Source organism: Balaenoptera musculus, chromosome 7 (genome assembly GCF_009873245.2).
Source record: "Balaenoptera musculus isolate JJ_BM4_2016_0621 chromosome 7, mBalMus1.pri.v3, whole genome shotgun sequence".
Taxonomy (NCBI): Eukaryota; Metazoa; Chordata; class Mammalia; order Artiodactyla; family Balaenopteridae; genus Balaenoptera; species Balaenoptera musculus.
This window is the reverse complement of record NC_045791.1, coordinates 53,015,264-53,152,253: the sequence shown is the minus strand read 5'-3', so window position 1 is coordinate 53,152,253 and position 136,990 is coordinate 53,015,264. Positions and strand designations below refer to the sequence as shown.

General features: G+C 37.8%; 3 protein-coding genes across 3 annotated transcripts; 1 reads left to right on the top strand and 2 right to left on the bottom strand.

Annotated features, from left to right (window-relative positions):
* Positions 1-17,029: 17,029 nt before the first annotated feature.
* On the bottom strand, positions 17,030-17,642 carry LOC118898179 (cofilin-1-like). Its single transcript, XM_036858204.1, has one exon. The coding sequence runs from the start codon at positions 17,583-17,585 to the stop codon at positions 17,085-17,087; it is 501 nt and encodes a 166-aa protein (XP_036714099.1). The 5' UTR covers positions 17,586-17,642; the 3' UTR covers positions 17,030-17,084.
* A 9,952-nt stretch (positions 17,643-27,594) lies between these two features.
* Positions 27,595-118,536, top strand: SLC25A12 (solute carrier family 25 member 12). The gene is made up of 18 exons (XM_036858211.1): positions 27,595-27,677; positions 28,624-28,677; positions 46,589-46,731; positions 56,221-56,336; positions 64,453-64,592; positions 74,717-74,863; positions 77,026-77,164; positions 77,845-77,938; positions 79,841-79,925; positions 90,158-90,239; positions 91,367-91,525; positions 94,593-94,645; positions 94,892-94,972; positions 111,098-111,238; positions 113,068-113,206; positions 115,771-115,929; positions 116,043-116,133; positions 117,448-118,536. Exons 1-18 carry the CDS (start codon positions 27,666-27,668, stop codon positions 117,641-117,643), a joined length of 2,031 nt encoding a protein of 676 aa, XP_036714106.1. The 5' UTR covers positions 27,595-27,665; the 3' UTR covers positions 117,644-118,536.
* On the bottom strand, positions 86,399-86,677 carry LOC118898183 (small nuclear ribonucleoprotein E-like). The gene has a single exon (XM_036858212.1). The coding sequence runs from the start codon at positions 86,675-86,677 to the stop codon at positions 86,399-86,401; it is 279 nt and encodes a 92-aa protein (XP_036714107.1).
* Positions 118,537-136,990: the final 18,454 nt, after the last annotated feature.

Below are 136,990 nucleotides of genomic sequence, written 5' to 3'. Positions count from 1 at the left end.
TATATAATCGTTCTTTCAAAATGGCAAGATTCAGCATTTCTTTCCAAAACCACCTTACCTGTAGATTGGTCAATAGCTGACCGGCAATTATGATCCTTAAAATAAGAAATCAAGAGGAATTTGTCTTAACTGCCGCAAATCTGAAACAGATTTTATGACTTTATGTGACTTTATGGTTGGTTGTAGGGAAGAAATATGTTGAAACATATATGATACTATGAATAAGAAATAAGATGAATATGAATGAGAAATACGATGAAACCTATATATTGTATGACTAATATTTCATATGATCAGCTTGCAGAATTGAGGTTACAGTTTTAAATTGTCCTTGTCTTAGAACTGTTCACACGTATTTATTAAAAATGTCGCAGAATACATGTTTAGCTAGTTTACCTAAAACCTAAATGAATGACTTCTTTCAGAAAGGTAATAATAAAATTACCAAAAAGGAAAAAACATTTTTGTAGGGTTTTCCCGCTCTTTTCATTTTATATTTTACCTTATTCTAAAGGGGATTTAGGAAGTGAATGTTACCACCATAGAATACAATTTCTACAAAAGGAATCTGCTGTCCTCATGTATAGGAAGGAGGCAGCATAGTGGTGTGGAAAGTTCAGTGCCCTACTAGTCTCAGTTCTACTACTTCGTGATTGTGTGACCTTGTTTCATCTATTAAGTGGAGATAATAACCTTCCCAGTCATTACATTGAGTTGTGAAAATCAAATGGAAAAATTTAGGAGAGAGGTTTGTAAACTGTAAAATTCTATATTAATATGAGGTGGTATTAGTATGATACCATTCATTCTAGAATAGGAAATTTGGAAAAGGCATTTTTCTCCATAGAAGAAGGCCATATTACACTGTTAGGAATGAACTAGCAACCGTATGTTTGGTACAGGTTCAACTGCATATGGACTAGTAAATTTTGCCATCGTGTTTTGAAACCTCCGGAAGGGATTTTTTTTTTTTAACATGGTATTAAAAAGATGGTTATCAGAAAGTGGATGTAGGAAATTTGAGATCCAAAAGAAAAATGCAGGTACTTGATGTGTCTTTATTTCAAAATACATACGTCTCTACAGACAGATAAGAATAGCTAGTTAACTCATTTGTTTAGCTCATAGTGCAAATGGTGGGGGTGTGATGTATGAGTTTCAGTTCCCAGAACAATTATCCAGAATCCCCTGTCCAGCTAGATGACTTTCGTATGGGATAAAAGAAAGAAAATAAAAATAGGCCAGCTCATATTGAAAACTACTGTTAGAGGAATAACTTAAGATGCACAGCACCAGCAGTTTGCACATTCCATATTTTAATTCTCATACACTACCCATAGGTGTGTAAACTAGTACTTTTTGAGAAGCAATTTAAAAAATTTAACACGTTTCTATTTGTACATCCTTTGAGGTAGTAGTTCCACTTAAAAGTATTTGTCCTACAAAACTATTTGCACAAGAATGCAAAGATAAATGATCAAAGATGTTCAAGGCAGCATTAATTTTACTGGCACATTGGAAATAGCCTAACCATTCATCAAAAGGGGCTGGCTAATATGTACTGACTTGGGAAAATACTATATAATAGGTTAAAAAATAAGTTACAACATTATATTTTACTTGTATAAAAAAGTGTATTTTGATATAAACATAGAAAACATCTGGAAGCATAACCAACTAGTTTAACTATGGCTCCTTCTAGGAGAGGGAATTTGGAGATGGGGATTAATCAGGGATTTAAAAAAAAAAATACTGTTTGCTTCTTTTAATGAGGATGTATTGGTTTCTTTCATAACTAGAAACTTATCAATCTTTTGGAAGTTTTTAGACATGGTGGCTAACTCTACACTCTACATTCTATAAATTATGATACATAGAATTAAAGAGAAGCAGCTTAATTGGTACAAGGAACAGTTAGTTGAAAATTAATATTTCTAGTTTTGCATTCTGTCATTATTTACAAGCAAAGACTGGTCAAAATGAGGGAAGAGGACTATAATTGCTTATTTTTGTTTACAAAATGACCACCCAGTGATGCCCGCTTTACTTTTTGAAACTATAGTTTGTAAAAATGGCTTTAATTATGTATGTCTATTTAGGGTGACTAACACAGTAATGCCTATGACATTTCACATTTCATAGTTAAAATATTACTTCAAATATTAATTCTTTTTTCCATTCTAGCCAACAGAAAAATGACCATTATTCCTCTGTTTTAAACTTTTTTTTGCTGTTGTTTTGTGTTGTTGTTTTTCAAGGTAGAAGAGCTTCAGGATAGGAGGAGGGTGAAGAAAACTTTATCAAAGCTACTTTGATATTAAATAAATAAGACTAAAAAGTGGTGAAAATTATGACTAGAAATATTTTATTTATTTATTTTCGGCTGTGTTGGGTCTTCGTTTCTGTGAGAGGGCTTTCTCTAGTTGTGGCAAGCGGGGGCCACTCTTCATCGCGGTGCACAGACCTCTCACTATCGCGGCCTCCCTTGTTGCGGAGCACAGGCTCCAGACGCACAGGCTCAGTGGTTGTGGCTCACAGGCCTAGTTGCTCCGCGGCATGTGGGTTCTTCCCAGACCAGGGCTCGAACCCGTGTCCCCTGCATTAGCAGGCAGATTCTCAACCACTGCGGCACCAGGGAAGCCCTAGAAATATTTTAAACTGATATATTGTTTCAGTCATTCTGTCTTTCTTTTTTCTGATTGTAGTAAAAAAATACATAACATAAAATTGACCATCTTAATCATTTTTTTAAAATAAATTTATTTATTTATTTTTAATTTTGGCTGCGTTGGGTTTTCGTTGTTGCGTGCAGGCTTTCTCTAGTTGCAGCGAGTGGGGGCTACTCTTCGTTGCGGAGCACGGGCTCTAGGTGTGCGGGCTTTTTTAGTTGTGGCATGTGGGCTCAGTAGCTGTGGCTCGTGGGCTGTAGAGCGCAGGCTCCATAGCTGTGGCGCACGGGCTTAGTTGCTCTGCAGCATGTGGGATCTTCCCGGACCAGGGCTCGAACCCGCATCTTCTGCATTGGCAGGCGGATTCTTAACCACTGTGCCACCAGGGAAGTCCCATCTTAATCATTTTTAAGCATACAGTTCAGTAGCATTAAGTATATTCACATTGTTGTGAAAGCTGTCGTTCTAATGGGTTGGTTTTCAGGCACTCCCGTAGTAACCTGTTTACCCATATCACTGTGCAAAACAAGACTCTTAACTTCCTATGATCTGGACACACAAAGTGAAGAGCTTTTATACCTGCTATACAGTGCTGTTAAGTGTTTAGTTCATAAACCTCTTCCTTAAAAGAATTATTAAAAAAATAATATAGCTTTATGGTAGTGTTTCTTCTAAACTTTTTTACAAATCAGAATTTTGAAGGAATATATATAGTTGTTAACAAGCTAAACCAACCAATCACTGTGCAAATTAGTAAAAGAATTCTTTCTGAAAATTTTGCTAGAGGGAATCTAGAATTTAATGATCTAAGAGAAAGAAACTGTCATGCTAACCAGCACCATATAATACAAAGAGAACCTGCTTCATCAGGTAAGAAGGGTGTGTTGGTAGGGTTAGGATGCGTTTAAAGAATAAAAGGTTTACTTTTACATATCTTTATAAAGTTAAATTTTGTTGTATATGAGGCAGTTTATGTTACTATAGATATGGTGTTATTTTTTAATAGATTTTAAGAGCAACTAAGGTACTTTGAATAATACAGAATCAGGAATTTTAGAACAAAGTGATTTTAGAAATCAGGTAATGTAGTCATTGTCATGTTTATTTGGTATACATATGCATAAAAACTTTTGCTGATATCTCCTCTTCTATATATCAATATATTTCTACTACTGTTAATTCCTATATTAAATATTACTATTATTAACTTTTTTTATTAATTTATTTATTTTTGGCTGCATTGGGTCTTCGTTGCTGCACGTGGGCTTTCTCTAGTTGCAGCGAGCGGGTACTACTCTTCATTGAGGTGCGCAGGCTTCTCATTGCGGTGGCTTCTCTTGTTGCGGATCATGGGCTCTAGGAGTGCGGGCTTCAGTAGTTGTGGCACGTGGGCTCAGTAGTTGTGGCACGCAGGCTCAGTAGCTGTGGCTCACCGGCTCTAGAGCGCAGGCTCAGTAGTTGTGGCGCATGGGCTTAGTTGCTCCACGGCATGTGGGATCTTCCCAGACTAGGGCTCGAACCTGTGTCCCCTGCATTGGTAGGTGGATTCTTTTTTTTTTTTTTTTTTAATTAATTAATTAATTTATTTATTTTTGGCTGAGTTGGGTCTTCGTTTCTGTGCGAGGGCTTTCTCTAGCTGCAGCAAGCCGGGGCCACTCTTCATCGCGGTGCACAGGCCTCTCACTATCGTGGCCTCTCTTGTTGCGGAGCACAAGCTCCAGACGCGCAGGCTCAGTAGTTGTGGCTCACGGGCCCAGTTGCTCCGCGGCATGTGGGATCTTCCCAGACCAGGGCTCGAACCCGTGTCCCCTGCATTGGCAGGCAGATTCTCAACCACTGCGCCACCAGGGAAGCCCGGTAGGTGGATTCTTAATCACTGCACCACCAGGGAAGTCCTGCTATTATTAACTTTTAATTTTTTTAGACAAAAAAGAATATGAATACTCGTTTTTAATATTTTCTACCCCAGTCAATCACCTGTGCACCCCTGAGATCCCTGACTTAAAAAACCGTTTGCTTGAGGTTTTTTAGCAAGTAACTGATGAAGGTGATACTGTGGTCTAAGTCTCTCAGTTTGGTCCTATGTTTTCCCACTTTTTTTTTCCTTTCTTGCTGTAGAAAGGGCTAATTTCCTTCGTGAAATACATTGCTTTGGGGAGAAAGTCACTATGTCTGGCACGTGGTTGATATCTAATAAGTATTTGTTAAATGACTTTGCAGTAACACCATCAAGAACACAATTAACCCCCAAAACAACTAAGCTTCCGCTTTTGTTCAAGCACTTCATGGTTCCTGGTATTGGAAACTGCTGTTTCCTTGCTTTAAAATAAACATCCTTGAGCATGTGATTAGAATCAGACTAAAAACTACCTTATCCATATTTAACCCATTACTACCAACATGTGTATAACACAGGTATTTTTCTATTAAATTGTTCTCTGGATGTCATCAGGGAGTAGGGTGTGTCATCAATACAATCGCCAGGAGATGATCTTTTGCCAGAGTAAATTTATCCCTGGTACAATGGCTCCAAAGACAAAATTCTGTGGGACACAGGTGTTCTTGTAGCAAGCCCAGATCATCAGAAGCCCCAGCGTTCCCCAGAGAATTTTAACCCAGATTAAATTCTAGCTTTCTTACAAAGCTCTAAGAAAGCCTAGCTTACCCTCCTTCATCAGAGCTTACCCTCCTTCTCTATACCTCCTTCTCTATCTCTCAGTCAGTTAGGCACCCAAACGTTTAGGACTAAATGTATGCTGCCTTCTCCCCAAACCCAGGCCCTATTTGGAGTCTACTTACAGAGTCCAAGGGAGGTATTGGGTAAGTGGTACAGTAGGTATAACGTCTCTTCCTCCTTTTCTCCCTGGGTTTCCTGCAACAAACAGGAGTGAGGCCAGGCTGTTACTTGCAGCGGCCCCACGTTTCACCCCAAGTGACGCTTGTATGCTCTTCTCTCACTTCTCTCCATTTGGCTTCATTGAGGCCTGCTGTATCTGGGGCCTGCTGTGTTGACTCACCAAAGTGGGCCTGCGTATCACAGAAGGATTGCCTCACTTTCTGATCTGTCCTCCTAGGGGATAATTATGAATAATCACGTTCGCCAGTCTTAAGCCTGTTTACCTCTTATTGATAACTCCTCCAGAGCTGGAACTGTATTATCTTCATCCCTGAGTTCTTACTTGAAGTGAGAACAAATGCTTTTAACTAACATTTACTGAAGATTTTTATTCAGATTAACTGTTGTACTGAATACATTTAACATTTAAGTTTGCCTTTATCCTGTCTTCTTAGGCCCACTCTCATGTTTGTCTCCCTCCCCTCCTCTGCCTGGCCCTTAAGGACTATTCCTATATAAATGAAATTATCTCTTTCCTGAAATACTGTGTTATATTCTCATTTTATGAAATCTTATCTAAAAATCTGAATGTTAACTTTAAAAAAACATGTAATATTCTCAATTAAGGATGAATACTTGGAAAAACAAAAACTACTTTAAAAAAGTTTTAAGAATAATCTCAAGGGATTCCTAAGATATTTAAAAATATTAACAAATAATTATAACATTTTATGTTATATAAGTTTTGTTAGACCAAGATCACAAGAAAAACCAGGACGAAATTTTCTTTTTCAAAAAATTGTGGCTGCACATCTACATTGTCCTTGGATATGTAGAAGCCCTGCTGAGCTAAATTGTATGTTTCTTTCATTTGGTAAAGATTTTTGCTATTTTTTCCTTTTCAAGTGGATTTTCAAGTTATTTTATTCTCAGATTTTGAACTTCACATTGTTCTTTTGAGTAAAATACACAGAAGGACTGCATCAGGGAGATGACAAATGTCATTTAAATAGTATCAGTATGATTTAATTATCTTAGGTTTTGCTTTGCTTACTGTTAAATAAAATAAATTAGATAATATGTTTAAATGCTAAATGACAATTTTATTTACTATTGGGAGACTTAATTGTATGTGAGTCCATATCTAAGCACAAATGAAAATTGCACAGTTATATGTTTAGTACATTACAACACGTTATCCATTTATTAAAGGTATATAAATACTTATCTAAATCATCATTGTGACAGATAAGAATAATAGCTGTAATTTGAAAGGTCATTCTTTGGTGATCCTTACTTTATTTTTATGCTGTCTAGTTCATATATATTTCTCATTGGGGTTATATAGAGTTGAGATTTTTAAAAAGATAGGCATAAACTTTTTATCTTTTGCCAGGCTTGGGTTAAGAAGGGGTTAAAGAATTCCTAGGTATGATATCAATATGCCACAGGAAATTCTTACCCTGCTCCAGTGTCCTAAAATAGTCCAATGTGGGAGGAAGACTTCATAAATTAGAGTCTTTGTATAAATACAGCAATGATGCTATAGAAATTGGAGTCAGAATAGGTTTTGGTAGATGATTTCACATCGGGTGGGCCTAAAGGAATCTTCACTAGGGGGCTCAAAGACATGTTCTCTGAAATATCTGCACTATTAACAATTATATGTATAGACTCCCTGCAAACTGGAATGATTGCAGATAATGGAAAAAGACAAGCATAATACTCAATTTTTAATGGAAAGGGGAGGAACTGAAAGATCACACTCCATTTAGTCTTCTTTGAAATGCTATGGTGTTAATCTTTGAAAAACAACAACAACCAAAAAACCAAAAGACAAAAAAACATGATTTATAAGTCCACAGAGGGTGACCAAGTATCCATTGTCTAACATGGATTTGTGAAAAGCAATCTTGCTAAATAAACTTATTTTACTTCTTAAAACAAATAAATGGCAAAAAGAAGTATGTATAATAGTATGTTTGATTAGATACATGATCATTGCTGACCCTATGCAAAATTATGTTTTAGAGAAAATTCAGTTATCTGCTCCTGGCTTTGTTTAATATATTCAGATTACTCATACAATTGTACTTGCTATATATGTACAGTTTCAAGTTCTGATTCATTCACTTTACATTATATCATAAACTGCATACTACTCTTACTTTTATGTGACCAAGTTACTAAGGAATCTGAACTTCGTGGCGATATAAACATAAAATGTTGTATTTTTCCTCTAGTCACTGCTCCCACTGTACTATGTTGAATACCCTTTCCCCCCAGGCAGATTCCATAGTTTTCTGCTCTTTTAAGTTACTCAAAGTCTAGCCTGGCCTAGTTTAAAACTTTGGTATTTTAAAACCCCCTCCATTGTGGGCCAGACTTGCAGCCACAAGGGATGTGAAATGAAGAAGGGAATATAACCAATTTTTCACTCGTTCTCCCTCGTCAAGCCCCTAAAGATTGGGCTGGGGAGAGTGTCTGGTTCTAGGATATGTTGTCCTCTTTCTTTTTCAAGGCTAATTCCTCTGGTATTGGGGGCTAGAAGTAGGAATAGAGGAGAAATGAATCTTGCTCTCTGTCTTGGTCATCTCTGCTTCTCCGGCTGACATTGACTGCTCTCAATGCTCTTACTGCCTCTCCCATAGCACACATTCTTAATTCCTTCAGTGAGCAGAAAGGGGCCTCCGTATTGTACCAATTCCCTGATAAGGAAACTCCGGCAACTTGCTGCTGTTATTTACTTTGTTAGTAGCCCTCCCTTTTGGGTGGAACGCTGCAAAAGCAATTCAAGCCCCAATATCTTCCTGGTGTCACTTGACCTACAAGAAATTCATGTATCACCTCTTGTGTGCAACCAGTGTCCCCAATGCAGTGGACACACATAGTCTTATCAGCTATCATATCATCACAGGATAATGAAATTTAAAATGTTAGCCAGTGCCAATGCTCTTCATATAAGGTGGGGGTGGGATGGGGAGTGATAATAATATAAAGTATAGCTGCTATTGAACCCCCATTCTTTTATTTTTTATTCAAACAGAAAGTCACAAAAATTATAATCATCCTCATCAGTTCACTCAGTCCCATGTAATTAATTTTTTTTCATCTTGATCTTTTGTTAACACTTTTATGAATTCATCAGTTTTCCATTAGAGTTCTGAAAATGCTTATTCATTCAGTTCAGCAGTATAGTCAGTTACCAGAAACCTGTACTTGTCAGAGTCTTTTCCATGAATTCCTTGAAGATGAAACCCTTTTATAGGAACATTTTTGCGAAAACATCAGAGTACACCCAGAAGTGTCTGTAAATGACAAAAGACTTAAAAAATGACCATGGTTAAAGATTTGATGATAGTTCATAATAATGCAATTGACAAGGAAACTTAGTTATTTCTGAGATATACATTTTAAAGTAATAACTAGAATTATGACTTATAACATTATACCAGAACATATAAGATTTTTAGAAATTTCATGTAATGTCTGAAACATTTATATTAACATATTTCCATACAAATAAACCAAAGAAAGTTTAGTATTAGTTGTTTTTTTTGTTTGTTTTTTTATACTGCAGGTTCTTATTACTCATCAATTTTATACACATCAGTGTATACATGTCAATCCCAATCGCCCAATTCAGCACACCACCATCCCCACCCCACCGCGGTTTTCCCCCCTTGGTGTCCATACGTTTGTTCTCTACATCTGTGTCTCAACTTCTGCCCTGCAAACCGGTTCACCTGTACCATTATTCTAAGTTCCACATACATGCGTTAATATACGATATTTGTTTTTCTCTTCCTGACTTACTTCACTCTGTATGACAGTCTCTAGATCCATCCACGTCTCAACAGATGACTCAATTTCGTTCCTTTTTATGGCTGAGTAATATTCCGTCGTATATATGTACCACAACTTCTTTATCCATTCCTCTGTCGATGGGCATTTAGGTTGCTTCCATGTCCTGGCTATTATAAATAGTGCTGCAATGAACACTGGGGTGCATGTGTCTTTTTGAATTATGGTTTTCTCTGGGTATATGCCCAGTAGTGGGATTGCTGGGTCATATGGTAATTCTATTTTTAGTTTTTTAAGGAACCTCCATATTGTTCTCCATAGTGGCTGTATCAATTTACATTCCCACCAACAGTGCAAGAGGGTTCCCTTTTCTCCACACCCTCTCCAGCATTTGTTGTTTGTAGATTTTCTGATGGTGCCCATTCTAACTGGTGTGAGGTGATACCTCATTGTAGTTTTGATTTGCATTTCTCTAATAATTAGTGATGTTGAGCAGCTTTTCATGTGCTTCTTGGCCATCTGTATGTCTTCTTCAGAGAAATGTCTATTTAGGTCTTCTGCCCATTTTTGGATTGGGGTGTTTGTTTCTTTAATATTGAGCTGCATGAGCTGTTTATATATTTTGGAGATTAATCCTTTGTCCATTGATTCGTTTGCGAATATTTTCTCCCATTCTGAGGGTTGTCTTTTCGTCTTGTTTATGGTTTCCTTTGCTGTGCAAAAGCTTTGAAGTTTCATTAGGTCCCATTTGTTTATTTTTGTTTTTATTTCCTTTACTCTAGGAGGTGGATCAAAAAATTCTTGCTGTGATTTATGTCAAAGAGGGTTCTTCCTATGTTTTCCTCTAAGAGTTTTATAGTGTCCAGTCTTACATTTAGGTCTCGAATCCATCTTGAGTATATTTTTGTGTATGGTGTTAGGGAGTGTTCTAATTTCATTCTTTTACATGTAGCTGTCCAGTTTTCCCAGCACCATGTATTGAAGACACTGTCTTTTCTCCATTGTATATCTTTGCCTCCTTTGTCATAGATTAGTTGAGCATAGGTGCGTGGGTTTATCTCTGGGCTTTCTATCTTGTTCCATTGATCTATGTTTCTGTTTTTGTGCCAGTACCATATTGTCTTGATTACTGTAGCTTTGTAATATAATCTGAAGACAGGGAGTCTGATTCCTCCAGCTCCGTTTTTTCCCCTCAAGACTGCTTTGGCTATTCGGGGTCTTTTGTGTCTCCATACAAATTCTGAGATGATTTTTTCTAGTTCCATAAAAAATGCCATTGGTAATTTGATAGGGATTGCATTGAATCTGTAGATTGCTTTGGGTAGTATAGTCATTTTCACAATATTGATTCTTCCAATCCAAGAACGTGGTATATCTCTCCATCTGTTGGTATCATCTTTAATTTCTTTCGTCAGTGTCTTATAGTTTTCTGCATACAGGTCTTTTGTTTCCCTAGGTAGGTTTATTCCTAGGTATTTTAATACTTTTGTTGCAATGGTAAATGGGAGTGTTTCCATAATTTCTCTTTCAGATTTTTCATCATTAGTGTATAGGAATGCAAGAGATTTCTGTGCATTAATTTTGTATCCTGCAACTTTACCAAATTCACTGATTAGCTCTAGTAGTTTTCTGGTGGCATTTTTAGGATTTTCTATGTATAGTATCATGTCATCTGCAAACAGTGACAGTTTTACTTCTTCTTTTCCAATTTGTATTCCTTTTATTTCTTTTCTTTTCTGATTGCCGTGGCTAGGACTTCCAAAACTATGTTGAATAATAGTGGTGAGAGTGGACATCCTTGTCTCGTTCCTGATCTTAGAGGAAATGCTTTCAGTTTTTCACCATTGAGAATGATGTTTGCTGTGGGTTTGTCGTATATGGCCTTTATTATGTTGAGTTAGTTTCCCTCTGTGCCCACTTTCTGGAGACTTTTTATCATAAATGGGTGTTGAATTTTGTCAAAAGCTTTTTCTGCATCTATTGAGATGATCATATGGTTTTTATTCTTCAATTTGTTAATATGGTGTATCGCATTGATTGATTTGCATATATTGAAGAATCCTTGCATCCCTGGGATAAATCCCACTTGATCATGGTGTATGATCCTTTTAATGTGTTGTTGGATTCTGTTTGCTAGTATTTTGCTGAGGATTTTTGCATCTATATTCATCAGTGATATTGGTCTGTAATTTTCTTTTTTTGTAGTATCTTTGTCTGGTTTTGGTATCAGGGTGATGGTGGCCTCATAGAATGAGTTTGGGAGTGTTCTTTCCTCTGCAATTTTTGGGAAGAGTTTGAAAAGGATGGGTGTTAGCTCTTCTCTAAATGTTTGATAGAATTCACCTGTGAAGCCATCTGGTCCTGGACTTTTGTTGTTGGAAGATTTTTAATCACAGTTTCAATTTCATTACTTGTGATTGGTCTGTTCATATTTTCTGTTTCTTCCTGGTTCAGTCTTGGAAGCTTATACCTATCTAAGAATTTGTCCATTTCTTCCACGTTGTCCATTTTATTGGCATAGAGTTGCTTGTAGTAGTCTCTTAGGATGCTTTGTATTTCTGAGGTGTCTGTTGTAACTTCTCCTTTTTCATTTCTAATTTTATTGATTTGAGTCCTCTTCCTCTTTTTCTTGATGAGTCTGGCTAATGGTTTATCAATTTTGTTTATCTTCTCAAAGAACCAGCTTTTAGTTTTATTGATCTTTGCTATTGTTTTCTTTGTTTCTATTTCATTTATTTCTGCTCTTTCCTTCTGCTAACTTTCTGCTAACTTTGGGTTTTGTTTGTTCTTCTTTCTCTAGTTCCTTTAGGTGTAAGGTTAGATTGTTTACTTGAAATTTTTCTTGTTTCTTGAGGTACGTTTGTATAGCTATACACTTCCCTCTTAGAACTGCTTTTGCTGCATTGCATAGGTTTTGGATCGTCGTGTTTTCATTGTCATTTGTCTCTAGGTATTTTTTGATTTCCTCTTTGATTTCTTCAGTGATCTCTTGGTTATTTAGTAACGTATTGTTTAGCCTCCATGTGTTTGTGTTTTTTACGTTTTTCTCCCTGTAATTCATTTCTAATCTCATAGCGTTGTGGTCAGAAAAGATGCTTGATATGATTTCAATTTTCTTAAATTTACTGAGGCTTGATTTGTGACCCAAGATGTGATCTATCCTGGAGAATATTCCATGCACACTTGAGAAGAAAGTGTAATCTGCTGTTTTTGGTTGGAATGTCCTATAAATATCAATTAAATCTCTCTGGTCTATTGTGTCATTTAAAGCTTCTGTTTCCTTATTTATTTTCATTTTGGATGATCTGTCCATTGGTGTAAGTGAGGTGTTAAAGTCCCCCACTATTATTGTGTTACTGTCGATTTCCTCTTTTATGGCTGTTAGCAGTTGCCTTATGTATTGAGGTGCTCCTATGTTGGCTGCATATATATTTATAATTGTTATATCTTCTTCTTGGATTGATCCCTTGATCATTATGTAGTGTCCTTCCTTGTCTCTTGTAACATTCTTTATTTTAAAGTCTATTTTATCTGATATGAGTATAGCTACTCCAGCTTTCTTTTGATTTCCATTTGCATGGAATATCTTTTTCCATCCCCTCACTTTCAGTCTGTATGTGTCCCTAGATCTGAAGTGGGTCTCTTGTAGACAGCATATATATGGGTCTTGTTTTTGTATCCATTCATCAAGCCTGTGTCTTTTGGTTGGAGCATTTAATCCATTCACGTTTAAGGTAATTATTGATATGTATGTTCCTATGACCATTTTCTTAATTGTGTTGGGTTTGTTTTTGTAGGTCCTTTTCTTTCCTGGTGTTTCCCACTTAGAGAAGTTCCTTTAGCGTTTGTTGTAGAGCTGTTTTGGTGGTGCTGAATTCTCTTAGCTTTTGCTTGTCTGTAAAGCTTTTGATTTCTCCATCAAATCTGAATGAGATCCTTGCTGGGTAGAGTAATCTTGGTTGTAGGTTCTTCCCTTTCATCACTTGAAGTATATCATGCCCCTCCCTTCTGGCTTGTAGAGTTTCTGCTGAGAAATCAGCTGTTAACCTTATGGGAGTTCCCTTGTATGTTATTTCTCATTTTTCCCTTGCTGCTTTCAATAATTTTTCTTTGTCTTTAATTTTTGCCAATTTGATTACTATGTGTCTCAGCGTGTTTCTCCTTGGGTTTCTCCTGTATGGGACTCGCTGCACTTCCTGGACTTGGGTGGCTATTTCCTTTCCCACGTTAGGGAGGTTTTCAACTATGATCTCTTCAAATATTTTCTCTGGTCCTTTCTCTCTCTCTTCTCCTTCTGGGACCCCTATAATGTGAATGTTGTTGCATTTAATGTTGTCCCAGAGGTTTCTTAGTCTGTCTTCATTTCTTTTCATTCTTTTTTCTTTATTCTGTTCTGCAGCAGTGAATTCCACCATTCTGTCTTCCAGGTCACTTATCCGTTCTTCTGCCTCAGTTATTCTGCTATTGATTCCTTCTAGTGTAGTTTTCATTTCAGTTATTGTATTGTTCATCTCTGTTTGTTTGTTCTTTAATTCTTCTAGGTCTTTGTTAAACATTTCTTGCATCTTCTCGATCTTTGCCTCCATACTTTTTCCGAGGTCCTGGATCATCTTCACTATCATTATTCTGAATTCTTTTTCTGGAATGTTGCCTATCTCCACTTTATTTAGTTGTTTTTCTGGGGTTTTATCTTGTTCCTTCATCTGGTACATAGCCCTCTGCCTTTTCATCTTGTCTATCTTTCTGTGAATGTGGTTTTTGTTCCACAGGCTGCAGGATTGTAGTTCTTGCTTCTGCTGTCTGCCCTCTGGTGGATGAGGCTATCTAAAAGGCTTGGTGGGAGGGACTGGTGGTGGGTAGAGCTGACTGTTGCTCTGGTGGGCAGAGCTCAGTAAAACTTTAATTCACTTGACTGTTGATGGGTGGGGCTGTGTTCCCTCCCTGTTGGTTGTTTGGCCTGAGGCAACCCAACACTGGAGCCTACCTGGGCTCTTTGGTGGGGCTAATGACAGACTCTGGGAGGGCTCACACCAAGGAGTACTTCCTAGAACCTCCACTGTCAGTGTCCTTGTACCCACGGTAAGCCACAGCCGCACCCCCCCCCCCCCCGCCTCTTCAGGAGACCCTCCAACACCAGCAGGTAGGTCTGGTTCAGTCTCCCCTGGGATCACTGCTCCTTCCCCTGGGTCTCGATGCGCACACTACTTTGTGTGTGCCCTCCAAGAGTGGAGTCTCTGTTTCCCCCAGTCCTGTCGAAGTCCTGCAATCAATTCCCACTAGGTTTCAAAGTCTGATTCTCTAGGAATTCTTCCTCCCGTTGCTGGACCCCCAGGTTGGGAAACCTGACGTGGGGCTCAGAACCTTCACTCCAGTGGGTGGACTTTTGTGGTATAAGTGTTCTCCAGTCTGTGAGTCACCCCCCCCAGCAGTTATGGGATTTGATTTTACTGTGATTGCGCCCCTCCTACCGTCTCATTGCGGCTTCTCCTTTGTCTTTGGATGTGGGGTATCTTTTTTGGTGAGTTCCAGTGTCTTCCTGTCGATGATTGTCCAGCAGCTAGTTGTGATTCTGGTGTTCTCGCAAGAGGGAGTGAGAGCACGTCCTTCTACTCCGCCATCTTGTGAACCCCCATTCTGTAGGTGGCCTTGAGACATAAGCTGATAATTATAACTTCATTTTTCAACCCTTCATTGCATGTCCTATTATCCCTCTAAGCTCCTCGACTGGGTCTGATTCTTTATCTAGTCCAGCACCTAAACCTTAGTTCCCAAATGATCTGAATCCACTATGGTCTTATCTTTGGACTTATCTCATATTGGCTATCTTTACTGAGTTGCCTCAGTTGGGTTTCAGACATAGTCATTCTTGCCCTATTGTATAGCAGCAACTGAGTTTCCCTTTGATGATCAGGATTAATCACCACATGGCTATGGCGACTCTTTTCTGCTTTTAATTCTACAGCTCCAGAAGCCGAAAATATCCAGTGGGCAGTTTCAGTTTCCAATTCATCTGAACCTTGATGGTGTTTCCTGATGGAAGCATTCCTCCCTCGGATATAGGACCTCGAAAACCATGAGCCCAATGTTGCTGGGAAGAAAGGCAAAAATTTCTTCAGTGGGTTACTTGGTGTGATAGTGAGAGGGCAATTTTACTTCCTCTTTTAGTACATGGATTTGTGTGTTCCAGCTACATGAGATCGTCTTTTTATCTCCAATGTTCTGATATTTTATAATGTGCCTTGGTATTGAACCTTTTTCATTCATTGTTCTGGATACACAGAGGGTACTTTGAAACTCAAAACTCATCCTTTGGATTTGGAAAATTCTCTTATTTTTATTTGATAATTTCTTCCCCATAATTTAAAATCTCTATTTTCTCTGGAGATCCTAGTCGTCAACTATTAGGCCCCCTGGTTTAGCTCTCTATATTTAAATATTTTCTGCCATTCTTTGTGTATTGCCCTATTTTCTGAGAGATTTTCACAACATTTTTATTACAATCCTTTTACTAACCATTTTATTACCACTTCCTAGCTGTATAACATTGGGAAAGTTGCTTAATATCTCAGTCTGTTTCCTCATCTTTGAAATGGAGATAATAGCATGAAATAACCATACTTCACAGGGTTTTTTTGAGGATAGAGTCATACAAATTGCTTAGAATATTCTCTGACGCATAGTAAGTACTGTACAGTAAATATTAGTTAATATTAGGTATTCACCAGTATCTTGTGAATTTGGTTAGTGTAAGTGATCTTTGGGCCATTTAGAAGACAATTTCTAACCAGATCCTGACCTTGGTGACTTTACCACATTAGGCCTTTTTTAAGAGGACCAAATAGTTGGCCTTTGGCAATCATGCCTCTCTATCTCATTATGTCCTTCAAATGCAACCATTTTTGCCTGTCTCTGTATTTGTGCTTACATGGGTATATTTTGTAATGTAAAATTACATGTAATATCTTGTAAGAAACTCTTATTCTTAAAAAGGGAAATGATGAGGGAAACATGGTAATTCATGAAGATGGTCTGCCCCAGAAGTGTGCATTTATTCTTTTATTAAGCATCTTTATTTAACACTGCTATGTGTCTAGCGCTGTGCTAATTGCTAGGGATACAGAGATTTTTGTTTTGTCTTTTTCTTAATTACTTGTATTGAGCATCTACTATGCTTGAGAATCTATGTGAGTTCACGGTCTACGGCAGCATTTTTTTTTTTCCCATTAGTGAGCCTTTTCATTGTTGTGCGTTTTTTTTGTTTTTTGTTTTTAATTGAGGGTCCCTTAGTGGTCCTGCTTCCATGAGTGGCTGTGACCAGGGGAAAAGGGGAGGGAAACCAGGCGGCGCAGGGTGGGGTCATCTCCACAACATTCCATTTATACACAGAACTAAACAGACAAGCAGAGTCACTATTGCAGTTAGAAGTTGGCAGCATGGAAAAAGGGAGGAACAAGTGGGGAACTGGGGTGTTGTTAAAAAAAATACAGGTCCCCCCACAAACAGGGGTTCCTGGGGGGGAACTTGGTCTGTTTCAACCCAAGAGGAATCAGAAGATCAAAAGCGGTTTGGGAAGGCCAGAACCGTCAGGGATGGAGGGAGGAGGTGGAGGAAGGTCCAGGGGGTGCGGAGACTGTTTGGTAACTGGGGTGAAGGGACTGCCCTCCCCCTGCTGGGATCCCCCCAGCCCCTCCTGTCTGGCAGGAAGGGGGCGGCCTGCAGCTCCCATGGGCAGGTCTGGGGCTGCCAGATGCTCCAGGCAGGGGGCTGGAGGGGGCTCACAAAGGCTTGCCGTCCAGGGAGATGATGGCACTGCCCCCCAGCTTCTCTGCCAGGGTGCAGCAGTCCTTGACCTCCTCATAGCAGTTTGCTTGCAATTCATGCTTGATCCCCGTCAGCTTCTTCTTGATGGCGTCCTTGGAGCTGGCATAGATCATTTTGCTCTTAAGGGGTGCACACTCAGGGGCCCAGAAGATGAACACTAGCTCCTCCTTCTTGCTCTCCTTGGTCTCATAGGTTGCGTCATAGAGGGCGTAGCGGCAGTCCTTGTCTGGCAGCCTCTTGACAAAGGTGGCGTAGGGGTCGTCTACAGTCTGGCCCACATCACCTGCCAGGATCTCCTTGCCCTCCTCCAGGATGATGTTCTTCTTGTCCTCGCTCAGGCAGAAGAACACTGCCTTCTTGCGCTTCTTCACCTCCTCTGGTGTCGACGACTTACGCACCTTCATGTCGTTGAACACTTTGGTGACCCCATCAGAGACAGCCACACCAGAGGCCATGTTTCTGGAAGAGAAAAGGAGATAACAAGGAGAGCCAGAAAAGACAAGAGCCGCTACTGCAGCATTTTTAAAGTATGGGTCGTGAAATCAATTCAGAATGTTGAAAATAGAATTAGAAAAAAAAAAAATAGAATAGTACAGAATAGTAAATACCAGAGTATGTTGCATGTAATAAAGTTCAATATTGCTTCATGAAGTTTTTACTTCAGTGTGTACTGGGGTTGTGATAAAAAATGTATTTTTTACTATTTAGGTCTGGGGCAATAAAGTTTGAAAGCCACCAGTGGAAAAGACAATAAGCAAAGAGGTATTTACAGCACAATGTGATAAATATGATGGGGAGGTCTATGACGGGTGAAAAAGGGGTGTTAAGGATTGTTTTCTGGAGGAAGAGATTCTTGATCTGTATCTTAAAGGATAGGCCAATTGTAATAAATGTGGAGTAAAATATCTCCAGTAAAGGAAGTAGCATAAAAACTCAAAAATCTTTGTGACTAAAGGAACAAGTATAGTAGTAAGATATAAGTAAGAGAAAGGGGCCGGATCAGGAAGCTTCTATTCTTTATCATACTGAGGAGCTTGGATTTTATATTGAAGTCGCTAGAGAGCCACTAAAGGATGGGGAAGTGACAAGATTTAGTATCTGTTTTATATTGAACAGTTGACAGCACTGTGGAGAATGGATTTGAGGATAGTGACAGGAGGCAGAAAGTGGAGAACTGGAGGCGTGGGAGAGCAATTAGGAGGCATAATGAAGGCCATTATAATCAAAAGAAGAGATTTTAAAAAGACTGAAGAGGATGGAAAACACAGGACTGGGCAGCTATTTGGATGTGAGGGGTAAGGAAGAGTCTGATACCCAGCTTTCTGGCTTGAGCCACTAAGACAATGGTAATGGTCTTTACTTAGGAAATATAACAGGACTAATGGCTAGTGGTTGAACAACCAGGTAAGAATAATCAATAAACATTTAAGTAGTACCTACATAGTTAATGTCAAGCATTTAGATAAGTGTTAGGGCCAAGGGTGTGGATGAAGGAGGAAGGATAGGGTAATAAGACATACCCTGGAAGAAACAGAGAAATCACGAATTCAAGAAGTGGCAAATTATGGTTTCCGTGAAACCTTCTGTATATCACCCAGCTGGAATTGATATTTTCTTTTTCTAAACCTGTATTGCATAAATTTACCACACAGTTAAGCATATGCATTGTTAATTAATGGTTTTACCTATGTTTTGTCTTAATACATTGTAAGATCTTTATGGAGAGGAATAATTAGGTTCCCTTCAAATTTCCTGCTTATGGATATCAATAATAAGCCAATACTATGTCTAAGAGATGGAGTAGAACTTCATAGCCATATAGAATTCCATATGATGAAATGTCCTTTCATCCCTTCATGGTTCTCTAGTATGTTTGAACAAAAGGGGATTTGTCTCATCTACTACTGAGCAGTTTCTTCTCTGTGATCCATGTCCCCTCTTTACCACCCAGTATGCCTTGGGTTATACTCACTTGGCTGCTGTTCCCTACCTAGAACTCTGAGCCTACTGTCTTCGATGAAATGATGTTGCTGCTACTGCCACATGGATCTCAGTGAAGGGGTGATATGAGGAAGGCTACACTTCCCATTACTGCGCCTTAATTTTCCTTCCACACCATCAACACAAAACTAGTTCACATAAAATGCTTTATTGAGGGGCTGGGGATGATTAAAGGAAGTATAACTGCTGACTGTTTTATTACCCATCCTCATCATGAACTGTCCAGGTAAGCCCATCCATCCATCCAGGCTGATGGAAGAACAGGATGAGCAAACAATGTTTTCTGGGGCTTCTTTCCAAGTAGTAAAAGTGCGAGATAATACAAGCAAGACCATGTAGATCTGTTACTCCATAATTTCTTCCCATGCTGACTTGCCCGGAGTCACAGAAGAAGCATCAGGTCAGCATTACCCGGAAGCTTCCTCAAAAGCACAAAATATAGTTAACCCCCCCCCCTTTTTTTTTTTTGGTATTTTGGCCACACCACGCAGCATGTAGGATGGTTCCCCAAACCCAGGCCTCCACAGTGAAAGCACTGAATCCTAACCACTAGGCCACCAGGGAACTCCCTAGTTAACCATTTTTATACATAAGTTTATTCTTATCCATTGTGACATCTTTTGAAGTACAAAGACCTTATACCATGGTGAAGACCTCTTAATTATTTATTTCATTTTCATGTACTTTTTTCTTATCATATTGTCATTACCTTAAGGTGCTATATATACTATTGTCAGGGCTACTGGGAATGGAAAGTGCAGAATACTACTTTGACTGAGACCTTTTAACAGTTCTTGGTCAAGTTCCTTCTGTGTTCTCAGCTTCTGATATTTTCCAATCAAAAGAATGCCAATCATTCCACAATTCTGCCCGCTTTTCCTCCTTGATTTGTCTCTTTCCACAAGGTCTAACTGTCCTCAAGTTTCAGCTCTTTCATGTTGTTTCTCCAGAACTTTCTAACTTAAATTTCCTGATTATTCTTCTGGTCAGTACAATTTTATGCTGATCAGTACTACATTGCATTACGTTATTCCTTTATAGCAATTCTTCAGAAGGAGTTTCTTCCTGGGCATACCCTGGTTCCTAGCTTCCTTGTCTTGAGATTTGTGGCCCTCTCTTCCTTAAGGAGTCCTTTTTATAGGTCTCCCACTGCAAATCTGCCCTCCCCTTTTTTGAAACTTCCACATTCTTCCTCTCATTTTCCTGTGGGTAACTATTAGACCAAACAGACACATAGACACAAGCACACACAACTTCCAAGGACATATAATTACTGTCTGAATCCATGTTAAGGAAAACATTTTTTTCCTCAATGCAATATAGTCTTCATAGATTTCGCTACCCATACTAGAGATATATTATTTGTCAAGCAGTTTCAGTTTCTTTTCCCTACCCTGCAACAATGCACAGAGACCTGTCAGTGTTTAAGAAACAAGGTCCATTACAATTTCTAGCCAAATAACAGAATTACATAACTGGATAGCCATCTTCAGTATCAAAAGACCCAGCATGATTTTCCCCAGCATTTTATTATGAAAATTTTCAAAAGTATACAAAAGTTGAAAGAATTTTTAAAGTGAATTCCCAAATACCACCCCCCCCCAAGTTAGGTATAACATGTCTATCTATCTATCCGTCCATCCATTGTCTTATTTCTTTTATGGATTTCAAAGTAAATTTAATATACCAGTACTCTTCTCCTTAAATACTTCATGTAATTACCTACCTAGTTCAATATTTATTTACAGATTTTTTTTCTTTTGAGGAAAAATTGACACACAGTGAAATGTATAAACCTTAAGTGTACAGTCCCTAAATTTTGGAAGATACATACATCTATAACCTAAACCCCTGGCAAGACATAGACGATTACTATTACTCCAGATAGTTCCCTCATGCCTCTTTCCAGTCAGTTCCTCTCCCTAAGCAACCATGGTTCTGCTTTTTCCCACCATAGATTAGTTTTGTTTGTTCTAGAACTTCACATAAATGTAATCACATAGTATATGCTCTTTTGTATATGATTCCACGTAAGGCTTCTTTCATTTAGCATGATACTTTTACGACTCATCCATGCCATTGTGTGTATCAGTAGTTTGCTCTCTTTTACTGCTGAATAGTATTCCATTCTGTGAATATATCATAGTTTGTTTATCCGTTCTCCTATTAATGGACGACTGGGCTATTTCCAGTTTTTGGCTTTTATTTATTTGTTTAAATATTTATTTATTTGGTTGCACCAGGTCTTAGTTGTGGTAGGCGGGCTCCTTAGTTGCGGCTTGCTGGCTCCTTAGTTGCAGCACATGGGCTCCTTTGTTGCAGCAGGCGGTCTCCTTAGTTGTGGCTCCTGGGCTCCTTAGTTGCGGCACGTGGCTCCTTAGTTGTGGCGTGCGAACTCTTAGTTGCTGCATGCATGTGGGATCTAGTTCCCTGACCAGGGATCGAACCCAAGCCTCCTGCATTGGGAGCTCAGAGTCTTATCCACTGAGCCACCAGGGAAGTCCGAAGTTTTTGGCTTTCATGAATAAAGTGGTTGTGAACATTCTTGACCAAGTCTTTTTATCCACACATATTTTCATTTCTCTTGGGTAAACACTGAAAGGTAGAACTGCTGATTCATAGTGTAGGTATATGTTTAGTTTTATAAGAACCCGCTCGATCTTTTCCCAAAGTGGTTATATCATTTACACTTCCACTACAGTGCACGAGAGCTCTGGTTTCTCCACATCCTTGCCAGAATCTGGTGTTTTCAGTCTTTTTAATTTTAGCCATTCTAGCAGGTGTGTAGTACTATCTTTTTACTGTGATTTAATTTGCATTTCCCTGATGACTAATGATGTTGTGCAGTTTTTCATGTGCATATTAGCAATTTGTATATCTTCTTTTGTGAAATGTTTGCGTCTTTTGCCCATTTTTAAACTAGGCTGTTTATTTACCATTGAGTTTTAGGAGTTCTTTATATCCTGGATATCAGTCCTTTGTTTTATATATGTTTCCTAGTTTTTCTCCTAGATGTGACTTGCCTATTTATTTTCTTTTTCTTTTTTTTTTTTTGTTTTTGTCCTATTAATTTTCTTAATGCTGTCTTCTGATAAGTAGAAATTTTTGAGTTTAGTGAAATCTAATTTATCAATTTCTTAATTTATGGTTATTGATTTTTATGTTCTGACTAAAACACCTTTACCTCTGAGTCATGAAGATATTTTTTAATGTTTTCTACTAAAAGCTTTATGATTTTACCAGTTGCATTTAGGTCTATGATTCATCTCAAATTTATTTTAGTATATGTTTTGAGGTAGAGGTTGAAGTTTCTCTATTTTCCCACATGCATATCTAGCTAGTTGTGTCATTTGTTGAAAAGACTCCTTGGCCCGTTGGATTGCATTGGCACCTTTGTTAGAAATAAAATGACTTTATAATTTTGGAATTATTTCTGAGCTCTCTATTCTGTTTCATTGATCTATTTACCAATCCTTTTGCCAGCCAGTACCATATTATATTGATTTCTTTAGCTTTATACTAAATCTTGAAGCCAGGTAGTGAAAGTCCTCCAACTTTGTTCTTTTTCAAGTTTGCTTTGGATATTCTGGGGCCTTTGTTTTTCTCCCAGCACAATTTTTAAAAAAATTTATTTATTTTTGGCTGCGTTAAGTCCCCGCTGCTGCACGCGGGCCCTGCCCTGCCACTGCGAGCGGTGGCGGGGGGGGGGGGAGGGGCACGCCCTGCCACGGCGCGCAGGCCCCTCACCGCGGCGGCCCCTCCAGTTGTGGAGCACGGGCTCCCAGCTCGGGGATTGTGGCCCACGGTCACAGCAGCTGCGGCTCGCGGTTTCCAGAGTGCAGGCCCAGCGGCCCCGCGGCATGTGGGATCCTCCCGGACCAGGGCCCGAACCCGCGTCCCCTGCATTGGCAGGTGGACTTCCAACCACTGCGGCACCAGGGAAGCTCCACGATTTTTAAAGTGGAAATTTTTTCTTTACTTTGGATCAGACCCAAAGCATCCTTCCTTATTGACCTCTGAGTGGAAGGGAGGCAAAAACCAGATCCAAGTAAATCCCCAGGGGAGGGGAGGGGTGAGCGGCTGAGGGACTGGGCAGGATGTTTGCTCTTCGAGTTATATACTTTTGACTGGAATGGGAATATGTGACAAACCACAGAGTTTTTACCCAATTTTTACCTAAAGCTGCCTTGGCCTTTGATATATGCAAAGGTTTTGGTATCATTCTTTCAGCTTTATTCATTGAAAAAATGAATAGTAGCAGTTGCCACAATAAAATATTCTCCATACTTTGGGAATCATGCTATTTACTTTTCTTATATTTCCTATAGCTGCAACAGCAAGTTTAGTACCAACTCAAGGCACTTAATAAATGTTTGTTAACTAAAATTTGGGTCATTCCAAATCATAACATTAGAGTGTTAAAAGAAGCATTAAAGCTCACCTAGTTCAATCCTCCATCTGATCATAAGGTTTCCCACTAAATACCAGCTTGTACATGACTTATACAGTAATAGGGCACTCACAGCCTTAAACATCTAGAGCAGCTCATTCCATGAATTCCTTACAAAATCTATTGAAAAGAAAACTGGCTGTTACTGCCTCCACAAGGGAATAAGGAAGACTGTGGTCCCAAACTAAGATCACTGTTATCTGCATTGCATAATTTATAGGACTTAGACTGTGAGGAAGAGCAGTTTAGGAAGATGCAATGGCAAGAGAACAGCTATTTCATCTGATTTCTGATATGCCACTCCTCCCTCTCCACCAAAATGAGAATTTATTTCAATTAGTGCCAATGTTCCTACAGGGAGTATAATACTTGTACAGTATAGAGAAGTCCTAAAATGTGTCATTTATCTAGTATCTAACTATAAGTGGCTTGGGTTGAAATAATAATTTCTGATTTATTGATTTCCAGGTCAGCCTACCAACTGAAACATAATTTGCTCAAACTTGGACACTTAACCCTTCATACTTCTCCCCAGTCTACCCCTGCCGTTTCCCCATATAGACTCTTAGCAAGGAAAAAGTTAAAAGCACAACTTATAAAGTTTGTAGGTTTTTGCAATATTTCAATAAAATATAAAGAACCATTTTATACTTCTAGGTGTAGGCTCAAACCAATCCACACTTAAAATTTCCAGATGTTCAAATATCTTTGTGTGTATGTGCCATTTATTTCATTATGCTATTTATTTCAAATATTTTAAGTGAGCATCTTGATGTGGGGATGGCATAAATGCCAGCTCATTCCTCATCATAGTGATGGTGTATGTACCCTTAATCTAGAAGGAGCCCCACTCCTGGTTTAATTAGTCAGTGATCTCCTAATGCTCTACTACATGTTTGTACACCACCTTGATTTAGTTCTTGCAAGATGGCATCCATCGTAGCTGTGTGGGATATGGAAATGGGAACAAAAATGTATTCATGTCAGTAAAATAATCAGAGGAAGCTAGAATATAAACAGAACATGTTATTAAAGATAGAAGGAGGGCCAGGAGTTGTGGCAGAACAGGCTCATTGGAAATTGCCTCTTGTTTTAATAACTACATTTTAGTTTATTAGGGTGCTAGGCATTAGGATAATTCCAACTTTCACCCACAAAGTTAATGCAATGTCAGCAGCCTGGGAGTTGGAGACATATTTCTGTGGATTTGTCTAGTAAGCCCATACTTAGTTTTTGCATCTGGGGGTAATATATTATTTTCATGGGCAAGGACTTCACAAGCATATTTAAATTTCCAGCTCAGTCAAGCTTCATATTAAATATTTTATGAAACCAACTCTAAAAAGTGACTATTAATGACAGTACCTTTGCAGCTAGTCTCAGCCTTTAACTTCCAATTTCACTTTCTGAAATGTCATTCTTTTTAGACTCAGTTATCAAGTTTTCAACTTATAGTTGTGCCAAGGTGTTAAAATTATTTCTTGTTTACAAATATCGTTTGCAGTCTAAAGAAAGTTATAAATTTCTATACTGGCATTCTATTTTTAAAAATTATAAAAAGTTTTGAATTATTTCTACCTCCTTTTCCCAAATATTTTGTGACTCTTATTTGACAGGTTTGTCTTTTGTTATTCCATTAACTAATAAGTTTTCCCTCAACCCCGATCATCTACAATTGAGGAAAAAGTAAGTTGTAGTTTGTTTTAACATCTAATAATACTATTAGCCAATCATCATAACAGAACGACAGATTTCAAAGTTTTTCAGGGCAGAAGCTCTAACTCATAGGCTTTTGTATTCATTTCCGTACTTAGTTCATCCCACAGTACATACTTTTAATACCTTTGTCCAATTTATTGTTTGTTATATTTGGATAGATGAAAAACCTAGCAAAATTCACCTTTTCTTTCTTTTGTCTGTGCTGGGTCTTTGTTGTGGCGCGTGGCGCATGGGCTACTCTATTTCTGTTGCACGGGCTTCTCTAGTCGTGGCACGTGGGCTCAGTAGTTGTGGCATGCGGGCTCTCTAGCTGTGGCACGTGGGCTCAGTAGTTGCGGCGCACAGGCTTAGTTGCCCTGCAGCATGTGGGATCTTAGTTCCCTGACCAGGGATTGAACCCGCGTCTTCTGCGTTGGAAGGCGGGTTCTTAATCACTGGACCACCAGGGAAGTCCCAGAATTCACCTTTATTTAGGGTAACTGAGCTCTCCTAACTTCTCTTTATTTAGGGTAGCTGGCAGCCTTAGTTTTAAATTATTATATCATCTCCATTGCAACTAGATTGGCATCAGTGAAACTCTAGAGCTTGCTCAAAGATCAGCTATTTTTTATTCAAGAAAATTGTTATTGTGGCCTGGTGCCTGCCTATACCTATGAATTATTGTGGTGGGTTCTGTCTAAACATAGTGTTGTCTTCCTCTCTATAAGTGGCCAGTCTGTCCCTAAATTTCACTCCAGCGGTATGGATTTGGTCAACAACAATGTGTTCCGATAGAAAATAATCCCTTCATTTAAAATAAATGCCTTCCTTTCCCTTAAGTACTTTTATTCAAACTAAGGGACTTTGGGCTACAAACAGACATCCTTCCCTTGAAAAGTAGCATAAAATAAACAACTTGAGATTCCTACTTAGAGAAACTTCATAAAATAAGAGAGCAGAGTATCAGGGACATAAGGTGCTGGTAAAACAAAATATGAATTTGTAAATCTTTATGTCCAATTACATTGTTAAAAGAACTTTGAATGGACTGAAGAAAGAGATGTGATGGTGGCAGACAGTTAAAGCAACTGCAGCAGAAAAGCTCACTTTAGGAGTACTAGTAATATATCATTCCTTATCAACAATTTCCACTTGCCAGTCCACTTGCCTCATTTCTACAATATTAACTTGGATACTTAACACAAATATTATGATTAGTGAGACTGGAGAAAAGGGAAGCCTCCTGTGAGATTCAACACTGGAAATGGAAGAGGGTGGAGAGGGATTATAGCGCTAAATGAAATAAGCTAAACCTTGGAGTTGTTAGACTTTCTTTTTTAAACAGGGAGCTTGCTTGGTTTAAAAACACAAACAAACAAACAACAAAAAAAATACACTTAGGTTTGGGGTTGTGGGGAAGCACTGACCATCTGTAAACTCCTAGACAGTAAGGGCTATATGTTATTAATCTTTGTATTCTTTATAAGTAGGACTGTATCTGGCATATAATAGATGCCCAGCAAACGTTTGTTGAGTGACTCAATATTCAGCTCAATATAGTCATAATGGCAAGACTCAGTTTGAGAGACATTATTTTGGTTCAAAGTAGAGCTACCCTTTCTTAGACAGGGCTGGAAATGTTTATGTAGAGGCAAGTTGGGCCAGGATTCAGTGCCAGCCGTGTCAAATGGATTTTTTTTCCCCCTAGGCATTTGTGCCCCACCTCAGGCACAAAGGATTTGGGTGATTAGGAATGTGGAGCCTACTAATAAAGCTTTATAACAGTACACGAAGCACAAGTATATTAGGCGTATTCATCGCATGCCAATTTAAGGGCCTATTTCTCAAGTTATGTTTACTTAGGCTTTCCCCAGAGTGAGTGGTTCCCAATCTGTTTTATTGTCAGTATTTCCCTTTAGTTGTCATCAATTCACTTGCTGTTATTCTTTTAAATGGGACATGTTCTTTGATCCTTCGAAATCTTGCTCAATCTAGGCCCCAAGTGTTGCTCTAAGTCTCAGGAGAAAGCGACTTTGGCTGAAGTCGGCTCCCAAAGCCACACCCACTAAGAGGCCTTAAGAGACCTGGGGCTTTCCTGGCGGCTACTCAGCTGCCGGCAACCACGCGGCACGTCGGAATCCCACGGCTTGGTCCTCCAGTCTCCCCGGCGGAAGGCGCGTCCCCCTCCGCGCCGTGGGCCAGCTCTTTCTGGCCGGGACGCCGGGCCTTCTGCCGGCCCCGCCCGCCCCGGGCTCATTTGCATAGAGGCGCGCGCGGCGCCGGCGAGCGGGAGGGAGGGCGGGCGCGGCCGGGAAGGCGGCGCGCGCGTGCCCTGACAGCTCGGCCCTGCTCGCTCACTCGCTCGTCCCCGGCTTCTGAGCACAGCATGGCGGTCAAGGTGACTCTAACTCTCTGCTGCTGCCTTTATTTCATAAGAGACATTCCGGGGACCGTGCCTGCAGTCCCTCACCTCTTCCTATTTACTTCTTTGCCTGATTGTTAGATAGCGTGTCCTGGGGCTCCAGGGGGAGCCGTGCGGGGCTTGGACCGGAGGGAGAGGATGCCCGGCCGGGGGAGGGGAAGGAGGAGGGATTGTGAGTTGAAGGGGCTTGTAAGGACCACAGGTCGGTGAAGGAAGCGTCTTATCCTGCCCTGGGTACATGGGATTGTGAGCCAGGGGTTGGAGGGCATCAGAAAGGGAGTGGGAGGAAGTGGCATATATAGCCGGGGATGCCTAAGGCATCTGTGTACCGCGGTGGGGGAGGGGGTGAGTAATTGAGTATTTTGGGGGCTCTGGAGCCGGGGGCAGTGGTTGGCATTTGAGCTGCAGGTGGCAGGATGGCTAAAGTATTTAGAAACGTTGCAGCAGTTTTCATTATTTTAGGTTGGGTGGAGAAAGAGAGGGGCGTGGAGATAATTATATTCTGGATTGCTTTCCACGGGAAGAAAGGCCAGTAGGCCATGCGATTAATTTGGGAGTTTCAACTTTCCTGTTGTCTCTACTCTTAATGGCCTCTTGATGTGAAGGTGGGTGGTTGCCAAATGTGTTGCTGGTGGATGTGGAGTAAGGTCGGGGATTGATCCTCATGGCCTTCCCTTTCCAGTCCAGGGGAAATCTATCTGGTAGATTTGCTATATTTTAGGCTCTTCACACCTGTCTTTCCACCTTGTGGTCACAGAGCTCCAATTTGACAGTTGTTATCAGTATTAGCGCTTTTGGTTTGTTTTAAGCTAAATGCCCTTATAAAAGATAAGAGCATTGATTGCTGGCATTTGTGAACGGTAATCTCAAGAGATTGCCTGGTCGCTAGTGAAGCATTAACTGGCTTTTTTTTTTCTTACAGGTGCAGACAACCAAGCGAGGTGATCCTCAGGAGTTAAGAAACATATTCCTACAGGTAAATTGGCTTATGTGTTGTGCTTTTTCTTGGTGGGGGAGATGTAAGTCTAGTACTTTTTAGGCCTTAACTTTCAGGAATGTTCTATTTTCATGTATTCTTAAGAACATGACAATAGATAATGTAGATTATAAGTCTCTTATTAAGTTTTTATAAAAAGATTTCCCTCGCATTATTTTTTTAACATGACTTAAGACATGTAAAAAAACACTAAAAAGAATTTCCAGCTTCTCTTAACCATTGTGACCAAAATAAAATTTCAAAATGTATTGACACTCTTGTGCAATTGATAGGTATGATGATTAAAATTCTTTTTTCCTTGAAAGTTGTGTGTTTATAAAGTTTTCCTACTTCTAAGCAACTGTGTAATTTGTTACAGAGATAAGAATATTATAGCTGCTCTTAATTTGTGTGTGTTTTCTACCTCTGTTTATTTATATTATATTCATGGGCATTGGGGCTTGTGTTACAAAATGTTACTGTTTGGGATTCTTGCAAGGATCCACCTTCACTTCTGCTAAGTTTTTAGGATCGGTGACTTGCTGTAGACTTCTAAAAAATTGGCTTAGTTTTTTTGTTTTGCTTTCTTTTCTTAAATTTCAAAAGTTCTGCATGCAGGAAATTGTACCAAAGTACATATAGAGGGAGACACGCTAAGGTGTTCTACCAAATGTTGTGTTTTTCTCTGAAATCTTCTTTTAAGAACTTTCTATACTGGACCTGGTTCTCGTATAGAAACTTTGACCTTGGGCAGGTCCCTGCTGGGTATTAGTTTCCTCTGTAAAATGAGAGGTGATCTGCAAGGTTCCTTCCAACTGCAAAAGTCTATGATTCTATATTAGGAACAGACTCTAACATATACAGATCAGCCTGGAATAGATGACATTTTTATCTGAGACATGTGAGTTGCTTAAGCTATTGTTGGGGAGCACGCTTCACAGATGACCAATTAGTGAAAATGAGAATCTTAAATTTTATAAAATCTGACGAAGGGAAGCATCATTTCCAGAACAAAAGTAATTGTGATAGAAATGCTCTATTTATGGTTCAAAACCTTTATTCCTCACAATTGTTCTTGAAAATAACCAAAAATATGTCAGTGTTAACCACACCATGTACTCAATTGTTTTATGAGGAGTTCATGTGATATAGTTAATTTTATTTTCTAAATTCGGTAGGCATGGAAGAAATCATTTGAAATGCTGCAGGAGGTGATGAACAGAGCACTGACTCAGGTGTTAGGAACACTGGGTTCAGTTACCAGCCCTGCCTCTATCTGGTTGTGGTACCTGTAAGCTAATTATCTGGCTTTCCTGGGCTTCATCTTCTCACGTGGGACTCAGTGGGCCATAAGGGAATGTGAACTGAAGTCCTTTCAGCTTTAAAAATCCTATGGAAAAAATCTGTGATTCTGTATGGATTTGGTTTTTGGGGAGAGGGGAGGATGCAAATAGAGAGAGCTGGGACTGTGCCTAGCTTTTTGAAAACTTTTATATCTTATCTTTTTACACATTATTTTGATGACACCCTTATTTTTTATACTGAAAATTTGTGGAATTTATAATTGTATGTTTAGCACTAACTGTAAAGCACTGACCCAAGAGTTATTGATAAGAGACAGAGGAGATACTTACCTTCAAGTAGCTGAAGCAGCTTTAGTTGAATCAGTTTGAGGGCAGTTAGCAAGTAACATAGATTTTTAAATTTCTGTCTTAAATACTTCAAACTATAGTTACTTGAAGCTGTAGGACATTATTTAGAAAGTTTTGTTTTAGATACATATGGTTTATAAATATTTTAGAGGTAATAGCAGGCAAAAATACATACTAACTATGCATTTCTTTACAACTCAATGTTGCTACATATATTTACTGAGGATTATTTGTGTGCCATGTATGCACTTGTATTTAGTTTAGTATATTGAATAATTACAGGGGAGGATTGAGCCAAGACTTGAATGGTAATGGACATGTGACTAGCTCCTCTTTGAGACGGGTTCAGTCTCCCACAGTTTTTGGTAGAGGGAGTCAAGAATAATGAAGGCAAATGCATAGCCTCTGGTATGACAGTCAAGTTGGTTTGTCTAGATAATTGTGGTCATGTAATAATAATGACAGTAGCTATCATTTACTGATCGTTCTGTAGTATGCTGGGTATTGACCTAGTCCTTTAAGGGTATTATGTTAATTTTCTTTTTTAAAAATTTTTAATTGACATGTAGTTGATTTACAATATTTCAGGTAAGGGTATTTTATTAATTTTCATAACAACCTTAGGAGATAGCATTATTGTCCCTGTTAAACAGATGAAGTTAATTGGCTTGGTTAATGTCACTTAGCTCATAAGTGGTAGAGATTGGATTCAGATCAAACTATAGAATCCATCTTCTTAACCCTTATTCTCTACCATTTGTGGGATCTTGAAATGGGTTGACTTTTGAAAGCTGGAGGTAGGTAAGGGTCTAACAGCAGCTGTGTTTGTTAAGAAGTTAAAGAAAAAAAAAATCCGGTTACCTAGGTGATGAAAAAAAGTACCTTTACACTGTGACTACCTAGAACATTTGGCCAAGGAGTTTGGATTTGCAACAGTAGGAAGGCACTGTGGGTTTCTGAGTGGGCAAACTGAAATGGTGAATTCTGGCACCTCTTTGTGTATGTTGGATAAAGTGTGGAGAGGTTGGAAGTAGGTAGAGAGATCAGTTAAGAGGCTATTGAAATAATTCATGTTGGAGATAATGACCTGGAGTGGCCGATGGCTGAGGAAATGGAATGGAAGGGCAATACCAGGGACTTTGGAAGGGATGAATCAATTGAATTTGGTGTTAAATATGAAAGTAAAGGAAGGAGTAGTGAATCTGACATTTTTAGCATAGATGTTAATTTATAAGGCATCTATTTTGGGAATTTGAGGGGGGGGCGGTTTGAAGTTTGGTTGCTAAATAAATGTGTCCCAGTAAGTAAAAGTCATACAAATTTGTACAGGTGGTAGATGAATCCTTGGGTTAGGGGGATTAATTATAAAAGAAACCAGACAGGGAATAAGGGACTGATTTGTAAGTGATATCCTCAATTGAAGTGGAAGGAGGAGGAGGAGAACTAGGGAGAATGATCCCATGGGAGTTTAGAGTTTCACAAAAAGGGTATAGTCAAAGGCTATAGTCAAAGACTAAAAGATTATTCTAGATTATTATTATTCTAGATTATGCTAGATTATTCTGTTATTAGTATAATTTGGTTTTGGTAGGATTTGGGGGTCACTTGAGTTCAGGGTCATTTGAGCTACTTAAAGAGAAGATTTAATTTTGAATTTTAGAATGCAGTTGAAAGCTCTCTTTTATAAAATTTAGATCTGTGGCATTAACTGTCTAAATTCACAAATAGTCAGTGTGGCTCAAAAAATCATTTGTTTTGTAAACAGCAAAATATTCCTGTTTGAAAGTGTTGTTATATCTATGTTTAATGGAATCATGTGTGCAAGTTCATGAGAGTAAAACATTACGGTTCTGAGTATAGAGAAATAGGTTTATTTTGTCTGTGTTCATTGTTTCTCAAATTTTGATGAGCTATGTTTTCTATTAATTAAAAAAGAACAATAATATTCACTAGGATTCTGCTTTTTCCTGCCACCCAAGTTCATAAAATTGGAGCAAAGCTATGAATTCTTATGTGTTAGACTGCTATAATTTTACAACCAGCTGTCAAGCTAATATTTTACTGTTGCTACCCTTACAACTGTCATTTCTTGATTTATGCCTTCTTTTACCTCTCTCACCCACACACTATCATTGACCCAAATTTGCTACATCAGAGGTATACAGTAGCAAAAGGAGACAATAGAAGCAATGAAGAGGGAGGTGAGGTGAGGACAACAGGAATGTCACAGGCTGTTTGTTATAAGCCTGATGAATTTCAAAATGAAGAGTTAATCTGGTTTGGTCTGTGCTTTGTGGCAAAGTAGGTTTATCAAAAAACTGTTTTAAGGGACTTCCCTGGCTGTCCAGTGGTTAGGACTTGGCGCTTTCACTGCTGTGGCCCCCGGTTCAATCCCTGGTTGGGAACTAAGATCCTGCAAGCTGCGCGGTGGGGCCGAAAAAACCAAACCAAACCAAAACAAAAAACTGTTTTAAGTGAATGATTTTTCAAGATCTCTGTCTTTTTTTTTTTTTTATAAATTTATTTATTTTATTTTATTTACTTTTGGCTGCGTTGGATCTTCGTTGCTGTGCACGGGCTTTCTCTAGTTGTGGCGAGCGGGGGCTACTCTTCGTTGTGTTGTGCGGGCTTCTCATCGCGGTGGCTTCTCTTGTTGCAGAGCACAGGCTGTAGGTGTGCGGGCTCAGTTGTGGCACGTGGGCTCAGTAGTTGTGGCTCGTGGGCTCTAGGTGCGTGGGCTCAGTAGTTGTGGCACGTGGGCTCTGTAGTTGTGGCTCGTGGGCTCTAGAGCGCAAGCTCAGTAGTTGTGGCACACAGGCTTGCTCCGCAGCACGTGGGATCTTCCCGGACCAGGGCTCGAACCCGTGTCCCCTGCATTGGCAGGCGGATTCTTAACCACTGCACCACCAGGGAAGCCCTCTGTCTGTTTTTTAGTTGATAGATTTTCTGTTGTTCATTTACCAATGTATTCTATGATAAAAGCAATACATGTTGAGACTGTACCGTTGCATATGCTAGACCAAAAATGTATGGCAATGTAGAAACCAAATATTATTTTGATCCTGTTCTTTTTTTTTATTATCACCAATGTAACAATGAAGATCATATCCCATATAAAATTATGAAAATGCATTTTTTCTATCTTGTTTATTTTACATTAGAAAGTAGGTATAGAAGATGCTGCTGCTAATGTAAAGCAAAGAGTGATTCTTCCTTAGGGTTTTTATGATAACATATAAATTTTTGATTGAAAGAAATGTCCTTCATTCAGTAAATATTTGTTTACATATTACATATTTATTTACTTTTGGCAGTAACCTGTGGCTGAGAAGGGAATTAAGCAGGGCTTTTGGCAGGAGACTTTTCTATTTTGTTGAAATATGAGTTAGGACTATGTTTTCCAAAGTGTAGAATGTGTACCACAATATTACAGTTCTAATAAGATTATCAAGTATTGAAAGATGATAACATCTACTGAGGCCAAATGTGGAGAAGAAAGGTGCTCTCATACTGCATTTGTGGAAACAAAGACTCTTTGCAAAGCAGTTGGCAATGGTTTAAAATAAAAAGATACCACTTAAACAAGCAATCCTACTTTTGGGATATTTATCCCAGAGAAATAAAAATATTCATAAGAATATATATGTACAAGGTTGTTAGTGGCAGCACTCAATTGTCCCTCAAAAAATAGAAAAAATAAAAGGGGGGGGGACAAAATAAATGCTATCAAAGGGAAGCGGTAGAAAAATTATGAAATAGCCATAACATGGAAAATTATGCAGATACGAGAAAGAATGAGTTAGGCTTATTCCAGCTGATTTAGAGGGATTTCCAATGTACTATAAATGAGGATAGAAAGATGTAAAAAAGTTTATGTAGAATGATTCTACTTTTCTAAACATTACTTCATATATGTTGTATGTATATTTAAACATATATATGTTTGATATGATTTAATGGGCATTAAGAAAGGTATGGAAGGATAGATAATGTTAACTTGGTTGGGGAAAGAATTCGGGGGAAATAAAAACAAAATTTCAATGTATATGTATTAAATTTTGAGCAAGTGAATAATTTAAAAAGTAAGAACTTAGTAATTCAGAACCTGAAGTTAAAAAAGGACTTTGCAGTGTAAATTGGGTTGTAGAACCCAGTAAGAGACACACAGAAGGGGATATATAGTTTTCTTAGCCACACCGATTAACAGGTTTTCACCAGTTTTTCAGACTATAGGAATTGAAGATGATAACCTTTATCTTTAGTTTATAAAGTATTTGCCGTAAACTATGTAGAGTTCTCATTAATAAAAAAGTGTTAGGCATTAAGGGCATACTAGCAACATAGTGAAGCCTTTATCCTTGAATCAACTAGACAGATTAAAAATAATTGAAAAGATGAAAAAATGTGTTATTAAATGCCATCTATGTTCTACTACCAATCAATACATTTTTAATTGTCTTCTATGTGATAGGCTAGGCATATGTGTGGTTCTACCTTTGTAGATAAGATAGAGGAGTTTAGTGAAGGTAGGACCTCACATTCTAGGTAGGGGTGAGACAGACAATAACAAAGCCCACACACTGAGAAACAAACAAACAAACAAAAACCAACTACAGATTGTGACAAGTCCAATAAATGGAATGATGGAAAAGGTGATTGTTTTTCAAGATGGTGGCTAGTGAAGGCCCCTGAGCAAGTGATATTAGGGCTGAGAACTGAAAGGTAGGTATAGAGAGTTCCGCAAGTACAAGGGCCTAGATGTTGATAGGGTTTGGTATGTTCAACAAACAAAAATGAGGCCAGTGTGCCTGAAGCGTCAGTGAGTGAGGGGGTGCGTGGCCAGTAAGAGATGAGGCTGAAGGAGCCACACCAAGCAGGGCCTTGTTTGTAGGCCCTGAAGAAGAGTTTGGATTCTTCTTATAAAGAGTGTCGTGGAAACCGCTGAAGGTCCTTCACCTTGGAAGTGGAATGATTCAATTTATATTTTAAATACATTGTATTTAGATAGATCATATTGAAATGTAAGCTTTCTCATACATTTCTGTACTTTCTCGTGGATGACTGCCTTGAGTAGACTGTGATTCTTTCAGTTTCATTTCCTCCTGTCCACAGCATTCTTAGAATATCTTGAGCTGGGCCTTGGTTGACTCCTTTTCATTCAGGAGGCAACAGAGTGTAGCTGGAACCTACATGGGCTTTGTAATCTAACCAGAACTTGAATCCTTATTTGATCCCTTTTTGCTATATGACCTTAGGTGTTTACATTACTTTTGGAGTCTGTTTCCTCATCTGTCTAAGAAAGAGTAACCATATCTAGCATGTAGGGATGTTATAAAGATAAATAAGGTAATGTGTAAATAGTGCCTGACACATGGAGAATCTAGTAAAGCTTAGTTCTTTGTCCCCTTCCTTTTCTTCTGAGGTGAGGACTTTTCTTTCCTGAAAAGGATCTCAGTCCCTTGTGTTCCCCAGGTAACTGTGCTGGACCTATAAAGTGACTAAGATGCTAATAAGTGTTTATGATTATGTACATTTAATCAGTTAATTACTCACATTCTTTTTTTTTTTTTTTTTTTTGGGATGTGTTGGGTCTTCGTTGCTGTGCGCGGGCTTTTCTCTAGTTGCAGTGAGCGGGGACTACTCTTCGTTGTGGTGCACAGGCTTCTCATTGCAGTGGCTTCTTTTTGTTGCGGAGCACGTGCTCTAGGTGCGCTGGCTTCAGTAGTTGTAGTGCACAGGCTTAGTTGCTCCGCGGCCTGTGGGATCTTCCCGGACCAGGGCTCAACCCATGTCCCCTGCATTGGCAGGTGGATTCTTAACCACTGCAGCGCCAGGGCAGTCCTACTCACGTTCTTGAGATATACATCTGAAGATCTTCACAAATCCCCACATTCAGAAATACCACCGTAAGAGGTAATTTCTCACCAGTCTGTAGGTTCTGAGAAGGGGTAGAGCCATGGTCTAAGACTGGGAGACTGTGGAAGATATATGCAGTTTTCTTTTTTTAAATTTTATTTATTTATTTATTTATTTATTTTTGGCTGTGTTGGGTCTTCGTTTCTGTGCGAGGGCTTTCTCTAGTTGCGGCGAGCGGGGGCCACTCTTCATCGCTGTGCGCGGGCCTCTCACTGTCGCGGCCTCTCTTGTTGCGGAGCACAGGCTCCAGATGCGCAGGCTCAGTAGTTGTGGCTCACGGTCCTAGTTGCTCCGCGGCATGTGGGATCTTCCCGGACCAGGGCTCGAACCCATGTCCCCTGCATTGGCAGGCAGATTCTCAACCACTGCACCACCAGGGAAGCCCTGCAGTTTTCTTTTGAACCTTCAGTTGCTCTTTCTGAATCAGAGAAGGAAAAATAGTCCAACCAAGAAATACCAAGACACAGATGTGAAAGAGAGACTTGTAATTCATTCTTTATGTGTGTAATTTTAAAAAAATCATCATCTCCCTGTTCTGTCCAGCTCTCTTTTACTTAGCGCTGCTGAAATTTCTGAAACATCGTTCACTGAAACCAGTGCCATGGCCAGTATTGGGCTTCTAGAACTGTGCTATTGTTTGCTTACTATTATGTCTTAGGCACTGTTTTAAGTGTTTTATACAAATCATATGCAATCCTCAGAACAACTCTATAAGGTAGGTGCCATTAATATTCCCATTTTATAGATGAGAAAACTGAGCCCCAGAACAGTTAAGCAACCTCCTCAAGGTTGTATGGTAAATGGAAGAGACTTGCTTTATGTATGTTAATACAACATGCCTTTTTAACTTAATATTGTATGGCAATACAGGTATGGTAGTAAGTGTAGAATCATCTCATTGTTTTTTTGTAACCTTTTAAAAAGCCTTTTTTATTATGGAAAATTTCAAACATATATGAATTTAAAGAAGGTAGCATAATGAATTGCTATGTACCCATCACTGATCTTCACCAACTATCATAGCTAATTTTGCTTCATCTATATTGCAGCTGCACTGGATTATTCTGAAGCAATTCCCAGACATCCTATCACTGCATGCATAAATACTTTAGTGTCTGTCTCTAAAAGATGATGACTCTGAAAAACCAACCAAACCACAATACGTTGTCACACCTAAAATTTTTCCTTAACCACATGGATTTCCATTCACTGTTGAAATTTCCATGCTTGTTTCATTTTTTCTTTTTAAAGGTAACTTTTTTTTTTTTTAATTTTTATTTTTGGCTGCATTGGGTCTTCACTGCTGACGCGCTGGCTTTCTCTAGTTGTGGCAAGCGGAGGCTGCTCTTTGTTGCAGTGTGCGGGCTTCTCATTGCAGGGGCTTCTCTTGTTGCAGAGCACGGGCTCTAGGTGAGCGGGCTTCAGTAGTTGTGGCACACAGGCTTCAGTAGTTGTGGCTCGTAGGCTCTAGAGCGCAAGCTCAGTAGTTGTGGCACACGGGCTTAGTTGCTCCACAGCATGTGGGATCTTCCCGGACCAGGGATCGAACCCGTGTCCCTTGCATTGGCAGGCAGATTCTTAACCACTGAGCCACCAGGAAAGTCTCTTGTTTGATTTTTTTAAAGTTGCTTTTTTAAAATCAGGACCCAAGCCAGGTTCCTACATTGCATTTTGTTGATCTGTCTTTGCTCCCTACCAGGATAAAGGGCCTTCTTTCTCCATGGCAAAAATCTTGCTATTTAATCAAGGCTTACCAACAGTAAAGCATTCTGTACTCCTAGGAGCTGCACCTTGATTGTCAAACGTGATTTGCCCCGGCTTATAAGTATATACGTTCCTTGAATGTTCCCATGGTTACTTAGACCAAGAGATTGAAGTATTTATTTTAAAAACAATGCAAATTAATTATTCAACTTAATCTGCCCTGAGAAGCATTCTAGTTCCAGTTATTGACTTGTCTGGGGTCATTATTTTATTTCCAAGGTTTTCGGCCATTTTTAGGGGTTGTTTTGATAGACTTAGTTTATTATGGTAGCTTTAGTTGATTTCAGTGATTAAGGAGAGTCTTAAACCTCCTCATTCTGTTAGAAATTGCATTGTTTAGTAGCTGACAGTAGGACTTGCTGTAATGGACAGTAAAAAATACATATATTAAAGCAAAAAGAGAATAGTATTTCATGAAGCAATCAGAGTGAGAAAGGCAGACTTCTGGAGAATTTTCTTTGCAAAATCAAATAGAAGGTTTTGTTTCTAGTATACGTGAAATATGCAACTGAAAGTGCTAATTAGATGTATAAAACTGCCTTTTCCTAATGCATTTGTAGATTTTAGTAAATATCAGAAAAATTTTGTGTCACTAATTAAAATCTCTGTTTAAAAAAAATTAATGCGGCTCAATAGAGTTGTTAAAATTTATGTGACCATATGTGTTAAAAATTATTTTTTCTCATTAAAATATTATTTATAATAGATGAATTCCACATTGTACTATTGTAACAGGGTTTGTGTTGTTGGATTTGTTGCGGTCTTTGCTTGTTGCATAGAGTGCTTGTGTAGTGAAAGGGCATGCATTCCTGACTAAATTTGGCTTCCATTAGGAGTAAGAGCAGTAATAATAGTGAAGGACAGCAAGAAGATTAGCTTCATATGCTCAGCTCTTGCCTTGGTACCTGTCTTTCTCCTCCACTGTTCATGTAATTCGTTTTTCTATATGGGAAATGCTCTACGTGTTATTTGTAGTTACTGCACTTTGTGACGTTGTCGTTTGAGAATTACTGAAATCGCAAGGATGTTAAGATCTGAAAATGTCAGTGTATCTTAATTGGAGCAAAGTCATGGAGGAACAGTGTGTTTTGACTCATGTTACAGCCACATGTTGGCTGAGCAGAGATGAAGCTGCCTAGACCAGTCAGGACTGATTTTCTGGTAAACCCAAGAATAGTGGAAGTCAACCCCAAAGAAACCTTGGTTTGGATAAAGGTGAGGAGTTAGAAGAGTAACTCCTTCATGTTCGAGCAGAAGCAGAAAAATTCAATACACAAGGAGGGAAATTGGGATCCTCTGCTTTTCTGTGTTTTCTAAGCATTTTAGAATAACTATGTCAATATGCATTAGCTTTACAATTTCCAAGTACTTTGGTGTTCAAGATCTCATTTTCTTCCTTAAAAAAATATCTATCTTTCTGTAACTTCTTGTTAAAGAAACTCTGAGAAGCTATGTGTTTGCTCAAGAAACCTCTACTAGTTAACGACCCAGGCTTAGTTCCTGTTTTCTGACCTTAGTTTCAGTGTCCATCATGCCATCCTCTCTGAGCAACTTGAGGGCTGGAGCTAAGTTTTTTTGATCTCTACATCCCTAGTACCAGGCCTAATGCCCAGCACAAAGTTGGTGCTTGATAAATGTTTTACAAGTGAAAACAAAGTAACCTGAAAGATTTGATTTAAGCAGATTTTCGGCTTAATAAGTAGTGCTTCTAGATATATTACCTTGTTTTGGTATTACTGAAAAAAGAAAATCCTTTATCTTGACACACTGTATAATTTTTTAAAAAGTAACCAACTTTCTAGTCACAGCCTGTCAGAATTTTCCTTTATAATCTCTGGAAAATCTTTTAGAAATATCAAATATCAAATAAAATCTGTTTTTGAACTTAAACCATTTAAACAGGTAATTTAATATCATTTAGACTATTTGGGTTTACTCATTCATGTCATTGAATTTTAAGTTAACCTTTTTTTTTTCTTTACTCAATGGAAATTTAGGGTTGTGTATAGACTCTTTGTAAAGTCTACTTTATAGTTAACCTGTGATGTAGGTTGCATACATTCTAAAGGTTACTTAAGGTTAAATTTGGTAAATTGCAAAGGAGTTACTGTTATCCAATTTACTACAGTCAAGTGAGGTCTTGATGTGTTGATCTGTAGGCTTGATAGGCAAAACACTTCTAGATAACATGATCTTATCATTAGGTGCTAGAGGTAGTTCAGTGCAAGTACAACATAAATCTGTATATGAAACCCTACTGTCTTTTATCAGCAATAATTTTGACTAAGTGTATAAAGATTTTAATTTTTCATTAAGATTCATTTTCTTTCTCAAGCTTCAGAATGTCAAGGCTTTTTCAAACACATGAACTATACTCAAAGTAAATTCAAATATTTCTGGAAATGTCAAAGCTATGTGCACTTTTACATTAAAATACTTGCGTTAGGTTAGGAAAAAGTTTAATCGAGAGAATAGACTATTTTTGTTCAGATACTGTCAGCTACTTCTTGTCTATGTCTTTCGTGTGTCCTTGACTTCTTGCCCAAGAGGGATTTATGACTGCTTAAGAAACATATTTGAAATGGCAAATGATTAACTCTAAAGTTATTTGGAGTATGGATATAATATTTGGTTAATTTCATTTAAAGTCATTTTAGTTCAGTCTTTGAAATGATAGGAACAAAATAGGAATGATATTGTGGGACTTCCCTGGTGGCACAGTGGTTAAGAATCCGCCTGCCAATGCAGGGGGCATGGGTTCGATCCCTGGTCCGGGAGGATCCCACATGCCACGGAGCAACTAAGCCGGTGAGCCACAACTGCTGAGCCCATGCGCCACAACTACTGAAGCCCGTGCACCTAGAGCCCGTGCTCTGCAACAAGAGAAGCCACCTCAGTGAGAAGCCCGCGCACCGCAACTAGAGAAAGCCTGCCTGCAGCAATGAAGACCCAACACAGCCAAAAATAAATAAATTAATTAATTTTTTAAAAACTTTAAAAAAAATTAAAAAATGATATTGTGAAACTACTAAATTACTTTAATATATTAATATTTTAGCATAAGTGTTAGCCTAGGAGATCCAAAACTTTTTTTAAATTGCTTTTTATCATTTTTAGTGTAAACATGCAAGTCATTTTGGTTAGCAGAAAGAGAAGGTCTCAATAAGGCCACTTAACCTTTTCCTATTTCTAGCTGTTTGTGTTACTTTAGGCCTTGTTTCCTTTTTTTGGTCTGTTTAAACATTATTATCCAGTCAATTAAAATAAGTGTTGAAAGCAATGAAGTTATTTAAAATAAACAGGTCAGTCTTATTTTAAAAAATACTTTTTGGTTTAAATGTATCACCTGTTTTAGAGGTACCTGCTTTTCTTTGTTAACATAATACCTAAAAGGTTTTAGTCTCTTGACTGACTGTGAGTAGATTCTAGTTTCAGTTCTAAATTCCTTCTTCTGTTTTGTCTGTTCAGGCAGCAGGCTCACTGACATTGCCAAGTAATTGTCTCTAATTTAATGAGTTAATTAGTTAACTGTCTCCTGCAGAAGTCAAGTACTGACTCCTTGTAGATGAGAAGACTTGTGTTTTTTTCCTCTGAGCTATGCACTTTATCTTTCAGTTAAAATCAAGTTAAAATAGACTAGGAGAGTTGGGGAAAACACTAGCAAAATACCTCAGGGTAAGTGATTCTCTGGCATCATTTATAACCTAAGATACTGGCAAAGCCTGTTCCAAGTACATGTCAACAAAAGCATTTGTTTTCCTTGTTGGCCACTGTGTCCTTGGTGATTTGTGCTAAGGCTGCTCTATTTCCTGATAGTTTTAAAGTCAAGAATGTTGTGAAATCCTGGTGATTCAGTAAGTACAGTATACATTCTGTGTGTGTGTGTGTGTGTGTGTGTGTGTGTGTGTGTGTTCTGTGTATATAGTGGTGATAGTCCTGGCAATCAAATTCAGGTATTAGTATTAGATATTGGACACCTCCGTGACAAAAGAAATAAACAATTAGTTGCTGTATTTTGTTAATACTAACTCTGAAATGTTTTCATATTGTTTCTTTTGAAAATTGACATCTGCTAATTAAAGAAAGCAACACTCAAATTGTGAAGTGAGAGAACAAATATCACCATAACCCATCTCTTGTATTTTCTTATTTTATATTTAGTTCTTAATTCTTTTAAATTTCTCATAAAAGTTGGCCCAGGATTCTTTGTCAAAGAATATGAGCATATCTATGGTTCTTTATATATGACATGTATGTATATTTGTGTGTATGTACATATATATTGCTAAATCACTTTTTAAAAATTTATTTATTTATTTATTTATTTATTTATGGCTGTGTTGGGTCTTCACTGCTGCGCACAGGCTTTCTCTAGTTGCGGTGAGCGGACTTCTCATTGTTGTGGCTTCTCTTGTTGCGGAGCACGGGCTCTAGGTGCACAGGCTTCAGTAGTTGTGGCACGTGGGCTCTAGAGCACAAGCTCAGTAGTTGTGGCACACGGGCTTAGTTGCTCCGCAGCATGTGGGATCTTCCCGGGCCAGGGCTCGAACCCATGTCCCCTGCATTGGCAGGCGGATTTTTAACCACTGCGCCACCAGGGAAGCCCTAAATCACTTTTTAAAAGGACTGAATTTGAAAAAGCAAGGTGTCTAGAACAATGTAAACAGTATGTTATCATTTGTGTAAAAGAGAAATGGATAAGAATATTCATACATACATATTTGTATGTATATATATTGGCATATATATATATCTTATATATAAAATTTACTTGTTTATGCACAAAACATCTCTGGAAGCATATGCAAGAAATTGATTGCCCCTGGAGTGAGGAATTGAGTGACTGGGAACAGAGGTGGGAGGAAGACTTTTCACTGTATATCCTTTTGAATTTTGAATGGTATGAATTGACAGTATTAAAATCATAAATAAAACAAAAAGCCGCTAGCAGTGGGTGCAAGTCCCCATTGTTTTTCATTTTCACTCCCATTGCCTTGGTTCAGGCCTCAGTCTCTTTTACCTGGATCATTGCAGTAGCCACTGCTTGGTCTCCCTGCCCCCAGTCAGTTTCTCTCTTCTCCAGGCCATCTTTTACATTGCCTCCAGAGAGAGCACAGGTCAGATCATGTCTCTCTCCTGTCGTAAAATTTTCAGTGGCTTCCCATGGCCAGGATAAAGTACAGACTATTCAGTTTAGCATTTCACGTCTTCCACTATCTGGTCTCAAACTGCCTTTCAGCTTCACTTTCTTCTACATATCTTTGTATACCCTCTCTTTGTTACCATTTCTTTCTCCAACTAACTCCTCCTCCCCCCAAAAAGAAATAAATATATTTTAAAAATTTCTGTATTTGTTTGCTTTTTGTTTTTTGTTTTTTTTTTAAGCCTGAAATACCCTTTCTCTCCATTTGCAGTTGAAATTAAATTTTACTTTAAAGGCCTATTCTAAACATTATTTTCTTTTCCCTCCCACCAATCCCTTCCCATCTATCTGCAAAATGAATCATTCTTTTTGGTTCCCAGTGTATGTTTCTCATACCTTTGGCACTCATTCTAGTTAGTTGTTGACTTGTCAGTCTCTTAAAGTTCTATTTTTATACTTCCTTGTATTGATCCCTCTTTCCAGTTGCAGTAGTCTCCCTGACATTGTGCCTTTCCCCACTCCCGCCTGTCCTTAACTCTGGTGGTTTTCGTATCTTGGTAAACATGTCAGGGTATACATGTCAATGTATAGCATAACAATGTTATGTTATACATTGAAGAACTTCAAGGAGGAGAAGAAGCAGTTGATTAGAATTAGTAGAATCCACTCACTATCACTATCAGTGCCATTCAGTTTATTTTTTCTTTATCCTATGTTTGCATGTGTATTGTTTTAAAATTCAAAGATTATGTAGTTTTCATTTTATAGATGTGTGTTATATCTAGAGGCCTGGGAGGAGAATGGCATCATTGAAGGACTCACAGCGAGTTAGTGGTAGAGCCAGGATATAAACCCAGGACCCTTTCAGGAATGACTTTTATAACATGTAGAGAGAACATGACTTTATTTTGGGGTGATATTAGTTAGGTGCTTTTGGTAGTACCAGCTAGTAAAAATGTGTCCACCTTTGGGCTGCTTCTTGTGCAGGCTGATAGAGCATTTGTTGTGATAGCCTCTATGGTATTTTTCAGAGTACAACAAAGGAAACATTAAAAAATTTAATTCTCTCCTTATTGAAAGAGCTAGTGGCTTGGTTTAGACAGATTCACAAATGAGGACATTTGAAATGCTTAACCAAAAAGCAGACCAACAGTCCTTTGCTCTTATCCTTCTCATCCTCGTCTTGTTTCCTAGAAGCAACCTCTTGTAACTTTTCTAGCTATTCATTTTGATATTTCCCTTCATATTTCTATACTGCTGTTTCTAGACACTATTGACTTTCTTTTATAGCAGTTGAGGACTTAGCTTCTTTATACTACTTCCTCCCCCATTCTTCTCCCTCCATTCTTATGAGCACATTTGTAATTGTTATTAAATTAATATTTGGTATCTACATTATTATGACTAAGTTCTGTTTATTTTCAGCCAAGTCATGTATTATAATATTTTCTACTTTTACACAAAAGAAGTACTTATTCATAATTTAATTTTTTTATAGAGTTAAAAATTACCTAACTTTTCATTTACTTAGTGATTTTTGTACCTAGTACTAATTCATTAACAAATGTTTACTGAGTGCCCTCCATGTGCCAGGTATTATTCTTGGTGCTTGGGGATACATCAGTGAACAAACTAGACAAAAATTCCTTCTTTTGTGTTATTTACCTTCTAGTTGGGAGATACAGTAAACATAATAAAGAAGTAAAATATATAGTATGTTAGAAGGCGATAGGTGCCAGGGGGAAAAAAAGCAGAGCACCCTGGGGGATTTGGGAATATGATATAGACATGGGTGGTGATGCGAAATAGGCTGATGAAGAGTAGGTCTCGTTGAGAGGAGGGCATTTGCGTAAAGATTTAAGCTCCTCCCTATGTTATTTTCCACATGCCAAATGCCTTGGATACCCTGACATTCCAGTTTCCCTAGTGGCTTGCCCTCTTGGAGCCCTCTGTCTGCCCCAGCCAGGAATGGCACTCCAGAGACCGGCAGCACAAATGTTGTACTGGGATTTCCCTTGGCCACTTTACTGGGTTTGATTATCTGTTTCCTGGATCCCCTGTCTTTCTCTTACTTGGTCCATGCTCTCTTTTTGATGGAGCGAATTGTCTTATAGCTTCCTGAGAAAGGGTACATAAAGGGAGAAAAAAATCTTGAGAACCTGGATATCTCAAAGTACTTTTAACCTACTCTTACAATTGGTTGAAAGTTTGACTCAGTTTAGAATTCTATGTTAGAAATCATTTCTCTTAGAATTTTCAGTGCCTTACTGCAATGTCTTCAAGCTTCTATTGTTTCTGTTGGGAAACATTGAGGCCCATGATTCATAATTCTTTATATATGACCTATTTTTTCTCTCTGAAAACTTTTAAGATTTTCTCTTTATCCTGATGTTCTGCAATTTTATGATGATGGGCCAGGCTCTGGTGTGGGTTTTTGTTTTGTTTGTTTGAATTTATTGTGCTTGGCACTGGTGGGCCCTTGTATTCCTCAATTCTGGCAAATTTTCTGATGTTACTACTTTGATAGTTGACTGAAGTAGCTAAATTGATCAACTACAACCCAAAGATGAAGGCTTTGGTTGTTCATGTTTGGTCACACCATAGTACACAAAACCCTGAATGTATAAAGAGGCATTTATATGATAGGCAGGTATTATTATTATTTTATTCTCTAAAATTATTGACGTAAAAGGCAGAATGTTTTTGTTTTTTCTCGCTTCTGGAACTTAGAATGAGTACCTATGATGGCAGGTCTTGTTTGCTATGCTGTTGTCATTCAAGGTTTGGCAGGTTGTGTCCCCATCCCCACCCCCAGACTCTTGCAGGCAGGAAGTCTCCAGATGTTATCTTCTTGCTTTCCATCTTGCTCACTTGGCTGCCCTTTCACCTTTCTTCGTTTTTCTCATATTTTTTCATATATATCTACACATACATTTGATTGACATAGAAGTCATTACATACAATTTACCATTTTAAAGTAGTTTATTTACAATGTTGTATGACTATCACCACTATCTAATTCCAGAACATTTTTATCACCCCCAAAGAAAAACCCCCTACGTAAAGTGGTTACTCTCCATTCACCCCTCCTCCTAGTTCCTGGCAACTACTCTTTTCTCTGAAGCTCTGAATTTGCCTGTTGTGGACATTTCATATAAATGGGATCATGTGGTATGTGGCCTTTTGTGTGGTTTCTTTACCTTATAATGTTTTCAAGGTTCATCCATATTGTAGCATGTATCAGTACCTTACTGATGTTCTTAACTCAGGCTCTGGGTGTTTGTTTTTTGACTATCCAGAGAAAAATCTGCGTTTATTATTCTTATTTTGATTATGATACTGGCCTTTAATTTACCTTTTCAGAAAACATTTGTTGGCTACAAAATGATATTGAGTACTTTTAATTTTAAGTATACATTATTTATTTATTTTTTAGTATGCCAGTACTGAGGTCAATGGAGAACATTACATGACACCAGAAGACTTTGTCCAGCGCTATCTTGGACTGTATAATGATCCAAATAGCAATCCGAAGATTGTGCAGCTCTTGGCAGGAGTAGCTGATCAAACCAAGGATGGGTAAGAACCTTTATGCACTTTTTAAAAACTAATGTTCTTCCATATTATATTAAAAAATAGGAAAACCATGAATTTACCCATGACCATCTGGAATTTTAATATTAATAAACCATATCTTTTCTTAGAAGTTTATAAAAACTGTTATTTAGTGCCATTATCAAATATACTAGCATTTCTTTCTTTTTTTTCTTCTTTTGAAAAAAAAATTACGTGCAAAAGCCATATTTTATATTGAATAATCTGAGCAGAATAGTGTTCAGGTAACTAAATGTCTTTCATTCATTCATTCATTCATTCAGTAAATATTGAATACCTACTATATTTTAGGCAGTGTTCTAAGTACTAGAATTCCATCAGTGAATAAATCACAGAAAACCAATAAACAAAATTTAAAAGTAAATTATAACGTTAGGTGGTTATAACTGCTATGAAGAAAAATAAATCAGGGGAGAATTTAGAGAGTGGTATTTATTCATTTATCTGTGTACTCATTTATCTGACAAATATTTATTGAACAACCACCATTTGCCAGGCACTGTTGGACGTTAGAAATACAAACAAATTAAATGAGGTTCCTGACCGTAAGAAGAAGCTCATGGCTTAGTGAGAAAGAGGATGAGTAAACAAAGAAAAAAAAGTAATACTTTGGGAATAAGGTGTTATAGTAGAACCATATGAAACATACAAAGGACACCCAAGAAAGCATGGTTAACTCTGTTTTGGGTGGTCAGGAGAGCATCTTAGAAGAAGTGATGCTTGAGTGAAATCTGACAAGACAAAAAGGAGCTTGCTGGTGGTTGGATAAATAGGGAGGAGAATTCCAGGAAAGGGAACAACAGTGGCATGAAACATCAAAGGCCACTTGCATGTCTCTGCTGCATACACATTGAGGAGGTTGTGTTATAAGTACTTTGGTGGGGCTGTGGCATTACTTTGTTGTTGTCAGAGTAGCGGTTGGAGTGCAGCTGGGGACCTCATGTGCTTAGCTTTGACTGTATCCTGTAGGCTTGTGACTCTCAGACTTGGAGGTATTTTTAGCCTGGCAGTGTATACATGTGTGCAGTCACAGAAGTTACAAGGTGCATCTTACTAGCGTGTCAGTTTACTCAAATCAAGGGGAAACAGCATTTTTATATTAAAATCAAGTATGACTGTATTATGGAGGGAATGGAATATTTATATGCCTTGCTTTGTGAATTCCAAGCTACAGCCCCAGGCCTCCAAGGGCCCAGTTTCTTTATCCTACCTGTAGAGGTGCTTGTGTGAAAAACTTTGAAAAACTAGGCAAAACTAGTTTTAAGTCTTTAAACCTTATTTCTGTTATTACAAATACGATCAGATTTTAGAAAAATGGAAGGTTAGAGTAGGACAAGACTTGCGTGCAGTGAAATTCGTTTAGAAGGCTGTTGTAATAGTTAAAGTAGAAGTGTTGGTTTCTAAGTTCTTTGAATCCTGGGTTATTGTATTCATTTGTATTTTCTCACAGAATCTAGCACAGTGCATGAAATTTACTATGAGTACTTTATATCTTGGAAAGATTTTATATAATTTATCAATGGCAGATATCAGGGAACTTGTATACATTTTGTGCCCGGTCTCTTAAAAAAAAGTCAAATGAACTGCTGAGTTACTGTGGACCATTCAGTCATTGGGTCTCTCAATAGTGATTAGACAGTAAGGCATATAAAAATTAATCATATTTAATCAGAATTCCTTCTTCAAATTTATTAAAGCTCTTTTAGAAACTTTTAGAGTATTTATTGTCATTAATTTGGCCTGAGACTTGCTTTCAGATATCCATATCTTTTCAGATGCTTCCTTTTGTGACCGTCTGCTCTGATCCATCCTACTTGTCTATCTTATTTGAAGCTTCATGTGGTTCTGCCAGAATCAGTTGTGTTGTTAAAGTGTGGTCAAGTGGAATCAAGTGTTTAAGTTGCCAGAGTGGGATAGATCAAAAATGGGTTTGGCTAGTGAAGAATCTGATACTGTTGAATAGTGTTTACTTAAAAAACAACAACAAAAACTGTTTCTCTTTTGAAAAGGTAAATCTGTTCTATTTCAAATTTTAAAAACATCTTAAACTTCCTTTTTCCCCCTCTCTCCTTGGAATAAATCAGATTGAGATTGGGTAGGAAATCTGATTCACAGAGTTAGGTCATAAAAATTATAAATATATGATAAATATGTTTATGAAACATAGATTATTTCTAAAAGCAGAGAAAGGTGGAATTTTCTAGAAACACAGTGATTCTTTTTTCTTTTTTAAATTAATTAATTAATTAATTTTTTGGCTGCGTTGGGTCTTCGTTGCTGCACATGGGCTTTTTCTAGTTGCGGTGAGCAGGGGCTACTCTTCGTTGTGGTGCGCGGGCTTCTCATTGTGGTGGCTTCTTTTGTTGCGGAGCACGGGCTCTAGTTGCTTGGGCTTCAGTTGTTGCAGCACGCGGGCTTAGTAGTTGTGGCTCGCGGGCTCTAGAGCGCAGGCTCAGTAGTTGTGGCGCACGGGCTTAGTTGCTCTGCAGCATGTGGGATCTTACCGGGCCAGGGCTCGAACCCGTGTCCCCTGCATTGGCAGGCGGATTCTTATCCACTGCGCCACCAGGGAAGCCCTAGAAACACAGTGATTCTTAACCTCCCGTTCTTGGATAGTCTTCAGAGTTTCCTGAACTTGCTGAAATATAATGCGAAATGAGCGAATTTGTATCTGCATTTTTCTGGGGAGAAATCACAGGTTTTTCAAAAGGGTCTATGACTTCAAAAAGGTTATGAAGAACCTAGGGGCAAGACGGGAATAAAGACACAGACCTACTAGAGAATGGACTTGAGGATACGGGGAGGGGGAAGGGTAAGCTGGGACAAAGTGAGAGAGTGGCATGGACATATATACACTACCAAACATAAAATAGATAGCTAGTGGGAAGCAGCCGCATAGCACAGGGAGATCAGCTAGCACAGGGAGATCAGCTCGGTGCTTTGTGACCACCTAGAGGGGTGGGATAGGGAGGGTGGGAGGGAGGGAGACACAAGAGGGAAGAGGTATGGGGACATATGTATATGTATAACTGATTCACTTTGTTATAAAGCAGAAACTCACACACCATTGTAAAGCAATTATACTCCAATAAAGATGTTTAAAAAAAAGTTAAATATCATTGTTAAAGTTTCTTTAATACTTTTAAGAAAATCAGAGGCTTTGATAATGTTTAACTTATTCCAAGTAGCCAACCCTTCCTCATTTAACGTTTAAGGAAAATGAGCTCCGGAGAGGTTTATTGACTTCCCCAATAACACAAGATTAGTTCTCTTAATTTAAAAAAAAAATCTTTTCTCCATTGTTCTGTTTCCCACCCCTTTACCCAGGGCAATGATGAAAAGTTAGAATAGTTCAGTTGGCCCATCTTTTTTCCAGCTCCAAGAGGTCTTCCTTGATTCTATTATACTTTTTTGATGATGAGTCCTATAGATATATAACTTGAAATAGAATCACATGATATTGTTTATAATTACCCCAGACCAAATCTCAGTTAATAGAACTAGCATAAACAAGTTTGAGTGATTTAGTTAAGTGTATCGGAAAAGGAGGTTTGGGAGTGGTCAAATGTGGTCCCATGCTCTGCCCTTATCCCCCATGTTTTCTTAGCACGTAAACTGCCCCCTTTCTCTTCTTCCCCGCTCCCTTTCCTCCAACAGATAGTAAAATAAGCAGGAGTGTTTTGATACAGGTGCTTGCTATGGAGAGCCATGTAGAACAGCATTGTATAGTATAAATAGCATGATGGGTTGTCTAAAAGTAAAAGCCATTAGCCAAACATTATTTGTGAGATTGTGGCTTAAACTTTGAAGTTCTGGCTGTATAATGAAAAGCAAAATGATTTTGTGCATTAATTGCAGATCTCAGGGACCATTATTGTGTGATTTAATCTAAAATATTTAGACAGTTTCTTGTTTGAAACTGTAACTTCTAGAACCATAGTTTCTATATTTAGCTCTAGTCAGAATTTCATCAGGAGACCCTATTCTCCTATAATGTGGAAAACTCTAGTTTTCCTTCCTTTCTTTTTCACAAGTGTTTTCCTTTAATATTCTACATGCATACAGAAAAACCTTTAATGAAGAAATCTTGGTTGTTTTAAAAATTACAAAATTATCATATTAATGTTTTGAAATTTTATTAGTTTCCATTCAGTAAATTAAAAAGGAACTCTTTAGGAAAATTTTAAAACACATCAAATTCATAAAATATATTATTTCAAAGTTATAAAATGAATACATGTTCTTTGAAAAAAGTCGAACAGCAGGTAGGGTAAAAAGTGAAGGTGCCCCCTCATCCTTGTTAAAAGAAAGCAAACTATGGGCTTCCCTGGTGGCGCAGTGGTTAAGAATCCACCTGCCAATGCAGGGGACATGGGTTCGAGCCCTGGTCCGGGAAGATCCCACATGCTGTGGAGCAACTAAGCCTGTGCACCACAACTACTGAGCCTGCACTCTAGAGCCCGCGAGACACAACTACTGAAGCCCACGTGCCTAGAGCCCATGCTCCACTACAAGAGAAGCCTCTGCAATGAGAAGCCCGTGCACCACAACGAAGACAACAGCAACTAGAGAAAAGTCCACGTGCAGCAAAGAAGACCCAACACAGCCAAAAATAAATTAAAAAAAAAAAAAAAGAAAAGAAAACAAACTATTTATCAAAGTGTGAAGTAAGCAACGGTTTCTTCACTCCACAGTTAGTGGCTTGTGGTTTGCCTTTGTTCTGCTGAAGTCTTGATCAGGTTCTTTTATAGATAGGAGAATCCATGGCAGGATAAAGGAAAAAGAGCTTTAAAAATTATTCTGGAACATGTTTGCTTTATGTTGCCAGATAAGCAGACTGTTTCTTGCTTTCTGAAAAGTATTGTTACATTACAATGTGGTATAAAATGCCTGTGGGCTAAAAATAGATAAGGAGCATATCAGAGAGAATAAGTGGCCTATCCCCACTCCCCATTTCTTCCCAATATTTTATTATGAAAGATTTCAAACATTCAGGAAAGTTGAAAGAATTTTACAGTGAACACACCATATACCCACCACATGTATTCTACCATTAACATCTTTCTCTACTTCTTTTCATGTATCTATCCGTCTATCTTTACATCAGTCCGTCTTATTTTTTTACACATTTCAAGTAAATTGCAGACATTGATACACTTCTTCTTAAATATTTCAGCATGCATATTATTAACTAGATTTTAATATTTGTTTTGAGTTTTTTTTCTTTAGATGTAACATTTACACACAGTGAAAAATATAAATATTAAAGGTACATTTCCTGAGTTTTGACAAATGTGCACACCTGGAAAACCCCATGTGACTTGTTATTTTTTATTGTATTAAAATATATATAACATAAAATTTACCATTTTAGCCATTTTTAAGTGTACAGTGCAGTGGCATTAAGTACATTCACACTGTTGTGCTATCGTCACCACTATTCATCTCCAGAACTTTTTCATCATCCATACTGAAACTCCATACCCATTAAACAAGTTCACATTCTCCCCCAACACCCAGTTCCTGGTAACCACTATTCTACTTTCTGTCTCTATGAATTTGTTCTAGGTACTTCATAGCAGTGGGACAATACAATATTTGCTCTTTTGCATCTGGCTTATTTCACTTAGCATAATGTTTTAAAGATTCATTCACGTTGCAGGATGTATCAGAATTTCATTCCTTTTTAAGGCTGAATAATATAAAGTGACTTCTTTTTAAGTTGCTTTTGTGTTTCTTAATTGACTTTTCTTTCTTTAAATCACTGTATAACAAAGGTAACTCTGAGTATTGAGGGTTGGCTGAGTATTATAATAATGTTCTACTTGCTATAGATACCAGATACCCTTTCTATTTTTCAACTATAACTTTAAATTTGGGGTTGGGGGGCAGGATGGTGAACACTGGATTGAAGGCAGGAGTTGAGTCTTCGACGTGGCCCACTGGGTTGCTGAATGTCTTTGAACAGATCACTTCTTCAGATTTTCTAAGGGTTCTTCTGACTCTAAATTGCATGAATATATGATTTGCCTTTTTGAATATACTGGTAGATGAAAATGTAGATATTTAATAAAGTCCATAGAATTTATATTTTAAACAAAGTGGTACTTAGTTGGAAATCTACGCTGCAAGAGTCTCAAATCTGCAGGGGCAGGTGTAGATAACTGGCAAGCCCTGGTCTCTCTGAAGAAGGCAGCTTCTGCTAGGCTCCAGGAAGCTGGTGCTACTTGGAACCAGAAACCTGTTGCCCAAGTTCATAATTTATGAAGAGAAACCAGAAAACTGTATATTTATGTGAAATCTTAGGATTTCCTAATGTTGGCAACAAACCTAACTAAAAAAATAATGCTTTACATGCTAAAGAAAACACATGTGTGGGCCAAATTCAGTCTGCCAGCCAACCATTTATGACCTTTGCTAGTTAAGGAAAAGGTCTTTGACCTCTTCTCATAAATACAGAAAGTTTTACTACTGAGCATGAAATATGCTTTAAAGCTACATAGTCTGTATTTCAGGGTAATTGTATTTTTGATGTCTAATTCCTGAGACTTGTTTTGGGAAAACCAAGATGCTGGGCATTGTTCTTTCCTCCTATAATCAGCCTAGCTACTTTTAATTTTTATTTTTAAAATTAATGTTATGAGCAGAAGAAATAATGTTAATTCTTTATTATAAATATAAAAATTTCAAATGTTTCTGAATTACATAATGTAGAAAGTGAAAGTCTACTGTAACTCATTTCCTAGATCACTATTGTATTTGTGTTACACATTCTCATTGATCTTTAGTTTTGTTCAGAGCTTAAAACCACATATTGCTCATTGCTTTTTAGGAGTGTGTGCATAGTCATGATGATACCTGATATATTGTTACTTCTTTGTTTTTTTACTACCCTAAAATTTGTGTACTGATAATCATACTTTTGAGTTTTACTATATTTTTTAGTAATGCATAAGGTGTGTTATGACATGTGGCCTGATAAACAGTTTCGATTGTTCCTCCCAGGATTCATTAGGCACTCAAGCTCCTAATTTCACCAAGGATTCTTCAGCGTGGGCACAGTGAGGGCATAGTCTTCAGTGCCCTGAATACTACCACCACAAAGCCTTTCTTTCCCTCAAAAAAGGGCAAAGGCATAGTGTACATCATTGCTTTTGATATTATGTAATCTGTGTAATTTAAACATATTTCAAAGTGTTTTAAGTAATAGAAAATGTAACTTTGAATGTAAAATATGTCTTAGATGAATGAGGGCATAAAATGAAAAGTAAAATGTAGTCACTTTCTTAATACCGTGTTGGAAAACAGGTATCTCTAAAAAGTCATGTATTCTAAATTGGGTTTATTCAAGAAGATTTATGAGTTCCTACCCTGAATCAAGCCTGTGCTCTGACAGGCCTACCTTCTAGCGGGGAATTGGACTTTAAACAATGAGTTACATAATTACTTTAACAAGAATTCTGTGAGGGGCACTAAAAAAGTACAGTACTGCTGTAAGGTGTGAAGGGGATGCGAAGTCATCTGGGGACTTTAAGATGATTCTCTTGAGGAAATGATATTTGAGATGAGCTATGTAAAGACTGGGTGGAAATTAAATGGACGAAAGTTTGGAGATGGTGGGATCATTCCAAGGAAAATGAATCGCGGAATGATGGCCCTGAGTGGGAGGAGCATGGATTGTTTTAGGAGCTTAAAATGAGTGGCCTGGAGTGCAGAGAGCAAGGAAGAGATATGGAGAAGTCGGATCCTGTGGGCCTAGAAGCTACATTAAGAATTAGGTCTGTTCCTTTGGATAGGGTGACTGTAAATGTATTGTCCAAATCAGCCCATTTGAGAATAAAATGTGGCACTACTGGTGTGTGTGTGTGTGTGTGTGTATAATTACTTGGATATATACTGTTATATGTATTTCTTGGATATATATACTGTCACTTGGATACTGGTCACTATCAGTAGCAGCAACATGGTATGAAATATTTGCAGCAAGATTTGCTGTGGAAGATGACTCTAAACCAGCATATGCCTACTCCATAAGATCACTGAAGGCAATTTCAGTGTAGTTTTGGCCACTGGCTAATTTCACAACCTTGAGTATTATAGGGTGAAATAAGTTTTAGTTTTCTTCCTTTTTGTTTTGAATTTTCCTTTAAAAATTTTATTATTGACATTTCAAACATATCTAAAACAAAGAGTAGTATAATAAATTCAATATACTCATTGCCCACTTTTTTTTGAGGTTAGTTTGTGCTTTTATTTGCCAGTATAATTTAACCACAGTGGCCTGCAAACTTTTTTGATCTAAAAAGTACATTTTACATCACAATCCAACAAACACACACACATGTATAATATGTATACATATATAAAAGTGAAACAAAAGTTTTGCCAAAAATGTCTACCCTGAGTGTTAATTCTTTTTTAAGACTTCTTTTTTTTAACTAAGGATGAACTGCACTGACACATCATAATCACCAAAGTCCCCAGTTCATCTTAGGGTTCACTTTAATGAAGTGAATACACCCACTTTTAATAATTATTAAGATAATTATTAAATTTGTTTCACTTATACCTCCACCCATTCCTCCATCCTCTGGAGTATTTTGAAGCAAATTCCAGGTGACATATTTCATCTGTAAATATCTCAGTGTGTATTTCTAGAAGATAAGAAAAATTACCAAAACCAAAACAAAACCTCCTCAAAAACATTGATGTCTTAATATCATCAAGCATTTGTGTTGTAACAGTATTTCCATTTCCTGATTTTCTTATAAACTAAAAAAAAATTTTTTTTACTTTTTAATCAGAATCCAAATAAGATCTGTATCTTTGTAATTAATTGCTACATCTCTTAGGTCTTTAATGAGGTTCTCCTCCATATCTTCTTTAAAAGTTCTTTTTTTTGCATATACAGAATGTTCACTCTGTAGTTTCCCACAGTCTGCATTTTTGCTGATTGTGCTTCTGTGGTAATGTTTAATTTGACATGTTCCTTTGTCCTTTGTATTCTTCTGTAAATTGTTGATTACATCTAAAGCAGTGGTTCTCAGTGGGGCGGGTGCTATTGGCATCTAGTGGGCAGAGGCCAGTGATGCTGCTAAACGTGATACAATGCACAGGAGGCCCCCACAGCAAAGAGTTATCCAGCTTCAGATGGCACGATTGAGGGCCAAGCTTTAGAAACTCTGATCTAGAGACTTGATCAGATTCAGGTTCAATTATTTTCAGTCTAGTCTCTTTCTTCCTGCGATGTTAGAGGGTATTGATTATTGCCCAGGTCCATTAACGAGTTAAGGGTTTACAAAACGGTAACATTCTATCATTCCTTCTTTCTTTCTTATCTGGAATACCACTATAAAGAGACACTTCCCTTCATCAGTTATTTGGTTACCCTGAGCTACAATTCATACTGTAAAGGCAGGTTACCAGCCGATAATATTTTATATTTTATTCCAGGTTGATCTCCTATCAAGAGTTTTTGGCATTTGAATCTGTTTTATGTGCTCCAGATTCCATGTTCATAGTGGCTTTCCAATTGTTTGACAAGAGTGGAAATGGAGAGGTGACATTTGGTAAGAAAAAAAAACGATTATATGTTTAAGGGAAGTTAGTGAGGCTGGTTCAGTTTTTAATTGCTAAATTTAGTAACTGCATATAGATTGCTGCTTATTTAAGAGCTAGTCAAAAAATGAAGTATTAATTTCCTAAAAGGTTTTACATAGATAAAATTAAAATGGCTTTATTTTCTTTTAAGCATTAGACTATTGCAAAAAATTAAGGAATTTAGGAATGTTGTTGCTTCAACTCATTGACTCTCTGACACTTTCACATTCCTAAAGTAGGTGGTGTAAAATTATCTTGTTCTGGGCCAGCCTGGGCAACATTTTTTATGAAACAGACTGAACAACATGGAGTAATCATCTCATACCTTCAGGAATTTTTGGGTAGAGAGTTCAGAGCTTCACTGGAGCATCTTTGGAAAATTGCTGCTATGTCATTTTAACACCTAAGAATGGAACTGAAGGAGGGAGTTAAGGCAAGAATAGTTTGCATTCTCTGAACCCCCATTTTAGATTTTTGGTTTTAGGCAACAAGGCTAGAATATTAAAGTTGCCATTTGAATTGGATGTAGAAATCAATTTAAATCCTTTGGTAGGCACATAATCTAGCACATTGTGGATGTCTCAAAGCATACAAGCTAGGATTTCTATCTATAGCCATGTATTAGTTTTTTGAAGAGGCTTACTTGCAGAAATTAGTATGTGTTTAGTAAGAGTATCAGCTAATTTTTCCTGCAAGAAGCTTTGCAATAAAAATAATGTAGTGTTATCAAGGACCTAGAGCACTCCTCCCTTTTTTTTTTTTTTAATATTTGGATTTTTTTTATTGTGGTAAAACAACACCTAACATAAACCTTAGCATCTTAACCATTTGTAAGCGTACAGTTCAGTAGTGTTAAGTATATTCACATTGTAATGAAACAGATCTCCAGAACTTTTTCATCTTGTAAAACTGAACTTGAACCCCTTTAGTGGTGTGAATTGGAATCAACATGTGGTAGAGAAACTGTTGAAAATTAGGCTTCCCCTGAGCCACAGTGCTAAATATTTATTCACTGTAGTGTTGGTTATAAAACAAACATCCTCTAGTTAAACCCAAAGGAAGATGTATCGCTGCTATGGTGAGAATGGTGAGAAAGTACAGGTATTTGAAAGGACCAGTGGTGCCTTTGCTGTCATCTTAGTGGGCACATGTTCTAGCTTGGCATTGATTGTTTCCTTCCTTCTGCCCACTGACCCAGTTGTCTTCTGTTATCAGAAGATTTTCCCAAATAAATACCTATGCAGAGCTCTTTAGGTGTCTGTGTTTATCTTGGCATTCTCTGTGCTTTGGAGCAAGCTCTGGCCATTCTGCCTCCTAAAGAATGTTGATTTTCCTCAGAAACACCTAGATTTTATAGTTTAAAGCATAAAGCCTTTATCATCTCATCATTCAGCATTAACCCTGTACTGCTGAGAATGCTGCATTTTCTATTTTCAGTAGGTATCACACATGCTCATATGCCTTGTTTCCAAATGTGATGCACAGATGCTTGGGAAATAACTTGATATAAATATCTGCCTTAGTGACAATATACCCGTGCTTCTGTCATGTGTCCATTTCTTAAGAATTAGATTTCTCAAAACCAAATTCTATTTTTTTTTGGTCCCCTTTACCTTGGTATCATGATTCCTTGTGTCTCCTCCATTTGATTGCTTTTTCCAATTTCTATTTTAAAAATAAGTCACTCAAGTCAGTTTATTCAACAGACTAACAATAGAGACTCATGCCATGGTTGATTAGCAGATTAAAATGTGTAGGAAGTAGCTGAGTGGTTTATACACACATTATTTCATGCAAATGAAAGCTTGTAGTTATTAGACTCCAACTTTAGCATCTTATAGATCTTTTGTTTTTCCCTCAGACTATGATTTATGACTTAAAATTTCAAGAAAATAGGATTAAAAGCAGAACAAATCAGTTTTAGTTTTTATAGCACCTGTTATGAACTGAAGAGGATATAAACCCTCCAGAATCCTTCATTCTGCTGCTCCATAATCTAGAGTTAGGAAGATTCTTACGGAAGGAGATAAAATTGAACTCCCTTTCGACATTGTTCCTGTGGTCCCTGGCCAACTGGATGGCTCTCTTGATGGTGCTCACCTATCTGCTGGGGACCTTGACCATTCCCCCTCCCTGCTCTACATCCCTAATTTCGAGGATTCATTTTTAGACAAACTTTCTTAACTAAAAGGAAAAGAATCATAATGAAGGAGAGAAATTTAAATTTTGTATTCTTAAGAAAAGAAGAAAAGCATTGAAACTGTTACAGATGCCATTTAACAAAATTTCTAAGGCCCACTCATTTCAGGCTGTATTCGAGACTACAGAATTTCAACATAAGGAAATAATTAACTTGGAGTTTGTTTTAATAGGATTTTGGATCTGTGATAAAGGTCAGTTTTCATGTTTGTACTCACTTAATAAAATGAATTGTACTTATGTATTTATAGACGTATGTTTAGGTAAAAGGAAAATTTAGATCCATTCTAACTCTAAATCCTTTTCACCGGATGGCCTTATGTTTTCTAGTTTGGAGCTTATTTAAAGTATAGATTTTTCTTGTGCACATCAGGAGAGAAAGGCGGGAGAGAATATTGGATGCAAGGTGTAATGGAGTGGGGAAAGACTATTACGCCGTCAGTATATCTCACGAACTGTGATGATGATGTTATCTGTGTACTTGTGTGTATTCTCATCTATGCTTCTTTTTTTAGATATGCTTTTTATACACATCAAATTGTGTACTTATATTGTGTGTATCTTTGCAAATATTTATATATATCAGTATTGAACAACATTTACTTGAATGCTGGACAAGTTTTTTTTTTTTTTTAATTAGAGATACCTCTGCTCTGGGCGAGAGGACTTACATTGAGACCTTGGTCATCCATTTTAGAATGTACAAGCTCAAGAGAGGGTTTTGGAGTTTTTAAAAGAGTGAATAAAATCATTAGTTGTTTCTTCTTTGGTGTTGTTCTAGTAAAACTTCTAATGCATGCTGTGGATGATTACTTAATGGCTTGTATATCTGTTTCTGCCTGGTGGCATGAACCTTATAGGGGCCATTGCATGACTGGTGTGTGCTAGATATCGTGTAAACTTGCCTTGGTCTCACTGTTGTCCACTAGTGTACTGGATATTCTGCTCAATAGAATTAGATTGAGGTACCCTAGATAACCAGCTATTCTACATTGTGTTGTCAATAGTTGCCATGCATTTGTCCCAAGTTTAAAAAAAAAAAAAAAAAAAAAGCCTATTGCTTTAACAAGGATGTAATCATTCTAAAAAAAAAACCCAACAACACTCTTACCTATTAACTAATAAATGAATATAAAACATGTTATATATTCTAAACTTTCTATTAAAAATCTCATCAACATTGTGTTCCAAAGTGTTTGCCTGGGAATGGGAACTCTCTGGAGAAAACTTTTCCAGGGGCACATCTTTACCCCGACTGTAGAACCCTCAAAGAGTAGGGATTCCTTTTGATTTTGTACCGTGTTTGACCATCATTATGTATAACAAATAAAAATGTGTTCCATTTGTGCCTCTAAAACAGACTCTTTTACCCTAAAGGGAATAATAATCTGATTGGGCTGTTTTAGGCATGACCACTGCTATTGTTAAAAAGATTTAGGAGATGGAAGTCTAGGTATGAAAAATGTCATATCCTCTCTCAGTGGAAACAAAGCTATAGACATGGTATAATATGAAATTCTAATGGTAATAAATACCTAGTTTAACTTGGTGAGAATGAGAGCTTCACTTGGGTGTTCAAATTAAATCAGGAAGACTTTTTGCGACTCCTTTCAGATATCGCAGAGGTCACATTAATATTCAAGGCTATAGAGTAGCTTAGAATTTGAGGTAAAAAGAGGACATGGTTTTACTTGTTTTTATGCCATTTGGTGATTGTTGAAGCATCTAACTTCTATAGTAATAGATGCTCTTTAAATGTAAACTCATTTTTCCTGAGAAGTGGACCTTTACATATATTTGGCAGCAGGACTACTCTGTTGACTGATTGTACAGTAGTCCCTTTTGGAGGTAGGTAAAGGGTTAATAGAAATACTTTTCCCTCAGTAAAACAGAGGCGGTCACCCTGGAAGCTAATGAGCCACCTGGAAATAGAACCTAGAAGTCTAGCCTGACATGCTGTGTTGGCTGGGACTTCTTCTACAAGCTCCTGTTGTTGATCTTTTTGTTGTTGTTGTTTGTTTTCCTTTTCTTTCTTTTTTAGTTTCTTAGTTGTTCCTCTTCTTTTCCCCCAAGTTTTCCCTCACTGAGAAACCCTTTACTTCTGCAAGTCTTGCCATTGTTTTTGTTCAGTTATACACAAGGATATTCATTGTTCCTGGTGGGAGTCCTTCTAAAAGCCTCTCTGACTTCACTTTAAGAACTGTGCAGGTGAAACTCAGCTATTGAGGACTTTTTTTTTCCCCTGACAATAAAAATGTTTGATCTCAAGCCTATAAGTTGGAAGGAGTGGCTCCTGCTGGGCTGGAATCCTTGGAATCAGGATGTCGTTGGGCTGATGGTAGGTGGGCTGTGTCACAGGGCTGATGGCTTGTATACCTACAGGAGGAGTTCTCTGGCCACACCGTTGGTACAGCAGCTCCTTCCAGGCTCATTCATGGAACAGGCATGGCGGCAGTCTTGGAGAAGAGTGCCAGCCCCGGTCAGAGGTAATTTTGTACTGCAGAAAGGTGAACAAGACCAGTAGGAAGCTCCCATAAGGACCAGGGGAGGGATGAGGGTGGATGAGATGGGAAGACACAGTGTGGGCTGCTGGGGAAATTAAAACCTCTGTTAAGACATATTTACATATTTATGATATATATGCTTCGATGTATTTCATCTAGTGCAATCATCATAAGTGACTGATACAGCTAAACTGACTAATGTTATATGTCTGTGAACATTTTTACTTAATCACAGTTGTCACCATTACCTGCCCTCCTGACAAATCATTGTGCTCCTCTCCTTTAAGCAAAGAGAACATAATGACAAGCTACTTTTGTATCTGGCCCCGATTCCCTTTTCAGAGGAATTATAAACCATCTCTTTCATGAGCCCATGCTCTGCAGGAAGTGAAAAGGTGGTCTTTTGTTTTCTATATGTCAGAAAACAAATGGATTCCTATTTCCCTTAGCAGTGCCAACCTAGTATAAAACACTCGATCATGATCTTGTTGCCAATAAGATGTGACTATCATATCCCTTTCATCCAAGCCAGAACTGTGGCCACTGAAATAGCACTCCTTGGAGAGCTAAAGACCCTTGTTTGCCACTGGAAAGACGGGATTCTCTCTGGGGGGAAACTTGCTATGTAGTTTCAGTTAGATATATTGGGTATATTTGAGATTATTGGTGCTCCCTTTCATGTCGTATAGAACCTGATAAAACTGGGTAAGATAAGACGATCATCAGCTCTTTGGGCTATTGCCTCACACAAGTATAAGCTCTCCAGTTCTGGAGCTTTTGCATAACTTTTTTTTTTTTTTTTAATAAGCATATCCTGGTAAAAGTAAAGTGGTAATTATGAATTTGACTTGAAAACAATAGTTGTACTAATTATTTCTGTAAGCTTCCTGATTTAGCCTTAGGCAGTTGGTAGTGGAAATAATAACAGAAGGGAAGTGGAATACATCAAGAGGTGCCAAAGTAGGTTTGAAATTTTGTAGCCTGTGACATGGCTAAAATAATTAAAAGTGTCTGGGGGTAGTTAATAAACCACAGCACATAATAATGGTCATAATGAAACCATATACAAAGCTGTCAACTGACCACTTTGGGTGAAGGGAGACATGTTTAAACAAATATTCATGGAAAATGACACTTCTATATTTGGGGAAATTATTATGAGTAAGCCATCATTTTAATTGTTTCAAAGGTATTGTAAGATTTTATTTAAAGGTTGCTAAGTAGTTTACAAAATAGGATTTTAGTTAAAAGTTTTTATTTTAGAGCTATTTTTCTGAATGTAAATTATACATTGTAATTTTGGTTTATAAATATCCTTTTTGTGATAACAGAAAACAATTTTCATGGTTCATTAAATTTTCATAAGTTTGAAAGCCTTTGAATCTTTGGCTTTATTTGATATAGTTTCGCACTTGAGATTCTGATATTTTCCAATCATACAAAGGGAATTCAGTTTTATTCCACTATTATATAAAACTTATTTAGGTAGCAATACATATATTTCTTATCAAATAGTTGAGTTCTGGGAGTTGTGACCTTTAAAATAAAGGTTATAAAATAACTCATTCCCTTTAATAATTTATCTTAATGTTACTTAAATATATGTAGTAATTTAAATTATCCTAATATGCTTTCCATTAATTTCTTCATATTCCCTTAGTTTAACACTTAAAATAAGAAATCAAATTAATTAATTTGGAAAGAGAAGCAACTAATTAATTGAATTAGGAGGATCCTAAAAAAATCTTTGCTAAACGGCCATAATACTTTTAACTCTAAATAGTTTTTTGCCATCCTTATTATTTTAATTATTTTGTAAACTTTAACATATTTTACAACTTGTTGAAGTTTCATATAGATTCAAGGGTAATCCTTTGTGTTGGTTAGGATCCCATGACTTGCTGTATTGCGTTAATTCTTTGCTTTCAGAAACAAAAACTCATATATTTAATTTGTGTTTATGGAAGATGAAAATAATTGACATGATTTGAAAACTCTGAAATACTGTTGCTATTTAGGCCAGAAATAAATGCTACATTCCATTTGAAAGAAAAGATGAGAATCCCATCTCCCCAGTGACATCCAATGCCGCCTTCCAACTGACTAATCACTGTGACCTATTCAGAGCTGTCATGTTGAATCCAGACTGGTAGGATTTCCAGTTCAGGATTCTTACACTCCCTCCTGCTCCCCCAGCATAGCAATGCTTTTATCAAAAAAAAAAAAAAAGTATATTAAAACTAAAGGGAATCCATTAAACCATTTACAATATGAGATTTATATCTTACTCAAAGAATTTGCAGAAATTAGATAAAATAGCATAGTTGGAGATTATAAAACATTAAGCTTGTATTTACTAATTCTTTAGTATAATTGATAGCTATAGATAGTAAAATCCTTTCACTAATATAATTGGCTTAAATTTGAAAATAATTTTGTTCTTAAGACATCAGTAAAACGGGCTTCCTGCTTTCTTAACTTTGTTAACGATTTTTTTTTTTTTTTGGCATGAGCTTCTAAATTAGTCTATCCAGTCTATGCTTGTTAAAGTACCAGTCATTTGTGAATTGACTTTCATAGTAAGTGTAGAACGGTGTAAGAAAGTGAATGACATTGTTAGTGCATGAAGACAAGCTGTCAGAGGGTTTTGGTTGTATATTACACAGTGTGACTGGTTCCTATCTAAAAGTTAGTATACTGTGTTTAGTCCTTCTTTATTTAAAAGTGAATCACTAATTTCACTTATCTTAAAATATTTTAATAGCTGAGACTAATAATCATGGTTTTTATGAGGATCTTGAAGCTTTGTGTCAAGACCATATTTTTGACAATATCAGAAGCTTTTAATAAGGTGCTTGCTGCTGAGCTAATGATATGCTTTTGATAGTATTTCTTATACCTATCTTCAATAGACATATTCAGGCTAGTGTGAATGTAATAATCAAGCCTCAATCAAGCCATACTTAGTATGACAAATATTGCATTATACTGTAATTTAGGTATTCACGCTTCTGATAAAGGGCTTAATTCGACTCCTTGAGGAACCGGGAAAACACTATTGATTTTATACTGGAATGCAAAGTAGCAGCCATTTATAATGCAAGATATAAATCACTTCCTAATTAAAATTAAATCAAGAGAAATTAAGAATCTCATGGCCTTATATGTAATGGTACACAATCTTAACTGTAAAATTATATTTTGTATCAGTTGTGCTCCTGTGCATGGGTTTCTGAGCACAAAAAATTTTGCAGCTAATGTTAGTAGGAGCAGATAATATTGACTTTTAAAATTTCTCTTAATTTCTTTCTGTAGGAACATTGCAGTGGACTAAACTACTTATTCCAGATATAATTTATTTATTTTTGTTTTCCCTTTCAAGAAAATGTCAAAGAAATTTTTGGACAGACTACTATTCATCATCATATCCCTTTTAACTGGGACTGTGAATTTATCCGGCTGCATTTTGGGCATAATCGGAAGAAGCATCTTAACTACACAGAATTCACACAGTTTCTTCAGGTGAGCTTAGTTTTTCATAACCAGCGTAAATATATACCATTCCTCCTCCATCTCCTTCCCTTTTAGCTTTATTAGGTTTATTACAAAAAATAGCAATCCTCTGTGGCATTTCACCCCCATTTTTCATTTCTCACCCCCGGAGGCAACTTATTTAAATTCTCGTAATTGTTTCTTTCGGTGTTTACTTTCATAGCTTTAAATAATAAACATGTGCTGGCACTTCTACTTTTTAATTTTTCACTTTTAGGTTTTTTTTTTTTTTTATTTATGGCTGTGTTGGGTCTTCATTTCTGTGCGAGGGCTTTCTCTAGTTGTGGCAAGCGGGGGCCACTCTTCATCGCGGTGCGCGGGCCTCTCACTATCGCGGCCTCTCTTGTTGCGGAGCACAGGCTCCAGACGCGCAGGCTCAGTAATCGTGGCTCACGGGCCCAGTTGCTCTGCGGCATGTGGGATCTTCCCAGACCAGGGCTCGAACCCGTGTCCCCTGCATTGGCAGGCAGATTCTCAACCACTGCGCCACCAGGGAAGCCCAGGTATTTTTTATTTAATTTGAACTATGGAAGATTAGGAGCTAGCTTTTTCACCTTTCCCTCTCTATCACAGACTTGGACATTTTCTGTCCCCACCCTCCATATAATTATGTCATGATTCTGCTTAGATCGGTAATCATGTTTGAATCACCATAATTTTGTAAACACTGTGCATGACTAAAATGATTTTCTTGGAGATTCTAATTTTTATTATTTCATTTTCTGTATATTAATGCCAGTTCATTCTCAGACTTGGCCTCAGTTACAAAAATCTCATTTTAATATGTTTAAAACAGAGTAGGTGTTTGGTCAATTTCATCCTCTTGGAGCAATCCAGGAGCTTGCTTTCTTTTTAAAAACATTTGAGGTAAAATTCACTTACCATAAAATTAACCATGTGAAAGTGCACAATTTAGTACATTCACAGTGTTGTGCAACCACCAGCTCTAATTCCGAAACCTTTTCATTACCCCAGACGAAAACCCTGTACCAGGTAAACAGTCACACCTCATTCTTGCCTTTCCTTAGCTCCTGAAACCACCAATTTACTTTCTGTCTATGGATTTACCTATTCTGGATATTTCATATCAGTGGAATTATACAATATGAATTTTTGTGTCTGGCTTTTTCTTAGCATAGTGTTTTCAAGGATTATCTGTGTGTAGCATATATTAGTACTTCATTCCTTTTTATGGCTGAATAATATTCCATTGTATGGATATATCATATTTTGTCTATCCATTCATTAGTTGATGGACACTTGGGTTGTTCTTGCCTTTTGGCTGTTATGAATAGTGCTGCTATGAACATTGGTATACATGTATGCTTTTGAATACCTGTTTTCAAATCTTTTGAGTATATCCCTAAGGTGTGAGATTACTGGGTCATATGGTAATTTTAACTTTTTGAGGAACTGCCAGACTGTTTTCCACAGCCCCTACACCATTTTCCTGGAACTTTCTGATACTGGACTTTGTACTTACTACATAGCTGTCAGCTTGTGATCTCCCTTCACCTTCATCCTGGGGAGTCCATTTGCTTTTCTGTTATGTTGAACCTTCCATTTGCTGGATTTCATCTCTTCCTTTATTATGGTTTGCTTTCTTTTTTTTTTTTTTAATATTTATTTGATCTATTTATTTATTTGGCTGTGTCGGGTCTCCGTTTCGGCATGTGGGATTTTTCGTTGCAGCGCTCGTTGTGGAGCGCAGGCTTCTCTTTAGTTGTGGAATGTGGGTTTTCTTGCTCTAGTTGTGGCACGTGGGGTCCAGAGTGCATGGGCTCTGTAGTCTGCGGCACACGGGCTCTCTGGTTGAGGCGCGCATGCTTAGTAGTCGCGGTGCGCGGGCTTAGTTGCCCCGTGGCATGTGGGATCTTATTTCCCCGACCAGGGATTGAACCCACGTCACCTGCATTGGAAGGCGGATTCTTTACCACTGGACCACGAGGGAAGTCCCTGCTTCCTCTTTTTTGGTAGAATACTTACTGCAGGGGCTTCCTAAGGAAAGTAAAATAATTTTTTTGTGAGACTTTTGATATCTGAAAACCTCTGCTCTATCATTACCTTTAGTTTGGCTGGATACAGAATTTTAATAATTTATTTTCCTCCTAATTTGAAAATATATCTGTTTTGTTTTCTAGCTTCCAGTGTTGCCACTGAGCAGTCCAGTACCATTCTAATCTTGATTCTGTTTTGAAACTTTTTTTTTTTTCCACTCTGGAGGGTTTTAAGATTTTTTTTCTTTTCAGCATTTTGAAATTTCATGATGATATTCCTTGATGTGAGTTTATTTTTATTCATTGTGCTGAGCATTCAGGGGCTCTTTTAATTTGAAAGCTTATGTACTTCAATTCTTGAAAATATTCTTTCTACTTTTCTTCTATATTTTTCCTGTCTAGAACTAGTAAACATAATAAATGTATGATCCTTTAGTTTTCTTTTCTCTCCTGTTTTCCTTCTGAACCTTCTATTGTTTCTTTTGTTATATTTCTAATTTTCAAGAGTTCTTTTTGGTTTTCTAAATATTTCTTTTAAAAATAGCATACTGTTCTTCTTTCATGGATGTAATATTTTCTCTCACTTCTCCAAACATATTAGAGGCAGGGTTTTTTGTTTTTTTGTTTTTTTTAAAATTTTCTTCTCCCTGCAAAGTGTCTGTTTCTGTCAAGTTACTTTCTTTCTCTTTGTTTGGGTCTCTCTTTTTCATGTTAGTAGCTCTTCTCCTATGTCTGATGGTTCTTGGTCCTCTACTCATATTAAAATCAAGATTGAGGCTTATTGGGAGCTTTGGGTTCATGGCAGGATTTATTAACTGGACCTTACTGTAAAGTTCTCTGGCTGGGCTCTTTTTCTGGGGACTCCCTAATGTCCGTATGTTCAGGTCTTTTACTTTGGATTGGGGAATCAGAATAATCATTTGGCCTCCCATCTGGAGTATTAGATCTGACTTTTGATATTCTGGTTGCTGAGTAAGACAAAAGGGTTAGAGGTCCGCAACATTCAGTATGGAGATGGACTTTCATTTAATTACCTGTTTTCATCTGTGCCTGGTCTCCCTTAGTCCGGAGATCCTCTGTTAGACTCACCTAGTTGTCTTCCAGGGTTGGGAAAGGGCTAGTGGCCTGGCTGTGGTGGAGTATAGCAGGTAACTAATTGCTGTATAAACAGGCTTCCATCTAAGCCTCCTGTTCTCAGCTCCACCTTCACCATTACTTCTGGGGGTACTAGTATAGCCAATTCACAAGTCTTTGGCAAATTCTGTCATGTACATTGGATTGCTTTTTTGCTTTCCTCACTTCTAGTTTTCTTGGGCCTGCTAAGCCAGTTGTCATTTGCTCTTTTGCCCTCTAATCTTTTTGTAAATTTATTTATTTATTTATTTATTTATTTATTTTTGGCTGATTTGGGTCTTTGTTGCTGCACGTGGGCTTTCTCTACTTGCGGTGAGCAGGGGCTACTCTTCGTTGTGGTGTGTGGGCTTCTCCTTGCGGTGGCTTCTCTTGTTGCAGAGCATGGGCTCTAGGTGTGCGGGCTTCAGTAGTTGTGGCACACGGGCTTAGTTGCTCTGCGGCATGTGGGATCTTCCGGATCAGGGCTCGAACCTGTGCCCCTGCATTGGCAGGTGGATTCTTAACCACTATGCCACCAGGGAAGTCCCTCTAATCTTAAAAATGTAGTTTCTGTCTTCTTTTCTGTTCTCTTTGTCCTTGAGTTTCTGTATTGTTTTGTTTTTCATTCTTTAGTGTGATTTTTAGTGAAGAGTAGAGTTTTGAAAGACAACAGAGCTAAATGTACTAGTTCAGTCTCATCCAAAGCCACAGTATTTCTGAACCCCTGCTATTTTCATCTCATAGTTAGATGAGATGCATTTCTAAAAACACAAGATCTTTAGCTTTAGCATAACTTCCTGTATTTACCCTTTCCCTCAGTTCCCCTTTTCCCCACCCTTTCAATCTAGAAGCAGACTTATTTTATTTTATCTTTTATTTATTAGAGTATTTTTATCTCTTTAGAATATCTTTTTTTTTATCTTTTATAGGTCCAGAGTATTGCTTTTTTCATTAGCGTGATCACAGTATCTATTCTACCCTGATGTTTTGATTACACTACATAAATGGAGAGCTTTATTTATTTATTTATTTTTTAAATTTTATTTATTTATTTATGGCTGTGTTGGGTCTTCGTTTCTGTGCGAGGGCTTTCTCTAGTTATGGCAAGCGGGGGCCACTCTTCATCGCGGTGCGCGGGCCTCTCACTATCGCGGCCTCTCTTGTTGCGGAGCACAGGCTCCAGACGCGCAGGCTCAGTAGTTGTGGCTCACGGGCCCAGTTGCTCCGCGGCATGTGGGATCTTCCCGGAACAGGGCTCGAACCCGTGTCCCCTGCATTGGCAGGCAGATTCTCAACCACTGCGCCACCAGGGAAGCCCCGGAGAGCTTTATATGTAGAACTTTTATCCTTTGGTTGCTTCTTTTTGAAGTCCTTAATTTTAATTTTTTATTTTGAAATACTTCAAATATATGTAAAAATAGAATAGTATAATGAACCCCCATGTACCCATCAACTAGCTTCAACAATTATTAAATGTTGGCCAGTCTTTTTTTAATCTATACTCTCCACTCTGTTTCCTACTGGAGCATTTGGAAGCCAATCTCATACACTCTATAGCTTCATATGTGATACTTCAAATATATATCTTTAAAAGATACAGGGGAGTCCTTCAACTGTTGACCTAATAGAAAATAGAAAATAGAAAATCTGTTCTTCCAGCATTACTCTTGCATTACTCTTGCAGTGAGGATTCTGCTTTTCTTCAGTACTGAATGTCATTAATAAGGCTTAATCATGCCCATGGTTGCCACTGGATATTTCTGAGAGTCTAAGACGTGCATGGAAAAGACAAAGACATAACAAAGGCATAAATAGAGAGGAAAAAAAAAAGAGTGAAGAAGGGAAAGCCTATGTAAGATAGAGTGGAGCTGTGTGTGCTTCTGATGCTGCTTAGGAATATCCTTTCCTTGGAGAACACTTTCAACCATATTTTAAGGCTGAAATAAGGATAAAAAATTCCTGCTTCATTTGAAGGGTGATGTGGTTGGAGCTGAGGTGATAGAAAGTTGGAGTATGTTAGGGAGAATGACTAAAGTGGAAGAGGAGAAAATTTACAAATTGGAGATTGAACAACACGCTCCTAAGTAATCAATGGTTCATAGAAAGAATCAAAAGGAAAATCAGAAAATATCTTGAGACAAATGAAAATGGAAGCACAGCATGCCAAAACTTAAAGGATGTAGCAAAAGCAGTTCTAAGAGGGAAGGTTATAGTGATAAACACCTACACTAAGAAAAAAGAAAAATCTCAAACAATCTACCTTTATACCTCAAGGAACTTGAAAGAGAATAAACTAGTAAGCCCAAAGTCAGTAGAAGGAAATAACAAAGATCAAAGGAGAAATAAATGAAATAGAGACTAAAAAGACAGTAGAAAAGATCAATGAAACCAAGAACAGTTTTTTTTTGAAAAAATAAACAAAACTGACAAACATTTAGCTAGATTAAGAAAAAAAGAAGACTCAAATAAAATCAGAAATGAAAGAGGAGACCTTACAACTGATAAAGATCGTAAGAAACTACTATAAACAGTTATACACCAACAAATGAGAAAACCTAGAAGAAATGGATAAATTCCTAGACACATGCAACCTACCAAGACTGAATCGTGAAGAAATGGAAACTCTAAACGAGTTACTAGCAAGGAGGTTGAATCAGTAAACAAAAACCTCTCAATGAAGAAAAGTCCAGGATCAGATGGCTTCACTGATGAGTATTACCAAACATTTTAAGAAGAATTAATATCAATCCTTCTCAAACTCTTCCAAAAAATAGGAGGGTATACTTCTTCCAAATTCATTGTACAAGATCAGTGTTACCCTGATACCAAAGCCAGACAAGGGCACTACAAGAAAATTACAGGTCAGTATCCCTGATGAAGATAGATGCAGATATTCTCAACCAAATATTAGCAAACTGAATTCAGTAGTATACTAAAAGGATCATATACAATAATCAAGTGGGACTTAATTCCTGAGATGCAAGGATGGTTCAACATATGCTGATACACCACATTAATACACTACAATGAAGGATAAAAATCATGATCATCTCAATAGATATAGATGCAGAAAAAGCATTTGACAAAATTCAAGATCCTTGCATGATTAAAAACTCTGAAATTAGGTATAGATGGAATATACCTCAGCATAATAAAGGCTGTAGATGACAAGTCCACAGCTAACATCATACTCAATAGTGAAAAGCTGAAAGCTTTTCCTCTAAGATCAGGAACAAATCAAGGATGTCCACTGTTGCCACTGTTATTCAAAAAGTAATGGAAGTCCTTAGAGCAATTAGACAAGAAAAAGAAATAAAAGGCATCCAAGTTGGAAAGAGAAAAATTAAAATTAAAATTGTCCTTGCCTGTAGGGGACATGATATATGTAGAAAACCCTAAAGACTTTACGCTTACACAAAATACTGTTAGACCTAATAAATGACTTCAGGAAAATTGTCGGATATAAAATCAATATACAAAAATGAGTTGGATTTCAGTACACTAACAAGAAACTATTGGAAAGAGAAATTAAGAAAACAATCTCATTTACAATAACATTAAAAAGAAGAAAACAGGAATAAATTTAAGGAAGTAAAAGATCTGTAAACTGAAAACTATAAGACATTGATGAAAGAAATTGAAGAAGACATAAATAAATAGAAAGATATTTTGTGTTCATGGATTGGAAGAGTTAATATTGTTAAAATGTCCATACTACCCAAAGCGATCTATAGATTCAGTGCAATCCCTATCAAACTTCCAGAGGCGTTTTTCACAGAAATAGAAAAAACAATCCTCACATTTGTATGGAACCACAAAAGACCCCACATAGCCAAAGTAATCTTGAGAAAGAACAAAGCTGGAGGCATCACACTTCCTGAATTCAAACTATATTGCAAAGGTATAGTATTCAAAATAGTATGATATTGTCATAAAACAGACACATAGATCAGTGGAACAGAATAGAGAGCCCAGAAATAAACCCATGCATATATGGTCAATTAATTTTTGACAAAAGAGCCAAGAATACACAGTGGAGAAAGGGTAGTCTCTTTAATAAATGGTGTTGGGAAAACTGGACAGCCACAGGCAAAAGAATGAAACTGGACTCCTGTCTTAAACTGTACACAAAAATCAACTCAAAATGGATTAAAAACTTGAACATAAGACCTGAAACTTTAAACTCCTAGAAGAAAACAGAGAGAGTAAGGTCCTTGACTTCAATCTTGGCAATGATTTTTTGAATTTGACATCAAATTAAAAAATAAACAAAATAAACAAAAGCAAAAATGAACAAGTAAGACTACATCAAACTGAAAAGCTGCACAGCAAAGGAAACCATCAACAAAAAGAAAAGGCAAGCTATGGAATGGGAGAAAATGTTTGCAAACTACATATCTGATAAGGGGTTAATATCCAAAATATACAAGGAACTCATTCCACTCAGTAGCAAAACAAAACAAAAACCCCCCAAAACGCAATTAAAAAATGGGCAAGGGACCACAATAGACATTTTTCCAAAGAAGACATATAGATGGCCAACAGGTACATGAAAAGTTGCTTAGCATTGCTAATCATCCGGGAAATGCAAATCAAAACCACAATGAAATATCGCCTTGTACTTGTTAGGATGTCTGTTATTAAAAAGACCAAAGACAACAAATGCTGTCAGGGATGTGGAGGAAAGGGAACCCGTGTACACTGTTGATGGGAAAGTAAACTGGTACAGCTATTATGGAAAACAGTATGGAAGTTCCTCAGGAAGTTAAAATAGAGCTACTGTGATCCAGCAATCCTACTTCTGTGTATATATCCAAAGGAAATAAAATCATCATCTCAAAGAGATTATCTGTACTTCTGTGTTTACTTTTTTTTTTTTGTACTCCTGTGTTTTTTGCAGCATTATCACAGTAGCCAAGGTGTAGAAACAACCTAAGTGTCCATTGACAAAAGAATGGATAAAGAAAATGTGGTGTGTGTGTATATATATATATATATATATATATATGTGTGTGTGTGTGTGTGCGTGTGTGTGTGTGTGTGTATGTATATTATTCCACATTCATACAATGGAATATTTTTCAACTTAAAAAAAAGGAAATTCGCTTGTTTGCAGCAACATGGATGAACTTGGAGGGCATTATGCTAAGTGAAATAACCCAGACATAGAAAGACAAATACTCCATGGTTATCACTTACATGTAGAATTAAAAAAAAAAAAAAGAAGTTGTACATGTAGAAACAGAGTAGAATAGTGGCTAGGGGGTGGGAGAAATAGGAAGAGGCTGGAAAAAGGGCACAAACTTTGTTATAAGATAAATAAGATCTGAAGATCTAATGTATAACATGCTGACGATAATACTGTATTGTATAATTGAAATTTGCTAAGAGAGTAGAACTTACGTGCTCTCATCAAAAAAAAAAAAAGAAAAAAGATAAATATGTGAGGTGATGGATGTGTTAATTAACTCAATGGTGGGAGTCCTTGCACAATATATACATATATCAAATCATTACACTGTATGCTTTAAATGTATTATAATTTTATTTGTCAATTATACCTTAATAAGTTGAAATTTTTAAAAAGCAGAAGGGTGTGGAAAGAAAACTGTCAAATCATGCTGTTGTTTATTTTGTACTCTATCTTTCATACATTTTTACCAGTTGACTTTTAGTTTCTCTACTTCTATTGGTCTTTTCAAGACCAATAGAATATTTGAATATTTATAAATATTTCAAATTCAAATATTTACGTGTGTGATGATGGATGTTAATATGTTTAGATGTTTTCCACAATGTTATTAAATTTTTTAAAAGTTAAGATTATTGAAAGATTTAGTAGGTTTGATATACTTGTCTCTAGCCTATCAACCTGCTAAGAAAAAGTATTTTAAAAACTTGTTTTATTGTTAAATATCATACAAATACAGAAAACCATATAAAACAAATGTATAACTTAATGAATTATGAGACAAACACCTGCTAAGGCAATTTTAATGTCTTTGAATTACTATTGAGATATAGAAAAATATAATTAGTAAAAGGGTGAAACTTCTATCAAAAGCTATTTTAAATGTCAGAAAAGGGTAAATCAACATTGATTTGTAGGCGTTTATAAATGAATGGCAATGCAAATTGCCATTACAATATTTACAATATTAAATTACAATATTTAACTTTATCTGTGAATAATATTTATATATTTAGATAGGAATATTATTTCCAGAGTTGCAAATAGTGTGAAAATGACATCTAATAGCACTATTATTATGTTGTGATAACAGATTTATTTGGATTTTGTCATATGTCCTCAGGGCAGAAATGCTCTAAATTTTGACTTTTATATAGTCCTTAGGGTATTACTGGCACCTTTTTTTTTGATATCACCTATTACAAAAGTCAGCTGCCCAGTAGTTTAAAAGTTCAGAGATCTTCTGTATTGTTCTACAGTTTATGAGTATCACTCAAAGCCACACAGAGTGATAGCTGAACACTATTTATGCAGTTTTGTTATTCATAACTTGCACGTTAGAATTTCAAGCTGCAGTTGGTTGAATCTGCGGATGTGGACCCCTCGGATGTGGAGAGCCAGCTGTAATTCAGAAAGTACTCTTGGATGATAAGAATGCCTTCAAGCAGGAGAGTTACTAGTTATTTTAAAGGTAGAACTTAAAGCACTGAAAAGATACTCTGAAAATTTTTCAGTGATGAAAACTTCTCAAGTAAACAAAGGTTTTTTTTCCCTCCCTTTTCTTTATTGACATTCTGTGATTCACTTTTCCTGAGGAGTAACATGTAGTACATTTTCAGGAAAACGTGCTTTTTAAAAAGAAATGAAGAGTTTTGTTGTACTATCAGAGCTGTATATTGTTCATTTTTGTAGTAAATGCATGTAGGGGAAGGATGTCTATCCTTCTTTTCTAAAACATACACTCAGGATGTGCTTTAGTTAACCTAAGGCCCCATTTCTAACTTTCCCTCCAGGAACTACAATTGGAACATGCAAGACAAGCCTTTGCACTGAAAGACAAAAGCAAAAGTGGCATGATTTCTGGTCTGGATTTCAGTGACATCATGGTTACCATTCGGTCTCACATGCTTACTCCCTTCGTGGAGGAGAACTTAGTCTCAGTAAGTAAAAAGCAACCACTTCAACTCTCTGTTTCCTTAAACCTTTGAAACCATTGTCCTGGATTGCATCCCTGGGCCTATCTCACTCTCAACTATTCTAACTTTATGCTTAGTTGGTAGTAGGTAAACAGGTGTCTGTAAGGGAGGTGGGGGGGGGGTGATAGTGAATAGTCTTTCCCCAGATCATAGCTGCTTTTTTCAGCACTGCCATCTTGCTCTCCTGTATTTCCAAATTGTTTATTTCCATTTACAGAGTCCTCCTAAAGAAAACAGGGGAGTTTGTAGACAAGGGTGTGCAATTACTTTTTCCAGTGAGCAGTACTTCTCTCAGACACTACTGCCTTCACCTTTGGCCTCTTTCCATCCCACCAGGCTCCCAAAGCCTTGCTATAAGGATGGCTCCTTCCTTTGTTGCCAGCAGGGTGCTGTTTGCTAGAGGGATCATCACTGGCCTCTACACTGTTTTAATAACCATGGCTGTGGCAGAAGGTATGGAGGAAATATGTGGGCGTCAGCTTCTGTGGCTCACTCCTCTCTCTGCCCCTTCACCTGTGCATTCAGTCTGCATGGACCAGACAGTTTTTTGTTCTCTAAACTGCTAATCTCTGTAAAGCAATCATCTGGACCAATAGCAAACTGATGTCATCCACTTCCTCACAAAGAATGGTGAAACTGTCCTCACTTATCAGTTTTCTTGTTCATGTGTTGTACTTATGTATAAATTTTTGATTGCTGCTTGTTTTAAATGGAGGGAAGCCAATGAGTGCTTTTGTTGTTTCAGCTGAAGATCATTATCCCTGATTCAGACCGGGGGTAGAAAGATCAACTTCTGTTCTTTTTCTTCAGTGAATTTGAACATGGAGCATGTCACTTTCTCCTACACATTTCACCTCCTTGACACCCATCTCCCACTCCCCTACCCTCACCTCGTACCCCAGCCAAAAAATGAAAGGAAGGAAAGAAAGAAAGGGAGAGAAGGAGGGAAGAAGGAAAGAAAATCCTAGAGAGAAGGACTCAGTGCCTTGGGGTGAGGGGACCCATTTAATCTTTTCCAGTTGGGTTAGATAGACCTGTTATAGCCTCAGTTTACCAAATGCCATCTCAATTTCTGGAAGAATGTGTTAAATAATTTGAGTCTGGCTTTTGGGTCGCTGGTATCCAAATTCAGGCTAATACAAATATCATATATATTTGGGTTAATGCATGTGTGTGAGGGATGGTGGGGGTGGGAACATATGCCCAGCATTACCTGTACTGTCCTTAATGTAGACCTTTATGATTAAGGTTGTCACACTGGTATTTCTATGAGTATTTCTTTTGAGTTTTTAATAGAAAATGTTTTTAATCATCTGGGTTCCTCTGACTCTTGGCTTAGAAATTAGGCTTTTGCAAGCTATGAAAAATATTCACTTTTGAGTTTATGTCCAAGTGTTGGACAGAGGGAGAAATTACTTCCTCACCCTGTAGAGGTAATGAAGGCCATATTGTCCCCCATCCTTCCCCAGGCATGAGAGAGCCTCTTTAGTGCTATTCTACTAAAGACATGATTTATATCTCTAGATTTTCTCTACATCTTTTGGAGATTTTGGTAGTTGTACCTTTTGTGATAGAGGTTCAGAACCTAGCACGGACTGTTCTATATCTTAACTATAACAATAAGCTTAAAAAGGAAAAGATTAGGAGAGTTGATATAGTGAAATAGTCTTAAAATTTAAAGTTACCACTGGTTTTTGTATATGTGTGTGGAAAAAAAAGCAAGTTTAAAAAATGCTCCTTATATTGTACATTGAGGTTTGGATTATCCAGAACTAGCAGGAGTTCCATAGTTGAAGGTCTTGAAAATCCTGTTTAAATAATCATTGGTTTTGATCTGTGATAATTGTATTTGTTGTTTTTGACCTTATAGGTAGATGAACCATGAAGTCCAACTTCCAGATGTTGCTTTCTTCCTTAACACCTAAATTACATAGACTTCCTTGAGGGCATGAAACACACTGACAGTGTTTCAGCACGATACCTTCCTTGTATTTATGGCCTCCTGGCTGTTAATCATTTTAGTAATGAAGACTCCTTTGGATCTTCTTTGAGAAAAGTTCAGTGTCCATAAATGTATTTTTTTGGTTTTGTTTGTTTGTTTAACTTTCTGTGTTGTCATTTCCTAGGCAGCTGGAGGAAGTATCTCACACCAGGTTAGCTTCTCGTACTTCAATGCATTTAACTCCTTACTGAATAACATGGAGCTTGTTCGTAAGATATATAGCACTCTAGCTGGCACAAGGAAAGATGTTGAAGTCACAAAGGGTAAGATTTTAAAAATATACGTTGATTCGAATCTCAGCATTTTCACTTTTCCTTATCTAGGGAATGAGGTTGGTCTAAGTTTACTACTCTGAAGCCAGATCTAGAAAGTATGTTAACCTGTGTGTATGCTTCACTTGGGCCATAATGGTCTCCAGAAATCCAGGTGGATTTAATGGGATGCTGAGGTCAGGAATGGAAAAGTGGCTTTGACAGTTTTGAAAAGAACCTTGGCCCAGTCTGTCAAACAGGTTAGTGGCAGTGGCTTGTTTGTATGAGGAAGGAGTTGCCACAGAAAGATGGGCAAGCCTACTCCTTTTGCTGAATTGTAGTGGGAAGTTTTAGGTGACTGGAGAAGAGCCAATTCTTTTGAATTGTAACTCTGGAGACCAAATCAAATAAACAAGACAAGAGAGAGGATCCTAAAGAGATTGTTTTATCTCTGAAGTTAATTTATCTTTATCTGCTTTTACTGTTTCATCATCTTAACATTTTATCTTTTGCCAGCTTTCATACTTTTGTGGTTATTTCAATATAATTGAACTTAGATATTGAAATTCAGTTTTAGACTTTTAAAATAATACTGAAATGTTTTTAGCTTTCAGATGATAGTTGGTTAAGTTAGAAGTTTGTTATATGTTAAGAATCTTTTAAGATTTTAAAATATTTTCTTTTTCTTCCAGAGGAATTTGCCCAGAATGCCATACGCTATGGACAAGTCACCCCACTAGAAATTGATATCCTGTACCAGCTTGCAGACTTATATAATGCTACAGGGTAACTATTCCAATAATTCTTCATGATATTTTTTAGGACAGTTATTTTAACGTGAAGCAGTGGTGTTCTTTTAAACAATAGTTTATTCAGTATATACATTTCAAGAAAGAGAGACAGGCAGATATGAGAAGCAGGGGAGGAAGGAGAGAGACAGATGAAGACAGACTAAAGGTAGGGGGAGATGGAGGGAGGGAAAGGGAAAGAGGACAAGAGGGGAAAAAAGAGAGAGAGGAGGGGAAGGAAAAAGGGAGGGAAGAAATGGAGAGAGAGAGGTAAAAAGAAAGGGAGTAAGGGGTTGAAGGGTGTGAGAGAGGGAAATGGGAAAGGAAGAAAAATGATAGAGGAGGGGGAGAGGAAAGTGACAAGAAGTAAGAGAGGGACAGAAAAATTGATTTAATCTGGACTCTAGAGGTGTTAGGAATTTTTAGTGATTTGTGGACATTTGCCTAAATTTATAAAATAAATGGAAGTACATGTTCAGAAATCTTATAATCTTTTTGATTCATTGTGAATGGGGATTTTACTAAACAGTATATACCATTTTGTGTTGGAGAGTATCATTTTCTTGAAATATGCCTGTGACATTATCATCATAGTTATCATCATAGTTAAGCTCAGATGTTTTATGCCTCTGTTTTATAGATTGAGAAAACCCAAAGCACATAGAGAGTATTTAATTTGCAAAGTCTCATGCAGATCCAGATGAAAAACCCTTGTCTGTGGGCACCCAGTAGGACCTGTGTGATCTGCTAAGTGATCAGATTTTATTAGTCACCTGTAGTAGTTACTTAAGTGTAGGAATATCTGAAAAAATGGGTTTTAACCCTAGAACTGAAGACTAATAGAAGTTGAGTGTACATAGATGATTTATTACCTTCATGCTACATAATGAATTGTTGAGCTGGAGATGATACTGGATAAGCCAGCCAGTCTTTGGTGATTGACATGAACTATCAGGCCATGTCTCATCCATCTAGAATTCACATTTTTAGTAAAGGTATTGTACCTCCATGATAATAAATGCTTTCAAAAAGTGCTTCTCAAAACTGGATCTGATGTGACGTACTAGCTAGTTCAGGGAATGTACTTATTTTAAAGTAAAATTTTTTGGAAACAGTAGTGCATTCACGTGGTTCAAAACTCTTAAGAGTTTAAAAGAGCGTGCCGGGGCTTCCCTGGCGGCGCAGTGGTTGAGAATCTGCCTGCTAATGCAGAGGACATGGGTTCGAGCCCTGGTCTGGGAAGATCCCACATGCCGCAGAGCAACTAGGCCCGTGAGCCACAACTACTGAGCCTGCACGTCTGGAGCCTGTGCTCCACAGCAAGAGAGGCCGTGATAGTGAGAGCCCTGCACACCGCGATGAGGAGTGGCCCCCGCTTGCCACAACTAGAGAAAGCCCTCGCATAGAAACGAAGACCCAACACAGCCAAAAATAAATAAATTTATAAAAGAGCGTGCCATAAAAATGTCTCCCTTCTACCCTTCTCCCTTTTCCCCTTAAAGGCAACCGGTATTTATCACTTTTATTTTTATCCTTCTCAAGAGACTTTGCACTTATGCATTAAATATGTATGCTATAGGAATATATTTAGTGTGTATGAACTGTCAATGTTTATACTTTGCTTCTGGCAAGAATTATTTCTTTAATTTTGTTATCTGTCTTTGGAGTCATTATATTTGTGTACTCCACATTATTTCTTTAGAGTCTTTTGCTTTTTGTGTGGCAAGCAGGGTCTGAAGTTTTTTTTTTTCTCTCCCTAAAATGATCTGTGTTAATAGAGAAATACTACTTTTAAGCCATAGTTCTTTTTTACCCTCTTTTTTTCTGAAGAAAGATGATCTTAGTACGAGAAGTTTGTCGGTATCTAACAGTTCTTTCTTTCCTGTGTTTTTGCCTGAAGGCGCTTGACTTTGGCAGATATTGAGAGAATAGCCCCATTGGCTGAGGCGGCCTTACCTTACAACCTGGCAGAACTTCAGAGACAGGTAGGAGGAGTATCATAAACAGAATCACCTTCAAAAATGCCGAAGTAATATGTACATGACAGCCTTAGGCTCCTGAATCTATGAAAATTAAAAACTGCTTTACAGAAAGACTTTACTTAGCTCAAAGACTACCTTTATAGAACTTTTACTCCTACCCTCACGGAGTATTTTATGGAGCAACTAGATTTATGTTTGTGGTTTTTTTCTTTTAGCTTATTAAGATGAGGAAAATAAGAGTGCAGACATACATGGGCTTGGCTTCCCTCCCACTAGGAGTAGCAGTTTTTTCCTTTCATTTGTCTAGTGACATTTAAAGATAAGTGTTAAGTTCATTTTGTATCATTAAACTGATATTTATAGGGTTTTTAAAATACAAAACATTCCTTTACTGAAATAAATCTTTCACTGAGAATGTGTCTTATAGATTACAACAGTAACACAGGAAAACTAATTAATGAACCAGAAAGAAAACCTTGATTATTATTACATTTTTGATAATATTAGTTTTTTGTTTGAGTGATAAAAACAATAGCTCTGAGTCCTGTAAAGTTAATGCAGTCTTATTTCTGGTTTCAAAAATACTGTCTTGGTAGGAAAATAAACCCCATGATATTACCTTGAATAGTGTAATGGAGCAGTTTTTAAAAAATCTTATTTAAACTGAAGCCCTACTTCTGGAGCATTTGGAGGGAACCTCAGTTGCAGCAGTGGTCATATAGTTTTGGTGGGGAGGGGGTGAGGGTTATAGGAGGGCTAGTCCTTGTCTAATACACATGAGACCCATGTCCCTCATGATTCTTTAGGAGGCTGTGATGCCCTATGAGGCTAGGAGAGATGGAGAGGGTGTGGGGAGAGGGGGGATGAAGGCAGGAGACAGGAAGAGAGAGAAAAAAGCTACATGGGCATGCCATGGAAAGAGACCAAGTCTGCTTTTTCTTTACTGCTACCACACTGCTGAATAGCCACATGTGCTAGTGAAAGACCTAGGTATATAAGTGTGGTTCACTGTGGGAAGTTTCAGTAGCAAATCTTTCTTCTACTTGAAGTCCATGGAATGATGATTCTGCCTCTGAAACGAATTAGAATTTCCAGCTTTTCTTTGTATAATAAACAAGAACTTTTGTAGTCAGGTAAGTAAATTGAAAATGGAAAATAATTGCTTTTATATCTACATTTTATGTTAATACTTTGCTTGGTGTGTAATAAAGCTTCCTGTAAATTAAAATATATCTGTAACCCACTGTGATTTAGCCTCTTTAGTAGCAAAAAACTCTTATCTGCTGACATCAAAGTTTCTTTTCGTTACACGTTCTCAGATCCTTTAAAAAACTAGATGGATTTATTCCAATTCATTGATTTATAGTAAAATTTAATAAAATTATTTAAAATTTGAGATGTATTGAAATATTTAAAGAGTTCTTACTGAATTTTATATTTTGTAGTACACATTTATAAAAATTTATTCTTGAAGTATGAAAAATTGCATTTCAAAAGGAGATATTTTTTATTGTTACAGGTCTATTAATAGAGCTTTCCTTGGGGGTGTCCTTAATATTTGTCACTGGGGAATATCTCATTTAGCTTATTAAAAACAGTGTAATGAATTAAAAAACCCCACTCATTTCTTCCTTTCTAAGCCTTTCTGCCTCTCTTTTTTGTTTTACCCGCCTTTCTTGCCCCTAGCGATTTTCCTGGAGGCCATAAATGAAAGTTGCTTTTGTAATCTTTGGCGCCCTAAGTCTGCATCGCTCATATTTCTGATTCCTTAGGAAGGTGATGTAATTCTGATACTGTTGGAAATTGTTTTGAAGACAGATTCAAAGATGATTTGCCTTCAGTGGCGGCACTGGTGCTTTTTATGCTGGCATGGATGGCCTCAAAGCTCTTGTCAGATACTTAGGAAATGGGCAGTGATAAAAACCACTACTATCTCTTCGTACCCTGTGTTTCTGATTGGCATCCAGGATGGTGGTAGAGTGCCTTTTCTGCCTTTTCTCTAACAGTAGGATGGCACAGGGATCTGCAGTCTCCAGAGAGCATGTAGAGATCCTGGGTGTTCTTACATTGGTCTCAAAGGAGGAAGGTCAGAGACTATATTATTTTTCCTTTCACATATCAGCTAGATTGGGTAGTCTTATTGCTGAGGGTTAGGAATAGAGAAATAAAATGAAGATTTTAAATCTATCTTTTTCCTGTAAATTAGGGTAAAAACAACACCTGGGAAAATAAAACTCAAGTCATAAATAATTTTTAGAATTTCATAGAAATAGATTTATGAAGATTATTTAAGAGGGATTCAAGTTAATATCCCTAGTTACATCCATTGTAATTCTGACCTTTACTGTCCTTGGGATCTGGTACAAGTTTCTGTGGGCCTCTCTTTCTCCTTTAGTAAAATTAGTACCTGCAGATATTTCTAAGAATCCTTTAAGTTCTTGCATTCTGTAAAAGTTATGAGAATCAATAGATTTTTTTCTTTTTCAAAAATTTTAATGTATCTTCCTTTTTCCTTGTAGCATTAAAAGCTATGTAAGGAATATAGGCTAGGACCCAAGTAGAATAATATAAAAATATGCCTAAGTTATTATAGCAAACAAAGTAATAAACTTTCTGCAGTTTTCAGTCTAGAAACAGGTTTTTTTCAGTTAATGTATTTTAGATTTATGAGACATTCTAAGGCAGCCATATAGACTTCAATTTTAGTGACTGACTTGTTTTTTAAAATTCTCTAAGCCACAGAATTACATTAGTGCTAACCATAACTGTTTCCATGTCACTTCCAGAAGACATTTTTGATTCTCTTATTTTTTCTATACTACCAAACTAGGAATACATGATTATTTACATTTTGTATGTAGAGTGTTCCTCTATAGGAATTTACCTGAAACTTAGATAAAAAATAGGAAGGAAGCCATGTTTTGTAGTTATCTCAGTCTATGAAAGTTGTTAGGAAAACACATGTGCATGATGGAGAATCTGTGAGTTCAGAAATAGAAGTTATGAGAGAGGCAGAGGTTAAGAACTTGGGGACTGATTATGTAACATCTTTCCTTTCTCAGTTTCCTCATTTATTAAGAAGAGACAGTAGTATCCATCTCATAGGGTTATTATGATAATTACATGAGATAATGCACTTACACCTACTAAGCATGCAATAAATGTTAACTGCTATTATAGTTGTTGTTATTGTTAAATATGAGAAAGCTATCTGAGCAAACTCAAAGTTGGGATCAAATATAGACATGACACGACTCCTTCATCCACCCTCATCCACTTTCCTTAGGTGGAAGGGGATGGGAAGTGAGGAAGAATTATATCTTTGTATTTTCTCCTTTATTGCCTGAAATGTTTTGCTTTTAAAATTTTTGTGCTGGCTGAAATTCTACGTTGTATTTTTTTTAAATTATGACTGATGTATATCGTATAGAAAAAAAATTCCCACCCCATACCATACACAAAAGTCCGTTCCAGTTGGGATGTTCTAAACTTGAGAGCTTAGAGAAGATAACATAGGAGATTATATTCATAATCAAGAGATAAGCAAAGATTTCACAAACAGGGCACAAAATACCTGTCATAAAGAAAACGATTAATAACTTGAACTTCATTAAATTTAAGAACCTTTGTTCATTAAAACATGTCACTGAAAGGGTGAAAAGACAGGCTACACAAAAGGGAAAGATAGAGGATATCCAAATGGGGAAGGGAAGAGGAGGGGAGGAGAGGGGAGGGGAGGGGAGGGGAGGGGAGGTTAGTTCAGCATCATTAGTAAACAGAAAAAAATACACATTAAAACTACAATTAGATGCTGTTTTATACTGTCCAGATTGGCCAATATTATACTCTGACAATGGCAAGTGTGGTTTAGGAGGTGGAGGAATGGGAACTGTCAGAAACTTCTGGCATCACAACTTTGGAAACTATTTGGGAGTATCAACTACAATTGAAGAGACATATATCCTGTGACCTGACAGTTCCTCTCCCAGGTGTAGTCCCTAACAGGAATAAGTACATATGTTGATTAAAAGAAACATGCAACAATGTATATAGCAGCATTATTTGCAATAAGTGTCCATAGTAGAATGGGTAAATATGTTGTGGTATAGAGATGACCAATGAGAAAAATGGAAATTTTCAATTGGGTAAAATGGGTTAAATAAAAGGAGGTGGGTTGCAGAGAGAAGAGGATGTGACATTTTTGAAGCATGAAGTGCTTTGGAGGTTAAAGACCAATTCTGTCTAGCCCAATGTGAGAATGGGTAGGCAACTTCTTTTTTTTTTCTTTACTGTATACCACGTAATTGCTTTTTCAACTATATGGGGTAAATTATCTATGATGGACCTGCTTGGGCGTATAAATACTTTTTTTTTAAAGTTTTGTTTCTATGGGAAATTATATTCAAGCTACAGACCACTCACACAAAGAACTTTTGGAATATAAGCTGGCTTGGGTTCTATCAGAACATTATTAGAATGATTTTTCTCTCTGTTTTCTATATAGCATTTCTTAGACAATAGGAGTTTGTCTCTTTGTGTGTTTTGCATTCCAATGGACCTTCTTGAGAACTTTGGTTTCATGAGTAAAGAGAAAGCGTTACAATCCACTCACTAATTCTTTTTTTTTTTTTTAGAACTTTTAACCTCTGTCATCTGCAATAGTTTTACCATAAATGGAAGTCTGTTCTCAAAAAAGAGGAGATTGGGTTTCTATACTAGTTTTATTTATGTATTTATTAGCCATTTACCTCATTTAAAGTATTAGAATTAAAGACTTATTACAGTCTCTAACACAATTTAACCTCACCTCTCACTGAGAAAAAAGTATATATCGTCACAGCTTTGGGTTTTAATCTTGTTTTATGAGGCCAAGAGTATGGAATTCAAATTCAGGCGTATTAAATTCATAGATGTGATTTGCAGACGAAAGAATTTTATTTTCCCTAAGCTTATTTTGCTGTTACAGTCATACATTTTAGTTGGTGTAAAGTCTAGCCTTCCCCTCTCCCGCTACAACCCATGCTCAGTATAAAAGACTTCAGCTTTTCCTTCCTTTTCTTCTGTCTGTCAATAGTGTGCCATTTGGAAGAGGCAGTTCTCTTCATTGGGTTGGCATACTCCATGAAGCGGCTTGCTTTGGGCAGGGTGCTTGACTTGTTAACTGACATGATCTTGCCTTATCTAATTCTCATTTATAGGATAAGGTACATTTAACAACAAAGTAAAAGAACTTTCTCCTCTCTCAATGAGCTCTTGAGCCATTTCCTCATTTCCTATCATACACATACGCTTAGGGAGCAGGTGTAAAATCATTTAAGATTTTCAACTATTATTTTGCTTTGAAAAACACTTAATTAATCTTGTTAAATATCACCTTCATGATCATAATCATAACCTTAAGGAAAAGAGTGCCTTTTCCTTTGGCCCATTTGCTCACGGTAGGTGATCTTCTTAGTGCTGAGATTTTCTTTCAGCCTAAATGCTAAAAAATTCAGTACACAGTCATTAATAGAGATGACAGCTACAGTAGCATTCTACTTATGAATATTCATGAAATGAAATCCATAGCATTAATTATATTAATTTACATACCTGAATATAAGTGAACCATAAGTTATAGTGATAGCTAAGCCTAAAAAAAAACCCCTTAGTAACCGTATATTGTATGTTTTTTAAAAAATAGAATGCAGTTTAATAAGGGCAGAGGTGACATTTTCAAAAGGCATTTGGGTATTTATAGTTAGAGATGTTTTTAGCTAAGAATTAAAGACAGTATAATCCTACAGTTTTCATAGGATTTTGTAGGGCTTATAAACATTCTTTAAAGGAAGAGCATATAAAGAAAATATATGTGCTTGAACACAGGAGAAAGCTTTTATATGAATAAGGGAATTAGTGGTTACTTGATTCTTTCTTTAATTGAGGTATAGGTGATTTTTACAATATTACATTAATTTCAGGTGTATAACAGTGATTCAGTATTTTTATATCATTTAATGTTATTATAAAAATGTTATTATAAAATAATGACTATATTTCCCTGTGCTGTACAATATATCCTTGTTGCTTATTTATTTTATACATAGTAGCTTGTGTCTCTTAATCACTTACTCTCCCTTTGTTTTTAGTCTTTTCAAAAATTTCATTGATGTGTAGTTGATTTACAACGTTGCATTTAATTTCTGCTGTACTGCAAAGTGACTGTTATACATATATATATTCTTTTTCATATTCTTTTCCATTATGGTTTATCACAGGATATTGAATATAGTTCCTTGTGCTATACACTAGGAACTTGTTGTTTATCCTTTTTTTTTTTTAAATAAAAACAATCCCACAGCATTTATTGTCATCTGGTAATAACATAAAGGTGAGCAAAACAATATGAATAAATGCTTTAGAATTACACTTCTAACAAAGGACACCTAAACAAACTGCATTGCCTTCTCAACAATTTCTCACTTCATTGATCATTTCTAGTTGGAGACACTTTGGAGCAGAATAATGTTATCTCCTTTTAGCATGATCCGACCCAGTTGTTTTCTTGACTTTGTTTTAGAATAAATCTCTTCTGCATCATCTAATACGAGTTTCATATACTCATCAAAACCAGTGATACAGCCCTGTATCCACATATTCACTTGCTCATAAAGCCACACCTGAATCCGAGATATATTTTGCAAGTATCTGAAGATGAGATTGATGGGCTGCACCATCATCTTTTGCACCTTCTGGCCCTGGCCCCGGTACGCCATGGTGGAAGCTCACAAAGACCACACTATCCCACACACTCTATCCATCTGATATATAATAGTTTACATCCACTAATCCTAAACTCCCAATTGTCCCCCTTCCCCACCCCGTGGCCCCCTTGGCAACCACAAGTCTGTTCTCTATATCTGTGAGTCTGTTTTTGTTTTGTAGATAATGTTCATTTGTGTCGGGTGTTTTTTGTTTGTTTTTTGTTTTGTTTTTTTTTGCTGTGCCGCACGGTGTGCAGAATCTTATTTTCCTGACCAGGGATCAAACCTGTGTCCCCTGCAGTGGAAGCATGGAGTCTTAACCACTGGACCATCAGGGAAGGCCCTGTGTCGTATTTTAGATTCCACATATCAGTGATATCATATGGCCCATACCCTTATCTTGCCCCTCCCCAATACTTGATTCATATTTGGGACCATAGCTCTTTTTAGTCAGTGAGTTTTAAATTTAACATATTCTTTTGAAAGGAGTCATGGTTGAAAATAATTCATAATCTATGAGAATGGATTTATTTTCACCCAGTTTTGTGACTGAGAAACTTCGATTTCGGAAAAAAAGTTTTATGTGTGCATTTTTAGAAGTTAAAAACATATATGCTATATAGGTAGTATAACAGCCACATTGGTTATAAAAGATTTTAAAATCTAAGCCAAAATGCCATGACTTGAATTTCTTTAAAATATGTGATGTTGAACATCATCTTTACCTCAGAGATACAGATTGCGTTTGTTTTCAACTGGATTGTCTTTGAAACAGAGAATCAGAATTAACTCATTACCCTCATTGTGTTCAATCAATATTTGAAAAACTAACTGAAGCATATTCAGTTAATATAATATTTTAAAGTGATACCGAGAAGGGTTTTACATTAATAAATGCAAAATAAAATTTTAAAAAATCATTTTATTTCATCTCATTCTTTTATAATTTCTATTTTTGTATGTTTAGATGTATATTATATGTAATTTAATAATATATATTAGATTTTTATGTATATAATTAGTACAGTAAAACATGCATATAATTTATAAATGAAATCATATATTGGAGTTAAGTGCTTACAGTCTTTGCCTGGCAGGAGTGTTCAATTATAATGGAGAATGCAGTGGAGTGACAAGGGCCGTTGCTCTGCTTATTCCCTATTTCACAGTGAGACCTTTGGCAAGTCATCTGTCCTGTCCATACTGTGGCCATCTTACCTTTGTATGTATATTGGACTGACTGGCAAGATAGTACAGTGTGGTCTCACTGTGGGTAGAAATTGCTGAGAGTAAGCACCCTTCTATGGTCTCACAAGGGAATTTATTTACAAAAGATTGAAAAACACTGGACCCCTGAGGGCTTCATCAGGGGAACAGTCCTGAGTGCTTGGTAAAGTACTTTCACCTTTTGGGGAACAACAAATCTCTAAACAGTCTAAAGTTAGTATTATTATCATAGTAATAAATGGAACAGAAAATATCTTTTTGGATGGCATATTTTTTGCTGTTTTGTGAATGAGTCAAAATTAGGATTATACTCAAGGTTTTGTTAAAATATTCTACTCTTTCCCTTATTAGATTTCAAATAAAATATCAATATTAAATTGTTAATTGCTCACTTTTGTTACAGCATGTAAATCAAACGTAATGGATGGCCATGCAGTTGCTTGGGCTAACTTGCTAGGAAAAAATGTATTCCCTACAAAATCATGATTATGTCTTTGTGCAGTTTTTCACCTTTTTTATGATGGTTTCTTCCATGTATTAAATTCAGTTTTGGATGTAATAGATGTATGCTTTCACCTAATTTCATTATAATAAAGTTGGTATATTGGGACAGTTGACATTTATAAAATATGTAGTGATTTTGTTTGAAGTAATGGTGTTTGACTAATTGCCAGATTTTCCAAGGGTTTCTTATTGACTTTTCATCAAACATTACTTATTTTCCTTCACTATAGAATATATTGAACCACAACACTATGACAAGCATAATGAGCTTTTAAAGATCTCTGCCTACAGAGATCACAATCAAACGTTAAATATTTAGATATCAGATGCTTTTGTTCAAACAGAAATGATGCTTACTGTGGTGCAAAATTTACAAAACAGGAAGACAGATAAAACCTTTCTATAGGCTGCTTCCCAAATTGTTTATAAATATCTGGTTTTGCCATATTTAGCTTCCTTAATTGAACTTTGAAGAGATGGTACAAATGAAAGCAAATGAGAGTAGACTAGCTTACTTTTTTCTTTCCTTTGGATTTTAGGCATGGAGTCCCTCTCCATTAAATTATTCTAAATTATTCTAGTGAGAGTATCTAAACATTTTTATTATGCTGTGTTTTGAAAGCTCATTCAAGTTGCTATTTTTCAAGTTTTCTTATGATAAAGCAGTATTTTATTCCTTCATTTCAGACTGTTTATACACATAACTGTTATTTTCATAATGAAAATATTAAAGAACAAGACTGACACACTAATATAGACAAATTATTTCAAGTCCTTTATGCTATGGGATACCAATGAAATAACATTCTGAACCACAATAGGTTTTTCCCATTTGCTTTATTTTCAACATAGATTTTATGTTAGAACTACAAATGTGGCTAGGACAGTGGTTCTCAACCTAACTACACAGCAGAATGATTTGAAGCCTTTTAAAAATTTATAAACCCCAGGCCTCAGGGATATATATTTTAAGGTCCCTCAGGTGTTCTTTGCGTAGGCAGAGTTGAGGAATACCTAGGTCTAGGAGAGCAAATGCTCGGTAGCATAGGTGAGAAGTACTATACTTATCTATTGATAACCTCAGTGGTTGAGCTTCAAAGCCACAAATAAAGGGGCAAAGGCTCTGAACCCTTGAAATAACAGCTATTAAAGGTTTTCACTTTAGCCCAAAAGAGAAGTCCTTGACCTTGTTTTACATATAATCCTAACAATTCTAGTTATGTGGTTTCTCCAGCCCTGATAGATGAGAAGCGGCAAAATCAAACTAGGAGGCTGTTGGTAAAAGAAGTAATAGTTGTCAAGCGTGGGAAGATAGCACAAACAGCTGCGTTAGATCTCGACACAGAAATTGATGGACATATGAATATGTTGACCTTCAGTCATTAGAGGTGGAAAATTATGATCGATATTATCTGATTTAGGAATCGCGATAGTTTTTATACATTTTAGAAAGATTTTAAAATTTTAAGTTGGTTAAAGTAAAGAAGGGGGAAATGATTTTAAACCTGAAATATTTACTTACCTGAAAGATTCACTTCTGTAGAATGATAGTGTATTCCCCAGTAGTAGCAGATAAATGAGGCATTAATAGGCTCGTGCAAATGGGGGGAAAAAGCTACTGTGTCTATTTGGCCAGATATGGTTTTTAAATGCTAATAATAGAAGTATCTATTTCAAAATCTTACCACAGCCAAATTATAGCTTTTTTCCTTCGCCGTACGCTTTTCCAAAATTTTTTACATGTTTTATTCTTCCCCACAGCAATCTCACGGTTTAGGCAGGCCTATCTGGCTCCAGATTGCCGAGTCTGCTTACAGATTCACTCTGGGCTCAGTTGCTGGAGGTGAGTGACATGTCTATGTGCTGTTTCAAGCTTGCGTTCATGTAATATTATCTCACTAGACCGGGACAGATCAGCAAAGGTTCAGTTCATTGTTCCCAAGGGTCACGACTGCAGGGCTTTCTGAAGTATTCTTTATTTTTACCTACAATCAGAGGACTTGTCATAGCACGGCCATGGCCCCTCTGGCTCCAGTCTGTCTTCAAGACAAAACCTCTGTAATCATGTGAAAGTCTTGGATGCGTGCTGCACTCCCCTTAATTATACTGGTTAAAGCCAGTACGAAGAAATGGAGAATAAGACTGTGTTTCTGGTGTTAGGAGTGAGGGCAGGTAAGAGATCAAGATTTGGGGTACAAATCCCAGAACCTTATGAAATAAAACAACCTCTTAAAGTGATTCGCCTTTGCTTTTCTGCTTGTTTCCCCCCCTACCTCGTCTTTTACTGGCTGAAGAATATCTAGACTTGAAGGTTATTTGTTAAAATGAACCTCTCTTCCCTGCTTCTGGGCAAAATTTGAGAGGCTTTTTTTGCTTAAATCTCTCCATAGAAAATGTATAAAATCTGAAGTTGCTTTATTGAGAAGAACCTAGTAGTGTGATTAAAATACTTATGATTTTTCAAAAGAAGCCTAAACTGTTGAAACTATTATTTTTTCTTTTCAATCTCAGTTTTAGAAGTTGCAAAGCATGTTTTGGTTTTCAACAGTTGAAAAATATAATACTCTAATTCGTGTTATAAATTTTTCAGTCCCTGAGAAATTCTAAAGCCTGGGCTTTTTTTTTTTATAAACCGAATGCTGTAAGTAGGGGGAGGGTCACGTTGAGATTTGGTTCCAATATTATAGTTGTAACTAAGGTTAATTTACCAAAATGCTGTAGTAAACTAAATTTTAAAATTGCAGCCACCTATGTGTAGATATATGGTTATTTTAAGAGGATGGATCCCAGTGGCTGCTAGCCTGTCATCCTTCAGCTGTGTATGGAAGAAGGGAAAATTACGTAAAATCTCTTTTGTGAGGATATATACTGTGTTCTGTTTTCTAGTCCTTTGATTTGAGATTTGTTGTCCTTACAGATTCTACGTTTAATTGTGCTCTCTTTTAAGCCTAACAATTGTTTCGTTTGTAGCTGTGGGAGCCACCGCGGTGTACCCTATAGACCTGGTGAAGACCCGCATGCAGAATCAGCGTGGCACCGGCTCTGTTGTCGGGGAGCTGATGTACAAAAACAGCTTTGACTGTTTTAAGAAAGTCTTGCGTTACGAGGGCTTCTTTGGACTCTACCGGGGTGAGCAAGCAGATCTCAGCTGCTGAAGTTAGTGAGTTTATCTCACCAGCAGCAGGTTTCAGACTCACTGATTGTGAAAATCAGGGCGCAGCCTTTTCAGTCAGACTAGGGCTGTTTCTCTCTTTTTATTTCCTCCTTGCTCATTTCCCTTTTTACATTCTTGCTGGTAACTAGCAATATTAGTCTGCAGACAAGGTCTGTATTTCTTCTTGCTGCAATCTAAAGCCTGCGTTTTCCCCAGCATGGGTCTATGGTGGTCACCATGCTCTTACAAACTAAGGCACATGTCTGCAGGTGGAGTACGAGGATGACAGCTAAGAAATAGAGAGCTTCTTTTCTCAAAGAATTAGAGAGGAGAAATGTGTCTCTCCTCTGTGAAATAGAAACCAGGCTGCCACTTGAAGGTGAGTTTACACTCTGTTTGTTTCAACTGAAAGGGATATTGCATGTTTTTGTCTCTTCCAAGGAGACCATTCGTAAGTCTTTTCCAGTGAGTCATCTGAAGGTAAAAAAAAAAAAAGAAAGAAAGAAAAGAAAACCTTTTTGCTCCAAGTCTCATTCTTGCTCCTTTTCTCCCTGTAGTTCAGAGGCACTGAGTGGAAGCAGAGAGATTTTCTTTTGCAGGGAATGTTACCACCAACTCGAAGCTGAGCACACTGCTGTCGGCACCAGAGGCAGCAAGCCCCCGTGCAGAATTCTCCCACCCCCATCGGCTTTGTAGGAACTTGTTCTCTTAGGAGAGGGAGACTTTCATGTACATGTTTTCACATTAGAATTTAGGGTTTCCTTTGGGAGGGAGATTAATTTTTTAATCCCTTTGGGCGCCACTTGGAATTCTTTGAAAAACTCTCTACATGCTCAATTCCAGGGCATTTATGTAATTTACTGTACTTGTTTGTTTGCACACACAGTCCCATTAATCCTGAGCTCATTCTGAGCTCTGCTGAACTGTTTGGCTTAGAACTTCTTCCTCGGAAAGAAAAACTGGGCCTGAGCAAAGCTTTATGCTCATGGCCAGGAGGAAAAACACTTCTGATTGGCATTATGTGCAGATACTCAAGTGAAAATGTAGTTCTAATATACTTATACTTGAAGGAGAGGGTCATGAGGATGTTCATTTTTGGTATTGTGTATAGAACAAGAGAAGAGAGTTGTTCTGGAATCAAACTAGGCTCATACCCTGCTCCTGAGAAAGAATGTGATGAATTTTATTCAGATATGCAGAACTCTAGCCCGTCTAAATTCTAGCTGTATGACATTTACTCCATGGGAAGAGGTGTGCATTGTTAGAATGCAGATCTGTGCATGTGAGTGCTTGTTTTAGACTTATATTAAACACTGCATATCTAGATTTTATTTAATAGGGAATCTGAGGGTTAAGTGGCGCTACGGTGGGTTTCTTCTTTGACATCTGCAGTCTTTCTTTGTTGAGTAAGAATCTTTCTTCCTCCTTGGTATACTTTAAAAGAGAAGGAACCTAGATATACACCGCACAGTTTAGCCTTCTCAATGGATGGATGCTTACAGAAGATTTCATTTGGGAGAGATGTCATGTTAATTAAATGGGTCCAATATAGCAAGTTGGGGGTGGAGGGTGTGGAGGGATCATTAGCTTGATTCAGAATGTGAGCTGGTAAAATCAGTCCTTTAAGTGAGAGATTGTAGGAGTCCTGTATCTGACCACTGTGATTGTTGAGATTGTCATATATTGCTTAGAAGTGGTCCATTATTTTGTCAGATGATTGGCAAAATTGTTGACAGATCAGCCTAAATTTCTTTATAGGCAACAGTGATAAAATGACATAAATCAGCACTTTATTAAAATTCCGTGAGCCTTATTGAGGCAAGTAGTAAAACAAATACACATGCTGACACGGTTGTACGGGAGTCAGATTAAAAGTAATAGGGCCTGATAATCATGAGAGTTAGAAAGTTAAGACTGCCATCTGCTGATTTATCCTTTTAAATCAGTTTGCTACCCATTAAAAGTGTGTGCAGATTTGTGTTTGTCACTGATAATTCAGTTTGACTGACAGTAGGCTGTATGTACGATTATTTGCTGGCTCTCAACTTGTAGAAAATCACTCAGCAGTATCCTCAAAGTAGGCTTAAGATCAGCAGCGAGCATGCAAACACATACATAACTTCCCCTTGGCTGGGTGATTTAAAGGATATAGTATGTTTATTGTTAGCATCTTTAAAAGATGTATGCAAAAAATGTATTTTAACGATTTGGATAATCTGTGTGCTTTAGAAAGTTGAGCCCTATGAATAGCTACAGATGTTGAGTTGTTCATATATTTTTTCTTTTGCAGCCAGCCTGGAAAACTTAACTTTCTAAGAATAATGATTTCCTTTGTTTTAGGAGAATTCTTTTGAAATGTCTTAAGTTTGACATATATTAGCAAATAGGCTAACAATGGGCTGTTTTTGCTTGTAGAAGATACCCATTAAATGTTACTTAAAACTGCATTTTTCTTTGCAGTTTTGGCTTTCTTTTAAATAAATGAAAGAATTTTAAATACTGAATTCTGGGTTTCTGTAAAGAGAAAATGATGGGAGTTGGTTTTCCGTAATAGCCAAGCCACTGTATGCTATTACGCAGGTAGCATCATTTGTGGCAAAATCTGGGTCTACTTAACAGGAAACTTTGCAGAGCTTTTCCAAGCATACAGCATTGGCTTCTCTAAAGCGTCTATGTACGTTAGTACGTTGTTGGTTGTAAAGGGAGGGAATCTGGTTTCATTGCTATTGGCAGTGTTCTGGGAGTAGACAAGATCCATGGGTTCCATTCCTTCCTCATACTTTTTGAGAGGTGTTAGATAACCAGGCTTTAAAGGAGGCATGCTTAAGAAAAGGATTTATAGCCTCAAGAAGTATAACATTGTTTTGACATGAATAATTACTATATACATATGCATAGCTTTTAGGATAAGCCACTTTTCCCATTTTAATAAAAACCCTAAAATGTTTGATGGGTAAATAATATGGGGAAAACCACCTTGTTGGGCTTGTGTATTCACGTCTAGTACATCTATACCGCTAACAATTCTCTCTGTTTACCTAGGTCTGATACCACAACTTATAGGGGTTGCTCCAGAAAAGGCCATTAAACTGACTGTAAGTTTCTTTCTCATTGAATTTTTGTCATTTGTTTAGATTATCATTAAGCCAAAAATGAAAACTGATGCTGGTAAGACTAGCACACTATTAAGGCACTTGTAAAATTTTAAACTTATTTGTAGTCATTTGCTAATTTTAAATTTTATATGAGACAAATATTTTGCTGATTTGGGAAAACCAGTAATGTACCACTAAAGGTAATGATTGGGAATTCTGGCTAACTGATGTTGTCTTTCTAATTAGGTCAATGATTTTGTCCGGGACAAATTTACCAGGAGAGATGGCTCCATTCCACTTTTAGCAGAAGTCCTTGCTGGAGGTTGTGTAAGTATTAATACTGATGATTTCTCATGGCAAATATGTTCCTTAGGATTTTTGCACACTGGATATACTATCTGAGTGACATGCCCCCTGAACTCAAGGGACTCTAAGCAGATTTTCTCAGTGATCATAAGTAATGATTTTTAAAATTTCATTGCATAATCTCACTGGTTTTGAGGCAGAAAAGAGGTAGTATTTTTGTAGACGTAGTATTCTTAGAAGCTCCTAAAGCATTACCTTTTACACTTTTTAGAGTTCTAATTCTGTTTCTTTTTAAATACCACAGAAAACAGAGTAGTGGGTAGAGTTACCCTATATTTATATTGACTGGAACTTTAAAATAAGTGTGAGGTGACTGATTAATTGGGCCCTTGTTTTTTAGGTGTAGGATTGAGTAAGCCACTGTGGTATAATTATAATTTTCCTGCTTTTAGGGACCAGAGCAAACAACCATAACTATGTTGAAGCTATTGACAATTCTGAACTCAGAGATTCTGTCTTTAAAGTGTGAGCATGACATTGGATTTAGACCAATTCTCAAATCTAAGTTTGCAGCTCAACTCATCTTATGTGTGGTGTTCCTTTCACATTTGGTAGTACATGATTTTTTTAAAGATTTATTTAGTCCATTTTGTCCCTGAAACCCTTAATGACTTCCATTTGACTTAGCTGACAGTCTTGGCTAAACCCTTCTCAGTTGCTTGTGGAACCTGAGGTGATGAGGTCAGTGACCTTTGCAGCTTTTAATTCAGAGAAGATTCCCTGAGGGTCAGAGAGAGAGGGTGCTGTGGATTCTCCTTCATGATATTTGTCAGCCTGGCACATACCTGGGTCCTCATCTTTCTGCAGCCAAAGTTCTCATGGAAGAGGTAGCTTGGCGCACTCCCTTTGTGTGTGTGTGTGCATGCGCGCGCGCGTGTGTACTTATGTGCATTTGCCGCTATACCTGCACACATGTCCAAGTGCATTCTCAGGGAGAAAACTCATGTCTTTGGCTAACTTTTTTCATGGAGGACAAATAATGGACATAGACTAAGACCTTTGCTTAGTTCTTACTGTTGTTTCTCCTCTTCCTTTTTTTTTTTTTAATAAATTTATTTATTTATTTATCTTTTTATTTTTGTCTGCGTTGGGTCTTCGTTGCTACACACGGGCTTTCTCTAGTTGCGGCGAGCGGGGGCTACCCTTCATTGCGGTGCACGGGCTTCTCATTGCGGAGCACAGGCTCTCAGCACGTAGGCTTCAGTAGTTGCAGCATACGGGCTCAGTAGTTGTGGCGCACGGGCTTAGTTGCTCCGCAGCATGTGGGATCTTCCTGGACCAGGGCTCGAACCTGTGTCCCCTGCATTGGCAGGTGGATTCTTAACCACTGCGCCACCAGGGAAGTCCCTCTCTTCTTCCTTTACCCCAATTAGATGCTGTAAGTGTTTCTCTTCTAATGAAAGAACCATTGCATATCATAAATATTCTTTATCTCAGTGGTTTTAGTTTTAATTTGGTTAAGAAATTTCCTAACTCAGCTTTGCCGCAACACGTGTGTACATTTGTCAGAAATCTTACAAGTCATGCTGTGTTCCATGTAGCTAATTATTTGTTTCCATTTGTAATATCCAGAGGTTTTGGCTCATGAACCTGACTTGTTCCCTTGTCTGACATGTGACCTAAGTGGTTAAATTATAATCAGGTATTTGGTTCCTTTGTTCTTCCTAGGTATTGACCCTGTTTCTAGGTTTGAACTTTGGGAATTTCTCTTGAAGTCTGGGGTGCCTCGAGGGTTGTGCTGACAGTCTAAATCTCTTCCTTAAGCATGACTCATTTCTGGACGCTTTGATGGATTGTCTAGCTGGAAATTGACAGCGTGAAAAACAGGTTGGGCTCTAGGAGGATAATTAGGTTGTATGCAGTTCTTCACCACAAACGCTTTCTGCTTCCCTCTTTCCTCTACATCTCTTCATTTCAGGGAGGAAAGAAAATGTGTAATTATTGAGTTTCTACTGATGAATTCGATCACACTACAGTATAAATGATTGTTAAAGAACAATCTGCTACTTCTCCCAAAAGTCTACATATTTCAACAGAGAATAACCTTAAACAAAAAGGATGAGTCTCTACCGATAGAATATCAGGCACTGTGGGATATAGGAATACTCTTTTTGCTGAACGAAACATGGTAAGCAGCCACCAGATAAACACTAGGAAGAGTGGCTGCCCGTGAGGCTGATCAGGAGAACCCAACCCTCAGGATCCTGGATACGGGTGGTGATAGAATGTGGAGTGTCCTGTGGGTGTTTGGCTGAATGCTGTCAGTGCCACCAGGTGAGAGGAGTACAGCTGTTCTTCCAAACATCACTCAATTTTAAAGATGTATTGGGTTGGCCAAAAAGTCCCTTCGATTTTTAAGTAAAAATAAAAGACACGTTTTTCATTTTCACCAAGAACTTTATTGAACAACGAATTCACCCTTTTGTTCCACTACCTTCTGCCGTTTTTCAGGCAACTTCATGATTCCATCTTCCCAAAACTTTTTATCTTTTTGAGCAAAGAACTGTTCCAGGTGCCTTTTACAGTCTTCCAGGGAATTGAAATTTTTTCCATTAAGAGAATTTTATAAAGACCTAAATAAATGGAAGTCTGAAGGTGCAATGTCTGTGAATACGGCGGATGAATCAGAACTTCCCAGCCAAGCTGTACCAGTTGGTGGTCCCAGCCTGATCATCAAAGAAACATATGGTCTTGCGTTATCCTGATGGAAGATTATGCTTTTTCTGTTGACTAATTCTAGATGCTTTTTGTCGAGTGCTGCTTTCAGTTGGTCTAATTGGGAGCAGTACATGTTGGAATTAATCATTTGGTTTTCCAGAAGGAGCTCATAATAGAGGACTCCCAATCCCACCATATACACAACATCACCTTCTTTGGATGAAGACTGTCCTTTGGTGTGACTGGTGGGTTCATTTTGCTTGCCCCACAATCTCTTCCATTCCACATTATTGTACAGTATCCACTTTTCATCACCCATCACAATTTGTTTTAAAAACGAACGTTTTCATTACGTTTAAGTAGAGAACTACATGCGGAAATACAGTCAAGAAGGTTTTTTTCGCTTAACTTACATGGAACCCAAACATCAAAGCGATTAACATAACCAAGCCTGGTGCAAATGATTTTCAGCGCTTGATTTGGTTATTTTTAGTATGTCGGCTATCTCCCCCGTGGTATAACGTTGATTGTTCTCAGTGTCTCGATTTGATCACTATCCACTTCAACTGCTCTACCCGACCATGGAGCATCGTCCAGAGAGAAATCTCCAGCACGAAACTTTGCAAACCACTTTTGACACATTCAGTCAGTCACAGCACCTTCTTATACACTGCACAAATCTCTTTTTGCGTTTCGGTTACATTTTTACCTTTCTTGAAATAATAAATAAAGCATAGTAGGCCGAAAATGTTGCTTTTTTTCTTCCATCTTCAATATTAAAATGCCTACACAAAAATTCACCAATTTTGATAAGTCTTTTTTTAAATGCATGCTGATAATGACAGCTGTCACATACAATCTAACAAAATTATTTTGAATGAAGTTAGAGGCAACTAAGTGCTACTGGAGCCATCTTACGGAGAAAACTGAACAAACCTTTTTGCCAACCCAATACCTAATGTGTTGACCTAATGCAGATTAATTGAGAAGAAATGGCTCAAACTGAGCAGTTAGTATTGACTTTATAGATTTTTTTTCCATAGCAGAAGAATCAGCTAGGACTGGGGTCTTGAGTTCCCTACATATGGGAGGGAAATTCTACTGCTCTGAAAATGACTGTGCCGTCCTTTAGGAAAAATGATGTACACTAACTAGATCATTGAGGTGACCAAGGAATGAAAATATCCAGTCCTTAAGCATTATGTGTTTTTTTGTTGTTTGTTTTATTTTGTGATCTGTTTTTAAAAGTATGCGATATTAGATATATGCAAAAGAGAACACATTATATAAACCAAAAGTTATAATAAAATGAGCATCCATGAGCCTACCACTCAACTTAACTACAATATTACTATTATCATTGATGCTGGTTTTTGCTTTTACTGTAGCTCTAATCTGCTAGAATGCTAATGAGCGGTAGGGACTTTTCTTACTGGGCTGAACATTTTATAGGCATTCTCTCATTATTATTCCCAATTGGAGTTGAAGAAAATAAATCCTGAGAGATATCTAGCACTTAGTGAATGGCAAAGTTGAGAGTCAAACCACTTTTGTCTCCAAATCTCTATTGACTCATATTTGGTATGTTTTCATTCATTCTTTCTTCCATTTATTCATTCTCATCCAACAAGCTGTCAAGGCTGAGAAGGATTTAGAGTTTCTTCCTGTGCAAGGAACTAGACTTAGGAAATGTTTATGTCTCATAGAAAAAGGGTAGTTCTGACCATTCTCACCAGATAAAACCTAATCTTAAATCTAATCATATTCCACTGTGGTAATTTGAAAGTAGAATTCCTTATCGTGATTTGCTTCATTTCTACATGTCACCAAAGAAAATACGTGCTTATGATTATAATTCATTGTAATAATAGCTACCGTTTCTTGAGCATCTTGCACTGGACTGAACACTTTATAGGCATTATCTCATTATTATTCCCAGCTAGAGTCGAAGAAACTAAAGTTCAGTGAAATCAAGCACTTAGTAAATGGAAAAATTGAGATTCAAACCACTTCTGTCTCTAAATCTATATTCCTTCATACTTGGTTTATGTTTCCATTTGTTCAGTCTTTCATTCATTCTCTCATTCATCGAATGCTTGCTATGTTTCAGGAAAAAATTTTAAAATAACAGCTTTATTGAGATAGAGTTCACATATCATACAATTCCCCACACTTAAAGTGTACAATTCAGCAGTTTTGAGTATATTCACAGAGCTGTGCAACTATCACCATAGTCAATTTTAGAGCATTCTCATCCCCAAAAGAAACCTAGTACCCTTTAGCTATTGCCTTCCAATTTTCCCACCCTCTCCCCATCAAGTCTTAGGCTACTACTCGTAAACTTTCTGTCTTTATAGATTCACCATTTCTGGACATTTCATATAAATGGAATCAAACAATATATGGCCTTTTGTGTCTGGCTTCTTTCACTTAGTGTAACGTTTTCAAGATTCATTCACATTGTAGTATGTATCAGTATTTCAGGCCTTTTTTATTGCTGAATAATATTTCATTGTATAGATAATACCACATTTTTTTAATCCATTCATCAGTTGTTGAACACGTGGGTTTTTTCCACCTTTTGGCTATTATGAATAATGCTGCTATGAACATTGATGTAAGAAGTTTTGTGGACATATGTTTTCATTTCTCTTGTGTATATACCTAGGAGTGGAATTGGTGGGTCATATGGTAACTCTAACTAGTATTTTGCGGAACTGCCAGATTGTTTTCCAAAGTGGCTGAACCATTTTACAATCCTACCAGCAATGTATGGGGGTTCTGATTTCTCCACATTCTTGCCAATACTTATTATTATCTGTCTTTTCGTTATAGCCATCCTAGTGGTATGAAGTGGTATCTAACTGTGATCTAATGACTGACAGTGTTGAGCATCTTTTCATGAATGTACTGGCATTTGTTTATCTTTGGAGAACAATCTATTCAGAATATTTGCCCATGTTTTAGCTGGGTTGTTCATCTTTTATTATTGAATTGTAAGAGTTCTCTATGTATTTAGTGTATTCTGTATACACACAAGAGTTCTGTATATATTTAGTGTACCTTACCAGATACGTGATTTGCAAATATTTTTCACTTTCTTGACTGTGTCCTTTGAAGAACTGGACTTTGATTTTAATGAAGTCCAACTTATCTATATTTTCTCTGGTTGCTTGTGCTTTTTGTGTCATATCTAAGAAGTCCTTGTCTAATCCAAGATCATGAAGATTTATACCTCTATTTTCTTCTAAGGGTTTTATAGTTTTAGATCTTACATTTAGGTCTTTGATCTTTCACACAAATTTTTAACCTTAATTTTTTCCGGTGTTTTGCTTTGAGCAGAGATATTACCAAATGAAAGTTTTATTTTTCATTGTCAACATTTCAGTATATTTCCTCCTAATGCTTTTATAGACGTGCTTTTGTGCATGAACAGACATACACACACACACACACACACACACACACGCATGCATGCACATTATATATATTTTTTAACATCTTTATAGGAGTATAGTTGCTTTACAATGTTGTGTTAGTTTCTGCTGTATAAAAAAGTGAATCAGCTCTACGTATACATATATCCCCATATCGCCTCCCTCTTGCGTCTCCCTCCCACCCTCCCTATCCCACCCCTCTAGGTGGTCACAAAGTACCGAGCTGATCTCCCTGTGCTATGCAGCTGCTTCCCACTAGCTATCTGTTTTACATTTGGTGGTGTATATATGTCAGTGCTACTCTCTCACTTTGTCCCAGTTTACCCTTCCTCCTCTCCATGTCCTCAAGTCCATTCTCTACGTCTGCATCTTTATTCCTGTCCTGCCCCTAGGTTCTTCATAACCTTTTTTTTTTTTTTTTTTTTAGATTCCATATATATGTGTTAGCATACGGTATTTGTTTTTCTCTTTCTGACTTAACTTCACCCTGTATGACAGACTCTAGGTCCATCCACCTCACTACAAATAACTCAGTTTCGTTTCTTTTTATGGCTGAGTAATATTCCATTGTATACATGTGCCACATCTTCTTTATCCATTCATCTGTCAGTGGACACTTAGGATGCTTCCATGTCCTGGCTATTGTAAATAGTGCTGCAATGAACATTGTGGTACATGACTCTTTTTGAATTATGGTTTTCTCAGGGTATATACCCAGTAGTGGGATTGCTGGGTCATATGGTAGTTCTATTTTTAGTTTTTTAAGGAACCTTCATACTGTCCTCCATAGTGGCTGTATCAATTTACATTCCCACCAACAGTGCAAGAGGGTTCCCTTTTCTCCACACCCTCTCCAACATTTATTGTTTGTAGATTTTTTGATGATGGCCATTCTGACTGGTGTGAGGTGATACCTCATTGTGGTTTTGATTTGCATTTCTCTAATGATTAGTGATGTTGAGCAACCTTTCACATGTTTGTTGGCAACCTGTATGTCTTCTTTGGAGAAATGTCTATTTAGGTCTTCTGCCCATTTTTGGATTTGGTTGTTTGTTTTTTTGGTATTGAGCTGCATGAGCTGCTTGTAAATTTTGGAGATTAATCCTTTCTCAGTTGCTTCATTTGCAAATATTTTCTCCCACTCTGAGGGTTGTCTTTTTGTCTTGTTTATGGTTTCCTTTGCTGTGCAAAAGCTTTTAAGTTTCATTAGGTCCCATTTGTTTATTTTTGTTTTTATTTCCATTTCTCTAGGAGGTGGGTCAAAAAGGATCTTGCTGTGATTTATGTCATAGAGTGTTCTGCCTGTGTTTTCCTCTAAGAGTTTTATAGTGTCTGGCCTTACATTTAGGTCTTTAATCCATTTTGAGTTTATTTTTGTGTATGGTGTTAGGAAATGTTCTAATTTCATTCTTTTACATGGAGCTGTCCAGTTTTCCTGGCACCACTTACTGAAGAGGCTGTCTTTTCTCCATTGTATATTCTTTCCTCCTTTATCATAGATAAGGTGACCATATGATGCACATTATTTTTTAAACCAGATGGAACTTTTGTTGGCTCTGACTTCCCGATTAGAAATGCAAGCAGCTCTCACTTTCTAAGGGCAGCAGAAAATCACAGCAGAGCTTCTCACTTTGGAAATAGATATAACCTTTGGGATTATAAACAGAGAATTATAAACAGAGTGTGCGTTTTCAAATTTTAAATCTTCATTGGGAGCATTAACCAAACTTATTTTTTATTTATTTATTTATTTATGGCTGTGTTGGGTCCTCGTCTCTGTGCGACGGCTTCCTCCAGTCGCGGCAAGTGGGGGCCACTCCTCACCGCGGTGCGCGGGCCTCTCACTATCGCGGCCTCTCCCGTTGCGGCGCACAGGCTCCAGACGCGCAGGCTCAGCAACTGTGGCTCACAGGCCCAGCCGCTCCACGGCATGTGGGATCCTCCCAGACCAGGGCTCGAACCCGTGTCCCCCGCACTAGCAGGCAGACTCTCAACCACTGCGCCACCAGGGAAGCCCAACCAAACTTATTTTATATCTGTATTAAAATCTTCTCAAAAAAGACTTAACAGTTCAGAATTTATGATTTAGATATGATACTTTTTTTGTTGTTGTTGTATCTATAACTCGAACTTTAAATTTAATAATTTCTCCACCCTTCTTTAGGTGGAGATGGGATAAGAGTGTATGCATGTGGATACAGTTACTCAGTAAATATCTGTTATGGATGCTTATGAGTAATGTATATGTAACAGTAGGTTTCAAATAATTTTTCTCATTGTTCTCATAGGTAAGCCATTCTTATCAGGCCATATGTTTTCATTTTTCTATTAGAAAGTCTCCCTTTATATATGTATAAATGTATACATATATGTTACACATACATGTATTACATGTCCATATCAGACATAAATATAATTGAGTGTTTAGGGCTTCCCTAGTGGCGCAGTGGTTAAGAATCCGCCTGCCAATGCAGGGGAAATGGGTTCGAGTCCTGGTCCGGGAAGATCCCACATGCCGTGGAGCAACTAAGCCCGTGTGCCACAACTACTGAGCCTGTGCTCTAGAGCCCACGAGCTGCATCTACTGAAGCCCACGTGCTCTAGAGACCGTGCTCCGCAACAAGAGAAGCCACCGCAATGAGAAGCCCGCGCACCGCAACGAAGAGTAGTCCCTGCTCGCCGCAACTAGAGAAAGCCCATGGGTAGCCACAAAGACCCAACACAGCCAAAAATAATAAATGAAAATAAATAAATTTATTAAATATATATATATATATAATTGAGTGTTTAATTATGATATCTGTTGTGTACAGGAATAATATCAATACTTTGTTATCAACTTAGAATTTTTCCAATTACTTTAACATGCACTATTACCACCTCCTATAAAATGGGTAGATGAGAAACAGAAGCTCAGACAGGCTAACTCTCACCCCAAATCACATAGCTAATATATGCTGCAGTTTTCATGTACTCCCAAATATTTTGATTTTAAAGAAAAGACCAACTCCTTTTGTTCTATAATGCTGTCTTAGGGAATCAAATCAAGGCCTTCTCCATGTGTCAAAATAAATCTAGATGAGCCCATTCAACTTTGTAGTGGCTTTTCTTTCTTTTTTTAAAATATTACATAGATATATATCATAGAAATTTAGCATATATCTGAATATATATACATATATATGTTATTAGGTATAATTAATGTATTAAAAAAACTTAGCTGTCAGCTTAGTGAGTTTTAACAATTGTATACACCCATGAAATCACCACTCAAGAGTGAGATAAAGAACATTTCACCCCAGAAAATTAATTCATGCCTCTTTCCAGTCAATCATTCCTCCCCTCCCCCAGGCAGCCACTGTTCTGATTTCTGTCAACAGTTTTGTTTCTTCTTGGATTTCATATCAACAGACTCGCATGAAATGCATTCTTTTATGGTTGGCCTCTCTAGCTTAACGAGTGTTTTCAAGAGTCATCCTTGTTATTGTGTGGGTATCAGTATTGGTTTTTTTTGTTTGTTTGTTTTTAATTTTACTGAGCATTATTCCATGGTATGAACTAACTACAATTTGCTTGTCCATTCTTCTATTGATGGACATTTGGGTTGTTTCCAGTTTTTATCTATTATAAATAAGGTTGTTATAAACATTCTTGTACAAGTATTTTTGTCAACATATGTTTTCATTTTTCTTGGGTGACTAAGAGTAGACTAGGGTAGATGTATGTTCAATTTAAAAGAAACTGCCTGTTGGTTCTTTGAAGTGGGTGGACCATTTTACAGTCTCATCAGCAGTGTACAAATATTCCAGTTACTCCACATCCTCAACAATGTTTGATATTTTTAGTCTTTTTGTTTTAGTCATTCTGCTTGGTGTGAAGTGATATCTTGCTGTGGTTTTAATTTTCATTTCCCTGATGCCTAAAGATATTGAGCATCCTTTCATGTGTTTATTGGCTTTTTACATCTTTTTCAGTGAAGTATCTGTTCCAGTCTTCTGCCTATTTTTATTAGGTTATTCATATTTTGTTATTGATTTGTAGGAGTTCTTTATAAATCATGGATACAGTCCTTTGTCAGGTGTATGTGTTATGAATATTTTTCCCAGGCTGTGACTTGCCTATTAATTATCTCAATAGTCTCTGTGTCGGTTTTATAAAAGAAAAAGATGATGTGGAGTTTCTTAGACACATTCATAAACCTAAGTGGGAAAAAATTTAATGTCTTTCTGAGTCAACAAAGCAGAAAGTTTAAAAGTCTAAAGGGACTGACCTACATGTATTTTCTAATCATTTCTGTGGTTTTTATGTTGTTAAACTTAGCCAGAGCACTTACCTGACTGATCACATTACCTCTTTCAGGGAGTAGATACTTCTGAATGGATAAGTCATAAAACTCAAAATGTATTTATTGCTCACCAGAGGACTGATGTAACCCCATTATGCTGCAGGTGTTTTCATAGCCCTGTATGAACATACCTCCTGGAGAACAAATCCCTTCCCTTGGTATCTTGCTTTCAATCTGCGTAGCGCTCTCACCTTAGGTTAGTGCACAAGAACTCCGTGAGGTTGTTGGAATCTCTGTTGTCATATTAGAAAACCAAGGAATGGAAAGCTTATGACCTATCTAAGGTTACAAAGTTAACGACCATATAGGTCAACAGCCTTCCAAACCTGGAATCTTTCTACTCTTCTGTCTTTGGCCTATATGTGCACATGGGCACACTCATACACCCATACCCATGCCCGTATAGGTGCAGCAAGAGGTCCACTTGTTAGTTGGTGCATTTACTAATCCTGGGAGCCACAGTTGGTAGCTAGCCAGCTCCCTAAGCCATGTCTTCCTTGGCAAGCTGAGCTTGCACATCTCTGTAAAGAGCTGTTTGGAAATAGTTTCTCCAACTCCCATCCCCAGGAACCAGTGTGGTCTCAACTTTATGCTTGCATACTTACGTGAACACACATACATATGCACACACATTAAACGTCCATATATATTTATGTCATAGTTGCGTATCATCATGCTTTAACCTGCAATTTTATTTATCTTGGTGTCTGTTATTTCAGATCACTAGCTTTAATTGGTTAGATTTTTTTGATGTTCATATATGTGTATGTTGATAAGCCTTTTAAAAGTTTTGGATCCACAGATAACTAGTGCTAACTAGTTTTTAAAAATTCATTTAAAGTGTATGAATTACCAAGCTTACCATAGGGAAGAATGTGTGAAAGAGGACCTACTCTGTAAAAAGAGCCATTGTTTCTAAGGCCAGTTCTGTTTCTTATTTGTGGTGCTCGTGGGGGGGTTGTTTTTGTTTTTGAATAGTTAATACATTCATATGATTCAGAATTCAAAAGATATAATAGCATATGCTTTGCAAATTCTTTCTCCTAGCTATTTATTTCTCCTTCCAGGGGAGCAACCAATGTTTTCATCTCTAAGCTATTCTGGTTTTGATAAACTTAGGTAAATTTTGATATATTTGTAATCAATGGGTACCTAATACTTTATGTTCTGTTTATGACACTTGGCATGATTTTATTACCTAATCTTATTGCCTGATTAAGAGCATATAATTATTTCTACTTAACTGTTTACTTATGGGCATTTAAATTTTTTTTTCTGTTTAATTTTATTGCTTTTTAAAATAGCAAACATTAGCATATTTGTAAAAATACAGGTAATTTTTTTATTGAAAAGTTACTATATTTTTATTTCACAATTTAACATTTCTGAAATTCTGTATATTCAGTGATTATATTTAGTTTTTTCCCTGTGGAAAGCTGTTATTAAATTCATGATATCACTTACAATCAGCAGCATCTTAATATAGAGGAGAAATGATATTTTCCTGGTGTGTTTGTTTCTCAGAGGGGAAAAAGTTAAGGATGTGATAACATCATAATCCTCGTTCTTTGTCACTACATTCCTTACCAGAGTGATTGAATTAATTGCAGATCTTATTCCCCCTGCCCCCTGTTCCCAGTTTAATATGTATGAGAGTGGTTAACCTCAGCGTTTAAAAAAGGACAGTCTGTATTTGCCTTGTATGTTTTCCTTCAAGTGTTATAAAATATCCAAAGTTTTAGACAAATTAGATAGTAGTCTTTATTACTCAGTGTTTCTGTTACTGAAGTCAGATTCAGCTGCTTGCCTCTTGAAAGCCAGTACTTGAGAGGCAAGTGTTGGTTGGAAAAGGAAAGGTTGCTTTAGGAGGCCGGCAGTCTGGGCAGAAGGCGGACTCCTGTCCAAAAACCAACTTCAAAGATTCTGCTCAACCATGAAAGTTTTTAAAGGGAGAATCATTTGGGGAGGGGGTCAGAGTCTTCCTCATCTTCCACTGTGTACCTTTCTTCTGATTGTTTGGTGGTGAGGTAACCAGGCGGTGTTCCAGGAATCCTGTGCTCAACCTGAAGTTACCGTCCTCCACCTGGGTAGGGACCTTAGTTCCTGCAGAAGAACTCAAAGGTATTTTGTTACGTATATTCCTTGAGGAGGCACCAGGACCCTGCCCCATGGCTGCACTATTGTTTCTTGACTGCTCCTGCTTTGTTTCTGTGTTCCCTCCCTTCCCTGAAAAGCAACTGTTTGAATCTGCCCTTTGGAACTAAGGGAAGGTCAAGGAGGCTGAATGAAGCCTATTTCCTACAAACTAGAAACAGGGGACCCAGAAAGGATTTGTACCTAGGAGTGCCCCACGGGGTCTTGTTCCATTTCATCTGGAATAGTATTTGTCTACATATTCCTAGGTCTATCATAAAGTTCCTTTTTTTTTTTTTTAATGCCTATTAATTTCTAGTACCATTTTTATTTTATTTTATTTATTTTTATTTTTGGCTGTGTTGGGTCTTCGTTTCTGTGCGAGGGCTTTCTCTAGTTGTGGCAAGCAGGGGCCACTCTTCATCGCGGTGCGCGGGCCTCTCACTATCGCGGCCTCTCTTGTTGCGGAGCACAGGCTCCAGACGCGCAGGCTCAGTAGTTGTGGCTCACGGGCCTAGTTGCTCCACGGCATGTGGGATCTTCCCAGACCAGGGCTCGAACCCATGTCCCCTGCATTGGCAGGCAGATTCTCAACCGCTGCGCCACCAGGGAAGCCCCTATCATAAAGTTCTTAAAAATGATTATTAATTTTAAAAGCATATACAGACTATGAAATTGGTAGAAATTTTCTCCTTCAATCATAGTAGAGTACATGCATAGGTGTGAAATAAACTCACAGTGTGTGCCTTGATCATACTGTCATTGTTTCATTGTTTACACACTTATTTGTCATATTTCATATATATATATATGTTTAGTTTTGTGGTTGTTTCCAGTGCGTTGCTGGGACTTAGTATATGTGCTGGGTAACAGATCTTCAAAGCGTGCAATGGTTAATGTGTTTGTGTTTCCTTCTTTTAGTTGTACTGTTTTAATTGAAAGCCTATTACATGTACCCGTAGAAAGAAATTTGAAGAATTGTTAAAGAAATACAAACCTCAGTAAACTGGCAGTTATTTCCAAAAGAGTCTGTGAGAGAGGGAGGAGGAGGAGGGAGCTGTGGCCGGGGGGAGTGCTAGTTGGAGTATTCCTGCTCTGCAGGATGTTATAATTTACTAATGGTTAAAAACATGAAAGAACTTTGTATTTATTTAAACATAACGTCCATGTTTAATGAGTCACGCCCAGGGGTTGACATCATCTGGTGGTGGCAAATTTGGGGGATTATAATAAAAATTGTTTCTTTTTTAAATTTAATCTGCTTTAGTTTAGAACATAAAGCGCATTTTCCCAAAGATAGCCTTTGCAACAATTATTTAAACAAGAGATTTCAGGGAAGTAGTAAACTTTTTCGATTGGTTTGGTCTTTAATGCTAGCAACGGGGAGCAATTACTTGGATTATCATTTTGACATAATTTTTCACCCAGCAATCCTTTTGAAAGTATTGTTTGCTTCGATTGAAACATTGAAATACTTCCTCCTGCCGACAGTGCCCTAGATTAAAAGAGAGAGAAACACAGGCAAACCAACATGTAAAATTGGGTCAGTCATCATTCAGGGGCCTGTGTGCCAGTGGTCTGGATTGTGTCGAGTTGGGAGTCGCAGGAAGTCCACAGAGAGACAGCAAATTGCTGCACCCTCTGTGCTTGGTGGACAAAAAGAGGATTAGGGCCCTGAGGAATCCAGGACAGTAAGTGTCTCACAAAGAGGAAAGGAATCTTGTGTCAGTGTTGGCAGTTGTGGATGTTGATAGGAATAAGGGATGAGGATTGGAACAGGAGTATTTAGTTGGTTTATAGCCCCTGGCCAGTTAGGAGAATGGACTGGGACTTGTTGCTCCCCCTTGGAAAAGGGGGTCTGGGAGGGCTGTGGGATTTAGAAAAAATGAACGGGAATGTGGGTGAAGGTAGAGTACTGAAGTGGCATTGAATGTTGCTCGTGAGTATTTTTTTTTTATAACTTTTTGTTTTAATTTTTATAAATTTATTTTATTTATTTTTGGCTGCGTTGGGTTTTCATTGCTGCACATGGGCTTTCTCTAGTTGCGGTGAGCACGGGCTGCTCTTCGTTGCGGTGCACAGGCTTCTCATTGCGGTGGCTTCTCTTGTCGTGGAGCACGGGCTCTAGGCGCGTGGGCTTCAGTAGTTGTGACACGCGGGCTCAGTAGTTGTGGCTCGCAAGCTCTAGAGCGCAGGCTCAGTAGTTGTGGCGCATGGGCTCAGTTGCTCCGCGGCATGTGGGATCCTCCCGGACCAGGGCTTGAACCCGTGTCCCCTGCATTGGCAGGCGGATTCTTAACCACCGCGCCACCAGGGAAGCCCCTGCTCGTGAGTTCTATGGGTGTTGTTTGTAGTCCACCCATACCTGTGGAGTTAGAATCACCAGTGAGGTACCCGTTTCCTGCTTCACATGTGACATGCTATTACAGTGAAGTTATGATTATATAATGTAATATGATTATACGAATGTGGTTCTGATTATATAATGTAAACAGCTACACTTGAGATGAAGATGTGCAAATGAGATTTTTTTCACTTCATGAATGGAGATGTATATATATTTATGTTTTTAAATTTTTATTTATTTTTATATATCCGTATGTACACACATACACATAAACACTTTTTTTCTTTCTCACAGAAACCAAAAAAGGACTTGGTAGCAGTTTTGTTAAACATTTCCCCTCCCCCCCACTAGTTAACAGATTTCAGGTGCAAATACACTTTCATTAGCCAAATTCAAATATATCTGTCAGTCACCCACAGGTAGAGAGTGTGGAGTGTGGCTTTGATTTGCCCTCTCGTTCTCATGGTAACTAGATGTTCCATTTCCCAGCTCTGTCTTTGAACAGTGTTTCTGGTTTGGTCTTGAAATGATACTGCAATTGTCCTTCCAAATTATCTTCTTTTGTGTGGGTGTAGTTGTAGATCTGTCTCAGAGTTTTGTTCAGGATAGTACATTTTAGAATTTGAACCAGAGGAGACTTTTCCCCTTTGACTTAAGGCACCTCTGTGGGGCAGAAACACCTCTGTGTTGATTGCTCTGCAGTCCAGTGAAGCAGAAGCAGGTGGCTGAGCTAAGGAGAACGCTTGCTAAGAAGAGGAAAGAAACTGTTGTGGATCCGAATTTTAGCTCCAGCTTGGTAAAAGATACCAATCAATCTTCTACCATCTCTTTCCCTTTCATTGGCTCTCGTGCTGCCACATCTGGCTTCACTTTTGTTTTCCAAATGAGTTTATTAGTTTTGCCATTTTGCATATGGCTGGGTTAACCCTGGAAAGACTGCTCTGGGAAACACTCCTGACATTTCAAATAGAAACAAAGCTTGAGACAGAGTTTCGGGCCATCCCTGTGAGCCCCTCCCGCATAGGCCAAAGCATCGGACTCTCATTCCCCCGTGAAGAGGGAAGCATAAAGTGGTACAATGTGGAGGCGTCTCCGGATTTTTCTTGCCTGTACTTCCGGTGGGGCTGATTTGGAAATCTGCTCTATCTCTCCTTTCTTGCCTGCAGGCTGGTGGCTCTCAGGTCATCTTTACTAACCCTCTGGAGATAGTCAAGATTCGCCTGCAGGTAGCTGGAGAGATCACCACAGGACCCAGGGTCAGTGCCCTGAATGTGCTCCGGGACCTGGGACTCTTTGGTCTGTATAAGGTGGGTAGATTCCCTTGTTATCTCAGTAGAGAGGTTGTAATGTACTCAATAGAAATGTGAAAAAATGTGGAACCAGACTTCTCCCCCGCCAAGTGGAAAAGCAATCTTGTCCAGCAGGGTAGTCCCTGGAGTAGAAAATCAAACAAAAAGGAAAAACCAGGACACTCCTATTAGAGGCAGTGGGATATACAAACACGCTCTCCTGTTGTCATCTTCAGGCCGTTATGAAGCTGCCAGCAGGGATGCCAGCCCTGCACACCCGCTGGCTGCAGGCTCACAGCCTTTTATTTGACGGTGGGTTTGGGAAGTTTCTTTGGTGTTCTTTTTGGGCTGGTTTAGGACTTCAAAATAGTCTTACGTTTATTTTGAGTCTGAGTTATCTCTATTGTTATCTTCCCAGTAGGAGCTTCTCTTTGTCTTAATAATTTGACCACAGTGAAACAGTAGTAGAGTTTGGTAGGATTCAGGTCTTTAAGAAGTTAAGTGGTGGGATTTGTCAATAATGAATTCCATTTAAAAACACAAAACAAAACAAAACCAGAGTGTACTGTGCTTTAGCAAAGGGCCAGTCAACAGATTCCTTCCCCACAGGTGTACTTACTCCCATCATTACAGATCAGATGTAATGGAGCAGAAGCTATTATTTTTCTTAAACAAGGAAGAATATTTCTTTCTATTCTTTTGCCTGGTATGAAGGGGGTATACGTAAATTTAGCTTTTATAGACAACTGTGTTTCCACAGCATCTGATTTATTTATAGATCCATCACAGTAGAAGTGTGTAAATTGGCTTCTGTAGCTACAAATTGGAAATTAGAAATTCTCTAGATTAGAATCACACAGCTACAAGGCTCTTAGGAGACCAGGAAACCAATGATGCCTGTCCTGAGAGAGTTTTGTACATATTCCCTCCCCTCCACCCCCAACTTCCATCCTTTTTGGAATTCCCTTTGAGAGCTGATTTTATTAAAGTTGTTTCTCTCTGTATCATCTTTCAGAGAGTCCCAGGAATTTTTTTTGTAATGTTTGAGTTTGTCTTTTAAAAACAGAGCCATCGGGGACACAAGTACCAAAGACGGAGTTTTTGCCCGGCTAGCTAAAGCCTGGGGCGTAGAATAGTGGGGTTGAGGAAGGTGTTCATTGCAACCTCAGTCACTGAGACAAGCTGTCCCTGGTTGGATTTCTACTCCCGGGGAAATTTCCTGCTCAAATATTTTGTCTGGGTTTCCCCCGTCCTCTGCTATTTAAGGACGTGGGGAATGAGGAGGGAAGATTTGTGGTTTCTTTTTCCCCTTCCCTAAAATAGTCACTTTCCTTTTCCACTGCTCCTGTCCATAGCTTCTTACCTGATACTTCAGGGACTCAAAGCTGAGGTGGGTTGAATTGGTAATTTGTTAGTTTTTGGGTCTGCCTTTGCTGGTTGCTTTGAAATCAGGCTATTAATATTGGGTTTCTAAGTCTATTCCCACCCACACCCCCTCCCCCTGGCACTCACCAAAGCCAAACAGAACAAGCAGCCTAGAGATTTGAGCACTGAATTTTTATTAACCTTAAAATCTGAATCTATACTGGAAATGCCAGAAAATTCTTAGTTGTCAGAATACCATCATTACCCAGTTAACTAACTCTAGGACTCCTGGGTCCACCAGTGTTTCTCAAACTTTGAGCCATGTCTCTATTTCCCTGTGCCCGGCTGGTTCTCCCGTTTCCCTTCCACATCACTCCCAATGCTGTTTGAGGGACATCTCAGGCTTGTCACCCTGGATCCCTCGTGGGCATTCACACCTTGTTTACACAGCTGTTTTGCACTGTTTCCTCACTGTGTGACAGGGTGCCAAAGCGTGCTTCCTCCGAGACATTCCCTTCTCTGCAATCTATTTTCCTGTTTATGCTCACTGCAAACTACTTCTGGCTGATGAAAACGGACACGTGGGAGGTATATATCTCCTTGCAGCTGGAGCCATGGCAGGTAACTACAATTTTTTTTTTAAACCAAAAGAGTCCCCGCCTCCCCCTACATTCTCTTTAAGAAGTACAGAATCTGTATGTGCTTTCCCCCTTTATTTCTGGAAAGGTTATTGTTTGTATCTGACTTAGTTTAAATATGATCGCTTTTTCTCCTTTGCGAGGTGTGCTATAATTCTGATGAGAGTTAATTACATTTGCATAATGTGGATAAACAGCTTAATGCAGCTTAGCAACTCAGAGCCAAATTAGCTCTGCCCATCTCAATTGGGCTTTCATCAGTAACATGTTTCTTAGCCACCTCTGCCCCTGAAACCTTGGGTGCAGCCAAGCTAAGCATAAAGATGGAAAAATTCTTCATCAAATCAGTTGCTTTGTTGTACCTCATCCTGACGCACAGGTCTAAGCATGCTCTCACTTCCTGATTCTGTATATTGGAATCAACACGATTTGGCTCAAAACTGAGTTTGCTTCAGGAAGCTGTTCCTGTTCCTTCTGCCATCGTCCTCATCAGACCAAAGTGAGCCGTACGTCCCCAGCACACCACCCTGCACTCCGTTGGCATCTCTTCTCTGTCCCTTAACACTTTTTGTCTTTTATTAATGGTTGTTTGCATAAGTTTTACCCTCTGTACTGGACTGGAAGCTCCTTGAGGGCAGGGGTTTCATTCTGTTCATCCTTGCCTTCCCTGCGTGGCCAACATAGTAATAATAGGAGCTCAGTAAATGTTAACGGAACGAATGAAAATCTTCATCTGGTCTAAGATACCAGATTAAGCACAGAAGAGATTCCATCTGAAAGAGGAACCTAACAAGTGCAGGAAGGTACTAAGACGCTTCCTCCTGATCTCATGCTCCAGCCTTCCTCTTGGGCTGTGAGGGAGCTGACTCGGGATAGAAGGGGAGGACCAGGCGTCCTTTATTGCACCAGCCCTCAGATGTGACAGAAGAAGGAAAGGGCGCATGTTTGCTCCCCGTTACAGCTGGTCAGGGAGAGAAATGGGCAAGGTGAATGAACACAAACCCAGGGCTGTCCCCAGATGCTTAGGGTGGCTCTTACCGCTTGGCTCCTGGCACTGCTGTGTGGCTCACTGGGTACCTTCTCCTCTGGTTTGCTGGCTAAGCACAGCAGGATAGCCCGAGCACTCCCTGGAGTGTGGTGTGTGGCAGGAGCCCTTGCTTCCAGGGGTGTCGGGTGGGCATGTTACTCTTCTCATCCACGATGATAGGGAATGACTTGTGATGATCAAGAAACTCTCCCAGGGAGCCTTGAGCCCTTATTTGGGGCAGTCACTTGCAGTTATAATTTGAAAGCCAGTAAAGCTGCCTGCTCAGTCTTGGCACCGAGTGTTCATCCAGTTCCTTTTGGGTGTTCACCAAAGCCTCCCCATTTTAAGTGAGGGCCAGCAAATCTTCCCCCCAGTCTTTTCTCTCTGCTGTCCAGGCAGCAGCAAAGAACAGTCTAATCATGGACAGGCGTTTTGCCAGTGGTTGATGGAACCAAGTAAACATTTTCATGGAACTGTCAGCACCAGCTTCTTGCCCACAGACATTCGATGCCAGTTTTCAGAATGAGAGATGAATTGTTCTAATTTTTACCTGTAAAGCTTTGCTGGCAGGCACTGAGAACATTCAGAATTCAGAACATTCCAAAGGCGGCAGTTTACCTAGTTCTGTCTGAACAATGTAGAGGGCTCTGGGGGGGGGATGTTTGCATCGTCTCTAACAGAAACCCCACCCCCCAGAGTCGCCGGCTCCATCTGCCTAGTGACCATTCGGTGATATTGAGGCCAAATTGAATTTCTTCCCCCTGAGGAAGATTATGTTGCTCCTTTGTTCCCTGTTTTGTTTTATAAGTGAAAGGTGTGGTTGTGAAATACATCTCGTGTGTCCTGCTGCTGATGAATCTTAACATGGCCCCGGGGAGCTGGGGCACAGGGGACGGATGACAAGGCCTTTTGATGATCAGTTCCCTTACGTTCCTTAACTGCTTGCCTGGCCTCCTCTGCTTCAGTTGTAATGACTTCTGTCATGTAAGCATGTCTGAAAGGGGCACAGTCAACTCTCAAGTTAGCCCCTCAAACGGGTGAGTGGATATATGAGTGTTGATATTCACCTTGCACAGTAAGGTGACAGGAATCAGCAAAAGACACTACATCTTGGTATCAGATATATTTAGCAGCTCATTAAATTGGCATTATCCTCATTTTTTCTATTATACATGAAAATACTGTATCTTATTTAAGAAAAGAAAGCAGGTAAAATAATTGAAACCTAAAGGAGAACACTTGGGGATTGTCCTAGTAATATTGCTGCATTTTTTCCTCTCACAGTTCTTCAGGATCATGCAATATAGAGTGATTTTCCTAATTCAGAAAGAAAAAAAAAGAGCTTTGCCCTGACCCCATTGAAGCAGCTAATAGGCTTATAGATCCTTTTTCCATTAGCGCCCAGGTATCTATTTAAGAAGCTTCCAGTTAAAGCTGCTAATTGTATTGTTAGTTTTAGCAGTATGTCTATCCTTTGTTAAGGTACTTTGGATGAATTAAATGTGACTTTCTCCTGAAAGGTGTGCCTGCCGCTTCTCTGGTGACCCCTGCTGATGTCATCAAGACAAGACTGCAGGTGGCCGCCCGCGCTGGCCAAACGACCTACAGTGGTGTCATCGACTGTTTCAGGAAGATACTCCGGGAAGAAGGGCCCTCTGCATTTTGGAAAGGGACCGCAGGTAGGGGCTGGGGCCATGTGGAAAGGCTGGCATTGGGGTCCTGCTCCCATTACTCACTGGTTGTCTTTGCCATAGTCATCCTGCTGTTAACTGCCCCAATCTTTCTCTTTCAGCTCGAGTGTTTCGATCCTCTCCCCAGTTTGGTGTTACTTTGGTCACCTATGAACTTCTCCAGCGGTGGTTTTACATTGATTTTGGAGGCCTGTAAGTGCAGCTTTTCAACTCCCTTATAAAGAAAGCACCAAAACCCCAAACAGGTCTTTGTTCAGCCTCCTAAGGCAGTTTTGGAACAGAAACTGACAGGACAGAGGATCCTGCAGGACCAACACATTTAAAACAGACAGTGGACTTGAGAAGCTTCCGTGTTGGAGGAGTAAGACCTTGGCAGGGTGATGTTGTACAAGTATTAAGCAGCTACTTGGGGAAAGTTTAGGGAGGCAGCAAATTAAAATGTAATGTGAATAATTGTCTTCTAAGCGTAAGCAGATACTGAGCTTCATGGATTTAGCTCCTTATTTGGATTTTATTATATATGGCCTTTTCTCCAGAAGTAATAAAAATTTGTATTAGTTACACTTTTGTAAACTTTCTAAGACTCAGTCAAGCCCTTTCACACCCCCAAGATTTCATTATTCACCATAATTTATTATTAGATAGGTATAGACATTCTTAGAACTGATTTACTGCAAAAAAACAAACAAAAAAAAGTTCAAAGAGAGGTTATGCCCATGGACAAAATCACTGGTGACATTTAGGCCAGAAATTGGGCCTTTTGAAGCTTAGTACTTGAAGCTTGTGCTGTGGACAAGAGGAATCACTTGAATTTGCTGGCGAAGGTTGTACCCAAAGGAAGCAATTACCAGCTTTTCAGCAGAAGATGAAATTCTGTATCTGAGTCTTTGCCTCATAAACCTGTGAACCCCTTTCCCACTCAGAAGCCAAGTAGGGAATTAGCTGTTGACCCAAGAAGTAGAGGGACTTAACACAAAGAAAGTAAGAGCAGCAATCTCACAATTCCAGGCTTTTCTATACTTTTACATCCTGGAAAAGTAAGAATTATATCTATTTCTCTCTAAGTAATTTTAGTAATAACCTTCGTGAGTCGATTACCTAAAAAGTTAGCTTTTAAAATTATGTCAAAATAAAAGAAAGATGTAAATTTTCTATGATTAATTTATGCTTAGTGTAAAAAAATTGGGAAAACAGAAAAATAGAAAAGAGAAAATCATCCTTATTCCTACTTCCCAGAGTGGTAATATTTGAGTGTATTTTTTTCTGGTCTCTTTTCTGTGGATCTATATATGTATATGAAATTGAGGCCATTTCTCTTCTTAATCAAATATGTGAATGTGTTGCTTTCAAAGTAGCTATAAATAATGACTAACGCAGCATAAATGACAAGGAACTCATTGGACAGACACTCTTCTTTGAGGCACGTGGGTCAGATTGAAAGTGTTCAGTAGTTTTCCATCTTTATCAGTCTCGAGCCCACTAACCATTGGCTTTCCCTATCAACAGCAAACCCTCTGGCTCAGAACCAACACCTAAGTCGCGCATCGCAGACCTTCCTCCTGCCAATCCCGACCACATCGGAGGATACAGACTCGCCACAGCCACTTTTGCTGGCATCGAAAACAAGTTTGGCCTTTATCTCCCCAAATTTAAACCCCCTAGTGTTGCTGTGGTTCAGCCAAAGGTAGCGGCAGCTCAGTGATGAGACAACCATCGAGTGCGGCAAAATGACGCCCTAGAGAGAGGCCTAGGAGAGCAGCCCCGTAACGCATCCCGTCAGCTGCATGGTGCTGACTGAGCTGAGGGGTCAAACTATTGTTTCTATATGACATATACATATATTTGTTTATAAACTAATCATTTGCCCAGGAAAAAAAAAATACAACGCAGTTTGAATCTTTAGTTTTGTGTTGAAATGTTTTCTAAGCCTTGGCATGAATTACTGTCCTAGACTGCTTTGCACAGCTTGCACTTATAGTGACTGTACATATTGTACATCTTTGTACAGAGACATCTTGGCACCTCATCCCGACAAATCACATTTATAGAATGTAATGCAGTTCTGAGTGGCTTGAGATGTACAGAATGTTTTGAAAGTGCTTTATTAAGAATCATACAAAAATAAATGTATTAAAATTAAATTCATTCTCTTATTGGTGACTTATGGAAATAAAGCATTCAGTATTGGATGTATTTAATTCCTAGCTTGTTTTCCATTCTGGAATAAAAAGGTATTTGCTGATAATGAGACAAAGTGCTGAGACCATTGAAGAAGAGACCCTTTGGAACAGATGCATGCCAGCGGATGCCGGAGGACCAGGTTAATGACTTGTGTGTGTGCTGATATGTTTCCATTTATACTTCACGTGTGTATAGATTCTCCTCTGTCCATCAATCAAAAGGCATTTCCTAGACAGCTCCTCTCCTGTCAGTGTGCATATGGAAACAGGGATGTCTCCAGCATTACTGGCTTAGTTTTACCTTCCTCTGACACAGCAAGGCAAGGGCCTAGCTTGCAAAAGAGTAAAGAATACTTTGGCAATTTTCATTCATATGGATATGATTCCAGTCAAAAATAAAATGCACACCAAGATGTATGCATGGAGTTGGATTTTCCTTCATAAAGGTACCGATAGTACTTTTTATTTTGATTCACTACCGATTCCCAATAACTAATGATCAGGTTTCCCTCTTTCCCACATTTATAGGAAATCGTTTGATTTGGAAAGGGCTGTGGTGGAGTGAGAGGAGTGCAGAAGAAAGAGAAAAGCTCTGTCTCATAATTTGGTGGAGTCTAGGCTCTTCATTATGAATCCAAATACAAACTTATTCCAAAAGTCACTCACCAAGGGTGTGATTACTAATTTAGATCTAAACATGCATCTTGACAGCCACATCAACACTTTGCTCTGGTTGTGATTTGATGTATAGCATCAGAATTTATTTACGTTAGCAAAGTGCTTTGGGAAAACATTATTGCTATTGCCAATGAGCCTGCATATGAGAATGTATGCAAATATTTTCAAGGGGTGAGCCTGGAGATGGACCTCCTACACATGGTTCATCAACTGATGGCTGACAGCCCTGTAACACACTGTAGGCTCTCTCGAGGCCCTCCAGGAACAAAAGAATTAGCTTTGAGAGCAAGTTATTTCCAAATGTATTCAGCTGTTCTCATTGGAATGGAATAAATAGCAATACAGTTGTTTTGCTATTACCACTGGTTAAAAGTAAGCAAGTAGTCCATGGATATGTTCTTACAAAAGATTCAGGAAAAAAACCAAAATATATATATATAGAGAGAGAGAGAGAGAGAGAAAGAAAGATGTGAAAGTACCCTCTTTACCCTGCTTCTCCCTTTACCCTCCCTGCCCCAGAGGTAATCACTGCTAACAGGTTCGAGTATAAATTTGTAGTCTGTTTTTCATACATATATATATATATATATAAATATATGTACATATTTATATTTTAAAAACAGGATTATGCTATGTATGTGTTGTTCTGTGACTTGCTTTTGTTCACTTGAAGTCTTTAAGATCTTTCCAGGTCAGTTCCCAAAGATTAATTTTTAACAGCTGCATAGTATTCCAGTGTATGGGTTATGATACTTTTCACAAAAACTACCTTATTGACATTTATTCATTTTTTTCACTATTGCAAGCAATGCTGTAGTGAACAGTAAACATCTTTGTACACGTATTTTGAGGACATGTGCTAGTATTTCATTAGGATGGATATTTCAAATTGGAATTGGTACTTCACGAGATAATGGGTTTTACATTTTTATATATATTGTCACATTGTTCTTCAAAAAGGCTTTACTAATTTACTTTCCTTCTGACAGCATATGGAGAACGCCTATTTCTTTGCAACCGCAGCAAAAATGGATATTGTCAGTCTTTTACATTTTAGGCAAATCGTGATCGGTGTTTTAGTTTTCATTTTACTAATTACTAGTGAGGTCAAAATGTCTTTCCATATTTACTATCTGTGTATCTTATTACTCTAGTGCGATATACAGAAAATACATGAAAAATCTATGTGTATATGTATACACAGACACACACATAGATTTTTTTTAAACAGACAGTCATAAAGTGAACACCTATGTAACTACCCAGGTCAAGAAGGAGAACATTTCTAATACCTTAGAAGTTCCCCCACAGGATCCTCCCGTCATAACCCCTGCTGTCGTCCTTAACACCATCCCTGCTCTTCATTTCTTTATAGTTTTACCACCCACGTATACATTCCTAAACACACTATTTAGTTCCTGTTTTTGAAATTTATGTGAATCAAATTATACTGTATACTTTTGCTTCCTTTTCTAAACATTATAAGATTCATCCCTATAATTTGCTTTATAAGCTATGATTTGCTTATTCCATTGTATGAATGAATATATTACGATTTATTTTGCCATTTTACTCTGGACATCTGGGTTGTTTCCAGTTTGGGTATATTACAGACAGTGCTGCTCTGGATATTTTGTATGTGTGTTTTGGAGTATGCATTTTTAAAAGGATATATACCTAAGAGCAGAACCACAGAGGCACAAGGTTTATAAGATTCAACTTAGCTAGATCATGCCCAACTATTTCCCAGAGATGCTTGTACTGATTTACATTCCTTCAAGAGTGTATTGGCTCTTTAAGTTTTACCAATCTGTCGAGTGTATAATGTTATCTTGTGATTTTAATTAGCATTTTCCTTATATCAAATGAGGCTGACACCTTTTATATGTTCATATATATTGTCACATTGTTCTTCAAAAAGACTTCACTAATTTACTTTCCACCTCATAGCATGTGAGAATGCCTGTAAGTTTATTGGCTATTTGGATTTCATCTTTGGTGAGTGAAATGTGTGTTCAGGTTTTGTCCATTTTTCTCAATAATTGGCAGGGGGTTCTTTATATGTTCCGGATACTATTCCTTTACGAGTGGTGTTACAGAATCTTTTCCCAGTTTGTGGCTTGTCTTTTCACAATGTTTTGATTAACATTTTAATTTGAATATGTTCAAATACATCAATTTTCCCTTATGGGTAGCATGGTTTACATTTCACTTACAAATTTTTTCTCTCTCCAGGTTATGAATATGGCTGATATTTTCTTCTTAAATGCTTTTTTAGTTTTGCCTCTCTCACAGAAGTTTCATCCTACTTGGAGCTGTCTTTGGCATGTGGTATGAGGTGATTTATTATTATTATTTTTTGCTTCTTTGTATGGTTAGTCTGTTGTCCCAGCACCATTGGTTGAAAAAAACCTTCCTTTTCCTACTGCTTTGAAGTGCTTTCTCTGTTATATATTAAGCATTGATATATGCAAAGATTTATTTCTGGACTTTTAATTTTGTTTTATTGGTCTTCTCCTGTGCTGTATACACTCTCTTCATTACTATATCTTTTAAAAAGGTTTTGATATATAGTATAGCAAGTCCTTTCACCTTGTTGTTCTTCAAGAGCTCCTGGCTCTTCTTGGTTCTTTGTTCTTCCATGTCCATTGTAAACAGCTTGTCAGTTTCCTCCCCAAAACTAAAAAAACAAACCAAACACATTGAGATTTTGATTGGAGTTGCCATGATTCTGCAGGGCATTTGGAGAGAATTAATGTTATTATATTGGACCTTCTAATCCATGAACATGTTGTATCACTTATTTAAGTCTTTTTAATGTCTTTTTTTTTTTTTAATCTTTATTGGAGTATAATTGCTTTACGATGATGTGTTAGTTTCTGCTGTATAAGAAAGTGAATCAGCTATGCGTATATATATATCCCCATATCCCCTCCCTCTTGCATCTCCTTCCCACCCTCTCTATCCCACCCCTCTAGGTGGTCACAGAGCACCGAGCTGATCTCCCTCTGCTATGCAGCTGCTTCCCCCTAGCTATCTATTTTACATTTGGTAGTGTATATATGTCAATGCTACTCTCACACTTTGTCCCAGCTTACCCTTCCCCCCTCCCCGTGTCCTCAAGTCCATTCTCTATGTCTGCGTCTTTATTCCTGTCCTGCCCCTAGGTTCATTAGAACCTTTCTGTTTTTTTTAGATTCCATATATATGTGTTAGCATATGGTATTTGTTTCTCTCTTTCTGACTTACGTCACTCTGTATAACAGACTCTAGGTCCATCCACCTCATTAAAAATAACTCAATTTCGTTTCTTTTTATGGCTGAGTAATATTCCATTGTATAAATGTGCCACATCTTCTTTATCCATTCATCTGTCGATGGACACTTAGGTTGCTTCCATGTCCTGGCTATTGTAAATAGAGCTGCAATGAACACTGTGGTGCATGTCTCTTTTTGAATTGTGGTTTTCTCAGGGTATATGCTCAGTAGTGGGATTGCTGGGTCACATGATAGTTCTATTTTTAGTTTTTTAAGGAACCTTCATACTGTCCTGCATAGTGGCTGTATCAATTTACATTCCCACCAACAGTGCAAGAGGGTTCCCTTTTCTCCACACCCTCTCCAGCATTTATTGTTTGTAGATTTTTTTTTAATTAATTAATTTATTTATTTATTTTTGGCTGTGTTGGGTCTTCGTTTCTGTGTGAGGGCTTTCTCTAGTTGTGGCAAGTGGGGACCATTCTTCATCACGGTGCGCAGGCCTCTCACTATCGTGGCCTCTCTTGTTGCGGAGCACAGGCTCCAGACGCGCAGGCTCAGTAGTTGTGGCTCACGGGCCTAGTTGCTCCGCGGCATGTGGGATCTTCCCAAACCAGGGCTCGAACCCATGTCCCCTGTATTGGCAGGCAGATTCTCAACCACTGCACCACCAGGGAAGCCCTGTTTGTAGATTTTTTGATGATGGCCATTCTGACCGGTGTGAGGTGATACCTCATTGTGGTTTTGATTTGCATTTCTCTAATGATTAGTGATGTTGAGCAACCTTTCACGTGTTTCTTGGCAATCTATATGTCTTCTTTGGAGGAATGTCTATTTAGGTCTTCTGCCCATTTTTGGATTGGGTTGTTTGTTTTTTTGATACTGAGCTGCATGAGCTGCTTGTATATTTTGGAGATTAATCCTTTCTTAGTTGCTCGGTTTCCAAATATTTTCTCACATTCTGAGAGTTGTCTTTTCATCTTGTTTATGGTTTCCTTTGCTGTGCAAAAGCTTTTAAATTTCATTAGGTCCCATTTGTATATTTTTATTTCTATTTCTCTAGGAGGTGGGTCAAAAAGGATCTTGCTGTGATGTATGTCATAGAGTGTTCTGCCTATGTTTTCCTCTAAGAGTTTTATAGTGTCTGGCCTTACATTTAGGTCTGTAATCCATTTTGAGTTTATTTTTGTATATGATGTTAGGAAGTGTTCTAATTTCATTCTTTTACATGTAGTTGTCCAGTTTTCCCAGCACCACTTATTGAAGAGGCTGTCTTTTCTCCATTGTATATTCTTGCCTCCTTTATCAAAAATAAGGTGACCATATGTGCGTGGGTTTATCTCTGGGCTTTCTATCCTGTTTCATTGATCTATATTTCTGTTTTTGTGCCAGTACCATACTGTCTTGATTACTGTAGCTTTGTAGTATAGTCTGAAGTCAGGGAGCCTGATTCCTCCAGCTCCATCTTTCTTTCTCAAGATTGCTTTGGCTATTCAGGCTCTTTTGTGTTTCCATACAAGTTGTTACATTTTTTTGTTCTAGTTCTGTGAAAAATGCCATTGGTAGCTTGATAGGGATTGCACTGAATCTATAGATTGCTTTGGGTAGTATAGTCATTTTCACAATGTTGATTCTTCCAATCCAAGAACATGGTATATCTCTCCATCTGTTTGTATCGTCTTTAATTTCTTTCATCAGTGTCTGCATACAGGTCTTTTGTCTTCTTAGGAAGGTTTATTCCTAGGCATTTTATTCTTTTTGTTGCAGTGGTAAATGGGATTGTTTCCTTAATTTCTCTTTCAGATTTTTCATCGTTAGTGTATAGGAATGCAAGAGATTTCTGTGCATTAATTTTGTATCCTGCTCCTTTACCACATTCATTGATTAGCTCTAGTAGTTTTCTGGTAGTGCCTTTAGGATTCTCTATGTATGGTATCATGTAATCTGCAGACAGTGACAGCTTTGATTCTTCTTTTCCGATTTGGATTCCTTTTGTTTCTTTTTCTTCTCTGATGGCTGTGGCTAGCACTTCCAAAACTATGTTGAATAATAGTGGTGAGAGTGAGCAACCTTGTCTTGTTCCTGATCTTAGAGGAAATGGTTTCAGTTTTTCACCATTGAGAACGATGTTGGCTGTGGGTTTGTCATATATGGCCTTTATTATGTTGAGGTAGGTTCCCTCTATGCCCACTTTCTGGAGAGTTTTTATCATAAATGGGTGTTGAATTTTGTCGAAAGTTTTTTTTGCATCTATTGAGATCATCATATGGTTTGTTAATATGGTGTATCACATTGATTGATTTGTTTATATTGAAGAATCCTTGCATTCCTGGGATAAACCCCACTTGATCATGGTGTATGATCCTTTTAATGTGCTGTTGGATTCTGTTTGCCAGTGTTTTGTTGAGGATTTTTGCATGTATGTTCATCAGTGATATTGGTCTGTAGTTTTCTTTTTTTGTGACATCTTTGTCCAGTTTTGGTATCAGGGTGATGGTGGCCTTGTAGAGTGAGTTTGGGAGTGTTCCTCCCTCTGCTATATTTTGGAAGAGTTTGAGAAGGATAGGTGTTAGCTCCTCTCTGATAGAATTTGCCTGTGAAGCCATCTGGTCCTGGGCTTTTGTTTGTTGGAAGAATTTTAGTCATAGTTTCAATTTCATTGCTTGTGATTGGTCTGTTCATACTTTCTTTTTCTTCCTGGTTCTGTCTCGGAAGGTTGTACTTTTCTAAGAATTTGTCCATTACTTCCAGGTTGTCCATTTTATTGGCATATAGTTGCTTGTAGTAATCTCTCATGATCCTTTGTATTTCTGCAGTGTCAGTGGTTACTTCTTTTTCATTTCTAATTCTGTTGATTTGAGTCTTCTCCCTTTTTTTCTTGACGAGTCTGGCTAATGGTTTATCAATTTTGTTTACCTTCGCAAAGAACCAGCTTTTAGTTTTATTGATCTTTGCTATTGTTTCCTTCATTTCTTTTTCATTTATTTCTGATCTGATCTTTATGATTTCTTTCCTTCTGGTAACTTTGGAGTTTTTTTGTTCTTTCTCTAATTGCTTTAGCTGTAAGGTTAGGTTGTTTATTTGAGATTTTTCTTGTTTCTTGAGGTAGGCTTGTATTGCTATAAACTTCCCTCTTAGAACTGCTTTTGCTGCATCCCATAGGTTTTGGGTCATCGTGTTTTCATTGTCATTTGTTTCTAGGTATTTTTTGATTTCCTCTTTGATTTCTTCAGTGATCTCTTGGTTATTTAGTAGCATATTGTTTAGCCTCCATGTGTATGTATATTTTACAGTTTTTTTCCTGTAATTGATATCTAGTTTCATAGCACTGTGGTCAGAAAAGATACTTGATACGATTTCAATTTTCTTAAATTTACCGAGGCTTGATTTGTGACCCAAGGTATGATCTATCCTGGAGAATGTTCCATAAGCACATGAGAAGAAAGTGTATTTTGTTGTTTTTGGATGGAATGTCCATAAATATCAGTTAAGTCTATCTGGTCTAATGTGTCTTATTTATTGATTGATTTTTAATGAATGGGCAGCTTTACTCTTTTTTTTAATATAAATTTATTTATTTTTGGCTGCATTGGGTCTTCGTTGCTGCGCACGGGCTTTCTCTAGTTGTGGTGAGCGGGGCTACTCTTCGTTGTGGTGCAGTGGCTTCTCTTGTTGGGGAGCATGGGCTCTAGGCACATGGGCTTCAGTAGTTGTGGCTCTAGGGCTCTAGAGCGCAGGCTCAGTAGTTGTGGCGCACGGGCTTAGTTGCTCCGTGGCATGTGGGGTCTTCCCAGACCAGTGCTTGAACCTGTGTCCCCTGCATTGGCAGGTGGATTCTTAACCACTGCACCACCAGGGAAGTCCCGAGTGTGTCTTTTAAAGCTTGTGTTTCCTTATTGATTTTCATTTTGGATGATCTGTCCATTGATGAAAGTGGGGTGTTAAAGTCCCCTACTATTATTGTGTTACTGTCGATTTCCCCTTTTATGGCTGTTAGCATTTGCCTTATATATTGAGGTGCTCCTATGTTGAGTGCATAAATATTTACAATTGTTATATCTTCTTCTTGGATTGATGCCTTGATCATTATGTAGTGTCCTTCTTTGTCTCTTGTAACAGTCTTTATTTTAAAGTCTGTTTTCTCTGATAGGAGAATTGCTACTCCAGCTTTCTTTTGATTTCCATTTGCGTGGAATATCTTTTTCTATCCCCTCACTTTCAGTCTGTAGGTGTCCCTAGGTATGAAGTGGGTCTCTTATAGACAGCAAATATAGGGGTCTTGTTTTTGTATCCATTTAGCCATTCTGTGTCTTTTGGTTGGAGCATTTAATCCATTTACATTTAAGGTAATTATCGATATGTATGTTCCTATTACCATTTTCTTAATTGTTTTGAGTTTGTTTTTGTGGGTCTTTTTTTTTTTTTTTTTTTTTTTATTTATTTATGGCTGTGTTGGGTCTTTGCTTCTGTGCGAGGGGCCCCCCCCCAGCCGCGGCAAGTGGGGGCCACCCTCCACCGTGGTGCGCGGGCCCCTCACCATCGCGGCCCCTCTTCCTGCGGAGCACAGGCTCCAGACACGCAGGCCCAGCAATTGTGGCTCACAGGCCCAGCCGCTCCATGGCACGCGGGATCCTCCCAGACCAGGGCTCGAACCCACATCCCCTGCACCGGCAGGCAGACTCCCAACCACCGCGCCACCAGGGAAGCCCTGTAGGTCTTTTCTTTCTCTTGTGTTTCCTGCCTAAAGAAGTTCCTTTAGCGTTTGTTGTAAAGCTGGTTTGGTGGTGCTGAACTCTCTTAGCTTTTGCTTGTCTGTAAAGGTTTTAATTTCTCCATCGAATCTGAATGAGATCCTTGCTGGGTAGAGTAATCTTTGTTGTAGGTTTTTCCCTTTCATCACTTTAAATATGTCCTGCCACTCTCTTCTGGCTTGCAGAGTTTCTGCTGAAAGATCAGCTGTTAACCTTATGGGGTTTCCCTTATATGCTATTTGTTGCTTTTCCCTTGCTGCTTTTAATATTTTTTCTTTGAATTTAATTTTTGATAGTTTGATTAATATGTGTCTTGTTGTGTTCTCCTTGGATTTATCCTGTATGAGACTCTCTGCCCTTCCTGGACTTGATTGACTATTTCCTTTCCCATGTTAGGGAAGTTTTCAACTATAATCTCTTCAAATATTTTCTCAGACCCTTTCTTTTTCTGTTCTTCTTCTGGGACCCCTATAATTCGAATGTTGGTGCATTTAATATTGTCCCAGAGGTCTCTGAGACTGTCCTCAATTCTTTTCATTCTTTTTTCTTTATTCTGCTCCTTGGCAGTTATTTCCATTATTTTATCTTCCAGGTCACTTATCTGTTCTTCTGCCTCAGTTATTCTGCTACTGATTCCTTCTAGGGTATTTTAAATTTCATTTATTGTGTTGTTCATCACTGTTTGTTTGCTCTTTAGTTCTTCTAGGTCCTTGTTAAACGTTTCTTGTATTTTCTCCATTTTATTTCCGAGATTTTGGATCATCTTTACCAGCATTACTCTGAATTCTTTTTCAGGTAGACTGCCTCTTCATTTGTTTGGTCTGGTGGGTTTTTACCTTGCTCCTTCATCTGCTGCATATTTCTCTGTTTTCTCATTGTGTTTAACTTACTATGTTTGGGGTCTCCTGTTCGCAGTCTGCAGGTTTGTAGTTCCTGTTATTTTTGGTGTCTGTCCCCCATGGGTGAGGTTGGTTCAGTGGCTTGTATAGGTTTCCTGGTAGAGGGGATTGGAGCCTGTGTTCTGGTGGGTGGGGCTGTATCTTGTCCTTCTGCTGGGCAGGGCCACGTCCAGTGGTGTGTTTTGGAGTGTCTGTGAACTTAGTATGACTTTAGGCAGCCTCTCTGCTAATGGGTGGGGTTGTGCTCCTGTCTTGCTAGTTGTTTGGCATGGGGCGTCCAGCACTGGAGCTTGCTGGCCGTTGGGTGGAGCTGGGCCTTAGTGTTGAGACGAAGATCTCTGGGGGAGCTCTCGCCAATTGATATTAAGTGGGGCTGGGAGGTTTCTGGTGGTCCAGTGTCCAGGCCTCAGCCCTCCCACCTCAGAGGCTCAGGCCCAACACCCGGCCAGAGCACCAAGACCACAGGGCTCAGAAGAAAAGGAAGAAAGATTAAAAAAAAAAACCAAAAAACAAAAACGGACAGACAGAACCCTAGGACAAATGGTAAAAACAAACCTGTACAGACAAAATCACACAAAGAAACATACACACACACACTCACAAAGAGAGAAAAAGGAAAAAAAAAATATATATATATATATAAATTTTTAAAAAACTGGAAGAGAGAAACAAATCAATAAACAAATCCACTAACGATAATAAGCTCTAAATACTAAACAAAGGTAAACATAAAACCAGAAACAAGTTAGACACAGAAAGCAAACCCCAAGTCTACAGTTGCTCCCAAAGTCCACTGCCTCAATTTTGGGAACATTTGTGGTCTATTCAGGTATTCTTCAGATGCAGGGTTTATCAAGTTGATCGTGAGGATTTAATCTGCTGCTCCTGAGGCTGCACGGAGAAATTTCCCATTCTCTTCTTTGTTCTCACAGCTCCTGGGGTTCAGCTTTGGTTTTGGTCCCGCCTCTGGGTGTAGGCTGCCCTCAGGAGTCAATTCACCACCCAGACAGGAGGGGGTTAAAGCAGCAGCTGATTAGTGCTCTCTTGCTCACTCAGGCCCCGGGGAGGGAGGAGTACAGTAGTCATAATTGGAATGCCGGGCGATCCTGAGGTGGCGGAGGCTGGCTTGACATTGCAACAGCCTGAGGCACGCCGTGTATTCTCCTGGGGAAGTTGTCCCTGGATCACGGGACCTTGGCAGTGGTATGCTGCACAGGCTCCCAGTGGGGGGCGGGGGAGGTGTGGATAGTGACCTGCGCTTGCACACAGGATTCTTGGTGGCAGCAGCCACAGCATTAGAGGTTCATACCCGTCTCTGGGGTCCAAGCTGCTAGCCGCGGCTCGCGCCCATCTCTGAGCTCGCTTGGGCAGTGCTCTGCCTTCTGTGGGCAAACTGGGAAGGAATCCCCTTGCCTTGCACACCCCGAAATAAAGGTCTCTTGCCTCTCCGGCAGGTCCAGACTTTTTCCTGGACTCCCTCCTGGCTAGCTGTGGTGCACTAGCCCCCTTCAGGCTGTGTTCATGCAGCCAACCCCAGTCCTCTCCCTAGGATCTGACCTCTGAAGCCTGAGCCTCAGCTCCCAGCCCCAACCTGCCCCGGCGGGTGAGCAGACAAGCCTCTCAGGCTGGTGAGTGCTGGTCAGCACCGATCCTTTGTGCAGGAATCTCTCTGCCCTCTGCACCCCTGTTGCTGTGCTCTCCTTTGTGGCTCTGAAGCTTCCCTCCTGCCCACCCCCCATCCCTGCCAGTGAAGGAGCTTCCTAGTGTGTGGAAACTTTTCATCCTTCACAGCTCCCTCCCAGAGGTGTGAGTCCTGTCCCTATTCTTTTGTCTTTGTTTTTTCTTTTTTCTTTTGCCCTACCCAGGTACGTGGGGATTTTCTTGCCTTTTGGGAAGTCTGAGGTCTTCTGCCAGCATTCAGTAGGTGTTCTGTAGGAGCTGTTCCACACGTAGATGTAGTTTTGATGTATTTGTGGGGAGGAAGGTGATCTCCACGTCTTACTCCTCTGCCATCTTGAAGATCTCCTCCCCACTTTTTATTTAAAAAAATTTTAAACCTACAGAAAAGTTTGAAGAGGTAAAATAAACTTTTTGGATACCTTTCAACTAGTTTCACTTATTTACATTTTTCCATATTTGCTTTATCTTTACAAATACATACTTATTTTTGCTGAACCATTTGAAAGTATGTTGCAGACATCATGGGACTTCATCCCTAAATATTTCCACATATATCTTGTAAGAGTGAGGACATGCTGCAACCGAACAATACCATTATCACACATAAAAATTCAACAATAATTTCATAGTATCATCTAATAGTCAAAATTCAAACTTCCTCAACAACACCAGAAATGTCTTTGTTTTTTCTGATGCAAAATCTAATCAAGAATGATGCATTATACTTGATTGCTGTGAACCTTTAGTCTTTAATTCTGGAATAATCCCCTGCTTGTTTGTCCTTAACATTGTAAGTCATTTGTCTTACATAATGTCCCACATTTTATATCTGATTGTTTCCTTGTGGTGTTGTCTAACTTGTTCCAGTACTATAAATGGGAAGTTAGTTTAGTGGTAAAGTTAGTTTTTCTTTTTAACAGCTCTATTGAGGTATTCTTTACAGAGCTCTGTAACCATCACCACAATCCAATTTTAATATTGAATATATTTCCATCACCTCCCCCAAAGTACAATATATCATTTTATATTCCTACTTTATATATTCCAATAATGTATGAATTTACAGTTTTTCCACATTCTCAGCAACACTTTATTATTGTCTATCTTATAGTTATTCAATGGGTGTGAAGTGATACTACATTTTGGTTTTAATTTGCATTTCCCCAGTGACTGAAGATGTTGGCATCTTTTCATGTGCTTGTAGATATTTGTGTTTAAGTCTTCAACCTATTTTTAAATTGGGGTTTGCCCTTTTATTATTGAGTTTTAAGAGTTCTTTATACATTCTGGATATGAGTCCTATATCAGATTTGCAATTATTTTCTCCTAGTCTATTTTCTTAATGGTGTCTTTTGAAACACAGAAGTTTTAAATTTTGATTAAGTCCAATTTATCAAGTTTAAAATTTTATGGATCATGCTTTTGGTATCATCTAAAAACTCTGCCTAAACCGAGGTCATCAAGATTTTCTCCTGTGTTTTCTTTGAAAATTTTATCTTTAGCTCTTACATTTAGATCTGTGATCTATTTTGAGCTAATTTTTTGTATGGTGTGAAGGGTCTAATTATCTTTTTGCATGTGGCTGTCTAATTGTCTCAGCACCATTTGTTGGAAAGATTATCCTTACCCCAGTGAATTGCTTTGGTGCTTTTGTCAAAAATGAATTGACCATACATGTAAGGGTTTATTTATAGATTCTCAGTTCTGTTCCATTCATCTATATGACTATACTTATGCCAGCACCACATTGCCTTGATTACTGTAGCTTCATATTAAGTTTTAAAATAGGAACGTGTAAATGTTCCAGCTTTTTTTTTTCAAATTTGTTTTGGCTGGATCTTTTGCACTTCTATATAAATTTTAGATTAGCTTATCAGTTTCTTCAGAAAAGCCAGTTGGTATTCTGATAGGGATTTTGTTGAATCTATAAATCAATTTGGGGTGAATTGCCTTCTTTACAATCTTGTCTTTCAATTCATGAACTTCGAATCTCCCTCTGCTTATTTAGATCTTTTAAAATTTCATGTTTCATAGTTTTAGTGTTTTCAGTTTTATAGTTTTATAGTTCTCAGTGAACAGGTCTGGTACTTCTTTTGTTAAATTTATTCCTAAGGATTTTATTGTTTATGATGTTTTAATGAATGGCATTGTTTTCTTAAGTTTATTTTCAGATTGTTCACTGTTAGTATATAGAAATATGACTGATTTTTCTACATTGATCTTATATCCTACAACCTTGCTGAACTCACTTATTAGTTTTGATAGTTGGGTTTTGTTTCCTATGTCTCAATTCTTTTGGTTGTCGTTGTTCCTGTCTTCCTCCTTTACTCCTTTCTTTTGTGTAAAATAAGTATGTTGTAGTGTGCCATTTTAATTCCTTTCTTTGTTTTTACTATTTTAAAAAACACTTAACTTTTTTCCAGAGCAGTTTTAGATTCACAGCAAAATTAGGAGGTACAGAGATTTCCCATATACCCCCTGTCCCCACACATGCACAGCCTCCCCCATTATCAGCATCCCCCACCAGAGTGGTACCTTTGTTACACTTGATGTGAACCTACATTGATACATCTTTATCACCCAAAGTCCGTAATTTACATTAGGGTTCACTCTCAATATTGGACATTCTGTGGGTTTGGACAAATGTATAATGACATGCATCCACCATTATGGTACCATACAGAGTATTTTCACTGCCCTAAAAGACCTTTGTGCTCCACGTATTCATATGTCCCCTCCCCTCAACACCTGGCAGCCACTGATGTTTTTGTTTCCATAGTTTTGCCTTTTCCAGAATGTCAAATAGTTAGAATCATAGTGTGTCAGATTGGCTTCATTTACTTAGTAATATGCAATTAAGGTTTCTCCCTGTCTTTTTGTGGCTTGAGCACTCTTTTTTTTTTTTTTTTTTAAAGCACTGAATAATATTCCACTGTCTGGATGTATCACAGTTTATTGATCCATTCACCTACTAAAGGACATCTTGGTTGCCTTCAAGTTTTGGCAATTATGAATAAAGCTGCTATAAATATCCATGTGTAGGTTTTTGTATGGACATAAGTTTTTAGCTCCTTCGAATAAATAACAAGGAGCATTATTGCTGGATCGTATGGTAAGGGTATGTTTAGTTTTGTACACTAAACTGTCTTCCAAAGTGGCTGTACCATTTTGTGTTCCTACCATCAATGAATGAGAGTTATTTTTGCCCCACTCTCTCATCAGCATTTGATGTTGTCAGTATTCCAGATTTTGGCCATTGTAATAGGTATGTAGTGGTATCTCATTGTTTTAATTTGCATTCCCCTGATAATGTGATGTGGAACATCTTTTCATATGCTTATTTGCCATCTGTATATCTTCTTTGGTGAGGTGTTTATTGAGATCTTTGCTCATTTTTAAATTGGATTGTTTTCTTATCATTGAGTTTTAAGAGTTCTTTGTATATTTTGGATAACAGTCCTTTGTCAGTTGTGGCTTCTGCAAATATTTTTTTTCCCATTCTGTGGCTTGTCTTCTCATTCTGTTGACATTGTGTTTCAGAGAGCAGAAGTTTTTAATTTTAATAAAATCCAACTTAATTCTTTCATGGATTGTGTCTTTGGTGTTATATCTAAAAAGTCACCACCATACCTAAGGTCACCTAGGTTTTCTCCTGTGTTACCTTCTAGGAGTTTTATATTTGTGTGTTTTATGTTTAGGTCTATGATCTATTTTGAATTTCTTTTTGTGAAGGCTATAAGGTCTCTGCCTAGATTCATTTTTTTGCATGTGGATGCTCAATTGTTCCAGCGCCATTTGTTGAAAACACTATCTTTGCTCCATTGTATTGCTTTTGCTCCTTTGTCAAAGATCTAGTTGAGTATACTTATGTGGGTCTATTTCTGGGCTCTATTCTATTCTATTGACCTATTTGTCTATTCTTTTGCCAATATTACACTGTCTTGATTACTTTATAACTTTGTAGTAAGTCTTGAAGTCAGGTAATGTCCGTCCTCTAACTTTGTTCTTCTTCAGCACTATGTTGGCTATTTTTCTTCTGCCTTTCCATATAAACTTTAGCATCAGTTTGACAAAGTCCACAAAATGACTTACTGGGATTTTGATGGGGATTACATTGAATCTTATCGATCAAGGTAGGTAGAGCTGATGTCTTGATAATATAGTCTTCTTATCCATGAACGTGGAATATCTATTTATTTAGTTCTTTGATCTTGTTCATCAGTTTTGTAGTTTTCCTTTTATAGATCTTATACATATTTTCTTAAACTTATACCTTAATATTTCATTTTGGAGTGCTAATATAAATGGTATTTTCTTTTTAATTTCAAATTGTATGGAATATGGGAAAGGAATTGACCTTTGTACATTAACTTTGTATCCTTCAATCTTGTTGTAGTCACTTATTAGGTCCAGGAGATTTGTTGTTGTTGTTATTGTCAACTTCTTTCAGATTTTCTACATAGACAATCATGTCATCTGCAAACAAACAAGTTTTATTTTTTCTTCCCAATCTGTATACCTTTCCTTTTCTTGTCTTATTGCATGAGCTAGCACTTCTAGTACAGTGTTGAAAAGGAGTGCTGAGAGGGGGCATCCTTGCCTTCTTCCTCCTAGTGGAAAGCTCTTCCTCTTCCATCTTAATGGGAAAGCTTCATGTTTCTCACCATTAAGTATGATGTTAGTGTAGGGTTTTTTGTAGTTTTTTTTTTTTATCAAGGTGAGAAAGTTCCCCTCTCTTCTTAGTTTGCAGAGAATTTTTCTCATGAATGAGTGTTAGATTTTTTCAAATGCTTTTTTTGCATCTATTGATGTGATCATGTGATTTTTCTTTTTAAGCTGTTGATGTTATGAATGACATTGACTTTCAAATGTTGAACCAGTCTTGCCTTGGATAAATCCCAATTTGTTGTCGTGTATAATTCTTTTTATACATTGTTGAATTTGATTTCCTAATGTTTTTTACTGAGAATTTTTGCATCTATATTTAAGAGAGATATTGGTCTATAGCTTTCTTGTAATGTCTTTGTCTGGCTTTGGTATTAGGGTAATGCTGTCCTCATAGAATGAGTTAGGAAATATTCCTTCTTCTTGTATCCTCTGAAAGAGATTGTAGAGAATTAGTATGATTTCTTCCTTAAGTGTCTGGTAGAATTCACCAGTGAACCCTTCTGGGCCTGGGGCTTTCTTTTTTGGAGGGTTATTAGTTATTGATTCAATTTCTTTGATATAATCCTATTCAGATGATCTGTTTCTTTTGTGAGCTTTGGCAAATTGTGTCTTTCAAGGAATTAGTCTATTTCATCTAGGTTTCATCATCAAAATATGTGGGCATAGAGTTGTTCACAGTATTCCTTTATTGTCCTTTTAATGTCCTTGGGATATCTAGTGATGTTCTTTCTTTCATCTCTGTTACTAGTAATTAATAATTTTTCTCTTTCTTTCTTAACCTGGCTAGAAATTTGTCAATTTTATTGACCTTTTTAAAGAAATAGCTTTTGGTTTCATTGATTTTTTTTCTATTAATTTCCTGTTTTTAATTTCATTAATTTCTGCTCTAGTTTTTATTATTTCTTTTCTGATGCTTACTTCAGATTAAATTGGCACTTCTTTCTCTAGTTTTCTAAGGTAGAAACTTAAATGATTAATTTTAGATCTTTCTTCCTTTCTAATATTCACTCAGTGCTATAAATTTCCCTCTGAACTCTGCTTTGCTGCATCCCACAAATTTTGATAAATTGTGTTTTAATTTAATTCAAAATATTTTAAAATTTCTCTTGAGACTTCTTTGGCCCATGTGTTACTTGAAGTATGTTGTTTAATTTCCATGTATTATGGGATTTTCCAGTTGCCTTTCTGTTATTGATTTCTAGTGTAATTAGATCATGGTCTGAGGGAAGGCATTATATGATTTCTATCTGTTAAAATTTGTTAACATATATATTATAGCCCAGAATGTGGTCTGTCTTGGTGAATGTTCAGTGTGAGCTTGAGAACAATGTGTATTCTGTTGCTGTTGGATGTAGTCTATAGATATTGATTATATCCAGTTGACTAACGGTGCTGTTGAGTTTAACTGTGTCCTTACTGATTTTCTGCCTACTGAATCTGTCCACTTCTGAGAGAGGGGTATTGAAGTTTCCAACTATGATGATTGATTCATCTTTTTAAAAAAAATAAATTTATTTATTTATATTTTAATTTTGGCTGCAGTGGGTCTTTGTTACTGTGCGTGGGCTTTCTCTAGTTGTGGCGAGCAGGGGCTACTCTTTGCTGCGGTGCACAGGCTTCTCATTGCGGTGGCTTCTCTTGTTGCAGAGCATGGGCTCTAGGTGCGCGGGCTTCAGTAGTTGTGGCATGTGGGCTCAATAGCTGTGGCTCTTGGGCTCTAGAGTGTGGGCTCAGTAGTTGTGGTGCATGGGCTTAGTTGTTCTGTGGCATGTGGGATCTTCCCGGAGCAGGGCTCGAACCCGTGTCCCCTGCATTGGCAGGCAGATTCCTAACCACTGTGCCACCAGGGAAGTCCCTGATTCATCTTTTTTCCTTGCATTTCTATCAGTTTTGCCTCACATAGTTTGATGCTCTGTTGTTAGGTGCATATATATTTATGATTATTATGTCTTTTTTGGAGAATTGACCCCTCTATCATTATGTAATACACTTCTTAATCCCTGATAACTTTTCTTGCTTTGAAGTCTGCTCTGTCTGAAATTAATATGGCTACTCCTACTTTCTTTTGATTAGTGTTAGTGTGGTATATTTTTCTTCACCCATTTACTTTTTTTTTGGCTGCACCGTGTGTCTTGTGGGATCCTAGTTCCCTGACCAGAGATTGAACCTGTGCCCTTGGCAGTGAAAGTGCAGAGTCCTAACCACTGGACCCCCAGGGAATTCCCTCCACCTGTTTACTTTTAATCTATATATGTCTTAATATTTAAAGTGGAGTTCTTTCTTTCTTATTTATTGATATTAAAGTGGTTTTCATATAGTTGGGTCTTATTTTTTGATCCAGTGTGACAAACTCTCTTTTCATTGGTGCATTCAGACCACTGATGCTTGAAGTGATTAATGATCTACTTGGATTAATACCTACCATATTTGTTACTGTTTTCTAATTCTTGCTCTTTTTATTTGTTCCTATCTTCATCCTCCATCTCCATTCTTTTTCTGCCTTTTTTGGCTTTACTTGAGCATTTTATGTGTTTCCATTTTCTCTCCTTTCTTAGCATTTCAGTTATACTTCTTTTTCTTTATTTTTAAAAAATTTTAAAACTTTTTTAGTTGTTGCCCTAGCGTTTGCAATATAAATTTACAGCTAATCTAGTGAGAGTATTTTATGATTACAAAATAATCCTAATTCCTCCCTTTTGTTTCTGTTATCATTGCTGTCATTCATTTCACTTGTACATAAGCATGCATAGCATGTATATCTATATGTGTGTTATATATACATGTATCTGAATACAGTGTTGCTATTATTATTTTGAACAAACATCTATTAGATCAATTAAGAATAATAAATAAAAATAAATAAGAAAAATAAAGATTTTTCACTTATTCTTTCTTGGATGTACTTCCTTTCTTTATGTAGATCAGTTTCTGACCT

What these genes read in the sequence shown, in the direction of transcription:
- LOC118898179 (XM_036858204.1), bottom strand. Translation starts at nt 17,585, where the DNA reads ATGGCCTCTGGTGTGGCTGTCTCTGATGGGGTCACCAAAGTGTTCAAC.
- SLC25A12 (XM_036858211.1), top strand. An exon ending in GACTTATATAATGCTACAGG is followed by an intron (nt 77,939 to 79,840) that starts GTAACTATTCCA and finishes TTTTGCCTGAAG; the next exon opens with GCGCTTGACTTTGGCAGATA. An exon ending in CTTCTTTGGACTCTACCGGG is followed by an intron (nt 91,526 to 94,592) that starts GTGAGCAAGCAG and finishes CTGTTTACCTAG; the next exon opens with GTCTGATACCACAACTTATA.
- LOC118898183 (XM_036858212.1), bottom strand. Translation starts at nt 86,677, where the DNA reads ATGGCGTACCGGGGCCAGGGCCAGAAGGTGCAAAAGATGATGGTGCAG.